Here is a 141,593-nt window from a genome sequence, read left to right as displayed (position 1 = left end):
ACGGTTTTTGTTTCGGGCTGGGAAATCTGTTAGAGGTGATTGATTGTACGGAGAGAGCAATGGGTCGCCCAGGTGGGTGAAAACGCTGCGTAAACATGTGGTGTAAGTAGCAAACCGCGGAAGAGAGCTTCCCGGACCCAGTTTGTTCCGAGGAGGGCCGCAGCTCCTCCGGTTCGCTCCGGGTTAACGTTCGCCATCTTTATTGGGGGCAATATGCAGCGGTGCGCGCGCGCGGTCGCCATGTTTGTAGAGGGCAATGATGTCATTGAGTGGGAGGAGCTTGTTCCCCATTGTCCAGAATGGAGACAACTTGTCCATCAAACTGCATCAACCCTCTGAGTCCCAATGTCTCATTGATGAGGCAGAGCGGTGACAGAGAAGGAAAAATAAAGGGAAATAAAAACAGAAAATGCTGGAAAATCTCAGCAGATCTGACAGCATCTGTGGAGAGAGAATAGAACGCTGTCTCCACTCACATTGTCTGTACCTTTAAGACTTGATTACCTGTAAAAATTGGCATTCCAATCATTATTTTGTGAATTGAGTTTGTGTCTTTCTATGCCTTGTTTGTGAGCAGAACTCCCACTCACCTGACGAAGAAGCATCGCTCCGAAAGCTAGTGGATTTTGCTACCAAATAAACCCATTGGACTTTAATCTGGTGTACTGAGACTTCTTACTGGGTTTACCCCAGTCCAACACCGCCATCTCCACGTCAGAGAGAATAGAACCAACGTTTCGAGACTGGATGACCCTTAAAGCTTGTACATGTGTAAACAGAGCATGTAAACTTCGACACCTCCATGTACCTTTGTACACCTCTATCAATCTACTTTGCTCCAAGGAAAACAACCCCGATTTATCTTAAAAGAAAGACACTGCAACAAGGTAAAAGTGAAGGTAAGAGTTTTATAAATTTTCTTAAATAATTGGTACTCGAAATGTCAGCCTGTGGGGTTAAATGCTGCACTTGTGAGATGTGGGAGATCTGTGATGCTTCCAGCGTCACAGATGACTACGTCTACAGGAAGTGCACCCAATTGCAGCTCCTTACGGACCGCATGGATAGGTTGGAGCAGCAGTTGGATGCATTTCGGAGCATGAAGGTGGTGGAAAGTGTCACAGTTAGGAGCGTTAGAGACATGGTCACACTCAAGGTGCAGGCAGATAGATGGGTGACTGCTAGAAGGGGCAGGCAGTCAGTACAGGAATACCCTGTGGTCATCTCCTTCTCTAACAAATATACCGTTTGGATACTATTGGGAGCGGGTATGGCTTATCAGGGGATAAATAGAGCAGCCAGAGACCTGGCACCACAGCTGGCTTTGTTGTTAAGCAGGGAGGTACAAAGATCACTAGAACAATAATTACAAGGGGCTCTATACTTAGGGGTGTAGATAGGTGCTTCTGTAGATATGAAAGAGACTCCAGGATGTTATGTTGCCTCCCTGATGTCAGGGTCCAGGAAGTCTCTAAAAGGGCAGTAAGCATTCTGAAACGAGAGGGTGAACAGCCAGTGGTCATGGTACATATTGGTACAAAGGTAGACGAGGTCCTACAACAGCAGTTAAGGGAGTTAGGTAGAAAGTTAAAAAGCAAGACCTCTTCAGTTGTAATCACAGGATTGCTCCCTGTGCCACCTATCCACTGTCATCCCTTTAAGTAACTCTCCCCAGTCAATCAAGGCCAACTCACGCCATTCGTCAGCCCATTGGCCCAATTGATCAAGATCTCATTGCAATCCTAGATAACCTTCTTCACTGTCCACTATGCCAGCAATCTTGGTGTCATCTGCAAACTTACTAACCATGCCTCCTATATTCTCATCCAAATAATTAATATAAATGACAAATAACAGTGGACCCAACACTGATCCCTGAGGCACACTGCTGGTCACAGAGTTCCAATCTGAGAAACAACATCCACTCTCTGGCTTCTGTCATCAAGCCAATTTTGTATCCATTTAGCTACCTTATCGTGGATCCAGTAAGATTTAACCTTGTGCAACAACCTCCCATGCGGTACCTTGTCAAATGCCTTGCTAAAGTCCTTTTAATCTGTACAGATGCTGCCAGATCTGCTGAGATTTTCCAGAATTTTCTCTTTTGGCTTGCTGAAGTCCAGATTGACAACATCAACTGCATTCCTCTCATCAACTTTCTTGGTTACCCCTTCAAAAAACTCAATCAAATCTGTGAGACACTCACAAAGCCATGCTGACTGTCCCTTATCAGTCCCTGTGTTTTTAAATGCCTGTGGATCCTGTCTCAAAATATCTTCTAACAGCTTACCCACTACAGATGAAAGGCTCACCGGCCTGTAGTTCCCAGGCTTTTCCCTGCAGCCCTTTTTAAACAAAGGCACAACATTTGCCACCCTCCAATCTTCAGGCACCTCGTCTATGATTATCGATGATCCAAATATCATTGCGAGGGGACCCACAATTTCCTCCCTAGCCTCCCACAATGTCCTGGGATACGCTTCATCACGTCCAGGGGATTTATCCATCTTGATGTGCTTTAAGCCATCCAGCACCTCCTTCTTTGTTATATGTACACTCCTCAAGACATCACTATTTATTTCCTCAAGTTCCCTAACATCCATGCACAGTGTCAGCTATTTCTGTAGTGTAGTGGTTATCGTGGTTGCTTCCCACACAGTAAGTCCTCGGTTCAAAACCGAGTTAAAAAAAAATTCTTCTTGTAATTATAGGCCAGTTAGTCTTACTTCAGTGGTTGGTAAGTTAATGGAAAAGGTCCTGAGGGATAGCATTTATGACCATTTGGAAAGATGCAGCTTAATCTGGGATGGTCAGCATGGATTTGTGAGGGGCAAGTCTTGCCTCACAAATTTGATTGAATTCTTTGAGTAGGTAACTAAGTGTGAGGACAAAAGTAGAGCATTTGATGTCGTATACATGGATTTTAGTAAGGCATTTGATAAGGTTTCCCATGGTAGGCTCATGAAGAAAATAGGGAGGTGTGGGATAGAAGGAAATTTGCTGGTTGGATAAGTAACTGGCTATCTCATGGAAGACAGAGGGTGGTGGTGGAGGGAAAATTTTCAGACTGGAGGCCAGTTACCAGCTCTGTACCACAGGGATCACTGCTGGGTCCTCTGCTATTTGTGACTTTTATCGATGAGTTGGAAGAGGGGGCTGAAGGTGGGGTTAGTAAATTTGCTGATGACACCAAGATTGGTGGAGTAGTGGATGAGGGTGGAGGGCTCTTATAGGCTGCAAAGAGACATTGATAGGATGCAGAGCTGGGCTGAGGTGCAAAGTGATTAATTTTGGTAGGACAAACTTGAATGCGGATTACAGAGTTAACAGCAGGGTTCTGAGGAATATGGAGGAACAAAGAGATCTTGGGGTTCATATCCACAGATCTCTGAAGGTTGCCACTCAAGTGGATAGAGCTGTGAAGAAGGCCTATAGTTTGTTAGCGTTTATTAACAGGGGGTTTGAGTTTAAGAGCAGTCGGGTTATGCTGCAACTGTACAGGACCTTGGTAAGACCACATTTGGAATATTGTGTTCAATTCTGGTCACCTCACTATGAGAAGGATGTGGAAGCATTGGAGAGAGTGCAGAGGAGATTTACCAGGAAGCTGCCAGCTTTGGAGGGCAGGTCTTATGAGAAAAGGTTGAGGGAGCTGCGGCTTTTCTCTTTAAAGCGGAGGAGGATGAGAGGCGACTTAATAGAAGTTTATAAGATCCTGTAAGAGGGCTTTACAGAAATAATCAGTGTCAGTACAGGAAAGAAATTCAGAACAGGTAATTGTAATTTCTATGGAACATTCTTTCCCCTCTCATTCCCCAAAAGTTGTAAATCTCTATCCCACACACTCTCCCTCCATTCTCACTCTGCTGTATCTAATATTCACCCTCCAAATTCTCCTGAAGATGCTGATTGACAGATCCACGCTTCCTGTTCTGGAGGCACATAGCTGAAAATCTCCATACAGGCTGTCATACAGATATACATCTATATGACTGGACTAAAAATGTGTGGAATATATAGACTGGATCCACTTCCTTTCCCTTCAGTTGCTGCAAGTCCCCAATTTCCCCCAGAATGAGAAAAGAAATGGAAAGCAGAAAACATTGATTTCCTCCCAGATGTTCCCCCCCAGATGGGTTGCATGGTAGCACAGTGGTGAGCATTGCTGCTTCACAGCTCCAGGGATCTGGGTTTGATTCCCGGCTTGGGTCACTGTCCATGTGGAGTTCGCACAGTCTCCTTGTGTCTGCGTGGGTTTCCTTCGGGTGCTCCTGTTTCCTCCCACAGTCCAAAGATGTGCAGGTTAGGTTGATTGGCCATGCTAACAATTGCCCCTTCGAGTCCTGAGATGCATAGGTTAGAGGGATTAATGGGTAAATATGTAGGGATAAAGGGGTAGGGCCTGGGTGGGATTGTGGTAAGTGCAGACTCGATGGGCCGAAGGGCCTCTTTCTGCACTGAAGGGATTCTATGATCATTTGTTGCACAGAGGAAGCTTTACTCTGAAGCTCATTGGCTAACATCCGCATTGTGACATCACATTGGAGCCCGAATTAAATCAGCCAATAGGAATCACTGCCCCGCGGTGATGTCTCCGGATTCCAGTGCGCACGTGCGCGGACCCGGGAGCCCCGCCCCCACCCACTGCTCCCCTCCCCCTCCCGGGAGCCCCGCCCCCACCCACTGCTCCCCTCCCCCTCCCGGGAGCCCCGCCCCCACCCACTGCTCCCCTCCTCCTCCCGGGACACCCGCCCCCACCCATTGTTCCAGTCTCCCACCCGGGATCCCCACCCCCACCCGCTGCTCCCCTCCCCCTCCCGGGAGCCCCGCCCCCACCCGCTGCTCCCCTCCCCCTCCCGGGAGCCCCGCCCCCACCTGCTGCTCCCCTCCCCCTCCCGGGAGCCCCGCCCCCACCTGCTGCTCCCCTCCCCCTCCTGGGAGCCCCGCCCCCACCCACTGCTCCCCTCCCCCTCCCGGGAGCCACGCCCCCACCCATTGTTCCAGTCTCCCACCCGGGATCCCCACCCCCCACCCACTGCTCCCCTCCCCCTCCCGGGAGCCCCGCTCCCACCCACTGCTCCCCTCCCCCTCCCGGGAGCCCCGCCCCCACCCCCTCCTCGAGCCAAGGTTTCCAGACAAGCGGCTGGCGGCTCCGGCCAGAGCGAGAAGCTGCTCGGTGGTCTCCCCCTCCCGCCCCAGCCCAGGAGTGCGCATGTCCAAGGGAGAGGGGAACCTGTGCATGTGCGGGGCTGTGTCCACCTCTTCCGTGACCAGCAAGCTTAGATGGGAGAGTTGGAGGACTGGAAGAACTCTGGTCCTCCAGCCAATCACGGGCTTTGTGTGAGTGAAGATTGAGCTTCAGAAAATCTAAAACTTGCTCCTGTCTCCAACATTTGTGAGTAAAACACTTTCCTTCCCCCACCCCCTTTCCATTTCTTATTATTTCTAGTTCTGTAATATATTACTGTAGCCATATTATATATTTCCAGTCATAAACTCATTGCAGCACAGGAGTCTATTGGGCAACTCGAGTCATGGAATCCCTACAGTGCAGAAGGAGGCCTTTCGGCCCATCAAGTCTGCACTGACTCTCCAACAGAGCATTCTTCAGAGACTCTCTCCCTGTAGTATGACAGATTTATCCTGCTAATCCCCCAACCCACACATCCTGGGACACTAAGTGGCAATTGAGTAGGGCTAATCAACCTAACCTGTACATCTTATGGACAGTAAGAAGTCTCACAATACCAGGTTAAAGTCCAACAGGTTTATTTGATAGCATGAGCTTTCGGAGCACTGCTCCTTCAGGGGAGTGGCCACTCACCTGATGAACCTGGTGTTCTGTGCCCAGCACTGTCCACCTTCGACATCTCCAAATCACCTTATAAACTGCAGATTGATTCTCTGCAGAACAAACCAATCAGTCCTTTTCTATCTCTCTATCAACATTCCTCTGCAAGTTTTATTTCCTTCAAGTGCCCACCCAATTTCATTTTGAAATGATTGAACATCTTCTGTTCCACCATCCTCATAGGCAGCGAGTTCTAGATATGTGCTCTCCCTACCTAGATATAAATCTTCCTCACATCCCCATTCTACCACATCTCAGTTAATAATTACACTTTTATCCATTATTACAGACATCTGTCTGACAACCTGCATGGAGATTTTCAGCTCTCTGTATCCAGGACAGGAAGCAGTGAGAGTGGATCTGTCAATCAGACTCAATCAGCACCTTCAGGAGAATTGGGAGGGTGAATATTAGATACAGCAGAGTGAGAATGGAGGGAGAGTGTGTGGGATGGAGATTCACAGCTTTTAGGAAATGAGAGAGGAAAGAATGCTCTATAGAAACTAGAATTGTCTGTTCTGAATTTCTATGACACAGATGACTTTTGTAAATTTGTTTTATAGGGGAACAGAAGGTGAGGATTTGTATACAGAAATCTCAAACCAAACATCACATCAAGATCTGACAGAGTCACTCAATTCATCAGGACTTCAATGTCATCGGCCTTTGGATCTAGAAGGAGAAATGTTTCTCTGTTCTGTCTGCTTCAGGAGATTTTAAGCAACAGTGTGACTGGAAAAGCAGCGAGATGCACAAACACAGCTGAGTCAGAGTGTTCCAGTGCACTGAGTGTGGAAAGAGCTTTAACCAGTTACACAGCCTGAAAATACATCTCAGCGTTCACAGCGGGGAGAGACTGTACCCGTGTTCTGTGTGAGATTTAACTGTTTAACCTGGAGAGTCGGAAGGACACCAGCACCATGGAGAAACAGTGGAAATGTGAGGACTGTGGGAGAGGATTCAGTTTTCCATCTCAGCTGGAAATTCATCGGCACGGTCACTCTGGGGAGAGGCCGTTCACCTGCTCTGTGTGTGGGAAGGGATACACTCAGATAATTGATTTACAGAGACACCAGCGAGTTCACACTGGGGAGAGGCCGTTCACCTGCTCTGTGTGTGGGAAGGGATTCACTGAGTTAATTGATTTGCAGAGACATCAGCGAGTTCACACTGGGGAGAGGCCGTTCACCTGCTCTGAGTGTGGGAAAGGATTCACTCGGTTATCCAGTCTGCAGAGACACCATCGATTTCACACTGGGGAGAGACCTTTCATCTGCTCTGTGTGTGGGAAGGGATTCACTCAGTTAATTGATTTGCAGAGCCATCAGCGAGTTCACACTGGGGAGAGGCCGTTCACCTGCACTGAGTGTGGGAAAGGATTCAGTGTGGCATCAGGCCTGCGGAGACACCAGTTAGTTCACACTGGGGAGAGGCCATTCACTTGCTCTGTGTGTGGGAAGGGTTTCAGTCAACTGCCCTACTTGCAGAGGCACAATGTCACTCACACCCAGGAGAGACCCTTTAAATGCTCTGACTGTGGGAGGGATTTCAAAAGCTCTCAGCTAATGATGTCCCACCAGCGCATTCACACTGAGGAGAGACCGTTCAGCTGCTCTCACTGCACAAAGAGATTCAGATCATCATCTGCTCTGCGGACACACCAGCGAGTTCACACTGGGGAGAGACCGTTCACCTGCACTGTGTGTGGGACGGGATTCACTCAGTCATCCCGACTGCAGAAACACCAGCGAGTTCACAAGGCAGAGAGTCATACAGTACAGAAGAGGCCTTTCAGCCCATCGAGTCTGCACTGACAAAACTATATTAAATTTACACTAATTCATTTTCCAGCACTTTGCTGATAGAGTTTGAACTGTCAAAACATTCCAGTGCTCATCCCTGAGCTTTTTAAAGGTTGTGACACTTCCTGCCTCTACTACCCTCCCAGACAGTGAATTCCAGACTCCCACCACCCTCTGGGTGAAAACATTTTTCCTCAAATCCCCTAAAACCTCCTGCCCCTCACCTTAAAATGATACCACCTCGTTACTGACCCTTCAACAACGGGGACCAGCTGCTTCCTATCCACCCTGTCCGTACCCCTCATAATCTTATACACCTCAATCACGTCCCCCCTCAGCCTTCTCTGCTCTAAAGAGAACAATTCAAGCCGATCGAGTCTCTCCTTATAGCTCAGCTGCTCCATCCCAGGCAACATCCTGGTGAACCTCCTCTGAACCCCCTCCAGCACAATCACATCCTTACTACAGCGAGAGAATCAGTACGAGTGCAAACTGGGATCCTGGAGAGAGTGCAGAGGAGGTTTACTAGGCTGATACCGGAGTTGAGGGGATTGAGCTATGAGGAGAGGCTGAATAAACTAGGCTTGTACTCGTTAGAGTTTAGAAGAATGAGGGGAGATCTCATTGAGACGTATAAGATGATGAATGGGATGGATAGGATAGAGGTGGAGAGACTCTTCCCGCTCAAAAAAGACAGTAGGACTAGGGGGCACAGCCTCAAGATAAAGGGGAGGCGGTTTAGAACGGAGTTGAGGAGGAACTTCTTCACTCAAAGGGTGGTGAATCTCTAGAATTCTCTGCCCGTTGAAGTGGTGGAGGCTACCTCGCTAAATATTTTTAAGAAGCGGGTTGATGGGTTCTTGATAAGAGAGGGGATTAAGGGTTATGGGGAGAGGGCGGGAAAGTGGAACTGAGCCACAACAGATCAGCCATGATCTTATTGAATGGCGGGGCAGGCTCGAAGGGCTAGATGGCCTACTCCTGCTCCTATTTCTTATGTTCTTATGTTCTTAAACAGGGCTGCATCATCGCGCCAACCTTCATCCCCACCTTCCCCGCAGCAACACTCCACCCCAGCACCATGAAGCTTCCCGCTGGAGTCCAGCTCATCTACTGGACCAGTGGGAAGCTTTCAATGTCCCACCCCTCCAGGCCAGAACCAAGACCAGCCCAATCTCAGTCATCGGGCTGCAGTACGCAGACTCTGGGGGAGGGGGGTGGGGTAAGTGATGGCCTAGTGGTATTATCACTAGACTATTAATCCAGCTAATGTTCTGGAGACCCGGGTTCGAATCCCGCCACAGCCGATGGTGGAATTTGAATTCAATAAAAAAAATTAAGAACCTACTGATGACCATGAAACCATTGTCAATTGTCGGAAAAACCCATTTGATTCACTAGTGTCCTTTAGAGAAGGGAATCTGCAGTACTTTCCTGATCTGACCTGTGTGTGACTCCGGAGCCACAGTGATGTGGTTAACTCTGAAATGCCCTCAGGCAACTAGGGATGGGCAATAAATGCTGGCCAGCCAGCTATACCCATGTCCCACAAATGAATTTTAAAAATGCCTATTTGATTTGATTTATTATTGTCACATGTATTAGTTTACAGTGAAAAGTATTGTTTCTTACGCTGTACAGACAGAGCACACTGTACAAAGGGAAGGAAAGGAGAGAATGCAGAATGTTACAGTCAGAGGTGTATGTGTTAGGTCCACTCAATAGTCTGGCATCATGCAAGAAGCTGTTTTTGAGGCACTTTTGTATCTCTTTCTCAATGGAAGAAGGTGGAAGAGAGAATGTCCAGTGTGCATGGGGTCCTTAATTATGATGGCTGTTTTTCCGAGGCAGTGGGAAGTGTAGACAGAGTCAATAAGTGGGAGGCTGGTTTGAGTGAGGGATTGGGCTCCAACCACAATCTGAGTGTGTCTGTGCGCACACTCAGAGGTTGATCTTGGTGATTTTCAATGTAACTCGATTGTAGCATTAATGTAAGCCTATTTGTGACACCAATAAACAAGCTTAAACTTATCTCCAAACTAAACATCCGGGAAACAAAGGCTCTCTCCCAGCCCACTCCTACTCCCCCTCCTGACCATCAAAATCCATGTTGAGCCCCTGGACAATGTGGATCATTTCCCACACCTTGGGAGCCTCCTGTTGGCACAGGCAGACATCGACGATGAAATCCAGAAGCGACTCCAATGCGCCAATGCAGGCTTCGGACACATGAGGAACAGAGTGTTCAAAGCCCGAGACCTCAAATCCAGCACCGAGCTCATGGTCTACAGAGCAGCTGTGGTCCCCGCCCTCCTGTATCCATCAGAACAGCAGATACCTCAGCTCCCTGGAGAGATGTCATCAAAGTTTCCTCCACTAAATCCTGCAAATCCAAATTTGAGAAATTTTAAACCATTCGACATTTCAGACACTACCAGCATTGAGTTAATGATTTAGAAGCTAACAAGGGAACAGTCTACATATGCGACTGCAGTAAGAGATTTAATCAAGTAATTCTGATTTACTTGTAATTCAGAGATTTAAATAAGTAATTCTGATTTAAACATGAATTTTCCAATTTTAACATGGATATTAGCTGTATTTTAAAAGCAATTGTAACCTTTAGCCAAAGGCAGGCTGCTGCAAGGCATGATGGTACAGGGATACTTACAGACAGGCTACATTCTTCAGAACAATGAAGCCACAGAATTTGCCAACATTTGCCAGTGAAGTTTCTAACAGAAAGATTTTCAAGGCAGCTTCATGAATACGATCCATTCGCACTGTCCAGATAAGACAATGCCTTCTCAGACATGAAAATTTGCATTTGTCTGGTTGGCCAGTGGCAGAGTAAGAGCTGGTGGGAACAGTAATTTTGATCTTTATAGCTAAGCATCTGGGGTTGCTAAGCAATAGGGGAAGGATGTCAGCAATAGAGGGAGGAAGTGTCCGGATTCTATGGAGAAATCAAATCCCATTGTGTCAGAGGATAAAATGCAATTGGCTAAAGTATATGCCATATGTAATTAACGATTTTTTGTGTTAAAAATGATTGGTTCACACCTAATGAAAGGTGGGAGAATTTGACATGAAGAATGTATAATTGATCTATCAAAAGCATTTTATGTCAGAGTTATTGCAGAGATCAGGAAGCTTCTCTTCTAGAGAGGTATTACACTGTCCAATAATGTTTCCCTTCGATCATTGGTCAAATAAAAGATAAGTCTTTAAATCGGGACACTGGTTTTCGTGTGTCTTTGTACTGTCTGAAGGTTTTGGCAATACCTGGTCTCCAGTGGTAATGTACCCAGTGTGTTGGGGGCAATGAATTCAGAAGAATCATTCAACACTCAAGCCTGATTCAATCAACAAACAGTTTATTGAGTTACCATTACCACCTGTTAGATTGTTGTTCTTTATCTGGGGTTGAGGTGACAACGAGAGAATTCTCAGTTATTCCAAATTCCTCCAGGCTACATTTAAAATTTTCAGATTTAACTGGTTCGAATAAATCCACAATTATAAACTAAAATAGACACGAGTTTCCGAGTGATTCAAAAACAAATCAATGAGTACTGAAAGGCTTAACTTTTGTACAGAGCCTGAAGGGGTGGGGAGTGAGCAGAAAAGACTTGGCTCGCAATTACGGCACTTTACATGATTTAAAAAAAAACTTTTCTAACAACAAAACAAACTTGATTTTAAACTTCATCCGTTCATTTTTTGTTACATTCTTCAACCTAATTATTGTAATTTGATCAGTTATTGTTAGGGATGGGTAACTTTTGTGCTTTATAAACTGATTCACTCATTTTGTTGATTCTACATGGGCTCGGAGAATCAGAAGCCAGACTTCTTCATTCTTATCCTTATTTTCCTCTCCCACCACTCCCTCTGTTTTGCGGGAGGGTCGTGGGGATTCCAAATCTCATTTTATCATAAAAGTGAAATACTGCGAATGCTGGAATCTGAAACAAAAACACAAAATGCTGGAAAATCTCAGCAGGTCTGACAGCATCTGTGGAGAAAGAATAGAATCAATGTCTCAAGTCTGGATGACCCTTTATCAGAGCTCTAATGAAGTGTCATCCAGACTCGAAATGGCTCTATTCTCGAACCATTTTGTCAATAGGTTTCGTGTTCTTAGTTTCCAAATGGCAGGTAAGAGACCTGTCCGGTACCCACTCGAGCTCTGATTGTTCACTGGCCATGATGGGGTAAGATAATAACCATTCGGATCTACTCTCAGAGGGTCCACTTTTCAGTCTGTGCTACTTGGAATATACCGTCACTTCACTGACTATCAGGTCACAAATCAGTCACAGTTTTTATCACAAATTTAGGATAAATTAATTTAAACAGTGCCTGAGAACGCCTCTTAATTTCTTAATCAACTACCTACCACTGTTTGTTGATTGGTCAGACCCCCCTTTTTACAGATTCGGGTACCTCAACCGCTGAACGCCAGCCGGTCCTGGGATAAGTTTAATTCCAACTCATTCCCAGTAAATATTCTCACCAGGTCCTCCCTGGGGGTCCTGCTAAGCAGCTTTAATGGTCAGTAATTATAGAAACTGAGCTGTCACAGGAATGTGGTCAAGACAGTCCAGTCCCATAATGCCTCACATTCAATCTGCAGTCTTTCCATTATAACAGAATATGTGTCTGTCTGTAGCTGCCTCGGCCATGGTCAACCCCAACACTGCCTTCCTGAACTGCTACAATGCCTGTAAATACACCCACAGTGCTGTTAGGGAGTGATTTCCAGCTACACGTTCCAGACTTTCACTAACTGTAGGTGGATACCAGATTGATATATTCCATTCAACCACACCCAAGCTGAGTTATCCCAATTATTGTCCAGGACAATATATTCACAATATCTTTAAAACAGAAATTCAACATTCCCATTTGATTTCAGGTACTAACATATTCTGTTAGTTTGTTCTTTATTGTCGATGTCAGGCTGGGGTTGTTCCCCTTGGAGCAAAGGAGGTTGAGGGGAGATTTGAACGAGGTGGACAAGATTCTGACAGGTTTAGATAAGGTGGACAAAGAAAAGCTGTTCCCATTCGCTGATGGGACAGGGACGAGGGGGACACAGATTTAAAGTTTTGGGTCAGAGATGTAGGGGGAGGAATGTGAGGAAGAATATTTTGATGCAGCGAATGGTAATGACCTGGAACTCACTGCCTGCGAGGGTGGAGGAAATGGAGACACTAAACAATTACAAAGGAAACTGGATGCGCATTTCGGCGGGGGGGGAGGGAGGAGGTTTCAAACAGAAATATTGACTAAGTATCCCTGACCTTCCTAACACCCTGTCATTCTGTGATCCTTGTGAAATTTAAAACCAGGTGTTCGCAACAAGACTCAAAGAGCATCAGCCCACTGGAGGCAAAGTCGTGAAACCGGCCAGTCCAGCAGAAAGAAACCCTCTGACCCTCCCCATTGACTAACTGTGAGAATGAACAAAATGCAGTCCTGGACGTAATTGAGAACAGAAACAATAACAGCAGAATCCAATCTCTGTGATCTTGTTGGTGCCTCAGCAGCTGTGATAAAACTCTGAACCCTTTTTATACACTGAGCAGGTGAACAGTTTCTCCCCAGTGTAACCTCACTGATGTCTCAGCAGGTGGGATAACTGAGTGAATTCCTTCCCACACTGAGAGCAGGTAAACAGCCTCTCCCCATGTGAACTCGCTGGTGTCTCTGAAGGTTGGATAACTGACTGAAACCCTTCCCACACTGACAGCAGGTAAACGGCTTCTCCCCAGTGTGAACTCGCTGGTGTGTCCGCAGGTGGAATTGTCGAGTGAATCCCTTCCCACACTGACAGCAGGTGAACGGTCTCTCCCCAGTATGAACACGCTGGTGTGTCTGCAGGCTGGAGAATTGAGTGAATCCCTTCCCACACTGAGAGCAGATGAACAGCCTCTCCCCAGTATGAACTCGCTGGTGTGTCTGCAGGCTGGACAATTGAATGAATCCCTTCCCACACTGAGAGCAGGTGAATGGCCTCTCCCCATTGTGAATTTGTTTGTGCCTCTGCAAGGTGGATGACACAGTGAATCTCTTCCCACACTGAGAGCAGGTGAACGGCCTCTCCCCAGTGTGAATGCGCTGATGTGCCTGCAGGTCGCATAACCGAGTGAACCTCTTCCCACACTGAGAGCAGGTGAATGGCCTCTCCCCAGTGTGAACTCGCTGGTGTGTCCGCAGATTGGATAACTGGTTGAATCCCTTCCCACACTGAGAGCAGGTGAATGGCCTCTCCCCAGTGTGAATTCGCTGGTGTCTCTGCAAAGTGGATAACACAGTGAATCCTTTTCCACACTGAGAGCAGGTGAATGGTCTTTCTCCAGTGTGAACTCGCTTGTGTGACTGCAGGTGGGGGAGTCGAATGAATCCCTCTCCACACTGAGAGCAGATGAATGGCCTCTCCCCAGTGTGACTGCGCCGATGAGCATCCAGCAGAGATGGGAATCTGTATCTCTTTCCACAGTCCACACATTTCCATGGTTTCTCCATGGTGCAGGTGTCCTTGCCTCTGCCTTGGGTGGACAATCAGTTGAAGACTCGTCCACACACACAATACATGTACAGTCTCTCCCTGCTGTGAATGGTGTGATATTTATTCAGGCTGTGTAACTGGTTAAAGCTCTTCAGTCAGTGCACTGGAACACTCTCACTTGAATGTGGAAGTGTGTTGGTGCTTTTCCAGTCAGACGGGTGTTTGAAATCTTTTCAAATCTCCTTCCAGATTCAATGGTTGATGATATTCAGCTTCCAAGCAACATGACTCTGCCAGATCTAGACCTGACATTTGAAATTTCAGCCTGTGATTCCTCTTTCAATATCCTGTAAAACAAGTTGACACAAGTCATCAGTGTCAGTACAGGATCGAAATTCAGAACAGACAATTCTAGTTTCTATGGAACATTCTTTCTCTCTCATTCCCCAAAAGCTGCAAATCTCCATCCCACACACTCCCTCCACTCTCACACTGCTGTATCTAACATTCACCCTCCCAATTCTCCTGAAGTTGATGATTGAGGCTGATTGACAGATTCATACTCACTGATTCCTGTCCTGGATGTGAAGATGTCGGTGTAGGACTGGGGTTAACACAGTAAGAAGTCTTACAACACCAGGTTAAAGTCCAAAGGTTTATTTGGTAGCAAACGTCACTAGCTGAAAATCTCCACGCAGGCTGCCAGACAGATATGACTGGACTAAAAATGTGTGGAATATACAGACTGGATTCACTCCCTTACCCTTCAGTTGCTGCAGGTCCCCAATTTCCCCCAGAATGAGAATAGAAATGGAAAGGGGGAGACATTGATTTCCTCCCAGATGTTGCCCAGAGGAGGAAGTGTCTTCCAAAGCTCATTGGCTAACTTCCGCGTTGTGACGTCACAATCGAGCACTGCCTGAATCAGCCAATAGGAATCACTCTGCTCCGCGGTGACGTCCTAGGATTTCAGTGCGCACGCCCGGGCACACGAACCCAGGAGCCCCGCCCTCCTCACTCTCCCCCGCCCCCCGGTCGAGCAAAGGTCATCGAAGCAAAACACAGCGGATTGGACACCAGCTCAGTGCGGCTGGCGGTCAAAGCCCCGCCCACCCCCACGTGGGTTCGGGTTCCGTCTCCTCATTGTCCTCATGTGGGAGATTGACCAATGGCAACGCGTGGAGGACCCCATGGCGCTGGTCCTCCAGCCAATCAGAGTCTTGTATCAATGGCCTCGCGGAGCTTCCTGTGGACATGAATGTGGGGGTTCGATCAGTAAGTTTGCTGATGATAGAAAAATTGGTGTTGTGGTCAATAGTGAAGAGGAAAGCCTTGGATTACAGGACGGTATGACTGGCTGGTTAGATGGGCAGAACAGTGGCAAATGTAATTTAACCCCGAAATGTCTGAGGTGATGCATTTTGGAAGAACTACAAAGGCAGGGAATACACAATGAACAATAGGACACCAGGAAGTACAGAGGGCCAGAGGGATCTTGGGGTGCATGTCCATCGGATCCTGAAGACAGCAGGACCAGACTGATAAAGTGGTTAAGAACGGATATGGGATACATATCTTTTTTAGCTAAGGCATCAAATATTCCAATAGTAAGAAGTCTTACAACACCAGATTAAAGTCCAACAGGTTTATTTAGTAGCAAACACCATTAGCTTTCGCTTGCTGCTCCTTCGTCAGGTGATTGGGAGATCTTTTCACAAACAGAGCATACAATGACACAAACTCAATCACAGAATAGTGATTGAAACACCAGACTTTACAGCTTAAAGGTACAATGTAAGTGGAGAGAGCATGAGCACAAGTTAAAGAGATGTGTATTGTCTCCAGACAGACTGTTTGTGAGATTTTGCAAGTCCAGGAAAGTCATGGGGGTTACAGATAGTGTGAAATAAACCCAAGATCCCAGTTGAGGCCATCCTCGTGTGCAGAACTTGGCTATCAGTCTCTGCTCAGCGACTCTGCGCTATCGTGCATCGTGAAGGATGCCTTGGAGAATGCTTACCCGAAGACCAGAAGCCGAATGCCCATGACTGCTGAAGTGTTCCCCAACAGGAAGAGAACAGTCTTGCCTGGTGATTGTCAAGTGGTGTTCATTCATCTGTTGACGTAGCGTCTGCATGGTCTCCCCAGTGTACCATACCATGGTTGTGAGACCGGCCAGCCCAGCAGAAATACTCTGATCCTCCCCATTGACCAACTGTGAGAATGAACAAAATGCAGTCCTGGGTGTAATTGAGAGCTGAAACAGTAACAGCAGAATCCAACCCTGAATATCACTCGTGTACTTGTTGGTGTCTCAGCAGCTGGGGTGAAATTCTGAATCCCTTCCCACACTGAAAGCAGGTAAACGGCCTATCTGCAGTGTGAACTCACTGGTGTGTCCGCAGGCTGGATAACAGAGTGAATCCCTCCCCACACGGAGAGCAGGTGAATGGCCTCTCCCCAGTGTGAACTCGCTGGTGTATCCACAGGTCGGATATTCGAGTGAATCCCTTCCCACACTGAGAGCAGGTGAACGGTCTCTCCCCAGTGTGAACTCGCTGGTGTGTCTGCAAAGTGGATAACTGAGTGAATCCTTCCCCACACTGAGAGCAGGTGAACGGCATCTCCCCAGTGTGAATTCGCTGGTGTCTCTGCAAAGTGGATAACACAGTGAATCCCTTCCCACATTGAGAGCAGGTGAATGGTCTGTCTCCAGTGTGAACTCGCTGGTGTAGCTGCAGGCTGGATGAATCAGTGAATCCCTTCCCACACTGACAACACGTGAACGGCTTCTCCCCAGTGTGAACTCGCTGGTGTGTCTGCAAGTGGGATAACCGAGTGAATCCCTTTCCACACACAGAGCAGGTGAATGGCCTCTCCCCAGTGTGAACTCGCTGGTGTCTCTGCAGTTGGGGGAACTGCATGAATCCCTTCCCACACTGAGAGCAGGTGAACGGCCTCTCCCCAGTGTGGTTGCGCTGATGAGCTTCCAGCAGAGAGGGGACACTGTATCTCTTTCCACAGTCTGCACAGTTCCATGGTTTATCCATGATGCAGGCGTCCTTGCCTCTGCCTTGGGTGGACAATCAGTTGAAGCCTTGTCCACACACACAACACGTGTAGTCTCTCCCCGCTGTGAATGGTGTGATATTTATTCAGGCTGTGTAACTGGTTAAAGCTCTTCAGTCAGTGCTCTGGAAAACTCTCACTTGAATTTGGCAGTGTGTTGATGCTTTTCCAGTCACACTGATGTTTGAAATCTTTTCAAATCTCCTTCCAGATTCAATGGCCGATGATATTCAGGTCCCGAGGAATATGACTCTGCCAGATCTAGACCTGACGTTTGAGATTTCAGCCTCTGGTTCCGCTTTCAATGTCCTGTAAAACAAGTTGACACAAGTCATCAGTGTCAGTACAGGATAGAAATCCAGAACAGACAATTCTAGTTTCTAAGGACATTTTTTCCTCTCTTCTTCCCCACTGAGGATGAGCAAAAGACAACAAGAAGTGAAGTTTGTGGGGTGTGACAGTGAGGGGGTGGGAAGAGACACAGGATCTGGGGGAGGGTGAGGGGAGGGGGTGGGAGTGGTCTCTCGTGTGGAGTCAGTGCGCAGCTCCCAGTCTCTGGAGAAAAGTCTCAGGAAGCCCACAATGGTGTGACTGATCGATAAAAATAAATCAATGCTGGGAGGGTGATTTTAGAAAGTCTCTCCCTAAGGGGATGGACACAGCTTGTTACCAGGTTAAAGAGGGGAGTTTAGCTCTTTCCAGGGACTGGAGGAGGGAGAGGAGGAGGTAGGGTGGAGAGGGGGAGGAAGGGAGGTGGGGTGGGAGGGGAGGAGTTGGAGGATGTTTCCAGACTCTGTCCTTTCCCCCGGCTCTCGGATGAACCAGTTCTGGTTAGATTGTGGGCTGGGGGGGCCTGGAGCCGGAAACCCTGGGGTTAAAATATCCCGGCTTTGTAATTAGTCACAAACAGGTTTACCCTTTGGTGTTTGGCAAAGTATAATTTAAATATCTGTACTATGAAACTGTCTATTGGTTGTGTGTGTTTGAGAGCTTGTTTTAAAACCATTGGTCCAATTGAAAGCCTGTTTTGCTGCTGGGATTCTGGATGCTGCTTTGGACACAGATGTTATAAAGTTGTCTTCTGCAGCCTGCTTTCTGCAGTTTAAAATCCCAAAGACACAGGCTTTCGAAAGACTCAACGCAGGATGATTTATTTTAGTTTTCTCAGCATTTCTTTTCAATAGTTATATTGGGCAAACACCACATTTTTATCTAATATATGCAACTTCATTACAATATTCGAAGGGGGGGGTGGGAAGAGAGTGGGGGGAGAGAGACACAGACAGGCGGGGAGAGAGATGGAGAGAGAAAGGGACATGGGAAAAAGGCGGGGCAGAGTGAGGGGAAAATAGGAAAAGACAGCAAAAGGTGAGCCTTGTGGGGGTTGCGGTGAGGGGGTGAGAAGAGATATAGAATCTGGGGGTGGGGTCACGTGTGGAGAGGGAGAGAGAGGAAGATGTCTGATTCCCTTATTTCCCACTCACTTGACCCCAATCCTGACAATATTACTTTGTATCTGGCCCTGTTCAGGCTGTGTATATGTGGGATCTTGCTGCGCACTCATGCTCTGTGTTTCTCCCCCCCCACCCCCCCCCCCATTTCTTGCACTGTGACTATGCCCCACAATTTAAATGTAAAAAAGATGGAGGGGAAGAAGGAGGGTGGGGGAGCAGAGAGAAACAGGGTGAATGGAGAAGGGGTGGGGAGTGTCGGGGGTTCAGTGAACGGGGGTTGGGGACAGAGACAGAGGCTCTGAGGGTGGGGGTGTCCTCCTGCAGTGTGAGATTCCTTGTGGGATCCGGATTGTAACATTCTCAGTCTCTCCCTCTCTCTCTCCCTCTCACTGTAAAGCACTCAGGAGGGAGAGGGAGCTGAAATTCAAATTCCTGAGCCTGGGGGAAAGGCTTGGTCTCAATCCCAGAGTCCTGCTTGTGTTTTTAGACAGGGCGCTGGGATTTGTGGGTGTGGATGGAGAGGATTGTTCTGGTTAACTGGGGAGAGGGAGATTTGTTCTTTCTAGCTGAGGTATAATGCAGCCTCTGTGACTAGGCCTCACTTCAAGGACTAATTCTCAGGAGCCCTTTTGCATTCCCCAACAGGGTTTAAGTGGCTGGATTCCGTGGTTCAATAAACTGTGCAGCAGCCACTTCAGGATGGGTGTGTGGATTTTCGTGCTCTCCCTCTCTCATTTCTGTTTTGATTGTGAGGTTTTATTTTGAACGGTTGAAAGGGATTTGGAGGGGGTTTGACGAGGGTTTGGGCAGTGGGGGGGGTATGGGGCTGAGAGGGATTTTGGAGGGGAATTGGAGAGGGTTTGGGCAGTGAGGAGGGTTTGGGCAGTGAGGGGATTACGGGGCTGAGGGGGATTTGGAGAGGGATTGAAGATTTATCTATCTCAAGATTTAAAGGTAGCAACTAATTTAGCATCAACTGCCTTCTGTAGGACAGAGTTCCAAACCTCTACCATCCTGAGTAGAGGTGCTTCTTAACCAGGATTTGTGAATCTCAGGGCTTTTCCAGTCACAGAAAGACCTGAAATTTGCTCTCTGACAGAATCAACAAACCTTTAACATTCCACATTCAGATTCTGCTGACATTCAGGTCCTGTTGTGTTGAATGACTCAGTCAGATCACAATGTGATGTTTGATTTGTGTTTCCTGTCTGTCAATTCTCCACTTCCAGCACCCTGTAAATTTACAGAAACCATCACTGTCAGTCCACGATAGAAATTCACAACATTCTCTCCTCTATAATCACCAACTGTAATTCAATGAGTTCCTGGACATTTTATCACACCTTTTATATTGCCCCCATTCTCAACCACTAATCAGTCAACACATCAATCCCACACTGCTTTCCTAGGCCAACTGAAAAGCAAAAAGACTCATCACTTTACAGGATAATGACTGACGGTCAACCAAACAATCTTTATCTGTTGTCAATATTTTAACAGCCAGTGAAAAGAAATATTCAAAGAAAAATTACAAAAAACTATATCTTTTAATGTCCGGACAATTTTCCAGAGATTTGGGTTGGAATCCCACAGTCCAAAGATGTGTAGGTTAGGTGGATTAGCCATGTGAAATGCACATGGTTACAGGGACAGGGCTGGGAAGTGGGTCAGGGAAGCTGCTTTGTTGGAGAGTCAGTGTATACTTGATGGGCCAAATGGCTTCCTTCTGCACTGTAGGGATTCTATGATCCTATGGTGAATGGTATGGTGAATTTTGAATATAATTAAAATCTGGAACTAAAAGCCTAGTGATCACCATGAATCCTCCCATCTCATTCACTAATGTCTTCGAGGGAGGGAAATCTGCTCTCCTTACCTGATCTAGCCTATGTGTAACTCCAGATCATGATGTGGAGATGCCGGCGTTGGACTGGGGTAAAACAGAAAGGAATCCCACAACACCAGTTTAGAGTCCAAACAGGTTTATTTGTGACAAATAACTGTGTTATTTGTGTTTTTACTGTGTTTACCCCAGTCCAACGCCGGCATATCCACATCATAACTCCAGATCCACAGCAATGTGGTTGACTCTTAAAATGTCCTCCGAAACTCAGTTCAAGAGCAAATAGGAATGGGTGATGAATGCTGGCCCAGCCAGTGACACCCACAGTGTGAATGAATTAGGAAAAATATCTGCCATTCTTATCTGGTCTGGTCTAACTATATATCAAGAGCAATGTGGTTGACTCTTAAAATGCCCTCTGAGACGGCCTAGCAAACTACTCAGTTGAAGGACTATTAGGGATGGACAATAAATTCTGGCCCAGCCAGTAACTCCCACATCCCATAGACAAATAAAAAAATTGCCGGAGACTCCAGTCCAATCCGGGAGAGTTGGTAACTGGTCCAGGCTCACAGCGCATGCGTCCTGTTGTACATTGTTCCTATAAAGATGGCGGCCGGTAATCAGTCTTAATATCATTCCCCTTCATAAAAACATGCATTATTTCTCCTTTCAAATGATTGTTGAATTCTCTTTATGAAAAACCTAAGTTAACAAAAAATAACATTGGAAGAGTTGCAGAAGCCTCTGCAGTATTCATGGACGTTTTTAAAATTAACAAAGTTTCCTTGACTCAATAGTGTCAGCTGGGAATTCTCATACAGTTTTAGAAATAAAACTATTTGCAGTGATGCAGTTAATTTCATAACTTTTCAAGGATCACAGAATCCTATAGTGCTGAAGAAGGCCATTCAGCCCATCAAGTTGGGACCGACCACAATCCCACCCATGCCTATCATCATAAGCCATGCATTAACTCTAGCTAGTCCCCCTGACAATTTTTAGCATGGCGAATCCGCCTAACCTGCATATCTTTGGACTGTGGGAGGAAACCCACGCAGACACGGGGAGAACATGCAAACTCCACACAAATAGTGACTCAAGCTGGGAATAGAACCTGGGTCCCTGGTGCTGTGTGACATCAGTGCTAACCACTGTGCTGTCCCTCGATGTTGGTCTTGGAAATAGGGCAGTGCTGACCCAGTCAGTTCTGGAATGTAAGTGGTCAGTTATCCTATTTACAGCAGCACAGCTACACCAGAAAGAGACCATTCATATATGTTATGTGTGTAAATAGATTTATTCATTTTCCCCTTCTGTTAACATATTTAAAAGTTCAAAGGATTTGATCAACCATGAGTTCACTCTTATTGTCAAGTCAGTGTGTGTGTGTGTGTGTGTGTGTGTGTGGAGAGGGGGGTGGATGGTAAATCATCAGTTTGTTACACCAGCTGACACTCCAAGGAGTTCATCTTCAGGTGTAGACGTTTGTTTTGCAACTAACTAAACTCAGGACAGAGCTGTGGTGCCTGTTGACACTAGCTGCTGCGTTAGTTATTTAACTTTTATACCTTGCTGCTTTAGCTTCAATCGTAATTGAATCACAAAACATGATTATTTTGATGCAATAGCACCCTTCAATGGCGGCTATCTTACCCAGCATTCACAGCGTACCAGAATAAGCCCTCGCCCCGGAGCAGATTGCGCGCATGCGCACTGTAGATCTGAAGCGCATGCGCAGTGGGTGTTGCTGCTGCGCTCGCGGGAAGGCGGTTTTATCGGCTCCGGGTTTCCAGGGAAACGGCTGATTCTGGAGGGTAATGGAGGCGGTGGGGTGGGTGGGGAGGCTTCATCAGCACCCAGTGGAGACAGGAAACCCCGAGTAATAACTGCTGGGTGCCGCCTTCGTCCCATTGGGGACCGCGAGCACAGATGCCGGAGTTGGAGGCCCCGAGTTAACGGCTGTCAGCCTGAGGGAAGCGCTGCGCATGCGCGCTGCTCCCTGCCAGCAGGAGGAGAGAATGTTGTGAATTTCTATCCGGGACTGACAGGGAGGGACTTTGTTTGGAACCTCCTTTTACAGGGAGTTAGAGGGGGAGGATTTACACACAGAAAACTCAACCCCAAGAGAAACGTTCCTCGCTTAATTTCTATTCTTGACTGACGGTGATGATCTTTTTTACAGGAAATTTGATGACAAAATTTGAAGGCAAACTCAAACCAGACATCAGATCAAAACCTGACAGAGTCCACTCCATTCATCAGAACCTGAATGTAAGTATGTCTGTAGAAAAAAGATCCAAACACTTGTGTGACTGGAAATAGGAAACAATAATGTCGTGGAAGGATTTGCAAAAATGGGATCCAAAACTTCACCACATCCTTGAGTGAAGAAATCCTTCCTCATCTGAGCTTTCTCTCCATTTTTCAGCCTGTTCCAATAAGTCTTGACTCCCTTGTCATTCAAAAACTGTCTAACTCATCCTTGAAGATATTCAATGCCTCCACTGGTCCCCATGGAGAGGAATCGAGATACTAACAGTTCTCTGAGGGAAGAGATTTGTCCAAATATATAATGTCCCTCCAGTCCAATGTTACACAACCAGATAAGTGCATTTTATTACAGAGCCATAAATAATATATCTAATCTCTGCCGTATAAAAATATCAGACACGTCTCTGTCCTATATTAGTATACTGTCCCCTTTAATATATTTCAGAAATGAGATGGGCACGTGAAGGACATAAACTTGCAGGGGAAAGGGAATATAGAAGGGGAATGGGACTCACTGGATTGTTCGACAGAAGTCAGCATGGACTTGAGTTACTGAATGGATTCCTTCTGTGCTGTAATGACTCGATGAGTGGAAACATACAGAGCTACAGAGCCTCATTACAAGATGAGAAATACTAAACGTACTTTGTTACAGAACCATAAATAGTATATCAGATCCACAATATTAACAACACTCGGCATACCTCTGTCCTCTAATAATTTATTATTCTCTTAAATGTCAGCCATCTCTGAGGGAAACCAGCCCTTTAATTGTGAACATTAGGAAAGAGACCATCCTTTTAGCCAGACAAATAAATGTGTCAAGCTGAGGGAGCAAAGGATGTCAATGTCTTTGAGAAAGAGTCGTAATGCAGAAGTCAGCCAATGAGCTTCAGAGTGAAACTTCCTCCTCTGGGCAAAATCTGGGAGGAAATCAATGTTTCCCCATTTCCATTTCTTTTCTCATTCTGGGAAAAATTGGGGACTTGCAGCAACTGAAGGGAAAGGAAGTGAATCCAGTCTGTATATTCCACACATTTTCAGTCCAGTCATATCGGCGTAGATCTGTCTGGCAGCCTGCATGGAGATTTTCAGCTGTGAGTCTCCAGAACAGGAAGCAGTGAGCCTGATTGAGCATGGATCTGTCAATCAGCACCTTCAGGAGAATTGGGAGGGTGAATATTAGATACAGCAGAGTGAGAATGGAGGGAGAGTATGTGGGATGGAGATTTACAGCTTTTGGGGAATGAGAGAGGAAAAAAAAATTGCATAGAAACTAGAATTGTTCTGAATTTCTATCTTGTACTGACACTGATGACTTGTATCAATTTGTTTTACAGGATATTGAAAGAGGAATCACAGGCTGAAATCTCACATCTCACGTCACATCTAGATCTGGCAGAGTCATATTCCTCAGGATCTGAATATCATCGGCCATTGAATCCAGAAAGAGATTTGAAAAGATTTCAAACATCAGTGTGACTGGAAAAGCATCAACACACTGCCAAATTCAAGTGAATGTGTTCCAGAGCACTGACTGAAGAGCTTTAACCAGTTACACAGCCTGAATAAATATCACACCATTCACAGTGGGGAGAGACTGTACACGTATTGTGTGTGGGCGAGGCTTCACCTGATTGTCCACCCAAGGGAGAGGCAAGGACACCTGCACCATGGAGAAACCATGGAAATGTGCAGACTGTGGGAAGAGATACAGAGCCCCATCTCTGCTGGATGCTCATCGGCGCATCCACACTGAAGAGAGACCATTCACCTGCTCTCAGTGTGGGAAGGGATTCAACCAGTTATTCCACTTGCAGAGACACCAGCAAGTTCACACTGGGGAGAGACCATTCACCTGCTCTCAGTGTGGAAAGGGATTCCCTCGATTATCCACTTTGCAGAGACACCAGCGAGTTCACACTGGGGAGAGACCGTTCACCTGCTCTCAGTGTGGAAAGGGATTCACTGTGTTATTCCAACTGCGGAGACACCAGCGAATTCACACTGGGGAGAGGCCATTCATCTGCTGTCAGTGTGGGAAGAGATTCATTGACTCAACCAGTCTGCAGATACATGAGCGAGTTCACACTGGGGAGAGGCCGTTCACCTGCTCTCAGTGTGGAGAGAGATTCATTCAGTTGTCCCACTTGCAGAGACACCAGCAAGTTCACACTGGGGACAGGCCATTCACCTGCTCTCAGTGTGGAGAGAGATTCATTCAGTTGTCCCACTTGCAGAGACACCAGCAAGTTCACACTGGGGAAAAGCCATTCACCTGCTCTCTGTGTGGAAAGGGATTCATTCTGTTATCCACTTTGCAGAAACACCAGCGAACTCACACTGGGGAGAGACCGTTCACCTGCTCTCAGTGTGGAACTGGATTCACTGTGTTATCCCATCTGCGGAGACACCAGCGAATTCACACTGGGGAGAAGCCATTCCCCTGCTGTCAGTGTGGGAAGAGATTCATTGACTCATCCAGCCTGCAGATACATAAGCGAGTTCACACTGGGGAGAGGCCGTTCACCTGCTCTCAGTGCAGGAAGAGTTTCAACCAGTTATCCCACTTGCAGAGACACCAGCGAGTTCACACTGGGGACAGGCCATTCACCTGCTCTCAGTGTGGGAAGGGATTCACTCAGTTAACCCATTTGCAGAGACACCAGCGAGTTCACACTGGGGAGAGGCCATTCACGTGCTCTCAGTGTGGAAAGGGATTCACTCGGTCATCCAGCCTGCAGTCACACAAGCGAGTTCACACTGGGGAGAGGCTGTACATAAGAACATAAGAACATGAGAAATAGGAGCAGGAGTAGGCCATCCAGCCCTTCGAGCCTGCCCCGCCATTCAATAAGATCATGGCTGATCTGTCGCTGCTCAGTTCCACTTTCCCGCCCTTTCCCCATAACCCTTAATCCCCTCTCCTATCAAAAACCCATCAACCCGCGTCTTAAAAATATCTGCTGTTAGTGTGGGAAGGGGTTCACTGACTCATCCAGCCTGCTGCAACACCAGCAAGTTCACACTGGGGAGAGGCCATTCACCTGCTGTCAGTGTGGGAAAGGATTAAGAACTTTGTCCGCCCTGCTGAGACACCATGAGTGATTCCAGGGGTGGGATTCTGCAGTTATTGTTTCTGCTGTCTTATGTCAAGGGCTGCTTTTTTTTCATTCTTACAGTTGGTCACTGGGGAGGGGCAGAGGGTGACTTTAAGAACATAAGAACTAGGAGCAGGAGTGGGCCATCTGGCCCCTCGAGCCTGCTGCGCCATTCAATAAAATCATGGCTGTTCTTTCTGTGGACTCAACTCCACTTACCTGCCTGCTCAGCATAGCCCTTAATCCCTTTACTGTTAAAATCTCATCTATCCTTGCCTTAAAAGCATTCAATGAGGTAGCCTCAACTGCTCCCTGTGCAGGGAATTCCACAGATTCACAACCTTCTGCTGGACTGGCCGGTCTCACAACTTTGCCTCCAGTGGGCTGATGCTCTTTGAGTCTTGTTGCGAATACCTGGTTTCAAATTTCACAAGGATCACAGAGTGACAGGGTATTAGGAAGTTCAGAGATACTTAGTCAGCATTTCTGTTTCAAACCCCCCAAATGCCCATCCAATTTCCTTTGTAATTGTTTATTGTCTCCACTTCCTCCTCCCTCATAGGCAGTGAGTTCCAGGTCATTACAATTCACTGTATCAAAATATTCTTCCTCACATCCTCCCCAGTATCTCTGATCCAAAACCTTAAATCTGTGTTCCCAGCCTCCCAACCCCCACCCCGTCCTTTTCCCATCAGCTAATAGGAACAGCTTTTCTTTGTCCACCTTATCTAAACCTGTCAGAATTTTGTCCACCTCTGTCAAATCTCCCCTCAACCTCCTTTGTTCCAAGGAGAACAACAGAGGCCTGACATCGACAATTAAAAAAACTAACAGAATATCTTAATACTTGAAATCAAAACTGGAATGTTTAAATTCTGTGTTAAAGATATTGTGAATATATTGTTCTGTACAATAAAGAGATTTGAATAACTCAGCTTGGGTGTGGTTGAATGAAATGTATCAATCTGGTATCCACCTACAGTCCAGAGGAAATCTGGAATGTGTGGCTGGAAATACTTCCCTAACAACACGGTGGGCGTATTTACATCTCACGCATTGTAGTCGTTCAAAATGGCAGTGTCGGGATTGACAATAGCCAAGACAGCTACATACAGGCACATATACTGTCATAACTGAAGGACTTCAGATTGAATGTGAGGCATGATGAGACTGGACTATCTTGACCACATTCCTATGACTGCTCAGTTTGTGCTACAATGAACCATTAAAGCTGCTTAGCAGGGTCTCAACAGAGGGCCGGGTGAGAATATTTACTTAGAATGAGTTAGAATTAAACTTATTCCAGGACTGGCTGGTGCTCAGCGATTGAGATACCCAAAGCTGTAATCAATCAAGAAACAGTGGTAGGTAATTGATGAAGAAGAAGTGTTTTCAGGCATTGTTTAAATTATTTCATCATAAATTTGTGATAAGAACTGTAAGGACTTGCAACCCAAGAGTCGATGCACTGATGGTATACTCCAAATAGCACTGCGCTGAAAAAGGGGTCAGAGCAAGAAGTAAAGTGTTTTCAGGCATTATTTAAATTATTTCATCATGAATTTGTGGTAAGAGCTGTGAAGGACCTGTAACCCAGCAGCCGGTGAATTAACAGTGTGCTCCAAGTTGCACTGGGCTGAAAAGGGGATCTGAGCAACAAGTGGTGACCTCAGACATTGTTTAAATTACATCATCACTGGCCAACTTCCGCTTTGTGACGTCACAACGGAGCCATCACTGAAACAACCAATAGGAATCACTGCTCCGCGGTGACGGCTGCGGGTCCCAGTGCGCAGGCCGGGGCCAGCGCGGACCCGGGAGCCCCGCCCCCACCCATTGCTCCCCTCCCCCTGCCTCTCCTCGAGCCAAGGTTTCCAGACAAGCGGCTGGCGGCTCCGGCCAGAGCGAGAAGCCGCTCGCTGATCTCCCCCTCCCCCACGGCCCTGGACTGCGCATGTCCAAGGGAGAGGGGGGAGCTGCGCATGTTCCGGGGGAGAGCCCACCCTCTGACCTTCACGTTGAATTGTTGACCAATGGGAAGAGTTGGAGGACCGGAAGGACTGTGGCCCTCCAGCCAATCAGAGCGCGATCTTTGTGACAATGCAGATTGAACTTCAGACAGACTGAAATGTCCTCTTTTGTTGGTCAGTTGGATAACAAGCCATACCTAAAAGAGGCCAACATCTGTGAGTAAAATACTTTCTATTTCTTCTCATTCTGGGGGAATTGTTGACTTGCTGCAACGAAAGGGAAAGGAAGTGAATCTAGGGAGGTTGTAGACTCTGGAAAGTTTGGCCCAGCTCTGTCAATCAGCCTGTGGAGGCTCAGTATTATATCCAGCAGAATGAGAATGGAAGGAGAGTTATTTTTTCTTCATTCATGAGATATGGGCAAGCTGGCTTTTGCTACCAAATGAACCTGTTGGACTTTTAACCTGGTGTTGTGAATTGTCTGACTGTATTTACCCCAGTCCAACGCCGGCATCTCCACATCATTGCTGGCTGGCCAGCATTTATTGCCCATCTCTCAGTGCCCTTGAACCGACTGGTTTACTGGGGTGTTTCAGAGGGCAATGTGAATCAGCACATTACTGTGCCTTTGGTGGCACATGTAGGCCATGCCAGGTGAGGATGGCAGATTTCCTTCCCTAAAAAGCATTAGTGATGGGGTTTTCCGACAATCTACAATAGTTTCACAATCATCAATAGATTCTTAATTCCACATGTTTGTACTGAATTCAAATTCTACCATTTGCCGTGGCAGGATTCAAACCTGGGTCCCCAAACATTAGCTGAATTTTGGATTAATAGTCCAGCGATAATACCACGAGGGAATTGCCTCTCAATGTGTGAAATGGAAACTTACAGCTTTTGGGGAATGAAAGGGGGAAAAAATGCTCCAGAGAAACTAGAATTGTCTGTTCTGAATGTCTATCCTGTACTAACGCTGATTACTTTTGTCAACTTCTTTTACAGATGTTAGAAATGAGGATTTAAGCCAGAAATCTCAAACCAAACGTTGCATCAGGATCTGAAAGATTCAGTTGATTCATTGCAAAGTGAAGATCAGTGGCCTTTGAATCTAGATGGAGAAATAATTGTCTGCTCTATCAGCTTCATCAGTTATTAATTCTCAGTGTGACTAGAAAAGCATCAGCACACACACTTTGAACTGATTGTTCCAGCCTTAACCAGTTACACAGCTTGAAAAAACATTCCCGTTTGGAGCTTGGAAAGACCCTATGTGTGTCCAGTGTGCGGAAACTTAATTTGATTGTTGAACATGGAGAGACACGAGGACACCTACACCACGGAGAAACCGTGGAAATGTGAGGACTGTGGAAAGAGATTCATAACCCCCTCAAAACTAGAAACTCATCGACGTATTCACACCAGGGAGCGGCCGTTTACCTGCTCTGATTGTGGGAAGGGATTCACAAATTCATCCCACCTGCTGACACACCAGCGAATTCACATGAAGGAAAGGCCATTCACCTGCACAGCATGTGGGAAAGGTTTCAAACATTCATCCACCCTGAAGATACATCAGCGAGTTCACTCTGGGGAGAGGCCATTTACTTGCTCTGAGTGTGGGAAAGGATTCACTCAGTTATCCAACTTGCAGACACATCAGCGAATTCACACTGGGGAGAGGCCATTCAGCTGCTCTGAGTGTGGGAAGAGATTCAATCAGTTATCCGATTTGCTGACACACCAGCGAGCTCACACTGGGGAGAGGCCGTTTACCTGCTTTCAGTGTGGAAAGGGATTCACTCAGTCATCCAACCTGCAGACACACCAGCGAGTTCACACTGAGCAGAAACAATTCAGCTGCTCTCTCTGCGCGAGAAGGTTTAGATGGTTATCCAACCTGATGCGACACCAACAGGTTCACACCGAGGAGAGGTCATTCATCTGTTCCGACTGTGGGAAGGGATTCAAAAATTCAACCCATCTGCTGACACACCAACGAATTCACACTGAGGAGAAGCCGTTCATCTGCACAGTGTGCGCAAAGAAATTCAAAGATTCATCCACTCTGCAAAAACACCAGCGAGTTCACACTGGGGAGAGACCATTCACCTGCTCTGACTGTGGGAAAGGATTCACTCAGTCATCTACCCTGTTGAGACACCAGCGAGTTCATAATTGATTCCAGTCATTGGATTCTGCTGTTATTGCTGCTGTTAATCACATCCAGCACTGAAATATGTTCACTCTGACAGTTGAAGTGGGAGGGTCAGTGAGTCTCTTTCTGCTGAACTGGCCGGTCTCACAACTTTGCTTCCCTGTTTTTAAACAAAGGCACAACATTTGCCACCCTCCAATCTTCAGGCACCTCGCCTGTGGATGTCAGTTCAAATATCTCTGCTCGGGGACTTGCAATTTCCTCCCTAGCCTCCCACAGTGTCCTGGGATACACTTCATTAGGCCCTGGGGATTTATTTACCTTGATGCACTTTAAAGAGCCTCACATCTGTAGTGGGTACACTGGTAGAAGGTATTCTGAGAGACAGAATCTACAGGCATTTAGAGAGGCAAGGACTGATTAGGGACAGTCAGCATGGCTTTGTGAGTGGAAAATCATGTCTCAGAAGTTTGAGTTTTTTGAAAGGGTAACCAAGAAGGTAGATGAGGGCAGTGCAGTTGATGTTGTCTACATGAACTTTAGCAAGGCCTTGGATAAGATACCACATAGTAGGTTGTTGCATAAGATTAAATCTCACGGGATCCAATGTGAGGTAGCTAAATGGATGCAAAATTAGCTTGATGACAGAAACCAGAGGGTAGATATAGAGAGTTGTTTTTCAAACTGGAAGCCTGTGACCAGCGGTGCGCCTCAGGGATCGGTGCTGGGTCCACTGTTATTTGTCATTTGTATTAATGATTTGGATGAGAATTTAGGAGGCATGATCACTAAGTTTGCAGATAACACCAAGGTGAGTGGCTTAGTGGACAGTGAAGAAGGTTAGTTTGGATTGCAGTGGGTTCCTGATCAATTGGGCCAGTGGGCTGACGATTGACAGATGGAATTTAATTTAATGCGAGGTGATGCATTTTGATAGATCGAACCAGGGTAGGGCTTAGTTAATGGTAGTGCATTGGGGAGAGTTGTAGAACAAAGAGATCTAGGGGTACATGTTCATAGCTCATTGAAAGTGGAGTCACAGATGGACAGGGTGGTGAAGAAGGCATTCGGCAAGCTTGGTTTCATTGGTCAGAACATTGAATACAGGAGTTGGGACGTCTTGTTGAAGTTGCACAAGACTTTGGTAAGACCACTTGTAATACTGCACACAGTTCTGGTCACCTTATTATAGACAGGATATTATTAAACTAGAAAGAATGCAGAAAAGATTTATTAGGATGCTTCTGGGAGTTGATGGTTTGAGTTATAAGGAGACGCTGGATAGACTGGGATGTTTTTCCTCTGGTGCATAGGAGGCTTGGGGTGATCTTATAGAAGTTTATAAAATAATGAGGGGCGTAGATCAGCTCGATAGTCAATATCTTTTTCCAAAGGTAGGGAAGTCTAAAACTAGAGGCCATAGGTTTAAGATGAGAGGGGAGAGATACAAAAGGGTCCAGAGGGGTGACTTTTCAGACACAGCATGGTGAGTGTCTGGAACAAATTGCCAGAGGTAGTAGTCGAGGGGGGTGCAATTTTGTCTTTTGAAAAACATTTAGACTGTTACGAGTAAGATTGCTATCAAGGGATATGGGCCAAATGCAGGCAATTGGGACTAGCTTAGTCATTTAAAAAAAGGAGTCGCATAGACATATAGAAAAACGGACAAGCACATTCACGTACAAACACGTGCACAACACACATAAACATGCATGCATATAAATATGTATTCATACACCATAAGTTCATGCAAGATATACACAAACGAACACAAACAAGCACGCTCACGCAAATACACTCATGGGCAACACATACGCGAACAAAAATACACACACAGAAATTCGGTCTGACACAAATACTTCCATGCACAAACGTACAGAGGCACACATACATTCATTCCCTCCCTCACCACACACACACACACACACACACATACACACGCACATGCACTCATTGACATGAACTTGTACAAACAGGCAGAAAAACATGCACGTAAATAATCAAATATGTACAAACACACAGACACGCAAACACACAAGTACAACACATGCATAAACATATGCAAATAGGTACACAGATCCAAGCTCAAACAGATACATGCATATTCACATTCCAGACAGAAGCACATACATGCAGATCCACATACATACACAAACACATACATACATTCAGATGAATACATGTTATTAGATATTCACACTGACAGGAATATAGGTACAGAGACACGTAATGTTCTACACATTAACACGCAAACATGGAAAATACATGTGTACACATTAACAGACTGCACACAGATGGCCAGAGAGTCAAACTTCTACATGCAAAACATTACCATGTTCAAATAGAACAGAACACCATAGCACACATTGCTACACACGGAAACACAAACATCGTTATGAAGATATCAACACGGATATACAGACAGTAATATGTTAACAGACATGCGCACAAAAAGACCGAGGAACAGGCTCACACAGAATGGGAAGGAAACCATTCTCGTGTGACAGAAATCAACATATTAAAGTAGGCATGAACACATGCAAACATTGTGCGTGACATTAGTAAATATGTATCGACTTCACACAATAAGAGCCATGCATCCACAATGTCAGCTGAATAAAATATACACAGACCCAGACACACAACACCACAAATCAACAAGCACAAGCAAATGAACACGTTCATTAACCCTCATGCACACACATTAATGCAGGACCAAACATTAATGCAGACCACGAGATTCTCATGCATATGCACACAAACGCAAATTGCATCGATAAACACGTTGAGAAACTGAATTCAAGCTCATGATCTACTAAGCATTTCCACCATCAATGAGAAAAGATCGGAAATTACATCCCGGCGCTTAAACAGCAGCATTCACAGTTTACAGATCAGTAAACATCTGTGAAAACAAGCATTGATCAGTGAACGTTCCTCCATATCAGTCATAACATTCTTCAATGCTATGAAGTGTTCAAAAATGAACTGACACTCAAGACTTCAGTCCTTCTGACATGGACTGCCCAAGGAATGTAAAGAAAGATCAGCTGTGAAAATAATTATGGAGATCGGCTACTGAGTGCCCTGAACTTAATCGTAGATATATATTGAAAATTATACAGATAATATATTAACAGCTTATGAAGGAGAACAGGGAAAGAAAAATAACAATAAGATTCCCTGGATCAATAAAGTAATCTAATTTCATTTCCTGGTCTCCATCCCCTAGACTTCACCGATCACATCTGGATTGAAGACAATGAGGATGATAACAGCAACATCCTGGACAATCGCTTCTACATTCATCGTCCTGTTCTTCCTGAGCATTTTCTACAGCACTGCCGTCACTCTGGTGAAGGTGAGATGATTCAACTCACTCACATTTCAAACTGGCAGAATGGATTTGAAAAATCTCTCAATGTTTCACTGATTAAAAACTCCAACATTAATGTCCCACATCACAGACATCTGCTTCAATATTGTATCTTTCTTTTACAGATCAAGTAATGAGTTGAATTTTGAACGCAGTAGATTTACCACAGATTATCATCAAAATCTTTGGATGACACAGATACAATATCTGCTCTCAGTGACTATCAGTCAAAAAAATTCTCAGGTTGTCATTCTGAATCTGTATCTGAGGTAATGATAGACATTATTTCAGTTTCCAGTGTGAAATGTACGAGGCATTTTTGTTAGAATGTAATTGTGGTTAATAGTTTAAATATCATGTATAATTAAGAAACTTTTCTCATTCCTCATTCGCATCTGATAATTCCTCTTTCTATTAAGATCTTTCTGGTGCATGTACCAGACGTACAAATATTGATGGATTCCCTGTGCATGTGTCCTGTTCTCAATGTGAAGCTCGATCGTTATGTTCACTTTTCTAGCTTAAAACAAATGTCACTGTAAAATATTCTCTGAATTTTTTAAATAAATATTGAATGAAATTTTAACCAACTCTGGCTTGGATTAATTCCTTTCTCTTCAAAACCCATCAACTCTGCCCCATTTTTCCTATTATATGGTTTTCCCCTCTTTCCCAGGCTGGGATTTTTCCCAGTCAAGTGTGGGATGTGATTGAACTCAAGACCCTTCAGTGAAAGAGCCACTCTGCCACCCAGTGACCCATCCGTTTAAATACACATTCATCTCTGCCTTTTCATGATAAAATCCAGAGACCTGAGTGAATAATGCGGAGAACCGCGGCGATTTCACGCATAAACTGGTCTGTCACTGACGAGTTTCAGGTAATCCTAAACAGCAAAATGTCACCTTCATTCGAGGCCAATGCAGGACAGTGTGTGACAGAAGATAGTTTTCTATGCACTGCCTCTTGAAAAAAAAAACCATAGGGTGGGTTACCAGACTGTATCTCTCTTTATATCATCCGATGAAATACTTCACAGGCAGGCAAACCACAAGCTGGATAGAGGAGACATACAGAACAGATATACAAATCATGACGTGAAATGAAGAAATTGAGGTGTATTTCACTTAAACACATCATCGATTACAAATTTCCAAATTATGACTAATGTTGTGGGTAATTTGACAATTTGAGATAGTCTTCAACTATAGACAATATAAAACTCACGAGACAGATATCTCTGTGTGAGGGGGTAACATTAATTGAAAACAAAAGCAAAATATACAGCTACTGGGAGATCATCAAAAGGGTTAAGTGGCTCTGGAATAGGGCCACTGGAATATTTTGTTATTCATTGTTACGGGATGTAGGCGTCACTTGCTGGACCAGCATTTCTTGCCCGTCCCTAACTGCCCTCCATTTCAGAGGGTATTTGAGAATCAACCACATTGCTGTCAGTCTGGAGTTCACATGTAGATCAGGCCAGGTAAGGACGGCAGCTTTCCTTTTCTAAAGGACGTTACTGAACCAAATGGGTTTTTACCACAATTGACAATGGTTAAGGTTTGTCAGTAGACTTTTAATTCCAGATTTTAATTGAACACAAATTTCACCATCGACTGTGTGGGATTCGAACCTGGGTCCCCAGAGCCTTACCCTGAGTCCTGTGATAATTCCACTGTGTCACTGCCTCCCCTATTGATCCAATTGTTATTGTTTATCTCAGGGTGCAGGAACAACAGAATCCAGCTTTGTGGGTCACACATGAAGTCGTCTATGTTTCAGCAGGCTGTAATACTGATTAAATCCCTTCCCACACATGGAGCAGTTGAATGGTTTTGACCCAGTGTGAACTCGCTGGTGTCTCTGCAGGCGGGATGGATCAGTGAATCCCTTCCCACACAGGGAACAGGTGAACGGTTCTGTCGCAGTGTGAGCTCGCTGGTGTTTCAGCATATAGGATGAATCAGTGAATCCCTTCCCACACACAGAGCAGGTGAACGGTTTCTCCCCGGTGTGAATGCGCTGGTGCCTCAGCAGGCCAGACGACTGAGCGAATCTCTTTCCACACACAGAGCACAGGAACGGTCTCTCCCCGGTGTGAATGCGTTTGTGTTTCAGCAGATCATCACTTCTTTTAAAGCTCTTACTGCATTCTGAGCATTGAAAAGGTCTCTTATCAGAGTGAATGTGTTGGTGTTGATTGCAGTAGGAAAACTGAGCAAATCTTTTGCCACAAATGGAACAGGAGAATGGCTTCTCCCCTGTGTGAGTGCGGCGGTGTCTCCGGAGGCTGGATGACTCTGTGAAAGCCTTCCCACACACGGAGCAGATGAATGCCCTCTCCGCGGTGTGAATACGCCAGTGACTTAGCAGATGCTGTAAAGGAAATGCTTTCCCACACACAGGGCAAAAGTACGGCCTCTCCCCAGTGTGAGTGCCCTGGTGTATCAGCAGACTAATCCTCCTTTTGAAGGTCTTCTCACATTTAAAGCATTTAAAACGACTCTTCTGAAAATGAACCTGTTGGTGAACGGTGCAGTGGGAGGACTGAGTGAATCTCTTCCCACACTGGGAGCAGCTGAATGGCCCGTCCTTGGTGTGAACTTGTTGGTGCTCAGTGAGATGCACTGAGTCACTGAACGACTCCCCACAGTGGGAGCAGCTGAAAGGTCTCTCGTGTGTGTGAAGGAGCTGGTGCTCTGCGAGGCGGGAGGACTGAGTGAACCTCTTCCCGCAGTGGGAGCAGCTGAACGGTCTCTCGGCAGTGTGAAGGAGCTGCTGTTGGGCCTGTTCCTCAGAGGTTTCAATGCTTTCCCCAGAATCAGAGCTTTGAAGAGGCTTTTGAATAATGTGGTTGAGTTGGTGAGCCAGCAGGTTGGACGAACACATGAATTTCTTCCCACACACGGAGCAGGTGAATGAACTCTCACTATTGCGAGCTCGCTGTCGTGTCAGCATGTTTTCCAGCTGTATCAATCCCTTCCCACAGGAGGAGAAAGGAAACAGATTCTCACCAGTTTCCAACTGAGATGGTCAATTAAATCCCCTCAGATGTACAAATCCCAATGAACTGCTTCACTCTGTCTGACGTGAGATTTCTTTGTCCAGACTGCAAATCCCCCTCTTCTATTTCCTGTAAAATTAGTTTACAAAGAATTACATGACTGGCACGGTGGCAAAGTGGTTAGTACTCCTGCCTCACAGCGCCAGGGACTTGGGTTCGATTCCAGCCTTGGTTACCTATCTGTGTGGAGTTTACACATTCTCCACTTGTCTGTGTGGGTTTCCTCCGGGTGCTCCAGTTTTCTCCCACAGTCCAAAGATATTCAGGTTAGGTGAATTGACCTCGTTAAATTATCCATTATTTCCCCCCCAGGATGTGTAGGTTAGGGAGATTAGTGGGGTAAATAATTTGGGTTATGTTGTTAATGCTATCTTTGGAGCTCCGTTCCTCAAAAGTGGAAGTAGACCTTGGTTTTAAATAGATATATCTCTTGGGGCTAAGGGGATTTAATGGTGGGGGGTGGATTAGGAATTGAATCTGAGGATCAGCCATGACCATAATGAATGGCAGGGAATGCTCAAAGGGCTGAATGGCCTACTTCCGTTTCTATTTTCTATCTATGTTTCTATGTAAACATAAACAGCCTGGGGCAGAAGTGTAACCAAAACAACCATAAGACATAGGAGCAGAATTAGGCCACTCGGCCCATCGAGTCTACTCCACCATTCAGGCATGGCTGATATTTTTCTCATTCCCATTCTCCTATCTTTTCCCCATAACCCCCTGATCCCCTTATTAATCAAGAACCTATCTATCTCTGTCTTAAAGACACTCAATGACCCGGCCTTCTCTGCAGCAAAGTTCCACACATTTCCCACTCTCTGGCTGAAGAAATGCCTCCTCATCTCCGTTTTAAAGGATCGTCCCTTTAGCCTGAGGTTGTGCCCTCTCTGGTTCTAGTTATTCCTATTAATGGAAACATCCTCTCTATGTCCACTCTATCCAGAGCCTCACAGCATCCTGTAAGTTTCAATAAGATTCCCCCCTCATCTTTTTAAACTCCAACGAGTACAAAAGCCGTATATCCGATGCAGGTAACTATACAGGGATGCAACCACTCATACTGAATATGTACATGACCCATAAACTTCTCCCGGCTGCAAATGTCAGGTGCAGCCTGGGAGTGGGTGAAGCTGTTTGAAAACCTGTTGCTATTGACACAGTGCATCCCGAGCACTAGGACCCGGTGGGCGCAGAAACACAAAGACCCACCCACTCATGGTTGCGTCACCAAGACACCAGCGCATGCGCTCTGCTCCTTGCTCAATCAAGATGGCGGCCGTTAACCTGAGATTCATCTCCGAAAAAAGACCGGAAGCTGCAAACACGTGACCTACGGGCTCATATTCGAGGTTTGAGGCCTTCACCAGATATTTAGAAACCCTCTACGTCCATCCGCCGATTCCATTGCTCCCTCTATGTTTCCCCATCCTTACCGGCTGCTGATGAGACAGAGGAACATCGCTCCGAATGCGCTCACCCACACTGCGCGTGCTGCAAACGCCGTTGCTGACTGCGCATGTGCATCCTTCCGTACGGTGAATTCCAGCCCCGCCCCCTCATTCACTCCGATTGGTTGGAGGACCAGCCGCTCCCGCTCGGTCCTCCAGCCCGCCCATCTTCCTATTGGTCCGTAGCTGCCGTCAATCAGTTCCCCTGGCATTGTGATGTGGAGCATGCGCAGTGGCATTGGTGCTGGTTTGTCCCGGAGAAGCGGAGTCAGCGTTAGGCGGTGGCTGGGCGGGTCTGGAAACACTTTGTGGATCCGCTTCAGAATCATTGTCAGCCCCCTGGTTTGCAGCTGCGGGGCCTCTCCCTCCTGGGAACAGACCCAGATTAACGGCCCCATTTTGGCTCAGCCACTGGAGGATGGTTCACATCAGAGGATGGGGGAGGGGGACAGTAAGTAATAGGTTACACTTTGGCCTCAAATCAATGAGGACTCTGATCTCTGGGAAGGAAGGAAACCCTGGGAGGTGGGCGGGGAGGATTCACAAACACCCGCTGGAGGACCCAACACCCCCATAAGACCCATTGGTTTCATTGTCAGTCTGCAGACAGGAGCTGGAGAACTGAACCCAGACAGAGGAGTGGGTGAGATGGGTTTGGAAGCCCAGGAAGGAGGAAGAATGTGTGAGATGGGGATTTGGAGATTTGAGCAAACAAGGGAGGAACAAAATTTCCAGAGAGACTGGAATTATCTGTTTCGATTTTTTTCCCCTATACTGACAGTGGTTTTGTAAACTTTTTTTGCAGAATATTTGAAATGGAAGTTTTACAGACAGGAAACTCAAATCAAAATTCTTACTAAAATGTCACAGTTCCTCGATTTATCAGCACCTGAACACTGTCAATCTTAGAATGTGGAAGGAGAAATGTTTCTCAAAGCACTGAGACACACACACTGGAGTGAGAATGTCCCAGTGAACCAACTGTGGAAAGGGCTTTAAACAGTTACACAGCTTAGAAAAAATATCCCACCATTCAAAGTGAGGTAAAACTGCACATGTTCTGTGTGCAGATGAATCTTGAACTGATTGTCCAACCTGCAGAGACTGAGGGACACTGGCACCATGGAGAAAAGATGGAGATGTGGGGACTGTGGGAAGGGATTCCATTGTCCGTCTGACCTGGAAACTCATCGACGGGTTCACACTGGGGAGAGACCATTCACCTGTTCCACGTGTGGGCAGGGATTTAGCAAGTCATCCACACTGAAGTCACACCTGCGTGTTCACACTGGAGAGAGGCCGTTCATCTGCTCAGAGTGTGGGAAAGGATTCACTCAGTCAACCAACTTGCTAACACACCATCGGGTTCACACCCGGGAGAGACCATTTACTTGCTCTGAGTGTGGGAAGAGATTCACTCAGTCCTCCAACCTGCTGATACACCAGCGAGTTCACACTGGAGAGAAGTCATTCATCTGCTTTGAGTGTGGGAAGAGATTCACACAGTCATCCAACCTGCTGATACACCAGCGAATTCACACTGGAGAGAGACCTTTCACCTGCTCTGCATGTGGGAAGGGATTCAGCAGGTTATCTATCCTACAGGAGCACCAGCGCACGCACACCAGGGATAGGCCATTCATCTGCTCTGTTTGTGGGCAGAGATTTACTTGGTCCTCCCTCCTTCTGAGACACAGGCTAGTTCACAAGTGATTATGTGAGTCGGATTCTGCTGTTATTGTTGCTGTTAATCACATCCAGGACTGAAACGTGTTTATTCATATAGGATGTTGATGGGAGGTGTGTGTCTGTCCCATTGTTTAGAGTGAATTGAAATTGTGAGTTGAACCATAGAATCCCTATAGTGCAGAAGGAGGCCTTTTGGCCCATCAAGGCTGCACCAACTCTGACCCCTATTTAAAGGGCGAAAAGCTGCAGCATGCTACAGTGCAGAGGGACCTGGGGGTCCTTGTGCATGAGTCACAAAAACCCAGTCTGCAGGTGCAGCAGGTGATCAAGAAGGTGAATGGGATGCTGGCCTTTATAGCGAGGGGGATAGAATATAAAAGCAGGGAGGTCTTGCTGCAACTGTATAGGGCACTGGTGAGGCCGCAGCTGGAGTACTGTGTGCAGTTTTGGTCGCCGCACTTGCGCAAGGATATTTTGGCCTTGGAGGGAGTGCAGAGGAGGTTCACTAGGCTGATATCGGAGATGAGGGGGTTGGACTATGAAGAGAGACTAAATAGACTGGGTCTGTACTTGCTGGAGTTTAGAAGAATGAGGGGGGATCTTATAGAGACATATAAGATAATGAAGGGGATGGATAGGGTAGAGGTAGAGAGATTCTTCCTGCTTAGAAAGGACAGCAGGACTAGACGGCACAGCCTCAAGATAAGGGGGGACAGTTTAGATGAGAGTTGAGGAGGAACTTCTTCACTCAAAGGGTGGTGAATCTCTGGAATTCTCTGCCCGTTGAAGTGGTGGAGGCTACCTCGCTGAATATATTTAAATCACGGGTAGATAGGTTTCTGATAGACAAGGGAATTAAGGGTTATGGGGAGAAAGTGGGAAAGTAGAACTGATCCACTTCAGATCAGCCATGATCTTATTGAATGGCGGGGCAGGCTCGAAGGGCTAGATGGCCTACTCCTGCTCCTATTTCTTATATTCTTATGACTGGGGCTATTGTACTGAGATGGGTAGAAAACTGATTGGCAGACAGGAAACAAAGAGTCGGATTAAACGGGTCTTTTTCCAATGGGCAGGCAGTGACTATTTGGGTAATGCAGGATCAGTGCTGGGGCCTCAGTTACTCACCTGCCATGGGTCTTGGTTTTTTTTTTCCAGTTTATTATGCATCATTTTTAAAATGTTGCTTCCTAATAATCTAATTTAAAACCATGGATAAACGCAAACCGCTTATGGAAAATCAGTGACTCTCTGATCAAGAATCTTACTGACTACTGCTTACCATTCTGGTCACCGTATTATTTTTTAAAAAAATCCAGGTGCTGGAGAGGGTGCAGAGAAGATTTTAATGATGAGATTTTAATGTAGAAGCCAGCTCACCACCACCTTCTGAAGGGCAGTCAGGGATTAGCCATAAATACTAGCCAAGCCAGCAATGCCCACATCCCATAAATGATTTTCAAAATGTGTGTGTGTTTTTATCAGGAAAGGATTGACAGGCGAGCTCTGCTTTCTTGAGAAATGAAGGCTGAGGGGTAACCTGAGCAGAGAGCCTCAAAATTATAAAATGTTTAGACACTGAAATAGTGTTTCCTCTTCAGGGGAAGAGCAAAATGTAAAGTTTATTTATTTGTCACAAGTAGGCTTACATTAACACTACAGTGAAGTTACTGGGAAACTGGAGACCATCAATTTAAAACAGTCATTAAGAAATCCAATAGGAAATCCAGGATAAATTTCTCCACACAGAGTGGTGAGAATATGGAAATCACAACTACAGGGAGTGAAATGAACAATCTAGACGTGTTTCAGGGGAATCTCAACAAATACTTACGAATGATTTATTTCAAAAAGACTAAAACAATAAAGTGACAGGAGATAATTTGAAGTGTGTGAGACTCTGTGTGTGTGAGACTGTGTGTGTGTGTGTGTGTGTGTGTGTGTGTGTGCGTGCGTGTGTTGCTTTTCATTGATGACACAGAAACCTTCCTCTGTCTGAGCAGACAATCTGCTCCTGAAGGATGTGAATTGTACAACTCAGAGATTCTCCATTCAGAATGACCATGTGCTGTGTAAAACCTGACATCTCCACAACCAGACTCCACTTCTCCTGGAACGACGTGAGGTGACTACAATTTTCTAGATTGATTTCTTTGCTCTCAGTATTTTCTCAGTTCATAAATTCCATCATTATCCTTGAACACACCCATGGTCTCCACTTTAAATACTTCCCTTTTCTTACCAACATCTAGCAATTGGATTGCTGCAATTACAGGAACCCATTCTGTAAATCTGATTCCCACCTAACACCAACCCATATCCCCATCTGAGTTCCAGATTTTAATGAGATTTCTCAAAACACAGCCAGCCTGGCAGCACGGTGGTTAGCATTGCTGCCTCACAGTGCTAGGAACCCGGGTCTGTGTGGAGTCTGCACATTCTCCCTGTGTATGTGTGGGTTTCCTCCCACACTCCAAAAATGTGCAGATTAGATCGATTGGCCATGCTAAATTGGCCCTTAGTGTCGGGGATTAGCAGGATAACTAAATGGGTTACGAGGATAGGACTGGGATCATTGTCAGTATAGGCTCAGTGACTCCTTCTGTACTGCACGGATTCTATACTGTCTGTACTATCATTACATTGGATCCAATACTGTGTTCACTAACACACTACAGCCTCACTCTTGTTATTGGAATAAAAACTGTGTTTGTTACGCTCAGAGTAAGTAAATCAAGCCAATCCATGATGAAGGCTCATCCAGACACGAAACATTGGCTGGAATCTCTCTGTAAGTCTCACAACACCAGGTTAAAGTCCAACAGGTTTATTTGGTGGCACAAGCCACAAGCTTTTGGAGTGCTGCCCCTTCATCAGGGGAGTGAAAGACCTGTTCGCAAACAAGTCATATAAAGACACAAACTCAATTTACAAAATAATGGTTGGAATGTGAGTTTTTACAGGTAATAAAGTCTTTAAGTACAGACAGTGTGAGTGGAGAGAGGGTTAAACACAGGTTAAAGAGACGTGTATTATCTCCAGACAGGACAGTTAGTGAGATTTTGCAAGCCCAGGCGAGTCGTGGGGATTACAGATAGTGTGACGTGAACCCGAGATCCCGGTTGAGGCCGTCCACATGTGCGGAATTGGCTAACAGTCTCTGCTCAGACACTGACAAAAAAAAACCTATTCTGTTGAATGGCGGGGTATTTACCCAGCATCGCTCGCGGCGATGAATGTCTCCTATCCTGGCCACACTGGAGCGATGCGCAGGCGCAGTACTGCCCCTGTCTGGAGCATGCGCAGTGGCAGTGCTGGACGGAGGAAGCTTCTGCTTTCTTGTCTCTGCGGCGGGTCAGGTAGCGGCGAGTTCGAGCGATCGGAGGGCGCAGGGAGGTGATCGGAAAAGGTTTATAAATACCAAGTGACAGCATTAAACCCCGAATCAGAAGGTCCAGGCCAGCCCCGCGGTTGTCCGGAATCACCCCGCTTCCAGCCGTTAGAGACCCCGGTTAAACAGCCGCCATCTTGCGAGGGGGCCGTGTGCGGCGGTGCGCATGCGTGGCCAGCCCTGTCAGCAGGAGGAGATAATGTTGTTGCTGACAGCTCAGCAGGAACAATCCTGACTGTGTCCCCACCCCCAGCAAACAGCAAGGGAACATTTTCCAGCACTTGATCCATGGCCTCTCCCTGGAGAGGGAGCATGCGGTGTCAGCGGTGCAGTCGATGCCTTAAGAACATAAGAAATAGGATAGGCCATCTAGCCCTTCGAGCCTGCCCCGCCATTCAATAAGATCGTGGCTGATCTGTCGTGGATCAGTTCCACTTTCCCTCTTTCTCCCCATAACCTTTAATTCCCTTGTCTGTCAGAAACCTATCTACCCGTGACTTAAATATATTTAGCGAGGTAGCCTCCACCACTTCAACGGGCAGAGAATTCCCGAGATTCACCACCCTTTGAGTGAGTTCCGCCTTCCGCGCCCGCTGGGCACCGCAGGGGCTGAGAGTTATAGACCCCGACAATTGCATTTTGATTAATGTGTTTTAAGTTTCCTTTGTACTTTTTGTTTTTGTTCGGGCCGTTCCCCCTTCCTTTTGGGGAGCTGCCCCTTTTACTTTGTCCTAATGTAATTTGACTTTGTTTATTTGGTTTGTCCTTAAAAGAGGTTGATCCATGGCCTCATGTGCTGTGGTGTTTCAAAATCTACATTGAATACAGGAGTTGGGATGTCTTGTTGAAGTTGTACAAGACATTGGTAAGGCCACACTTGGAGTACTGTGGAGTTCTGTTCATCCTATTATAGAAAGGATATTATTAAACTAGAAAGAGTGCAGAAAAGATTTACTAGGATTCCAATGGGACTTGATGGATTGAGTTATAAGGAGAGGCTGGATAGACTGTGACTTTTTTCTCTGGAGTGTAGGAGGCTGAGGGGTGATCTTATTGAGGTCTATAAAATAATGAGGGGCACAGATCAGCTAGATAGTCAATATCTTTTCCCAAAGGTAGGGGAGTCTAAAACTAGAGGGCATAGGTTTAAGGTGAGAGGGGAGATACAAAAGTGTCCAGAGGGGCAATTTTTCCACACAGAGGGTGGTGAGTGTCTGGAACAAGCTGCCAGAGGCAGTAGTAGAGGGGGGTACAATTTTGTCCATTAAAAAGCATTTAGACAGTTACATGGGAGAGGATGGCTATAGAGGGATACGGACCAAACGTGGGCAATTGGGATTAATTTAGTGGTTTAAAAAAAGGGGCAGCATTGAGAAGTTAGATCGAAGGGCCTGTTTCCATGCTGTAAACCTCTATGACTCAATGACATACTTTTTACTTGTTGTGAGATTTCCTGCCTCTACCACCTTTCCTCCGTTTCTCTCTCCACGGACTCTGACCAGAATTCTCTGGCCATTCATGCCGGTAGGATTCTGCATTCCTGCCGGCAGCACACACCTCCGCCCGTGGGTTTTCTGCTGGTGTGGGGTGATGTTAATGGGAATTCCCATGGGGAGCAGTGGGATCAGAGAATCCTGCTGTTAGCAAACATCGCACCACTTCCCATCAGTGGGAAACACACCGCTGGGAGGCCGGAGAATCTTACCCACTGTCTGACCTGCTGAATATTTCCAGCATTTTCTGTGTTTATTTCAGATATCCCACAGCTGCTCTATTTTGCTATTATTTTATTGTAGGCATTGCTCACAGAACCAACTTTAGAAACATGATTGACTAATTTTTTTAATCCACAGGTGCTCCGGTCCGCCTTGTTGTCCAACAAGGGGCATACACGCGGTGGGTCGTGCGAGGGCTGCTCTTGGATGTTGCTTCGAGAGTAGCCTAGTGCTTCACGTCGTTAGTGTACGCTTAAACTGGACCATCTGACGGGGAACACGACAGCTCAGTGACTATCACTGTTTGCTGTGCAGACACATGGATTTGGGCCGGTGTCCGTGGGAGTTTGCACATTCTCCCCGTGCTTGCGTGGGTTTTCTCCGGGAGCTCAGGTTTCCTCCCACACCCCAAAAAACGCGCTCTTAGGCTGATTGGTGTAACAAATTGTCCCTAAATTAGTCTCCCCTCAATCTGGTTATAATTCCTTTATTGTGGAGTCCAATAGGCGTAGACAACGTTGTAGGGAGAAGAGGGCACTCACAATGTTAAAATGGCGGCGCGGGCTCGTTGGGCCGAAGGGCCTGTTTCCCAGGCTGTGTTGTTCTCTGTTCTTTGTAATTATAAAACAAAAAGCTGGAAAATCTCAACAGGTCAGACAGCATCTGTGGGGATGGAACCAAAGTCTGAAACATTGGCTCTGTTCTCTCTCACAGATCAGCTCCTGTGATCCTTCTACAAGGTGGAGTTTGAGGGATTGGAAGATTCTGTTAAGGTTCTGGTTAGTTGTGGGTAAATAAAATCCCTATTCTTCACTTCCTGCCTCTTTCTCTCTCCTCCCACGTATCCAATAGTCATGTGTAGACCCACCTCCCTTCCCTGAAGGGTATTGCTGAACCAGTTGGGTTTTTGTGGAGATTGAGCAGTTTTCATGATCACTTTTTCCTCCTGCTGGCCCCACAAATTTACCACATTCATTCAGCTCACATTCACAGGCTGCTTTTGTGTTTGTGTGAACTCTCTCTCACTCCCTTTTTCTCTGTTTTAAATCACAGGATTGTAGAGGATGGGGATTGACAATCGGGAATCTCGAATCAAACATCACACCAGGATCTGAGAATCATCCAGTTTGTCATAACCTGAATATCACAGGACTTCCAACATGGAAGGAAAAAGTCCCGTTCTCAGCGAAGAGAAACTGTACACGTGTTCTGTGTGTGGACAAAGATTCAGCCAATCATCTGGCCTTTTGAAACATCAGCGAGCTCACACTGGAGGGAGGCTGTTCATTTGCAGTGTTTGTGGGAAAGGATTTACTCGATCATTCACCCTTCTCAGACACCAGCGAGTTCACACTGGGGAGAGGCCGTTTACCTGCTCTGTGTGTGGAAAGGAATTCACTCAGTTATCCTGCCTGCTGACACACCAACACACTCACACTGGGGAGAGGCTCTTCACCTGCTCTGAATGTGGGAAGGGATTCATTAATTCAACTAATTTGCAGACACACCAGCGAGTTCACACTGGAGAGAGGCCTTTCACCTGCCCTGCATGTGGCAAAGGATTCACAAATTCATCCAACCTGCAGAGACACCAGCGAGTTCACACTGGGGATACGCCGTTCACCTGCTCTGTGTGTGGAAAGGAATTCACTCAGTTATCCCATCTGCAGAGACACCAGCGAGTTCACACTGGGGAGAGGCCATTCACCTGTTCTGATTGTGGGAAGGAATTCACTCAGTTATCTCACCTGCAAAGACACCAGCAAGTTCACACTGGGGAGAGACCGTTCACCTGCTCTCAGTGTGGGAAGGGATTCACTCAGGCAAATGACCTGCTCAGACACAAACGGGTTCACACTGGGGAGAGACCATTCATCTGCTCTGTGTGTGGAAAGGGATTCACTCAATCAAACGATCTGCTCAGACACCATCGGGCGCACACTGGGGAGAGACCATTTATCTGCTCTGTGTGTGGGAAGGGATTCACTCGGTCATCCCACCTATTGGATCACCAGAGAATTCACACTGAGGAGAGACCATTTATCTGCTCTGAGTGTGGGAAGGGATTCACTACCTCATCCAGCTGGGAGGGGCACAAGCGAGTTCACACTGAGGCAAGAACTTTGACCTGCACCGAGCCTGGGAAGGGAGTCACAGTCTCACCCAGTCAGCAGGGACAGCGGAGAGTTCAGACTGAGGACAGTCTGGCTCCCCGCCCCGAGGGCGGTCCGGTTCCCCGCCCCGAGGACGGTCCGGTTCCCCGCCCCGAGGACGGTCCGGCCCCCCGCCCCGAGGACGGTCCGGCTCCCCGCCCCGAGGGCGGTCCGGCTCCCCGCCCCGAGGGCGCTCCGGTTCCCCGCCCCGATGACGGTCCGGTTCCCCGCCCCGAGGGCGGTCCGGCTCCCCGCCCCGAGGGCGGTCCGGTACCCCGCCCCGAGGGCGGTCCGGCCCCCTGCCCCGAGGACGCTCCGGCCCCCCGCTCCGAGGACGGTCCGGCTCCCCGCCCCGAGGGCGGTCCGGTTCCCCGCCCCGAGGGCGGTCCGGTTCCCCGCTCCGAGTCTGGGAAGGGATTCATTCCGTTATCTAACCTGCTGACAGGCGAACGAGGCGAGACTGATGAAAGACCTTTTAAATGTCCAGACGGTGGGACTTGTTTTCAGAGTTCTGTGGAATCGGGGTCCCATCAACACGTTCACACTGATGAGAGACTATTCCGCTGCTCTCACTGTGGGGCTGCGTCCACACGATCGTCTGACCTCACTGAACACCAATGCACTCACTCTGGGGAAAAGCTCCTCACTTTCCCCAAACGTGGAAAGGGATTCACTCGGTCCTCCAACCTGCTGACACACCAGCAAGGTCGCAGTGTGAAGAGGGGGTTCACTTGTCCTGAGTGTGGGAAGGGATTTACTCAGTCAACCAACCTGCTGAGACACCAGCGGGTTCACACCGGGGAGAGGCCCTTCCTCTGCTCCCAGTGTGGGAGGGGATTCACTGAGTTATGCAACCTGATGACACACCAACGGGTTCACACCGGGGAGAGGCCCTTCCTCTGCTCCGAGTGTGGGAAGAGTTTTATTAATTCCACTAACCTGCTGCGGCACCAGCGAGTTCACACTGAGGAGAGACCATTCATGTGCTCTGAGTGTGGGAAGAGATTCACTCAGTTACCACATCTACAGAGACACCAGCGAGTTCACACAGGGGAGAGGCCGTTCCCCTGCACTGTGTGTGAGAAGGGATTCGCTCAGTTATCGCACCTGGTAAGACACCAGCGAGTTCACACCGGGGAGAAACCATTCACCTGCTCCCAGTGTGGGAGGGAATTCACCCAGTCAAATGACTTGCTGAGACACCAGAGAGTTCACACTGAGGAGAGACCCTTCATGTGCTCTGAGTGTGGGAAGAGATTCACTCAGTTATCCAGTCTGCTGAAACACCAGAGAGTTCACACTAGGGGGAGGTCCATCTGCTCTACATGAGAAAACAGATCCTCTCAGTCATCCTGCCTCCTTCGATCACCAGTAATTTCACATTGGGAAAACCCTTTAAATGTCGGGACTGTGGGAAATACAGTAAATGTTCCTGGGAACTGCAACTTCTACATGTTCATACTGATGAGATACCGTTCAGGTGCTCTCACTGCAGATGCAGCCAGGAAATCATTTCAACTTTCTGTACACCAGAAATTTCACAGTGTGGACAGCCTCCACCTGCCCTGAATGTGGGAAGGAATTTCCTTATTTATCCCGTGTGCTGAGATCCCAGTGAGTTCACAATTAACCACAGTGATCAGATTTTGCTGTTAATCATGTTCAGGATTGAATCATGTTCATTGGGGTCTGTTTCTGCTGATGTCAGTAAACCCCACCCTAGCTGTCGGGGCTGATCCTCTTGCTAAAAGTCAAATAAATCAACTTTGCATCAAATAAACTTGTATTCTTTTTACTATCTCCGACATCGTCAGGAGTTCTCTCCCCTCCCCTGTCTCCTCCGTCCTCACCTCCAACAATAAGTGTGAGGATTTCATGGAGTTTCTCTGTCACGAAGATTGAGACAATCTGATCAGCTGCCTCTGCTGCTTCCTCCCTTCCACTAGCCCATTGGACTGATCAGCTTCCCCTGAACCCCACATCTTCCCCTCGTTTCTCTCTCATATCCCTTCATGCCCATCTTGTCCATCAGACCCACCGTGTGCTCACAAAGGGCTGGATGGACACCCTCTGTGCTGGAACAATTGGTCATCAACCCCAAATTGCTGATCACCAAACTTACCCACGGAAACTGGTATTGTTCTCACTTTCCAGGTGTTACCCTGACCCTATTAAATACTTGAAATGTGTAACTAACAAACAATGGGGTGTGGGTTTGTTACTGACATATTGACAGAGGTCAGGATGGACACGAACTATCATCACACGGCGTGAATGGTCAGAGCTGGAACTTGGGTTTTGTACTCTATAGTGAGGTTGGGGAGGGGAGGGAGAAAGTGGGGTTAGGGTTATAATCAGATCAGCCACGATCATATTGAACGATGGAATAGCCTCAAAAAGCTGGGTGGCCTGTTCCTAACTCGTATGTGCAAATGGACTTTTTCAGAGAATCCCTACAGTGCAGAAGGAGGCCATTCTGCCCATCGAATCTGCACCAACCACCATCCCAACCAGGCCTTATCCCCACAACCCCACGCGTTGGTATGTCATCAGCTACATATCTCAGTGAATCCCTTCCCACACTCGGAGCAGAGGAATGACCTCTCTCTAATGCTAACCCCCTGACACTGGGCTCAATTTAGAACGGTCAATCAACCTAACCCGCACATCTCTGGACAATGGGAGGAAACTGGAGCATCCAGAGGAAATGCATGCAGACACGGGGAGAATGTGCAAACTCGATACAGATAATGATGCAAGGCTGGAATTAAACACGGGTCCCTGGTGCTGTGAGACAGCAGTCCTATCCACTGTGATGCCCTGTGGCAGGATCTCATCCTCACTTTCCCAGATTCAAACAAAGATTAACTGAGAATCCATCTCTAATGGCAGCCAGATTGTCCACAATCCCCTGCGCTGTAGAAACTGTTCTATCTGCCTCAGGCTGGCCGGGTGGATGGCACGTGCTCAGTCACTGACAGGTCACAATGCCTATGTGATTGATGGCAGCTCCAGACCAATAGAAAGAGGAGGTGGGGCTGGAGGACCATACAAGAGCATCTGGTCCTCCAACCAATCGGAGAGAATGAGGGGCGGGCCTGAGCCTGGGTCTCCCTCATTGGCTGAAACCCTGCACCATTGTGAAACTGCTCTGTGTCAAACCCCCAGGGGAAAACTGGACCTTTCTGTTTGTGGCTTTAAACAGATGGAGCCCAGTGGGTGTGGAGCAAACAGATCCACATTTGTCCCTGAGATAGGTTCATTCAGTGATGTGGAGATGCCGGCGTTGGACTGGGGTAAACACGGTAAGAAGTCTGACAACACCAGGTTAAAGTCCAACCGATTTATTTGATAGTAAACTCACAAGCTTTCGAGGTTCCCCTCTTCATCAGGCGAATGGAGAGTTTGGGCCTCAGACAGAGCATAGAACAGCACAGAGAGTTTACAGATTACTGTTTAGAATGCGAATCTTTACACCTAACCTGCTGTTCAAGTCTTAAAGAGGCTGACAATGTGAGTCTTGGGTTCATGTCGCACTATCTGTAACTCCTGTGACTTGCCTGGGTTTGCAAAATCTCACTCACTGTACTGTCTGGAGACAATACACATCTCTTTAACCTGTGATCAGTGCTCCTTCCACTCACATTGTCAGCCTCTTTAAGACTTGAACAGCAGGTTAGGTGTAAAGATTCGCATTCTAATCAGTAATCTGTAAACTCTCTGTGCTGTTCTATGCTCTGTCTGAGGCCAGAACTCTCCATTCACCTGACGAAGAGGGGAACCTCAAAAGCTTGTGAGTTTACTATCAAATAAATTGGTTGGACTTTAACCTGGTGTTGTCAGAGTTGTTACATAGGTTCAGTCAGCACAGACAGCAGGGATTATTTCAGGGAATTACACAGTGCAGTGAGAAAGGAAATTCAGTGTCAGGGTTGAGGAACTGGGACTGAAGGTTTGAGAATAGAAAAAATCTGGAGTGAGGAAGGAGAAAATGACAATAAACTGAGAATGAATTTACATTCCTGGGTGTCCTTTATCCCTAATTTTAATCACTCCTCCATTTGTCACTGAGATAGGTTCGTTCAGTACAGACAGCAGGGATTATTTCAGGAAATGTTCGAAATGAACACAAGGAATTTCTTTCTCTTCCACAGCTGATTTAAGGTTGGGGATTTTGCTTCAAAGATTAAACAGGGATTGATTTCAGAGTTAACTATTTGATCAGGAACAATTTCAGGATAGACTCGGTGAATTGAGGGGAAAGACTCCAGACAGCAGGTCTTCAAGGTCCGTGACAGATCCAAACAGTTCAATCAGCTCCACTCTCAGCTCAGGGGAGAGCTCAACACCTCCACATACTGTCCACAGGGGAGTTCCCCTCCTGTTTCGAATCCCTACAGTGCAGGAGGGGGCCATTTAGCCTATTGAGTCTGCACCGACCACAATCCCACCCATGCCCTATCCCCGTAACCCCACCTGCTAATCCCCTGACAAATTTAGCACAGCCGATCAACCTAACCCGCACACCTTTGGCCTGTGGGAGGCAACCGGAGCACTCGGAGGAAACCCACGCAGACACGGGGAGAACGTGCAGACTCCACACAGACATGACCTGAGGCCAGAACTGAACCCGGGTCCCTGGCACTGTGAGGCAGCAGTGCTAACCACAATGCTACCGTGCCCCTGGGAATCGAACCTGGGTCCCTGGTGCTGTGAGACAGCAGTGCTAACCCACTGTGTCACCGTGCCCCCGGGAATTGAATCCCAGTCCCTGGCACTGTGAGACAGCAGTGCTAACCACAATGCTACCGTGCCCCTGGGAATCGAACCTGGGTCCCTGGTGCTGTGAGACAGCAGTGCTAACCCACTGTGTCACCGTGCCCCCGGGAATTGAATCCCAGTCCCTGGCACTGTGAGGCAGCAGTGCTAACCACAATGCTACCGTGCCCCTGGGAATCGAACCTGGGTCCCTGGTGCTGTGAGACAGCAGTGCTAACCCACTGTGTCACCGTGCCCCCGGGAATTGAATCCCAGTCCCTGGCACTGTGAGACAGCAGTGCTAACCCACTGTGTCACCGTGCCCCTGGGAATCGAACCCGAGTCCCTGGCACTGTGAGACAGCAGTGCTAACCCACTGTGTCACCGTGCCCCTGGGAATCGAACCCGAGTCCCTGGCACTGTGAGACAGCAGTGCTAACCCACTGTGTCACCGTGCCCCTGGGAATCGAACCTGGGTCCCTGGCGCTGCAAGGCAGCAGTGCTAAGCCACTGTGTCACCGTGCCCCCGGGAATCGAACCTGGGTCCCTGGCGCTGCAAGGCAGCAGTGCTAAGCCACTGTGTCACCGTGCCCCCGGGAATCGAACCCACCGTGCAGTGGGACCAACATTCGTGTTTGAACTAACATCACCATGGATTGATCAGTTGTTGCTGTTTGTGGAATCTTACTGTGCACAAACTGACTGCTGGGATCAGTAACAACCCATATTTATAGAACACGTTTATTGCAATAAAACATCCCAAGGTGCTTCAGAGGAATTTTGTAACAAAATACTGAGTCACACTGGGAGTTAGTGAATTGAGGGGAAAGATTCCAGACAGCGGTTCTTCCAGGCCCAAGAGCTCCAGTCTCAGCTCAGGAGAACTCAACAACTCCACATACTGTCCAAAGATTCACTGGAGTGGGGGATTTTAATGAGAATCTTTCATCAGGAGGGAGGGAACAGAGGGATGGAGAGGTTTAGGGAGGAAATTTCAGAACTTCACACCAGGACAATGCCATTAATGAAGGAGTAATTCAAATCAGAGATGTTCAAGTGACCAGAATGAGGACAGCACAGATATCTCAGAGGGTGTGTTATTGGAGATTAGAGATTGGGAAGGACAGGCCATGGAGGGATTTTAAAACAGGATGGAAATGTTAAAATCAGTGCATTACCCTGATGTGAACCCGATGTAGTTCAGCGAGCACAGGATATGGTGGGTGAAGAACTCTCGAGCAGCAGAGTTTTGAACAATCAGGAATGTTGGGGGGCGATGGCCTTTGGTATTGTCGCTAGGCTATTGTCAATGTTCTGGGGACCCCGGGTTCGAATCCCACCACTACAGGTGGTGGAATTTCAATTCAATAAAAAAAAATCTGGAATTAAGAATCTACTGATGACCATGAAACCACGGTCGATTGTTAGAAAAACCCATCTGGGTCACTAACGTCCTTTAGGGAAGGAAATCTGCTGTCCTTACCTGGTCTGGCCTACACGTGACTCCAGACCCACAGCAATGTGGTTGACCCTCAGTTGCCCTCCAGAGCCAATTAGGGATGGAGAATTATTGCTGGCCTAGCCTGCGATGCCCATGTTACACAAATGAATTAAAAAGACAATGTTTAATGTGGGGGTGGAGTGAGTGGGAGAGGCTGGTGAAGAATGGATTCTAATCATCCAGTTTAAGGGTAACACGGGTATGGATGAGGGTTCCAGCAGCAGGCGGGGTGGCGCCAGGTGACATTATGGAGAGTGAAATATCTGGTATTAGTGCTGGTGTGGAAATGTGGTCAGAAACTCATCTTGACATCAAATCCGGCACGGAGATTGTGAAGAGTGTGGTGCATTCCCAGGGAGAGGGATGGATTCGGTAGTCAGGGAATTTGTAGTGGTGACTGGTCTTCCCCATTTTTAACTGGAAGGAATTTCTGCTCATCCAGGACTGGATGTGGGATAAGCAGTTTGATCATTTAGTAACAGTGGAGGAATGGAGAGGGACTGGGGGGTGAGGTAGAGCTGGGTGTTGTCAGTGTACATGTACAAACTAACATGGTGCTTCTGGATGGTGTCACCTTGTGGGGCACGTAGATGGGAAATAGGAAGGGCCGAGGATAGATCTTGGGGAGGGGGGGACACCAAGTTCATAGACTTTGGTAAGGAAAAGGAGGTTGGAGAGATCAAAGATTATTTTTTCAGAGTGTGTGTGGTGACAATGGATTTAAAGGTGAGAAGGTGAGGAATGGAAGAGAATGGGAACTGTAAACGGTATTGATTAGTATGGAGGAGGTAAACAGTTTCGTAGGAATAAGATCAATGGAACATAGTGGGGGAGGAATGTCATGGACAAGCTGAGGTCTGACAGGACATAAGAGAGAGACGGGAGGGATACTGGAAAACGATGCCAGTTCCAGACTTAGTGGAGGACAGTTTGGCCTTTGGTGAGAGGGAAGCAGCAGAGGCAGGTGATCAAACTGCCTCAATCTTAGTGACAAAAAGATTTTTCAGCTCCTCACACTTGTTGTTGGAGGTGAGGATGGAGGAGACAGGGGAGGGGGTGAGAATTTCAAAAGGAACTAACTTGTAACAGCTACTAAAAAGATTCAGCACAGAGTACTTTCCACAAACTATTTTTTCAAAGCAAAGATACTAACCCCTGTAACTGGGCTGGAGTTTAGAAATAGGGGCAGAGAAAGACTCCAATGAACATGGTTCAGTTCTGGATGTGACTCACAACAAAATCCAATCACTGCGGTTACTCATGAAGTTTCTGGTGTCTCAGCAGGTGGGATGACCGAGTGAATCCCTTTCCACATTCGGAGCAGGTGAACGCTCTTTTCTTGGTGTGAGTTTGCTGGTGTACAGCGAGTCTGGATGATCGCCTGAACCCAGTCCCACAGCTGGAGCACCTGAACGGTCTCTCGTCTGTGTGAATTCGCTGATGGAACATCAGATCCCAGCGTCTTTTATAACACTTCCCACAGTCCAGACATTGGAAAGGTCTCTCCTGAGTGTGGACACGTTGATGGGACATCAGATCCTCAGAACCTTTAAATCCTTTCCCACACTCCTGACATTTAAATGGTCTCTTGTCTGCGTGAACTCGCTGGTGTCTCAACATGTTGGATGAATCAGTGAATCCTTTCCCACACTTGGGGCAGGTGAATGGTTTCTCCAAAGCGTGGACTCGCTGGTGCTTTGACAGATTGGATAAATCATTGAATCCTTTCCAACACACAGTACAGCTGAATGGCTTCTCCCCAGTGTGAACGCGCCGGTGTCTCAGCAGGCTGGATAAATCACGGAATCCCTTCCCACACTCGGAGCAAGTGAATGATTTCTCAGCGTCAGTGCGTTGATGAGTTTCCAGCTCAGACGGGGAACAAAGTGACTCCTTCCCAGTGTGAAGATACTTATGTTGCGACAAGCCTGATAATCGACTGAAGCCTCGTCCACACACAGAACAGGTGTACGGTTTCTCCCCACTCTGAACGGTGCTTTTTCCTTCCATGTTCAATACTCGGTGATATTCAGTTCCAATAACTCAGGGAACTTTGTCAGACCCTTATGTGATGTTTGGTTTCCCGTCTCCTTCATACAAACCTTCCCTTTTGAAGATCCTATAAAACGGATTTAAAACAGAAAAGCATGAAAGAGAACGCTCAAAAACAGGTTGTGAAATTGAGCTGAATGAATGCAGTAATTTGTGGGGCAGGCACTAGGAAAGAGTGATCATAAAAACTGCCGGATTGTCATATAAAATGCAACTGACTCACTGATGTTCTTCAGGGAAGGGAAGCTGTCACACAGTCTGGATCGTCACAAGACGCTATCTTCTTTGAAGAGGAAAGTGAGAGAGGATTTGGGAGCAGAATAGAGAGGGATTTTATATTGTATAAATAAACCAGGATTTGAACAGATTCTCCTAAGACCAGGATACCCACACTAACTCCCTGTTACACCTTGATTATCTTCATCATCAACAGTCCCTCGATTTGAGGATGATATCTATCATCATAGAATCCCTACAGTGCAAGAGGAGGCCATTCGACCTATTGAGTCTGTACTGACTCTCTGGTAGAGTGCTTTACCCAGGCCCTCCTGTCCACCCAAGACATTGGGAAGGCCCACACTTGGAATACTTTCTACAGTTCTGGTCACCCTGTTATAGAAAGGATATTATTAAACTGGAAAGAGTGCAGAAGAGATTTACTAGGATGCTACTGGGACTTGATGGATTGAGTTATAAGGAGAGGCTGGACAGACTGGGACTTTTTTCTCTGGAGCGTAGGAGGCTGAGGGGTGATCTTGTAGAGGTCTATAAAATAACGAGGGGCACAGATCAGCGAGATAGTCAATATCTTTTCCCAAAGGTAGGGGAGTCTAAAATTAGAGGGCATAGGTTTAAGGTGAGAGGGCAGGGATACAAAAGTGTTCAGAGGGGCAATTTTTTCACACAGAGGGTGGTGAGTGTCTGGAACGAGCTGCCAGGGGTAGTAGTACTACCTCTGGCAGCTCGTTCTAGGTAAGTGACCTAGATGAGGGCGTAGAAGGATGGATTAGTAAATTTGCTGACAACACCAAAGTTGGAGGAGTTGTAGACAGTGAGGATGGATGTTACAGTTTGCAGAGGGACATAGATAAGCTGCACAGCTGGGCCGAGGTGTGGCAAATGGAGTTTAATACGGAAAAGTGTGAGGTGATTCACTTTGGTAAGAGTAACAGGAGTACAGAATATAGGGCTAACGGAAGGACTCTTGGTAGTGTCGACGAGCACAGAGATCTCGGGGTACATGTGCATAGATCTCTGAAAGTTGGCACCCAGGTTGATAAGGTTGTTAAGAAGGCGTACGGTGTGTTAGCTTTTATTGGTAGAGGGATTGAATTTCAGAGCTGTGAGGTCATGTTACAACTGTACAAAACTCTGGTGTGGCCGCACTTGGAGTATTGCGTACAGTTCTAGTCACCGCATTATAAGAAAGATGTGGAGGCATTGGAAAGGGTGCAGAGGAGGTTTATCAGGATGTTGCCTGGTATGGTGGGAAGGTCTTATGAGGAAAGGCTGAGGGACTTGAGGTTATTTTTATTAGAGAGAAGAAGGTTATGAGGTGACCAAATTGAGGCATACAAGATGATCAGAGGATTAGATAGGGTGGATAGTGAGAGCACTTTTCCTTGGATGGTGAAGGCTAACACGAGGGGACAAAGCTTTAAATTAAGGGGTGGTAGTTATAGGATGGATGTCAGAGGTAGGATCTTTACTCAGAGGGTAGTAAGGGTGTGGAATGACCTGCCTGCAGCAGTTGTGGACTCGTCAACTTTAAGGGCGTTCACATGGTCAGTGGATAGGCATATGGATAACATTGGAATAGTTTGGGTTAGAGGGTCATTAGATTGGTTCCACTGGTCGGTGCAACATCGAGGGCCGAAGGGCCTGTACTGCGCTGTAGTGTTCTATGTTCTAGTAGAGGCAGGTATAATTTTGTCTTTCAAAAAGCGTTTTGACAGTTACATAGGTAAGATGGGTATAGAGGGAAATTAGCCAAATGCAGGCAATTGGGACTAGCTGAGGGGTTTTAAAAAAAAGGGCAGCATGGACCAGTTGGATGAAAGGGCCTGTTTTCATGCTTGTAAACCTCTACAACTCTACGACCTATCCCTGCAGCCTCACACATTTATCTTAGCCAAGTCCCCTTATCGCCACATCTTGGGAAACTAAAGGGAAATTTACCCCTTAGTAAATTAACCGGGGGTGGGGGGAGGAGGGGGACTGGAGCACCCGGAGGAAACCCACGCAGATGCGAGGAGAGCATATAAACGCCACAGAATTTCACAGTAACAACTGCAGCGTTAAAGCAAGCTTACTTGTGACGCTAATCAATAATTTAACTGAAGTCGCCCAAGCCAGGAACTGAAACTGGATCCCTGGCACTGTGAGGGAGCGGTGCTAATTACTGTGCCACCGTGTCGCTCATGTCTACTTAGGGTCGTGAATTTCACCATGGCTCTTCATGTGACTGACCAAACCCACAGATCTATAAATAATGTTTAAAATGATTTGGGAATATATCGCCATTCCTTCAGTCACTGGGACAAACTCCTGGAATTCCCTCCCTACCAGCAGGGTCGATGTACCTACACCACATGGACTGCAGGGGTTCAAATCCCATACGTCACATTGCCCCTCACAAACATGGCACCACGCTACTGCACATATTGCCCCCCACAAACATGGCGGCCACAAGTGATACACTTCCGGCAGAATGGCGGCAGTCAGCCCAGGCCCAGCACGACAAGCCGCGGCTCCATTTGGTTCAAAACGGGATGACCAGGAAGTTCTTTCCCGGGGTGTGAGTTTGGACAACATGCTTACAAAGCCTATTCACCCGCCGGCCGGATCTACCGCTCTCTGCGCACCGCCCTTTACCTCGTACTGATCTCGCATCAGCCTTTAACCGTCCCTCTGTCCGTCACCATTACCAGCACTGCGCATGCCTGAGAGCATTTTCCCCCCTCATTCACTCCGATTGGCTGGAGGACCAGCCGCACCCGCTCGGTCTTCCAACCCTGCCCCTCATTCACTCCGATTGGTTGGAGGACTACCTGCTTCCACGCGGTCCTCCAGCCCCGCCCCCTTTCCCTATTGGGCCGGCGCCACTGTCAATCAGTCCCCGGGCATTGTGACGCGTAGTATGCGTAGTGAGGCTCACGTCCAGGCTCATCTTCAGGTGGGAAGGAGGTGGATAAGCGGAGGCAGCGTCAGGGGCAGTGGGTGGGAGGGGAGGGGAGGGGAGGGGAGGATCCGCCCCCCCCGGAGGGGGACTCAACACCCCCCCCCCTCCAGTGAAGAAAATGATCAGCTTAATATGAGGTGGGTCCATTCAAAAGGAGGCGGCTTTGGAGAGGGTGCAGAAAAGATTTACCAGGATGTTTCCCTGGTATGGAGGGCATTAGCTATGAGGAGAGATTGGAGAATCTTGGTTTGTTCTCACTGGAATGACGGAGGGTGAGGGGAGACCTGATAGAAGTCTACAAGATTATAAGAGGCACGGACAGAGTGGATAGTCAGAAGCTTTTCCCCAGGGTGGGAGCATCAATTACTAGGGGGGCCACAGGTTTAAGGTGCGAGGGACAAGGTTTAAAGGAGATTTTGAGACAAGTTTTTTTACAATTGGAGGTGGTGGGTGCCTGGAATTTGCTGCCGGGAGTGATAGTGGAAACAGATATGATCGTGATCAGCTGAGATTTTCTGCATTTCATCGATCACCACAGGATTCCTTTCACAGAGCGCATCGCTGAAAGGACTTTCTGTGTGATGTTCCTGAGCAGAACGTTCATGTTTTGACACACGTCTCAAAACTCATCATTCAGAAACTGAGCTGGTGCCTCAGGTTCAGCTCCAAGGGAAGGTTTAATGTTGGGATATGATGGCATCCTCCAATAATTTTTATACATTGTACACTCTGCACTAGTCTCTCGTATGAGTCTTGTATACCCTTCATCATCTGCTCCTGTATCTTGAAGCAGGACTTTTCAATCTTTGGCAAATAGTGTGAACAAATCATCTGTGGAGCTTTAAGATAATTTACATCTTTCCCTTCTGATTTTTATCAAAGCTCTCATTATTCCTTCTCAAACATTCAGATCGGAAACATCAGGTATTTTTACTGTTACCACGTTATAATCCTGACCGCCTTACGGTGAAGGAGGAAAATAGTTTCGATCTTTACTTGGTATAGATTTATTCATAGAGTCAAACATTACAGGTATATCACTCTTAATACTATTCCATGCTCTGTCAGTAAGTGTCTATATGTGCTCATGTAAACATCTAATCAATGTCCACTGCTTGTATATATTTACCCCAAATTATACAATTAACACCCAGAGTATTTAAAAGGTCTGTAATCAGTGTGATTGCCATAATGTCTCAGCAGGTTGGATGTCTCAGTGAATCCTTTCCTACACTCAGAGCAGGTGAACAGCCCCTCTCCCCCGTGTGAACTTGCTTGTGTTTCCGCAGGCTGGAAGGATCAGCAAATCCCTTCCCGCAGTCAGAACAGATGAAAGGCTTCTCCCCGGTGTGAACTCGACGGTGCGCATGCAGACTAGACGACTCAGTGAATCCCTTCCCACACACACAGCAGGCGAACGGCCTCTCCCCAGTGTGAACTCGCCGGTGTTTCCAGAGGCTGGAGGGATCAGTGAATCCCTTCCCACACTCAGTGCAACTGAACGATCTTTCCCCAGAGTGAATTCGCTGGTGTGTCAGCAGATTAGTGGACCGAGTAAATCTCTTCCCACACACAGAGCAGGGGAATGGCCTCTCTCCAGTGTGAACTGCCTGGTGTCGCAGCAAGGTTGATAACTGAGTGAATCCCTTCCCACACACGGAGCAGGTGAATGACCTCTCCCCAGTGTGAACTGCCTGGTGGTTCTGCAGGGTAGATGATGCACTGAATCCTCTTCCACACACGGTGCAGGTGAATGGCCTGTCTCCGGTGTGGACTCGCTGGTGTATCAGCAGGTGAGATGACCGAGTGAATCCCTTCCCGCAGTCAGAGCAGGCGTACGGCCTCTCCCCGGTGTGAACTCTCCGGTGCTTCTGCAGAGCAGAGGAATTACTGAATCCCTTCCCACACTCTGAGCAGCTGAGCACTTTCTCCCGGGCGTGTATTCGCTGGTGTCTCCGCAGGTTGGACGAAAGAGTGAATCCCTTCCCACACACGGAGCAAGGGAATGACCTCTCCCCGGTGTGAACTCGCTTGTGTCTCCGGAGGCTGGACAAATCCCCGAACCCCTTCCCACACTCAATGCAGGCGAAAGGCCTTTCCCCCGTGTGAATGCGTCCGTGTGTGAGAAGACGGGAGGAATCAGTGAAACCCTTCCCACATTCAGAGCAGGTGAACGGCCTCTCCCCAGTGTGGATTTTCTGATGGGTCAGCAGGTTGGATAACTGAGAGAATCCCTTCCCACAATCAGGGCAGGTGAATGGCTTCTCCCCAGTGTGACTGCGTCGATGGATCTCCAGCTCACACGGCGCTTTGAATCCTTTCCCACAGTCCCCACATTTCCACTGTTTCTCCCTGATGCGGGGGGCCTGCTGTCCCTCCAGGTTTGACAATCAGATGAAGCCTCGTCCTCACCGAGAACAGATGTACAGTCCCTCTCAATGTAAACGGTGCAATGCTTTTCAGACTGTGTAATCTGATCACACACTCAGGTTTGTACTTTTCACTGCTTTTCCAGTCACACTGATGTTCAATCTTTTCCCACAGACAGAAAAAAAACCCCAAAAAATCTCCTTCTAGAGTCCAAGGCCGATGATATTCGCGTTGTGATTAATCGATTGAATCTATCAGATCTGAACGTGATGTTTTGTTTTGATATTTCTGTCCTGTAAATCCTCCCCTTCGAATATCCTGTGAAAGAAGTTTACAAAAGTCAACGCTGTGCGCATAGAAAAGAAATTCAGAATGGACAATTCTCAATTAAACTTTTTTTTTATTCCTGAAAAGTTGTAAATTTCTGTCCCACACACTCTGCACCAAATAGTCACTCTCCCGATTCTGCTGGTTCATGCTCCAGGACACACAGACCTGAAAACCTTCAGGCAAGCTGTTCACCGATATATCCCTTATATAACTAGACTATAATTTGTGTAAAGGTGCTATGTTACTTTATTAGAGAGAGGTGGGGAATATGTGTACAAGGTTTGTTTGGACTTCAAGTGGCCATAAACTGGAATTCACCCCACATGAGGATGGTAGAAGCAGAGAGAACCCATGATTTCAAATAATGTTAGTCATTCAAAAGAAATAAACCTTTAAGACAGTGATACAGAGGGGGAATGGGACCAACTGGATTGTTCTATGGAGAGTTGACATGGATTTGAATTGTCAAATGGACATTTTTTGTACTATAATGTCTCACTGACTGGAAATATATAACATAACTGCATTATTATATTCCAAGAATAGAAAGAAAAATAAATGTAACTTACTGCAGCATCAACAATATATCCAACATGTACAATAACAAAACTAGAAATACCTCTCCATAGAGACTGATAATCTTCAAATAAACAATTTCCTAGACAATCCGAATGGAATAAAGCAAAGAATAAGGTTTCATTAATTTTATACTTTCACTGCAATAATTAAACTAAAATCAATATTAACAAAGCATGCATTCACAAACAATGATACTTGTTACAGACAGGGTAAATTTGCCTTTAAATACTTCAGACAAGTTCCACAAAAATCACAAACATTTACAAATGTTTACAAATATTTACAAACATCACAAACCAGCCTCCCATCCATTGACTCTGTCTGCACTTCCCACTGCCTCGGGGAAGCAGCCAGCATAATTAAGGACCCCACACACCCTGGACATTCTCTCTTCCACCTTCATCCATCGGGAAAAAAATACAAAATTCTGAGGTCACGTACCGACCGACTCAAGAACAGCATCTTCCCTGCTGCTGTCAGACTTTTGAATGGATCTACCTTACATTCAGTTGATCTTTCTCTACACCCTAGCTGTGACTGTAACACTACATACTGCAGTCTCTTGTTTCCTTCTCTATGAATAGTATGCTTTGTCTGAATAACATGCAAGAAAAAAATACTTTTCAGTGTAAGTTAACACATGTGACAATAATAAATCAAATCAAATCAAACATTTCCTCCCTCCACACATTTGGCTCTAATTCCAGTTACAGAGTCCCACAACACTCTGTCTTTCCCAGGTATAGGTTCAGCTCATTTCCTTTTACAGGAGATTGGACTGAACTCTTTCCCTGCAGCCCATTTCCACAGACAGCCCCAGGAGTCACAGCCTCTGGATCTCTCACTGGTAGATTCTCCCACTCAGCTGCTTTTTCCAGCTGCTCAGACTCCCTTCCTCTCCATCTCCCACTCACAGCCTCACTATTCACTCAGTGAACTCTTCCCCTTCCCTCCTGAAAACCTCCCTGCCTGTTCACTGTCTGTAACACAAACTGTTTTACTCACTGATGTGGGGACACAGGAAGAAGGTTCAGTCAGTGTGAAGCTCAACCGCCTACGTCACAAAGCCCACCCACTGATTGGCTGGAGTACAAGAGTCCTTCCGGTCTGCCAGGGCTTCCGATTGGTCAGAACTCGGGGGCGGGGCAACAATGATTCCATTCCCTGGGGCCGGGGGGGAGGGCCCGAGTCCGGGCCTGCGTACTGGAACCCGGTGACGTCACCGCGTAGCAGAGTGATTCCTACTGGCTGATTCAGGCAGGGCTCGACTGTGACGTCACAAGGCGGACGTAGTCCCATGAGCAGCGTGATTTCTATTGGCTGATTCAGGCACGGCTCCTTTGTGACGTCACAATACGGAAGTAGTCATGCTAGCAGAGTGATTCCTATTGGCTGATTCAGGCAGGGCTCTATTATGACGTCACAAGGCGGAAGTTGCCCAGTGAGCTTCAGAGTGAAACTTCCTCCTCTGGGCAACATCTGGGAGGAAATCAGTGTCCTGATAGAAATTTCCATTTCTATTCTCATTCTGGGGGAAATTGGGGACCTGCAGCAACTAAAGGAAAAGGAAGTGAATGCAGACTCTGGAAAGGTTACAGACGGACATCGAAATTAGGAGTATCATTAGGCCCAGGTATCTTTTCTCTTTCTCTCTCAAAGACATTGGCAACCTTTAACTCCCTAAGTTTGACAGGTTTACTTATCTGGATAATAGGATAGCCTCTTATCCAATATTCACAATTAAAGGGGGAGTTTTCCTAGGAGAGGACTAATATTTAAATGAACAATAAATTAGTATGGGACAGATATGTTTAACGTAGTTATATGTTATATATTAGGTTATTTATGCTTGTTATTTCTTGTCTTGGAATATATAGCACTTTGTCAATGTTACCTGTTTGATTTGATATCCCATGTCCAAAAATGTGCAGATAAAAGCAAATTACTACAGATGCTGGAATCTGAAACCAAAAGAGAAAATGCTGGAAAATCTCAGCAGGTCTGGTAGCACGTAAGGAAAGGAAAGAGCTGACATTTCGAGTCTAGATGACCCTTTGTGAATGCTAAAATACATTAAATTGGGGGATATTTATATTGCAGGGTGAGGGATTGAACAATGAGCCATAGACACAGAAACTAGGGGAAAAGGCTGCTAATGGCAGTCCATAGAGAGAATAACGGGTGTGAATGGCCTAATGACAGAGAAGCTGAAATCAGAGAGTAAGCTGTGACAGATGAAGATTGGGGGGGGTGGTTGGTGGTGGAGAATGGGTGGGAGAGAGGTAATATTTAGAAAAAGGGGAAAAGGGGAAGCAAAGGCGTTTCTATGGCAATGACTTGTCCTTCATTCCCTCCCCATGCATGTGAATATCTCCCACTTTCTATGCCTTTTAGCTTTGCAAAGGGTCACCTTGACTTGAATCATCAGCTCTTTTCTGTCCTTATAGATGCTGCTGGACCTACCGAGATTTTCCAGCATTTTCTCTTTTGGTTCTAAAGGTATATGGATTAGGTTGATTGACCATAATGAATTGGCAACATTGTCAGGGGATTAGCAGGTAAGTATGTGGGGTAACATGGTTTTGGAACCTGATGAAGTTGGCCAAGTGATTGTAACCTGAATATCATTGTGTTTTGAATATAGAAGAAAAATGCACCGTTGACAGTGGGGAGAAACTGTACACGTGATCTGCGTGTGGACGAGACTTCAACCAACCATCCAGCCTTTTGGAACATAATTGCAGTCAGAACAAGGAGATGGCATGGAAATGTGGGGACTGTGGGAAGGGATTCAAATACCCATCACAGCTGGAAACTCATCGACGCAGCCACACCGGGGAGAGGCCGTTCACCTGCTCCCGATGCGGGAGGGGATTCATTCAGTCATCCAGCTTGCGTATACACCAAAGGATTCACACTAAGGAGAGGCCGTTCACCTGCTGTGTGTGCGGGAAGAGCTTCAATCAGTCATTCAACCTCGCATTACACCAGCGAGTTCACACTGGGGAGAGGCCGTTCACTTGCTCCCAGTGTGGGAAGGGATTCAGCCAGCCGGCCAATCTAGCGAAACACCAGCGAATTCACACGGAGGACAGACCATTCACCTGCCCCGTGTGTGGGAAGAAATTCAAGGAGTCATCCAACCGAGCAAAACACCAGCGAGTTCACACTGGGGAGAGGCCATTCACCTGCTCTCAGTGTGGGAAGGGATTCACTCACTCAGCCAATCTGCTGAGACACCAGCGGGTTCACACTGGGGAGAAGCCATACATCTGCTGTGTGTGTGGGAAGGGATTCAGTCAGTCGTCCACTCTGCTGACACACCAGCGGATTCACAAGTAACTATTGTGATTGGATTTTGCTGTTTTTCATATTGAGACTGAGCCGCATTCCTTTGGGTCTGTTTCTGCTGGATTGAAAAATAACCCCAGTTCTGTTACATAGAAACATGCGTAGAAAATAGAATCAGGAATAGGCCATTTGGCCCTTCGAGCCTGCCCCACCGTTCAGTATTATCATGGTTAATCATCAAAATCAATATCCTGATCATGTTACAACTGTACAAAACTCTGGTGCGGCCGCACTTGGAGTATTGCGTACAGTTCTGGTCGCCGCATTATAAGAAGGATGTGGAGGCATTGGAAAGGGTGCAGAGGAGGTTTACCAGGATGTTGCCTGGTATGGTGGGAAGGTCTTATGAGGAAAGGCTGAGGGACTTGAGGTTATTTTCATTGGAGAGAAGAAGGTTATGAGGTGAGAAGAAGGTAGAGGATGTTTCGAGAGTAGCCTAGTACTTTGCGTCTTTTGTGTATGCTTAGAACTGGACCAGCAGATGGGCACCACAACAGCTCAGTGACTGTCACTGTTTGCTGTGCAGGTACATGGATTTGGGCCAGTATCTGTGGGAGTTTGCGCATTCTCCCCATGCTTGCGTGGGTTTCCTCCGGGTGCTCTGGTTTCCTCCCACACCCCAAAGATGTGCTCTTAGGCTGATTGGTGTAACAAATTGTCCCTAAATTATTCTCCCCTGAATCTGGTTTCCAATGGGGGTACCATAAGCATAGACATGGGTCAAGGGAGGTGTAGGAAAAACACATTGTTAAGATGGCGGCGCGGGCTCGTTGGGCCGAAGGGCCTGTTTCCCGTGCTGTGTTGTTCTTTGTTCTTTGTTCAGTGCTAACCCACTGTGTCACTGTGCCCCCGGGAATCGAACCTGGGTCCCTGCAACTACGTGGCAGCAGTGTTAACCCACTGTGTCACTGTGCCCCCAGGAATCGAACCTGGGTCCCTGCAACTACGTGGCAGCAGTGCCAACCCACTGTGTCACTGTGCCACCCCAAAATTGTCGATTACTCATTTCTCATCAATGTTTTTCACACTGATGAGAGACTGGGTTCAGGGGATCATTCCAGTTCACTGTACACCCAGTTCACACTGGGGACAGGCTGTTCATCTGCTTTGAGTTTGGGAAGAGATTCATTGTTCGGAGGTCAGATTTATAGTGTCTAGTTTTTGGGGGTCACTGTGGGTGGTTTTCTCTTACTTATCATTACATGTTTAAAGATGAAGGTAGAATTTTAAGAAGGCGACAACAGGAATTCTCATCCTCTTCAACACGAAACTAAACTCACTGTTAATTCCTCCTCAGTAACAATTTTTATAATAACTGAGAGAGGTTTAGGGCAGAGATTACTGATACAATCCCAGATTGTAATAGCTGAGAGAGGTTTAGGGCAGAGATTACTGATACAATCCCAGATTGTAATAACTGAGAGAGGTTTAGGGCAGAGATTACTGATACAATCCCAGATTGTAATAACTGAGAGAGGTTTAGTGCAGAGATTACTCATACAATCCCAGATTGTAATAACTGAGAGAGGTTTAGGGCAGAGATTACTGATACAATCCCAGATTGTAATAACTGAGAGAGGTTTATGGCAGAGATTACTGATACAATCCCAGATTGTAAGAACTGAGAGGGGTTTAGGGCAGAGATTACTGATACAAGGCCCAGATTGTAATAACTGAGAGAGATTTAGGACAGAGATTACTGATACAAGACCCAGACTGTAATAACTGAGAGAGGTTTAGGGCAGAGATTACTGATACAATCCCAGATTGTAATAACTGAGAGGGGTTTATGGCAGAGATTACTAATACAATCCCAGATTGTAATAACTGAAAGAGGTTTAGGGCAGAGATTACTGATACAAGGCCCAGATTGTAATAACTGAGAGAGGTTTAGGGCAGGGTTTACTGATACAATCCCAGATTGTAATAACTGAGAGAGGTTTAGGGCAGGGTTTACTGATACAAATCTGCTGTCCTTACCCGGTCTGGCCTACATGTGACTCCAGATCCACAGCAATGTGGTTTACTCTGAACTGCCCTCGGGAACCGAGAGATGGGCAATAAATGGTGGGCCAGCCAGCGATGCCCAGTCCCATGAATGAATAAAAATCAAACCTCTCCATCTCACTCTCATTCCTCCTTCCTGATGCCTAACCAACATTTTATATAATTCCAGCATAACCTCCCCACTCTTAAACACTGTGCCTCTGCTAATAAAAAAGTGAAGCGTGTGTCTCCTTAACCACTTTATCCACCAGTCCTGTTACCTTAAGGGACCGGTGTACATGCACACCGAGCTCCCTCTGATCCTCGGAGCTTCCCGGGATCCTACTGTTCATCGTGTAGTCCCTTGTCTTGTTTGCCCTGCCCGAGTGCATCACCTCACACTGATCCCCATTGGATTCCTTTTGCCATTGATCAGCCCGTCTCTATCCCCCTGTAATCTAAGGCTATCCTCCTATTTACCACCCGAACAATTCTCCTATCATCCGCAAACTTACTGATAAACCTCCTGCATTTAAGACTAAGTTATTTAAATAAACCACAAACAACAAGGGCCCCAACATCGATCCCTGCGGGACCCCACTGGATACAAGCTTCCAGTCTGAAAATCACCCCGTCACCATCACCCTCTGCTCCCTGCCACTCAGCCAATTCTGGATCCAATTTGACACTTTTCCTTGGATCCCATGGGATCTTAACTTCCCGATTAGTCTCCCGTGTGGGACCTTGTCAAAAGCCTTGCTGAAGTCCAAGAAGACTACGTCAGAAGCATTGCCCTCATCTACACGTCTGGTCACTTCTTTGAAAAAATGGAGCAGTTCTGGGATCCCCAGGATAGGAGGGATATGGTAACACTGGGAATGGTACAGAGGAGATTTACCATGATGTTACTCGGCCTGGAGAGTTTCACTTCATTGACTCATAGAATTCTAAATTGGTGACACTGGGCGGAGCAGCCTGATTTTTCCTGATGCCCCCCCCCTCATCAAATTGATTTAGTGATACCCCCACCTGCCCCGTGTTCCCCCCAGATACATTATCCCCAGTGTCAGCACGGTGGGACAGTGGTTAACACTGCAGCCTCACTGTACCAGGGACCTGTGGGTCATTTGCATGTTGTCCCCGTGTCTGTGTGGGTTTTCTCCGGTTTCCTTCCCCAGTCTGAAAGACGTGCTGGGTTAGGGGGCATTGGGCCGTGCTTAAATTCTCCCTCAGTGTTACCCCAACAGGAATGTGGAGACTAGGGGAATTCTCACAGTAACTTCATTGCAGTGTTAATTTAAGACGACTTATTAGTGACACTAATAAATGAACTTAAACTGCAGGTCAAGGTGCTGCTGTGACAATGCACCCTCTTGTTTAAACACTCTGCAATGCTGAGACTGGGGAGAGGAGTGAACAACAGGGAGCAGCATTGCAGCTTCTCTCCCCCCATTGAAACTGGGATTGTTGCTCCATCTGCTGCACCATCCCCACCACATCCACTGGGGGGCAATCTGGACAATGGGCTGCAGGTAGACCTCACTGCGCCTGCGCCACAATCACACCCACCGCCGGCGGCCATCTTGCGTTGCCAGGGGAGACGGCCGGCGGCCATCTTGCGTTGCCAAGGGAGACGGCCAGCGGCCATCTTGCGTTGCCAGGGGAGACGGCTGACGGCCAGATTGCGTTGCCAGGGGAGACGGCCGGCGGCCATCTTGCGTTGCCAGGGGAGACGGCGTCCCGCGCGCTCTATTCTGGGGGAATTCACCTCCCGCACATGCGCCCAGGCAGTTACATTTTAATCTTTTAATATTTTGAATCTTGATGATTATTATTCACATCCTCACCCGTCAGACTTTCGGTTCCTTCTCCATTCGGGAACATAGTTTTTTTTTATTTCGTCTGTTTTTTGATCACACCCGCGCGGTGCGCTCTGGGAAAATACTACAGCACATGCGCGGTTCCGCCACCTGCCTCTTTATAAAAATATGTATTTTATTTAATTTTAATTTCGCTCCGGGCGGGATTTCCGGGTGGGAATTTCTCTCACTTTCTACATTTCTGAACCGTCGCTTTTTCCTCGACGGGGGGAGGGGCTGATGGTGACGTCACTGCAATATGGCGGCTGTCCCCGCCTCTTTTCAGGACCCGGATGTTCCGCCAACGAGCAGCGGCCGGGCCGGAGTGGGCAAGAGGTGACACTGGGCGGAGAAGCGCCCGGGCGTGTTACAGCGACCCCCGGTGGTCAGGAAGGGAAATAGCAGCAGCGCAGTCTCCGCCCAAAGGCTTCCCCAGTTCAGCTGCTCAGAGACACTGGGAACCTCTTCAACTGGAAACTTCAGCTTCTCACATTCACCCCCTGTGTTCAGTCATTGTTTAATAGACAAGCTCTGTAGTGAAATCAGAAACAACTTGTTCACATTAAAGGGGATGGGAATCTGGGCCATTCTGCTCAAAAGGCTCTGCTTGCCTTGAAATTTCTATTCAAATGTTCAAGATGAGAATTTATAGATACAAGTCATGTTGTATGTGGAACACTCATGATGCCACAATAAGATCAGTACAGACATCTCACAGGGTTGTGTGACTGGAGGAGATGTCAGAGATGGAATGGTTAAATACAGAGCTACAGTATCTGAAACTCAGTTTTGGGTAAATAAAAATGGCAGTACAAAGAACAAAGAAAATTACAGCACAGGAGCATGCCCTTCGGCCCTTCAAACCTTCACTGACTATCCTGCCATAAGATAAGAACATAAGAAATAGGAGCAGGAGTCGGCCATCTAGCCCTTCGAGCCTGCCCCACCATTCAATAAGATCATGGCTGATCCGAAGTGGATCAGTTCCAGTTCCACTTTCCCGCTTTCTCCCCATAACCCTTAATTCCCTTGTCTGTGAAAAACCTATTTACCCGTGACTTAAATATATTTAGCGAGGTCGCCTCCACCACTTCAACGGGCAGAGAACCGCCAGATGCAAATGGTCACTAAAAGCACGTGATTTTTTTTCATTCAATGTGGCAGCAACAACAAGTAGGTCAAATGCTTTGAGTGTTCATTTGCGGACACCTCATTATTCTTGAACTCCAGTCTGCCGGCAAAGAAGGCCAAAATGTAATTTCCCTTCCAATTATCTGCTGCACCTACATGCTAACTTTAAGCATTCCTTGTACAAACGCATCTCATATATTCTTAATATCAACATTTATATTTTTCAGATCGTCAAATATGTTCTGGTCTTTCGATGTTTTTCACGAAGAAGAATATATTTTTGCTTTCCAAAATTGCACCCGATCTGCCCCTCCACTCATTCCAGCACTCTGTTTTATCTCCCACTCACGTCTGCCTTTTCCCTACAGCTTGGATTAGCTAAACTTTACCTGGAGGCTCCAGCGAGAATTGAACTCGCGACCCCTGGTTTACAAGACCAGTGCTCTAACCACTGAGCTATGGAGCCAAATGCTACCAGCTGATTGCGGTACTAGTAACATTATCAGTGGATTGAGGAGCAGGATGGGGTTTGAGATGGGGGATTTTTGATGAATGGGGAAATGTCTGATGTGGAGAGCAGGAAGTTAAAAGACGCAACTTGAAAGTGACACGATTTGACATGTGTGCTGTGTGTGTATCTGACATGTATGTTGTGTATCTGACATGTATGTTCTTCAGAGCTTATCGTTGGTGTTACAACTCTGTCTTCTCCAGCTCCGAGGCCAGTTCATCCAGCTGGAAGATTTAGATGTTGTTCCCTTCACAGACGCTGTGAGGCGTGTTTTCATTAAATGAAGAATTGAACAAAAAATGATTCACTCCGTGACTGGGAATCGAAACCGCGTCACGGCGCCGGTCCTGATCACTGGACCTTCAGTGATGCTGATGTGAGAGATTTGTAATGAATTGACCATCTCTGTGCCCATTGCTTTATTTCCAATAATTTTCAACAAAAATAAGTCACGATGAGAAATGACGGGAGGTGAAAATGACAGGATTTGAACCTCAGTTAGAAAGTCCCAATCCATCCTCTGGGCAGGGATTGCAGTCTCAATGTTGGCAATTCTGCAGCTTATATCGACAAACAGCCATTCAGCCTGTGTTCCTGTCTGTCTTCTCGATCGGAGTAACTCCGTTTGATAAAGTGTCATCTGGACTCGAAACGTCCGCCCTTTTCACTCCTTACAGGTGCTGTCAGACACTGGGAGATTTTGGAGCATTTCCTCTTTTCCCATCCGCAGTAATTTGTTTTTATCACTGAGTACAATTGATTGAGATTATTCGAAGAAAGTTGAAAATGATGCATCAATGAATGGGCAGAAATCATTGCTCCCTTAGATATTTGCCAGAGGAACTCTTTTAAGTTTTGGTGTTCGGGATAAGTTGTACAATCAGATTGAAAGTAACGGTTATCTTCCTGAATTCAGTGACATGGGCTCTCAGTCTGACCATCGGAAACTGCAGCAACACAGCGTAGTTGAACATTGCAGACAGGCAGATTCGCTATAGTGCACTGCCAGTTGTTTCTGTAGTGTAGTGGTTATCACGTTCGCCTCACACGCGAAAGGTCCCCAGTTCGAAACCGGGCAGAAACATTTATTAAACTTTCTCATGTGGTGGAAGAAAAAACTGTTTGTTTTCAGTTTGTTGCTCCACATGAACCGAATTTCGATGTTAAACACGTTATCGTTGATCTGATATCACTCTCAAATACTTTTTGTGAAAATATAAACACGTTATTTTGACGAAAAGCAGGGAAGTCGATTTTGACACCGAACATTTATTCGCATCTAGTTCAGTCTCCAACAGTATTTAATGGGTTTATAGGTGCAGACTAATATGGTTAATCACCATCTGAAATGTCTGATAGTAGTGTGTGCTCAAACAGACAGATACAAGTGATACTGTAAGTGAACTAGGGGAAATGGCACACATTTCACAGAAGAATTTTTTTTTAATCGTTTTTCTTAATCGTTTTTCATCACTAAGAATCAGGAAAAAACACCCAGACAGATGAGGGAATCGAGACTCAGTGCGGATCTACTGGACTTTCCTGTAACGGACCGAATTTATGTGCCTGAATGTTTCAATCCCATAATAAAAATGGTGATCAGTTCCTTTCCCTCCCGTGGAATTCCTCCCTGTGGTAAGAGACGTGGATTTATTTTACCTGCCCGTTGATAGGAGAAAGGGAATAACCAACACACTACAGCAGTGCTGCGGGATCAACGGAACTAAAGAGACTTGTACAGAATTGTAAACAGTGTGGTCATGCTGCAGTTCTGGAATAGGTTTTCAGAAATAGAATTGTGGTCATTGACATGCAACTTTAGAATATACTTAATATCTACTGTCTCTGTGGCGCAATTGGTCAGCACGTTCGGCTATTAACCGAAAGGTTAGTGGTTCGAAACCACCCAGGGTCGGAATTTTACTATTTTCTCACCATCAGCATTCACAGCAAGCAGTTGCCTGTTAGCAATGGGTCCGTGGGTGCCAATAAAAAAAGCTGTCAGTTGTTCCCGGCTGTACTGTTATATGGTGTTACCAACATTATTTAATGACGATTGATTTCTAACACATCACATATAACATTATATGTTCCATTACACCACTAAACTTTTTTAAAAACTGCAATCGAAACATGAACTTGTTGCTGAGCATTTGTTCCAATTCCATATCCCTGTTTCCATTCATTCCTGGATAGATCATAAATCTGTCTAACCCAAACTGAAATGTGTTCAATGGTGGAGCATCAGAACCCTCTGGAGTGGAGAATTCCCAAGATTCACCAGCCTTTGAGTGAAGCAATTTCTCCTCATCTCAGTCCTAAATCATCAGCACCTTATCCTGAGATTGTGCCCCCGTGTTTCAGATTCCCGGATCAGAGGAAATAATGTTTCAGTTTTTCAATGCTATCTATACTTTCTCATTAAAGCTGTTGAGATTTTCCAGCATTTTCTGTTTTTGATTCAGATTCCAGCCTCCTCAGATTTTGCTTTGATTCTGCCTAAAACGCGGAGATCTAAACTGCACACACTGTTCCAAATGTGGTCTCAACAAAACCCTGAATTACTGGAGCAAGACTTCAAACACTTCAAAACTTAACTCTGTGCTCAAGACTGGAAGGAAAGTGTGAGAGTGGATAATTCTCACTGTGTACATCCCTGTAATCAGTAACTGGATCAGGAAGATGAGGTATCTGTGTTTCTTTGTACTGTCATCTGTAAACTCCATCTCCTCTCAATGCCGTGTATCATCCCTTCGCTTTCCCTGCTTTCCAGTTTGGTAAATGACTTGTACCCGTTACCCTCCGTGATGAATTCCTGCCGTGTGTTACCTTCCAAGTTTCACAGAAGCCACAGTGATGGGTTTGGTGGGTTTTGGAAATTGAAAGCGCCACATGAGCAGTTTGCGGGACTATTTCACCTCACTGTCCATTTCCTGTTCCAGCTAACAGGAATCACTGCTTTCATTGGCTGAAACTGTGACTTGTGTGTGATATAAACATGGCAATGTGAAGGATAAACTTGTATTTGGTGAATTCAAAAGTCTGAAGTAAAATAAATAGCAATTGGTTCATGCACAAGTTCATCTTTTAAAACAATTGCACCAGCTTCCCTGGTGGTCTAGTGGTTAGGATTCGGCGCTCTCACCGCCGCGGCCCGGGTTCGATTCCCGATCAGGGAATGTAGATTTATTGCTGTACAACAATCCTGCGTAACTTCCAGTTCTGTCGGAATCAGTATCAGAGAGATTTCCTCTTTTACGTCTGAATTGGAAATGTCACATGAAAAGAACAAAAAAAGAGACAGCGATAGGCTACAAAGCGCAGATGATATAAAATGCTGATGTTAAAATTTGGCTGTTAATGGGGAAAAATTTATTCCTTCTACTGACACAAATATCTCGCAGATCTGGGTCCAAATCTTGTGCTCAGTGACAAGAAAACACTTTCATTGAATTAAGCAGGAACTCTCCTACCTCCAGTGAAGAAGAGGCAGTTTTCACTCAGAAGCAGTAACTGTGAGATTAAGTGGAGAGGGGGATAAGGACAGGTTAAAGCAGTGTGAATTGTCTCAAGCCTGGACAGTTACTCGGATTTTGCAAGCCCGTGCCAAAAGGTGGGGGTTACAAGTCGTGTTCCATGAACGCAAAATCCCGGTTGAAGCCGTTCTCTGTATTTGGAATTTGGCTATCAGATCTGTTCAGCGATTCTGTGTTGTGGTGTGTCTTGAAGGCCGCCTTGGAGAAAGCTTACCCGAAGATCGGTGGTTGAATGCCCTTGACTGCTTAAGTGTTCCCCGACAGGAATGGAATAGCCTTGTCGGCTGTGAAGCGGTATCCATTCATCTGTTGTCGGAGCGTCTGCATGGTCTGGGCGATATACCATGATACGGAATATCCTTTCATGCAGTGGATGAGGTAGACCACGGTGGCTCAGTTACGTGTGTATATATCGCCTACCTGGTGGATTCTGTTCTCACGTTAATTGATGTTTGGAAACAGTGCGAGATAAAATGCAGGACTGTTCAGCAGATAGCACAGAATACCAGCAAGAGGATCCTGCTGAAAGTCGGGATTGAACCAGGGACCTTTGGAGCTTCAGTCTAACGCTCTCCCAACTGAGCTATTTCGGCTGACTGGCAAAGTGGAAGCTTCCGTCTCCCAAATATCTAAGAGAGCAATGATTTCTGCCTATTCGTTAATGCATCATTTTCAGTTGTTCATCTGATTTGCTTTAAACGTCATGAATACTATTTTTTTCAAAACTTTAATGCAGTGGGAAACATCATTATTCATTTTGACAGGAGGAACCAGCAGAGACAATGTAATATCAATTACTGTGGGCAAAAGATGGGCTTCTGGAGCCAGCCTAGTTGTTTCTCCAGTAAACCGGATCTGCTCGCCCTGAGGTCATCACCCTGTTTCTGTAGTACGGTGGTTATCACAAGACCCAGATTAATTCTGTAAATATCTGGGTAGAAATGGGAATGATGGGATGTGTACACGATCCGATTTCAGTTTCAGTTAGAAAAATCAAGCCCATCACCTTAATTCTTGGGCAGGGAAAACAGTCTCACTGTTTGTAATCCTGTTATTTATATCATGATGTGGAGACGCCAGTGTTGGATTGAAGTGGGTACAGTCAGCATTCTCACTACACCAGGTGAAAGTAAAACAAAATAATTTGAATTACGAGCTTTTGGAGCGCTGCTCCTTCATCAGAGTGTTTAGCTCGGCAGTCAGAAATTCACTGTGTGTGTGTGCTCTCGAAAGGGGCCACTTGCACACACTGCTTTACTCCAGCAAATTGTTCAGTTGGTAATGTTTCTGTTCGTTGTTCTTCACGAAAACGACACAGGACACAAACCTGCATTCAATCTGAGCTGTGAGACCAAAACGCAAATCCACTTTGGCAGCGGTGGGATTCGAACCCACGCCTCCGAAGAGGCTGGAAGAGGCTTGCGCGATGTTGCGTGTGAGATTTGAGTGAGAGCATTCGTGGAACGAAAGGACAAAGTGAGGAAATGACAATGCTGCTGAGTCTGAAGGAAGAGAGAGCATGTGGGGGCAGCACTAACAAGAGCAACATTGGTAGTTCAGTGGTAGAATTCTCGCCCGCCACGCGGGAGGCCCGGGTTCGATTTCCGGCCAATGCAAAGCTTCTTCTTTCTCCGTTCACTCTGTATATTGAAGCGAATCTCCTGTCAAAATTGGGGGAAGACAAGCGAAATATTAAGTCTTGGAGCTAAATCCTGAGGGAAATGGGTCACAATATTCGGAAGGAGGTGCAGTTGTGAATGGTGTTAGTGATGATTGAGTGGAAAGTGTTGGATCTTTGGGCTACTGGTGGTTAGTTCCCTTCCCTCCCGTTGAATTCCTGCCTTTGATATGAGACATGGAATCATTTTACCTGCCCGTTCATCGGAGAAACACACTACAGCAGTGCTGCAGGATCAACGGAACTAAAGAGACTTGTATAGAATTGTAAACAGTGCGGTCATGCTGCAGTTCTGGAACAGGTTTTCAGAAATTGAATTGTGGTCATTGACACACTAGTTTAGAATATATTTAACTGCTGTTGTTTCGGTCTCTGTAGCGCAACTGGTCAGCGCGTTCGGCTGTTAACCAAAAGGTTGGTGGTTCGAGACCACCCAGGGACGGAATTTTACTATTTTCGCACCATCAGCATTCACGGGTAAACAGTTGCCTGCTTCAACTCATTGAAAAGTCTGGAACTACGAGAGAGAGTTTGGTAGTGCACAAGCTGAGACATTGTATATGCCTCTGATTCTGTGTGTGGCCTTGTATCTTTCGAGTTACCAGGATCTCTATATGTCTGCGCCTGAATCTTGGTGTATCTGAATCTAGTGTGCCCCTACATCTACATGTGTCCCTGACTCTGTGCATGCCCCCCTGTTTCTCTGTAGGCTCCAATACCTCTGTGTGTGTGTGTGTGTGTGTGTGTGTGTGTGTGTGTGTGTGTGTGTGTGTGTGTGTGTGTGTGTGTGTGTGTGTGTGTGTGTGTGTGTGTGTGTGTGTGTAAATGTCTGATTCTTTGTGCCTTTTTAAAGACTAAACCGTGAAAATGTCTGACAAACGAATTGCAGAGGGCAGCAATGTTTACCCACTAAGATTCTGATTTGATTAACGTCTGGTAACTGCATCGAATGTACAATTTGAAGTTTCAAATAATCCCAACTTCAATCTCCAGACATTATCTCCCAATGGGAAATGAAGAACACGGTTTATCTGCGGTGCCTGGTTATAAAAAGGGCGAATGCGCCAGCCGAGATCCTTCTACAAACTCCAATCTCGGACAATATCGTTCAATATTCATATTTCAGTAATCGGTTCGCAGACTCAGAAGTCCCAGCTCCTGCAGTCGCTTTGGTCCGCCAGCAGATGGTGGTGTTGTATCACTTTAATCGCAAGGTTAGTGCAGCAGGTTTGAGGAGATATTTGAAGAAATTGATTTCACTGTTTCCATGGAAAGGGAACAATCAGTAAACCAATGGTATTAATATCTCTGTCAGTAAGATTCACAGGGAAATCTGGCCGAAGGGTAGTGAATTGAATACTTGCATTCATATTTACCTTCCGGCTAGTGAACATGTCGATTACCAGCTAATTATTGTATAACCTGACATTTTAGTGATTTAAAAATTTGTCTATTTTCTCATCCAGACATTATCAAATAATATTTCATTATAATTGGACACATATCTATTTTTCGCTGGATTTTCCATTCCTCGGTGCTCATTTTTTCCCCTTAGTCCGTTTAGAAATCCAGCCGAACCCTGCCTCTATGTTATGTTCTGTGTATATTTAAAATGTAGTTGCTTGTTATAATTTTTGACTTCAGCACAATTCGCGCCCTAACTCACTCTGATCTACAACACACACTGTAGATTGCATGAGCGCCTCAAAATGACTTACTGTGCACTGATTTGAGTTATTAGCTCATTATACCAATCTCACTGTCGAATGCTGACACGGGATTTTATTACGTGTAATCGCAGACAATCCAATTTTCTGTTCCGAGCTGCAATCTGACTCTGAATGTAACTCAATGGGAGTTTGGGGCTAGTATTTCTTGGACATTATCATCTCAGTATCCATCATAATTTCCCATGCCCTCCGCACCGCCCCCCCTCACTCCACGCCCCCAACGCCTCCCTCCCCCCCCTCCACCTCCACCCCCCATAAACGCCCCCACCCCACCCCCGGCCGCAGACCAACACCATTTATTAATCTCGATTCCACGTCTTCAGTTCACCATCATTAGTTTTAATAGTGACATTTATCAAAGAGTTGGAGCGATGGAGGGGGAGAGGGCGGGGCTAAATACGCGGGGGTTCAGTGAGGTTTCAGAACTGGTGGAGTCACCAACTCCCACCCACTTTGACACGGTGCTACTCCATTCTGGAACGGGATTGATGATAAACTGTCAGCTAAACAGAACATTATACTCAGCATGTAATCAGTTTCCGGAGGTGAATGTATTTGAAAGCAAAGGAAGGGAATATCATTTACTGCAGATGATAGAATGACTGTGTGACTATATCTGCAGTGACAGTGACCTGGGATGAAGCAATGGAGACAGTAATGATGATCAATGAGATACAAATCTCAGATATCACAGCAGAACTGTGAAAAGCTCATGTTGTTCAGCAGATTTCCCACGAGAAGCTATAGAAGAGGCAGAGGCTACGAATGATCTTTGAGTGTGGTGAACTACAGTGAAATGTAGTGGAGTAGAATGTATTATTATTCATTTTGACAGGAGGAAGCAGCAAGGGGAATGTAAATATAAATTGCCGGGATTGGGCCAATGGGTTTATTTTGTTTCTCCAGGTAGTTCAAACTGACACAATGATCGCTCCTGTTTTCCATCAGGAAGGAATTTCAGCTCCTCCTCAATCTTGTGCTGGTCGGCAGCAATAAAGTCAACATTCCCTGACCGGGAATCGAACCCGGGCCGCAGCGGTGAGAGCGCCGAATCCTAACCACTAGACCACCAGGGAAGGTGCGAGCAGCTGTTTTAATCTGACCGATACATTGCAACGTTTTTCAAATTCTCCAGAACGGCTTGTCGAAGGAAAAAAAAATTGTTTGATAGAACAGGAATGACTCCTTCAGCCAACAGCAAATTACTGCAGATGCCGGAACTTAAAAAAAGAAACTTAAAATGCTGGAAAATCTCACCAGGCATGACGGCATCTCTGGAGAGAGAATGTAAGACAATGTAATTGAGTCTAAACTGCCCTCTGAAATGGCCCAACAACATAGTTAGTTCAGTGGGAATTAGGGATGGACAACAAATACTGACAATGAAATCTATATTGTGTTAGCAGCATTTTATGAAAGAATTAATAATTTTCATTTTGTTTCATTTCATGTCAGACAGGGTGACATATTCGGAGCTCTTATTATTTAAAACCTCTGCCCTTTAACTATTTAGACACTTATGGTTCAGTCAGAGAAAAGTGATCCACTGTGATCCAAAAGAAGGAATTTTAGTTGCTGCAAATCCCACCTCAAAACGGAAAATGTTGGAAGATTCATCAGTTTCAACAGCTTCTGTGGAGGGAAAGAGAGGGAATGATACAGCTTGCTGACCTTTGACCCTAACTGGAAGAAATTGATGACTTAATGGTTTACAAACAAATACAGAGTCAAGGAAAATAGAGAGGGAGAGGAGGAAAGAACAAATAGTCTTTTGATAAGATGGAAGGCTGGAGTGATTGAATTACAATGGAGATGATTGTTGTTTCCTCTGACACAATCTCGCAGATCTGGGTCTAAATCTCATAATAAATGAGAACAAAACCTCTCGCTGAGTTCAGCGCTAAACTCACCGCCTTCCAGTGATCTGGAGGCAGTTTTCATTCACAACGGTGAGACGAACAACGTAGAAAGGAGAGAGAGAGTCAGTTTCAGCCTTGACACTTCTGGGGGAACGGAGATCTGGAATTCACCCAGGATTGGGTCAAAGTTTTTTAAAAAAAAGACGCCCAACGTGGGGCTCGAACCCACGACCCTGAGATTAAGGGTCTCATGCTCTACCGACTAAGCTAGCCGGGTACATGAATTATGGGGCTTTCCGTAACCTAAAATACGTGGAGAGAATATGGCTTTTCTATTTGGTGTCTCAGTTTGTTCAGATTTCAACGTTTACATTGAATCCCCAAAGTTTCTATCCATCCCTCTCAGTCATCAATTACATCAATCACATCTTTCAATTCTTAGCTTCACCTTTCCCAAGCATTCCAAAATCCTCTTACATCATTCACCGTATTTTCCCTTTGTTCTTAATAATTTAGCCAGGGGAGGGGCCGGGGGGAAACCCTCTCAAGATTTTCATGTCACACTGTTTCCCTATTTCAGATTTTTCAATACGATCATCTCTGATTATTCTAAACTCCAGAGCGAACAGACTCATCCCACTGAATGTCTCCTCTCAGGAGAAACACAGAAATCCATCGCCCCACAGCGTCTGTGAAGGGAACAACATCTAAATCTTCCGGCTGGATGAACTGGCCTCGGAGCTGGAGAAGACAGAGTTGTAACACTAACGATAAACTCTGAAGAACATACATGCCAGATACACAACATACATGTCAGATACACACACAGCACACATGTCAAATCATGTCACTTTCAAGTTGCGTCTTTTAACTTCCTGCTCTCCACCTCAGACATTTCCCCATTCATCAAAAATCTCCGACGTCAAACCCCATCCTGCTCCTCAATCCACTGATAATGTTACTAGTACCGCAATGAGCTGGTAGAATTTGGCTCCATAGCTCAGTGGTTAGAGCACTGGTCTTGTAAACCAGGGGTCGCGAGTCCAATTCTTGCTGGAGATTCCACGCAAAGTTTAGCTAACATAAACTGTAGGAAAAAGCAGTGGACTTGTATCGTAACTGAAATGAGGCAGTAATATTCCAGCTTTTAAGAAAGTTCACCGTTCGAGAAAGTGAGAGGAGGACAAACGGGAGAGAGGGCTTGGATCTCTCTTAACGTCCCAACTGCGATGGACCTTCAGAAGGTTATAGGTTTCAGAGGAGATCACCAAGGTACGAGGGCCAGCGCATCCTTTGAAACAATTCTCATGGAAATATAAACAACGTTGAGTTAGGTCCATTATGTGAGATTAAAAGTGATAATCTGTGACAGGTGAATGGCAGAGTTCAGGAAATTTCAGCCACTCCCACTCAAAATTGGATTTGCGTTTCATAACGCCACCGAATGTACAAATACACGTGTTAAATATACATCTCCAATCTCTAGTCACTATCTCCCACGGGAAAGAGAAATAGAATTCCTGTGCAGTGACTGCTGATAAAATGGCAAACTGACCAGCCGAGCTCCTGTTGGAAAACTTCAATCCCGACAATTTTGTCCAATACCCACACTTGAGCAACTGGTTGCCAAGTGCAGACATCCCGCTACTGAATGCAGACACATGAGACCAGCGCTGCGAGTCGCCAGCAGATGGTGAAACTGGATCACTACAATCATGTTTGCAGTGAAAAAGGTTTTCAGAGTTTTTTTTTAAGGGTAGGAAAAAGTGAATAAAAAGTCGTTTACATATTTTTCCAGTAACTTACGGCGTGGAATGGTTATGAATAGAATACTTACTTTGTTATTCCTGCTAATAAAGATGTCTGTTTTCGGCTAATCATTCCATTACATTCTATTTTATTATTTTAAATACTTGTTCAGAATTCATTTAAAAAATATTCATAACTGAAGATAAATCTATTTTTGCCCGAATTTTTCAACAATTATTTACTTTTCAGACCCTTCACAAACAAAGACCAACCTTGCTTATATTCTGTTCTATGGGGAAGATTTGCAACCACCTTTGCCAAATAATCCATTCATCCATGAATCTCTACTCCAATCTGTTCAATTCACCATTGCTAAATCCAATAATGAATACTGTGCAAAGTGGGCAGGACTGTTTGGGCTGAGTGTCCAGCTGAATGGGAGGGTGGGGATGTGGTGAGGTGGGGTGGAACTGTGAAGACAGTTCACGGGGGTTGAGTTTTGAGATTCATTTCATTGAGGGAGTTGTGTTGCTGCTGAAGTGAAATGCAAACATTCGCTCAAGTTAAGAGAATGGTACAAAACTGGAGGTCAACATGATGTCCAGGCTGGTTCATTAGTATTAGCTGATTTGAATCCGGATTTTTTCTGGACTCAATTCATTTTTTTTATTTGTTTTTACAATTTCAATACACGTTTTAATCAGAAATGGTGACATAAAATATGTCTACACTGTGTATGTTTCACTGAGATATTGTTTTGTGCAGAGCACGAGATAATCACCCTCTTCTAACGAAAAAAAAAACGTTTATTCTGTAAGTAATTTCACAATTGCCGTAAATGGAGATCTGGTCACATTCTTTAGATCCTCTCTGAATTGTGTCTGGGTCACTGCGTAAATGTATGTATTGGTGCAGCAACTCAGAAGTTGGAGCATAAATCCTAATTCCCGCACAAATGCAGGAATATAGAAATGAATTAAGTTTACATTATATAATCGTTGACAAAAGGAGTGGATAAGTAAGACTGACCATAGTAGGATAAAATTTCCTGATAGAGCAAACAGTAAGATAATGGATTTTTTTCTCTTCACTGTCTCTGGGTCCTTTGAACTATCCATACGCTTGTGGCTCTGAAGTCTCCTGCGGAATTTGGTCGACCCTAGAATGTGTTTAATGGTGAAAGCATTCAGCAACAGAATCAACAGAAAAGGAATGAATGGTGTTAAAATATAATGCAGATTTTCAACTGCTCCCCATGCTGCAGAAGAGAGGGCATCAAAGTCTACATAACAAAAATGGGGAATATTCTGAATCGCATATCTATCACCATACATGAAATACCAGAAAATGTTCTTTACACTGAACAGCACACTCACAGTTCCGAGAACTGCTGTTGCAGTTTTCTCAGTGCAGTATTTTATTTTCAGCTTCTGACAAGTAATAGCCACAAATCGATCAAAGGTGAAAGAGACAGTGAACCAGACAGAGCAATCAGTGACTGCATAAAGCAGCACAGCATGGATATTACATAGTTTAATATGGTAAATGATTAAAAATTCAAACTTAATGAGAATTTGCCTCAGTATGACATCGATGATAACGACCAGTAGATCCGCTGCTGACATGGAAATGAGGTAACGTATCACACTTTTGGAAAGACCACACTTTCCTCGCGACAGGATAAGAATCGTCAATACATTCACTGTAAGGAAGAGAAACACAATTTACTCGTATTTTAGACTGAGCACAAGAGAAGCAATCTCTCAGGATCCTCGGGAACAGCTGAAACATTTTTATTAAATCCACCTCAGAATAGGCTGAGTTCACCTATTCTGCTCGAGACAAAGTTCACAGCAGAAAAGCCCCGCAATGATGTAGCAAGAAGCCACATTCACCAGATAATAAAGTCTCCAATTTGCTGCCTTCTTCAGATTTGTATATGGGGACACAATGGTGCTGATCGGTTTGGAGCAAATATTTCTGGTCTGGATGACTCTGCTTTGATTGTGCTGAAGACTGTGCAGTTGAAGATGTTGAATCAGCTGATTTGGAATTGGCTGTGAATCATAATACTGGAAATCATGTTACATAACGAGAACCGTAAAGTGGAAAGATTGAAAGTGAATGTCAGGTAGTGTGAGGAAAGCTGTGTGGCAAGGAAAAATGTTTCCAGTGCATTCACAGCTACAAACATGAAAGTTACACAGAATAATATCAATAACTGGGTAACATAGACAAGGACAATGAACACAGAGAAATATGACTTACCAGTGACACCAACTACAGCAAGGAACGGGTAGTAAATCCTTTGAATGTCGTAAATTACCCAAAGAATACGAAGCTCAAGTGGTATAATCCAGAACATGGCTCTGAAATTCAATGATCGCTGACTGTACTAGAGACCACTCCCAGTTAAACAATATTGCGCACACTGTGAAAATTCCTATTTATAAATCTTCTAATGTCTCCGTTGAAACAATTAAACCGTGTGCTGAGGGACATGAATCGCTGTCTCTGAACAAACAAGATGACTTCATCTTTTCTTGTAAATTACATGGTTATTGTCCCTTTTATGCATGTTAAAAAATCCGAATGAAGGCAAACATTTTGGTTCATGCACCTTGGCAAAAAAAAGGAACACTGATTAACAATGTGTTGCTGAACTGAAGAGAGTTGAAACCGTTGTGAGTATTGCTGTCACACATTATCAGCCTATCCGTTTTCCAACAGATCTCTGAAGACAGATAAGTCAACACCGGGGACAAAATAGTGAGGCTGAAATCATTTTGTTTGTAAGAACACACAACAGAATGGTTGTCAATAAATACTTACATATTAAATGTTCTTCAGTTGAAACACATGAACTGTTTGGTGTTTCCATGCATTCGTGGAAGGCAGAGATGGGCTGAAGGTTATCACTGGGAAAACCGAAGGGGAATTGCTAAAAAAAAAAATCATTTCTCCAAAGAGGGTTATGAGAAAATAGAATATTTAAAATAAATAAGTGCGCAAATGTCTATGATATTTCTTAGACATAGAACCATAGATTTCCTACAGTTCAGAAGAAAGGTAATCTTGGCCCACCGAGTCTGCATCCCACCCAGGTCCTCCCCTCTGCCCTATCCCCATTAGTCCCACACATTTTCCATGGCTAATCCACATACTCTAAGGGAAAATAACGGGCAATTTTTGCATGCTCAATCCAACTAATATGATCAGTTGTAATATAAATGAGGGACGGGTTTTGTGCAGTAATACAGAGACAGAGCCGAATGCACCAGATTTCGATACAGCACCTGTACTAATATGAATACAGACTGAGTCCAGTTCAGTCATTACTGACAGAATGTATACAGTACATTACTAACCAGCGTGATGTTTTCTCATCTAAATAGAGACATGACATACTCAGTTTTGACAAAGACAAGGTCTTTGTGAAGGATACAATGTGAAGGATAAACTTGCAGTTGGTGAATAAAAAGTTTGAAATGCAATAAAAAGCAGGTGATTCATGGATAAATCAACATTTTAAAGAATTTGTGTCAGCTTCCCTGGTGGTCTAGTAGTTAGGATTCGGCTCTCTCAGTACTGTAGCCTGGGTTCGACTCCCGGTCAGGGAATGTAGATTTTATTACAATAATTCTGCGTTACTTCTCGGTCTGCACCTGTCAGAATCAATATTAGGGAGATTTCTTTGTTTGTGTCTGAATTGGAAAAGTCACATGTAAAGAATCAAAAAGAAATTAAGAGAGCGATGGGCGAGAAAGGGCTGATGGTACAAAATGCTGATGCGGTTAAAATCTAGCTGTTAATGGGGGAAAATTTATTGTTTCTACTGACACAAATATCTGCAGATCTCGGTCCAAATCTCTGTTTCCATGACAAGAAAACTTTTAATTGAATGAAATAGTAAACTCTCCCACCCCCAGTGAAGTGGAGGCAGTTTTCACTCAGAAACCAGTAACTGTGAGTTTAACAATGTGGGAAGGAGAAAGACTCAGTTTGAGCGGTGACATTGCGGGAGGAATGGAGAGCTGGAGTTCACCCAGAAAAGCAGCAAAGGTTAAAATCAATGGCGCCCAACGTTGGATGGTCCATTAACGGTGATAATTTAATGTTATTCAGCAGAATCACCACAGGATGGTGCATCACAGATTGATGCTAATACTTTGAATGGAGTGAACTGCAGTAACATTGAATGCAGTAGAAAGGGCAGCACTTTAGCACAGTGATTAGCACTGATGCCTCACAGCGCCAGGGACTCAGGTCCTCGGGTCACCGTCTGTGCGGAGTTTGCACGTTCTCCCCGTGCCTCCGTGGGTTTCCTCCGGGTGTTCCGGTTTGCGTGTCAAAGATGTGTGGGTTAGTTTGACTGGCCATGCCAAATTCGTCCTAGTGTCAGAGGGATTAGAAGGGGAAATCTGTGGGTTTACGGGGAATAGGCCGTGGGTGGGATTGATGTGGGTGCGGACTCGATGGGCCGAATGGCCTCCTTCGGGAGGAATCAAAAGAGGTAATGCAAATATACATTGTTTTGGATGAAACAGCAGGTCAACTAAATGTATTTTCACTGCCATGTAAAAGTGGACCTGACATCTGCACTGAAATGTGATGAGGTTGGAAAAACTCAGGACGTTACATGGCATGTGTGCATCAGGAAACAAAGATAAACCTTCACCTCCATCACCTTTCATTAACATTGGGAATGTTTAGAAATAGAGGAAGTTTTTAGAAAGTAAAATCCAACGAGCAGGAAATGGAACAATACCTGGCAGGGTGGAAATTGCGATGGGTATTTGGCCTGTTGCAGCTTGTACGAATTGGTGTTTGAAAACAGTGCGAGACATCATACAGGTCCCATTTGCAGACAGCACAGAAAACCAGCAGGAGGGTCCTGCTGAAACGCGGGATTGGACCAGGGACCTTTAGGTTTATCAGTCTCACGCTCTCCCAACTAAGCTATTTCGGCCGTTTGGTCGGCTAGAAGCTTCCGTCTCCCAAATATCTAAGGGAGCAATGATCCTTCATCTGAGTGTTTAACGCGGCAGCCAGCAATTCACTGTGTGTGTGCGCTCTCGAAAGGGGCCACTTGATCACACTGCTTCACCCCAGCAAATTGTTAAGTTGGTAATGTTTCTGTTCGTTGTTCTTGACGAAAATGACACCGTACACATTCGTGCATTCAATCTGAGCTGTGAGATCAAAACTCAAGTCCATTTTGTCAGCGGTGGGATTCGAACCCACGCCTCCGAAGAGATTAGAACCTTAATCCAACGCCTTAGACCGCTCAGCCACGCTACCACGTGCAACAGTTCCACTATCATGTTATTTGATGATAATGTTACTGAAATTCATTAAAAGCCATGGAGCTTGGAACGGCCATCAGGAGGATTGAGCCTGCTCCTTCACTGATTCAGGTAAGTCTGAACTTAGCAACAAACAGAAATCATCTCACCTCAGAAACACAATGAGCTGCACACAGTAACATGCAGTGAAGGGCCGGCATCATTTAAACTGTCCTTAACCACGTCTCTTCCCAATTTCTGCCAGAAATGACAAGATAACCGCCTGTTGGATTTGCTCAGAGTCTGCAATTCAGGACACGAGGCGCGATTATATTTTATATGTTCATCCAGGGAACAACTCACATGTGTTTTCACAGTTTGGATGGGAGCAATAAATTTTCAATTTCAGACCAGTAATCCGAACAGCAGGGAAAGAGTCAAACTCTAACCACCAGACCAGCAGCTTACAGCGTGTTTTAGAATTTACTTCATCCACGCTGCTTTTGTTACTTTAATTTTGACACCAGGCCACTTTCATCACAAACAGATTTCTCCCGCAAAATGGCAGCTTCTGATTCAACCATGATGTTTTCAGCCAATGAAAACATTCCGTGGACACTCCGACAGTTCGAAACTGAACAGAAGTATTTCTAAATGTTTTTCAATGCAGATGAGGGAACAGTTTCATTATTCAGTGTCAATATAAAGGGTGAAATCTGACTCATTAGCACACAGATTTTACATTGCAACATCTCAATCGTTAGTACTTTGCAGTCTATCACTGCCCTTCCCTTTCTGTGTTTGTTCTTGAACTGTTCTACATGTGAAATTTCCAGCTCTGATGGAATCTTGCAAATGTCACTCGGCTGATTTTAATCGATCTGCTTTCGATCAGAGAGTAAATCAGATCATTATTAATGGTTTGCTGAGATCATATAATCTTATTTTCCTCGGCGGGAATTGAAACTACGCATCACTGGGGAAGTGCTGAACACAAACCGCTGGACTACCAGTGAACATCGCTCGACAATCACCAGGCAAGACTGTTCCCTTCCTGTTGGCGAACACTTCAGTGGTCACGGGCATTCAGCCTCTGATCTTCGGGTAAGCGTTCTCTAAGACGGCCTTCACGACACACGACAGCGCAGAGTCGCTGAGCAGAGACTGATAGCCAAGTTCCACACACATGAGGACGGTCTCATCAGGGATCTTGGGTTCATGTCGCACTATCTGCAACCCCCGTGACTTGCTTGGGTTTGCAAAACCTCACTCACTGTGCTGTCTGGAGACAATACACATCTCTTTAACCTGTGATCAGTGCTCCTTCCACTCACATTGTCGGCCACTTTAGGACTCGAACAGCAGGTTAGGTGTAAAGATTCGCATTCTAATCAGTAATCTCTAAACTGTCTGTGCTTTATATGCTCTGTCCGAGGCCAGAACTCTCCATTCACCTGACGAAGAGGGAGTCCACTCGAAATCTTGCGAGTTTACTATCAAATAAATCGGTTGGACTAAAACCTGGTGTTGTCAGACTTTTTACTGTGTTATCCTAGAAAGGCAGAGATGAAGGTGTCTTTGCACAGATGGGTCACTGGGTGTCGCAGTGGCTCTTTCACTGAACAGCCTTCAGTTCAACCACATTCCACACATGACTGCGGGAACATGCCTGTCTGGGAAAGGGGGCAACCCTATAATAGTGAAAATGGAGCCGAGTGGATGGGTTTTGGAGAACGGAATTAAGCCAAGGCAGAGGCAGTTATTTATTTATTTAAAAGTTCAGAGAATATTTTACAGTGAAATTATTTTTTGTAAGTTAGAAAAGTGAACATAACGATCGAGCTTCACATTGAGAACAGAACAAATGCACAGGGAATCCGTCAATATTTGTACATCTGTTACATACACCACAAAGAGAATACAGACCTTAATAGAAAGAGGAATTAACAGATGTGAATAAGGAATGAGAAAAGTTACTTATGTATACATGAAATTTAAACTACGGGAAAACTATTAACCACAGTTGCATTATAACAAAAAAAATTCTCGTATTTTTCACACTGGAAACTGATATAACGTCTACGATTGCCTCAGTTACAGATTCAGAATGATAAAATGAGAGAATAGAATAACCGAGAGCAGATATTGCATTTGAGTTAGAGAGAGATCTTGATAATCAGCCCAGAGTCAAAAAATTCAACTCATCACTTGATCTGTAAACTAAAGACACAACAATGAAGCAGATGTTCCTGATGTGGGACATTAATATTGGAGTTTTTATTCATGGAATGTTGTCATTGGCTGAACACACCATGTTGAATAAGAATCTGTCATTTTGCAGGAGAAAGCTATTTCTGTGAAAGTGGCCTGGTGTGAAAACTAAACTAACAAATACAACGCGGATAAAGTAAATTCTAAAACATGCTGGTGGGTACGCTGGTGGTTAGAGTTTGTATTTTTCGCTGCTGTTTAGATTTCAGGTCTGAAATTGAAGATTTATTGCTCTCATCCAAACTCTGAAAACAAATGTGAGTTATTGCCTGGATGAACATATAAAACATAATTTTGCCTCGAGTCCTGGAGTGCAGATCCTGAGCAAATTCAACTGGAGGTTCTCTTGTCATTTCGGGCAGGAAATTGGGAAGACACGAGCTTAAGGACAGTTTAAATGATGTCGGTCCTTTACAGCATGTTACTGTGTGCAGCTCATTGTGTTTCTGAAGTGAGATGATTCCTGTTTGTTACTCAGTTCAGACAGGAATGCGCACAGTGAGAATTATCCACTGTCACAAGCTCCTTCCAGCCTTGAGCACGGAGTTAAGCTTTGAAGCGTTTGCTGTTTGGCTACAGTAATTCAGGGTTTTGTTGAGACCACATTTGGAATAGTGTGTGCAGTTTGGAGTTCCAGGAACCCACTACTCTCTGTGCAAACAATCTGCCATGTCCATCTCCTTTAAACCTTGCCCCTCGCACCTTAAAGCATGCCTTCATCGGCCGGGACATTTTGTCGCTGAACGGGCTGGCAAATTCCCCTCTCGATTAGGACATGGTGGTAAATTTAAATGAAACACCCTTCAGCCAATCCATCATCTGTATTTGCAAATTAAAACAAGGTTCTGCCGAGATTTGAATTCAGAGTCCAAAGTGCTCACCATTACACCACGGAACCCAACACGTGAACATAACCTGAAAATCGTGGATCAATTCTTGTGCCAATTTGAACAGCAGGGAGAAATATCAGTCCCGTTGTACAATTATTCATATTTATATTTCCCTTGCTGGTTCCTCCTGTAAAAGCGAGTAGGCTGCCTTCCACTGCATTAAATTTCACTGTAACTGACCACATTCAAACACCAATGTTTGCATCGAACTGACATAAACCTTACTGCAGTAAATCCACTGAACAACATCAGCTTATCACAGCTCTGCTTTCATCACACTGGAAGCCAATGTGAAAAATATAAACAATTTCAAATCTTAACAGACAGGAAGGAGTGTGTGAGTGTGGACAATTGGCGCTGTGCACGTTCATGTAACCAGTATCTGGGAGAATCAGGCAGATGGGATCCTGGGGGTCTCGTGGTTAGGATTCATTGCTTTCAGATGTCGCAGACTGGCCTCTATATCTGAGGATTTAATGCATTTTTTTAACGTCAGAGTAAAAAGCTTTGGGGTTTTCCTTTATCCGACTTGCCAAGGACTTCTCATGCCCCCTACTAGCTCTCCTAAGCCCTATTTTTTAACTCATTCCGAGCTAACTTGTAACCCTATATAGGTGTTATCAAGTGTTGAAAGTGGAAGTTTGTCCTGGTGTCGCACTGGATACCAGCTTTGAAGAAATGTAGCAACTTAAAGCTTTTGCAGAATGGCATGATGCTTATTGTAGTGATATGAGTTGAGTATAAGAGACAGTGTGCAAATAATTTGAATACGTTTTAAGCGTGTTTAGACGGATGTGGTGAAAGCAGAGGCATATTTGGGAGAATGAGGCTGTGTGAGAGGGGGACTGTTGTAGAGTGCTTGTGTTTTGGAGGAAGGGTGAAAGTTTGAGATGCGGTTGTGAATGAAAGGAAGGTGCTGAACAGCATGAGAGGCTTGTGCGATGTTGCGTGTGAGATTTGAGTGAGACCATTTGTGGGCATTTGGGGAATGAAAGGACAAAGTAAGGAAATTACAATGCTGCCGAGTGTGAAGGAAGAGAGAGCATCAGGGTGTAGCACCAATAAGAGCGGCAGTGGTGATTCAGTGGTAGAATTCTAGTTTCCCACGCGGGAGCCCCGGTTCGATTCCCGGCCAATGCAAAGCTTATTCTTTCTCTGTTCACTCTGTATATTGAACCGAATCTCCTGCCAAAATTGGGGGAAAACAAGGGAAATATTAAGTCTGGGGACTGAATCCTGAGAGAAAATAGATCACAATATTCGGAAGGAGGTGCAGTTGTGAATGGTGTTATTGGTGATTGAGTGGAAAGTATCGGATCTTTGGGCTACTGGTGGTTAGTTCCCTTCCGTCCCGCTGAATCCCTGCCTGTGATAAGAGATATGGATTCATTTTACCTGCCCGTTCATAGGAGAAACACACTACAGCAGTGCTGCGGGATCAACGGAATTCAGGAGACTTGTATAGAATTGTAAACATTGCGGTCATGCTGCAGTTCTGGAACAGGTTTTCAGAAATTGAATTGTGGTCATTGACACACTAGTTTAGAATATATTTAACTGCTGTTGTGTCAGTCTCTGTGGCGCAATTGGTCAGCGCGTTCGGCTGTTAACCGAAAGGTTGGTGGTTCGAGACCACCCAGGGACGGAATTTTTGCTATTTTTCTCACTATCAGCATTCAAGGGTAAACAGTTGCCTGCTTCAACTCATTGAAAAGTCTGGAACTACGAGAGAGAATTTGGCAGTGTACAAGCTGAGACATTGTGTATGCTTCTGATTCTGTGTGTGCCCTCGTATCTTTCGAGTTACCAGGATCTCTATATGTCTGCGTCTGAATCTAGTGTGTCCCTGCATCTATATGTGTCCCTGAATCTGTGTATGCCCCCCCTGCTTCTCTGTAGCCTCCAATGCCTCTGTGTGTGTGTGTGTGTGTGTGTGTGTGTGTGTGTGTGTGTGTGTGTGTGTGTGTGTGTGTGTGTGTGTGTGTGTGTGATTCTTTGTGCCTTTTTTAAGACTAAACCGTGAAAATGTCTGACAAACGAATTGCAGAGGGCAGCAATGTTTACCCACTAAGATTCTGAATTTGATTAACGTCTGATAACTGCATCGAGTATACAATTTGAAGTCTCACATAATCCCAACTTCAATCTCCAGACATTATCACCCAATGGGAAATGAAGAACCCGATTTATCTGCGATGCCTGGTTATAAAAAGGAAGAATACGCCAGCCGAGATCCTTCTATAAACTCCAATCTCGGACAATATCATTCAATATTCATATTTCAGTAACGGGTTCACAGGCTCACAAGCATCAGCGCCTGCAGTCTCTGTGGTCCGCCAGCAGATGGTGGTGTTGTATCACTTTAATCTCAAGGTTAGTGCGGCAGGTTTGAGGAGATATTTGAGGAAAATTTATTTCCCTGTTTCCATGGAAAGGGAACAATCAGTAAAGCAATGGCATTAATATCTCTGTCAGTAAGATTCACAGGGAAATCTGGCCGAAGGATAGTGAATTTAATACTTGCATTCATATTTACCTTCCGGTTAGTGAACATGTCGATTACCAGCTAATTATTGAATAACCTTACATTTTAGTGATTTAAAGATTTGTCTATTTTATCACCCAGACATTATCAAATAATATTTCATTATAATTGGACGCATGTCTCTTTTTCGCTGGATTTTCCATTCCTCGGCGCTCATTTTTTTCCTTAGTCCGTTCAGAAAACCAGCCGAACCCTGCCTCTATAATATGTTCTGTGTATATGTAAATATAGTTCCTTGTTATAATTTTTAACTTCAGCACAATTCGAGCCCTAACTCACTCTGATCTATAACACAATTTCATCCGCACAATTATATTGCACTTTTTAGTTCATATCCATCTATTCTTCTCACTCACTCTTTGTTCGATTCCATCTATTAGACACATTTTATAGAAGAACAATTAGTGAGAAAGTGTCTGCTTTATTAGTGATACACGGGTGTGTTCAGCAGTGCATGACATCGAGCCTAGCACAATAATATCTGAGATGGAGCCTAATGTAACGTAAGTAAACTCTTAACTAAGTAATAATAGTTCAGAGACGATGACTTGTAGCATTCATCATGGCATGTCTACATGTATTAATAAATGAAGCGGCATGTAATGTAGTGTAAACAGTTGCAAAGTCTATTGCAATAATGATTCTAATGAGTCAAACGCAGTATATGAAGAGACATGGCCTAGTGCATTACTGTACAAGACTGCACCAAATGTGTGATTGTAGTGAACACTGCCATGAACAGTCATAAATGAGACAGGGTTAATTGTAGCCCTTATAGAAGCAAAGCCCAGTGCATTAATAATGAAATTAAGCTTCAGATTGCGTGATCATTGGTCACAAACTGGTTTAGAATATATTCAGCTGCTATTTCAGTCTCTGTGGCGGAAATGGTCAGCGCGTTCGGCTATTAACCGAAAGGTTGGTGGTTCGAGACCACCCAGAGACGGAATTTTACTATTTCCTCACCATCAGCATTCACGGGTAAACAGTTGCCTGTTGGCAATGGGTCCGTGGGTGCCCATAAAAATTAGCTGTCAATTGTTCGCGGCTGTACTGTTATCTGGTATTACCAACATTATTTAATGGCGATTGACTTCAAACATATTACATATAACATTATATATACATATACACATATATACATCTGTACACCATTACATATATATATCATTATATAAATAAATGCTTCCATTATACCTTTAAACATATAAAAAAATTGAAAACTGAACTTGTGGCTGAGCATTTGTTCCAATTCCATATTCCTGCTTCCATTCATCCCTGGATAGATCATAAATCTGTTTAACCCAAACTGAAATGTGTTCAGTGATGGAACATCAGAACCCTCTGAAGTAGAGAATTCCCGAGATTCACGACCCTTTGAGTGAAGCAATTTCTCCTCATCTCAGTCCTAAATCATCAGCACCTTATCCTGAGATTGTGTTCCCGTGTAGAAATAAATCAAAATTCAGGTGGCACATGGATAAATTAACATTTTAGAATTAGTCAGCTTCCCTGGTGGTCTCGTGGTTAGGATTCGGCGTTTTCACCGCCATGGCCCGCGTTCGATTCCCGGTCTGGGAATGTAGATTTATTGCTGTACAACAATCCTGCGTTATTTCCCGGTCTGCACCAGTTCTGTCCGAATCAGTATCAGGGAGATTTCCTCTTTAGCATCTGAATTGGAAATGTCACATTTAAAGAACAAAGATAAAAGGGAGCGACAGGTTACAAAGCGCTGATGATACAAAATGCTGAGATTATTCGAAGAAAGATGAAAATGATGCATCAATGAATGGGTAGAAATCATTGCTCCCTTAGATATTTGTGAGACGAACGCTTTTAAATTTTGCTGTTCGGGATAAGTTGTACAATCAGATTGAAAGTAACGGTTATCTTCCTGAATTCAGTGACATGGGCTCTCAGTCTAACCATCGGAACCTGCAGCAACACAGCTTAGTTGAACATTGCAGACAGGCCGATTTGCTCCGTTAGTTTTCCAGTTGTTTCTGTAGTGTAGTGGTTATCACGTTCGTCTCACACGCGAAAGGTCCCCAGTTCGAAACCGGGCAGAAACAATCATTAACCTTGCTTATGTTGGGGAAGGGAAATTATTTGGTTTCAGTTTGTTGCTGCACATTATCCGACCCTCGATGTTAAAGACATGTTGTCATTTCTCTGATTTCATCCTCAAAACTTTCTGTGAAATAAGGTGCACTGACGGGAAAGTTCGATTTTGACACCGAACATTTATTCGCATCTAGCTCAGTCTCCAACAGTATTTAATGGGTTTATAGGTGCAGACTAATATGGTTAATCACCATCTAAAATATCTGATAGCAGTGTGGGCCCGAAAAGACAGATACAAGTGATACTGTAAGTGAACTAGAGAAAATGGCGCACATTTCACAGAAAAATCACATGACGAAAATGACACTACACACACTCCTGCTTTCAATCTGAGCTGTGAGACTACAGCAGTAAGGACCAAAATTCAAATCCATTTTGGCAGCGGTGGGATTCGAAACCACACCTCCATAGAGACTGGAGAGTTAATCCAGCGCCTTAGACCGCTCGACCACACTGCCAGGTACCAAAATCATATTATATAATGAGAATGGTACTGAAATTTGTTTAAAATAATGCAGTTGGGAAGGGCCATTGGGAGGATTGAGCCTGCTCCTTCTCTGAATCAGGTTAGCCTGAACTGTGTAACAAACAGAAATTATCTCACTTCAGAAACACAATGAACGGACAGCATCATTTAAACTGTCCTTAAGCTCGTCGATTCTCAATTTCCTTTTGCTCTGTTTTTTGATGGTAAGCAGTGGGGGTGTGGAGATGGCCTTCGCATGATATTCGCCTCCATCGATTGTACACTGAAGACTCTGAAGAAGATGCCACAGGTTCTGAACTCTGGGGACTTACTGGGGGAGGAAGAACACTGACCGCTGGGTCCCAGAGGAGGTCGGTGCGTGTTTTTTTTTGGTGTGTCGTATCGGAACTGACGATTGATGAGTCAAATGCAATATTCTGTTTTTACAGGGGTATCTGTCAAAAACGGCACCGCACACACTCCTGCGTTCAACCCGAGCTGTTAGATTTCAGCTCCAAGGTCAAAAACTTACACCAACTCTGGCAGCGGTGGGATTCGAACCCACGCCTCAATAGAGACTGGAACCTAAATCCAGCGCCTTAGACCGCTCGGCCACGCTACCACACAGCAAAGTGACATAATCATGTATTTTCATTGCATTAATACTGAAATATATCAGAATCCGTGGAGTTGGGATGGGCCATGAGGAAATCGTATCCGAATCAGATGATCCTGAAATGTGCAGCAAACAGAAATCATCTCCAGTCAGAAACACAATGAGCTGCAGTGAAGAGCCCGCTCTATTTAAACTGTCCTTAACCTCTTCTGGACCCCAGAAAGGACAATATGTCTTCCTGTTGAATTGGCTCAGGGTTTTCACTTGAGAAAGGACAGAACACAAGGCGAGGCTGAGATTTGAGCGTTCTGCCGGGAAATAACTGATACTTATTGTCACTGATTGGAGGAGAGCAATAAATCTTCATTCCCTGGCTTGCAATCAAAACAGCAGTGAAAGCTTCAAACTCTAACCACCAGACCAGCAGATTACAGCGGGTTTTACAATTTGTTTTGTCCATGATCCTTTTATTACTTTAATTTCCACGCCAGACCATTTGCACCAAAACCTAACACCTGCAAAATGTCACCTTCTTTTTCAACACCAGGGAAGTGTTCAGCCAATTGCAGCAATAATTCTACAATAGTTATCCCGTCCGAATCCCATGGAATGAAACTGGGCAGTTTTTTTTTTCCGAATCCTTTTTATTGAATACTGAGGGAAAAGTTCTATTATTCATATTTTTGTAAATTTTAATTAGTCTGATGTGTTCACCCTGCATTCTCTAATTATGAAATCAGGGGTCAGTCCTTAAAAGCGGCAGAACGTAAGATTGAGGATGTTTTATTTGACACAAGGAATGATGGTCAAGATAACACCGAGCTGGTGATGGCGGAACTCGGGTGTTGCAATGGTGCAAAGTCATCGTTTTCACCACCATGGACTCGATAACAGTGACAAATATGGAAATAAGCAGACTATGTTTTCATAATGAGAAACCTGCCAATGGTGTGACGGAAAGGAAGGAAGAGAATGGCTAAAATGAGGATGATCCGCTGATTGGGAAAGTCACTGTTGGACCAGTGGTTTGGATTCTGCACTGTGGCCACAAGTTTATAACACTTGTGTGTGATATAAACATGACAATGTGAAGGAGAAACTTGTATTTGGTGAATAAAAAGACAGAAACGAAATAAAATGCAGGTGCCTCATGGATAAATTAATATTGTATAAAATTTTTGTCAGCTTCCCTGTTGGTCTACTGGTTAGGATTCAGTGCTTTCACCGCCGTGGTCTGGGTTCGATTCCCGGTCAGGGAATAGAGATTTATTGCTGCACAACAATCCTGCGTTCCTTCCCGGTCTGCACCAGTTCTGTCGGAATCAGTATCAGGGAGATTTCCTCTTTAGTATCTGAATTGGAAATGTCACATGTAAAGAACAAGGGAAAAAGAGAGCGACAGGTTACAAAGCGCTGATGATACAAAATGTGGATGATTATTGGAAGAAAGATGAAAATGATGCATTAAAAAATGGGTAGAAATCATTCATCCCTTAGATATTTGCTAGACGAACGCTTTTCAATTTTAATGTTCGGAGTAAGTTATACAATCAGATTGAAAGTAACGGTTATCTTCCTGAATTCAGTGACATGGGCTCTCACTCTGACCATCGGAACCTGCAGCAACACAGCGTAGTTGAACATTGCAGACAGGCAGATTCGCTCGACCCTGTTGCCAGTTGTTTCTGTAGTGTAGTGGTTATGACATTCGCTTCCCACGCGAAAGGTCCGCGGTTCGAAAGCGGGCAGAAACTTTCATTAAGCTTTCTCATGTCGGGTAAGGGAAAATTGTTTGATTTCAGTTTGTTGCTCAACATTATCCGAACCTCGGTTTTAGAGACATGTTATCATTGCTCTGATTTCACCCTCAAATGCTTCCTGTGAAATTAGGTGCACTGAGGGGAAAGTTCGATTTTGACACAAGCATTTATTCGCATTTCGTTCAGTCCCCAACAGAATTTAATGGGTTTGTAAGAGCAGACTGATAAGGTTAATCACCATCTGAAATATCTTTTAGTATTGTGTGCTGAAAAAGACAGATACAAGTTATACTGTATGTGTTTGCAGTCTCGATGTTGTGTTAGTTGTTATAATTCACACTCAATTACAGGTTTGAAAAGAATCATATTGAACTCGGAAACTTAACTCTCTGTCTTGCTCCACATTTGTTGCAAACCCCTGCTGAGAAATTCCAGTCCTTTCTGTTTTTGTTCTAACAGGAATCATAGGAGGAGGAACAGGCTACTCGGTCCATCGAGATTCCCACCATTCAATATCATCATGGCTGATCTTGGGATACAACTTAGTTTTTCCACCAGCTCCCCATATCCCTGAATTCCCCAAGAGATCAGAAACCTGTTTATCCCGACCTTAAATGTGCTCGATGCTCGGGCATACATAACTGTCAGGTGCAGAGAATGTCAAAGATTCTTGCCCTTTGAGTGAAGTAATTTCTCCTTATCTTAGCCCTAAATGACCAGCCCCTCATCTGTGCCGCAGGGGGTTAGATTCCCGACCAACAGAGAAAAAGAAAATCTCTCAGCCTCCATCCTATCAAACCGAATCAGAACTGTGTAAGTTTAAATAGATCACCGCTTATTCGTCTAAACTCCAGAGAATTTCATCACAGGACAACTCACTGACCCCAGGGAGCAATCTGGTGAACCTTCTCTTTACCGTTTCTAATGCAAAGCATAAACATTTTTAAATGTGAAAGTCACATCTGCGCAGAATATTCAACCTGGTTTCCACAAAATCCTGTGTAGCAGCAGAAACACCTCGTTATTTTTAAACTCCAGTCTGCCGGCAACAAGAACAAAATGTAATTTCCCTTCCAAATATCTGCTGCACCTACATGCTAACTTTATACATTCCTTGTACAACCGCATCTATTCCATTCTTAATATCAACATTTATATTTATGAGCTTGTCAAATATGTTCTGCTCTTTCGATTTCTTTTCACGAAGAAGAAAATCGTTTTGCTTTCCAAATTAGCACCTAATCTGCCCCTCCACTCATAAGAGGACTCCGTTTCACCTCCCACTCTATTTTCCTTTTTCCAACAGTTTGTATTAGCTAAACTTTGGGTAGTGGCTCCAGTGAGAATTGAACTCACGACCCCTGGTTTACAAGACCAGTGCTCTAACCACTGAGCTATAGAGCCAAATGCTGTTAGTCCCGGCTGGTACTAGTAAGATTATCAGTGGATTGAGGAGCAGGATGGGGTTTGTGGTGGGGGATTTTTGATGAATGTGGAAATTACTGAGGTGGAGACCAGAAAGTTAAAAGACACACCTTGAAAGTGACATGATTTGACATGTGTGTTGGGTGTGTATCTGACATGTATGTTGTGTATCTGGCATGTATGTTCTTCAGAGTTTATCGTTAGTGTTACATCTCTGACTTCCCCAGCTCCGATGCCAGTTCATCCAGCTGGAAGATTTAGATGTTGTTCCCTTCACAGACGCTGTGAGGCGTGTTTTCGTTGAATAAAGAATTGAACAAAAAATGATTCACTTTGTGACTGGGAATCGAAACCGTGTCACGGCGCCGATCCTGATCACTGGACCTTCAGTGATGCTGATGTGAGAGATTTGTAATGAATTGACCATCTCTGTACCCATTGCTTTATTTCCAATAATTTTCAACAAAAATAAGTCACGATGAGAAATGACGGGAAGCGAAAATGACAGGATTTGAACCTCAGTTATAAAGTTCCAACCCATCCTCTGGGCAGGGATTGCAGTCTCAATGTTGGCAATTCTGTCGCTTATATCGACAAACAGCCATTCAGCCTGTGTTCCTGTCTGTCTTCGCGATCGGAGTAATTCCGTTTGATAAAGTGTCATCTGGACTTGAAACGTCCGCCCTTTTCACTCCTTACAGGTGCTGTCAGACATTGGGAGATTTTGGAGCATTTCCTCTTTTCCCATCAGCAGTAATTTGCTTTTATCACTGAGTACAATTGATTGGGATTATTCGAAGAAAGATGAAAATGATGCATGAACGAATGGACAGAAATCATTGCTCTCTTAGATATTTGGGAGACAGAAGCTTCCATGCTTGCAGGCAGCCGAAATAGCTCAGCTGGGAGAGCGTTAGACTGAAGATCTTAAAGGTCTTTGGTTCAATCCTGGGTTTCGGCAGCATCACCTTGCTGGTTTTCTGTGCTAATTGGTAGTACATTTTGCCTCACACTGTCTTCAAACATCACTTCACACAAGCTGCAACAGACCAAATACCAAATGGCTTTCTGCTGACTGGCTCTGTCAAAGGGCAGAGTTTAAGAGCACGGAAAGAGCCCACTCGGACACCCACATGGCAGGCGCCCACACCCATCTTGGACGGGATTGGTTAGTTCTGATTCCCGCTCCACAGATAGTGCCAAACGTACTGACGTCACCCAGTATTTTCTGTTTTTATTTCAGATTTCGAAAGTTTGCAGTCGACTACTTTATGTTTTTGTTTGGAGCTGACAAATGGCAAGTAACATTCCCGCCACACAGAATGCTGAGAGGCTTGGTGATGCTGTTGTCTGTGTGGTGTTGGAGGGGTGCGGGGGGGCTGCCGGGTGGAAGTGGTCTTGTGCTTGGAAGGTGCTGTTTAAGGTGCCTTTGGTGGACTCTTGCATCATGCAGACAAGTGGAGAACATTCTATCGCACTCCTGACTTATGCCACGTCGATGGTGGACTGTTCCACTGATTCAGGGACTATTTCCTCGGGTGGATGTAGCTGTCACTCGGGGGCATAGCTATAAGGTTCATATAGGAGGGATGTCCGAGGTAGGTTCTTTACTCAGAAAGTGTTTGAGGTGTGGAATGGACTCACTGCTGTGATAGTGGAGTCGGACACTTTAGGAACTTTTAAGCGGTTATTGGGTCGGCACATGGAGCACTCCAGAATGATAGGAAGTGGGATAGCTTGATCTTGATCTTGATCATGGGTTCCGACAAAGCTCAGCACAACATCGTGGGACGAATGACCTGTACTGTGATGTACTGTCCTATGTTCGATGTTTTTTGGGAGTCAGGAGGTAAGTTACTCCTGCAGGATTCCCAGCCTCTGACCTGCTCTTTTAGCCACTGAACGAACTGATAAAATGTGTGCTGAGTCAGAATAGGTCTATCTTCTTTCCTGCTCTGTGTTGTCATGAATTTTCAGCACTTTTGTCTTTTCCTGAATGTATTTTGAGGCTGAAGTAAGAGCCAATGTCATATGATTGTAAGATCTGTGTTCAGGTAATATTCAATAGTGGATTCACTGGCGGGAGGGGTGCGGTTTCCACTCATGTTGTTGACGCTGGATTGATAACGCAGAGAAGCAAATGACGCTTTGATGAACCAGGGTTCGAATTCCAACACAGCAAGTTAACTCAATTCAAGGCGAAGTAGAATGACTGCGAGTGAGAATAGCAAATTTCAATTATGTAACATTTCCTCACTAAATCGAATATGTTTTGACCATGTTTCCGCCAATTTTGAAGCTTCGGACGGATATATAAACAGTGCTGGAGCTGGTTTCGCTGTGGGCCAGTGGCGCAATGGATAACGCGTCTGGCTACGGATCAAAAGATTCCAGGTTCGACTCCTGGCTGGCTCGCTATGCTACTTCAAAAATTCCATGTTCGTGTTGATGAAAAATATTGTTTCATTAATTTTAGACCAATTCAGGGAAATGTTGACCAAATGCAATCAGCTTCTGTGAAGATATTTATCTTAGCTACTTATTTTTCAAAAAACAATGTTGACAAAAAAAAAACTTTTGGAAGAAAAATGTTTCTTTTTTAAATGAAAAATTCTCGTTAAAGTATTTGGGAAAAATACGTCAGCAAGCTTAAGCTACCTTTTAAAAGTTGGAAATTTCTCGAAAAAAAATGGAAATATTACATTTTTCAGAATGGTGAAAATATTTTCTAAAAAAAGTTGATGAAATCTGTTGAAGAATTTCTTTTAAGCATGTTTAATCTTAAGAAGCAAAATACAGAGTTTTTTTTAAAAGTTGACAAATTTCAGTTAAAACAGATGGAGGAATTTCTTCGGAGTAAGTTTTATTCTGAAAAGTTCAAATTAGCCAGAAGTTTCTGGTTTGTGATGCTGGGATTGTTGTCCATTGGAGAGGAGATTGAGGAGTGATTTAATCGAGGTGAACTAGATTAGGGCAAGTTTATAGGGGGAGCGTCAATTTATAAAATTTGGGGCAAGTCGGGGACATCACACATGCACACACACCTACACACTCTCTATCTCTCTCTCTCACGCTCACACACACACACACACACTTGCTCAATAATTGCCAGACTCGAGTCGAATTGCTATTATGCGACACAAACCGCTTCTTTTTATTTTCCAACAGAGGAATTAAAGAGCAGCAAAAAAACGAAAAGCACTGACGTTGCAGACACCTGGAACCAGAGGATTATCATACTGTGCATTGTCAGACCAATTGAACTGGCTGACAAATTGTCCTCTCGATTGGTGCTTTGTGATACATTTAAACAAAACACTCTTCAGCAAATCAATCGTCTGCATGTGAAAACAAGGTCCCACCGAGATTTGAAATTGGATCGCTGGATTCAGAGTCCAGAGTGCTCACCATTACACCACGGAACCACACAGGCACAGCGAAAATCCTCATTCAATATTTCTGCCACCTTGAATAGCAGAGAGAAATGTAAATCCCGTTGAGCAATCCCCTCAATGGCCAACACCCATTCATACTCGCATTGCCCTTACTGGTTCCTCCTATAAAAATGCTGGAAAATCTCAACATCTTTAACGAGAAACAATAAATAGTATTACAAAACTGAAACATTAGTTCTCCTGATCCGGGAATCTGAAACACGGGGACACAATCTCAGGATAAGGCGCTGATGATTTGGGACTGCAATGAGGAGAAATTGCTTCACTCAAAGGCTGGTGAATCTTGGGAATTCTCTACTCCAGCGGGTTCTGATGTTCCATCATTGAACACATTTCAGTTTGGGTTAGACAGATTTATGATCTATCCAGGAATGAAAGGAAGTAGGGATGTGGAATAGGAACAAATGCTCAGCCACAAGTTCATGTTTCGATTGTTTTCTTTTTAAGTTTAATGGTATAATGGAAGTATGTCTATAATGTTATATGTAATATGTTTGAAGTCAGTTGTCATTAAATAATGTTGGTAACACCCGATAACAGTCCAGTCGGGAACAGTTGAGAGCGATTTTTTATTATGAGCACCCACTGACCCTTTGCCAACAGGTAAGTGTTTGCCGTTGGTGAGAAAATAGGAAGAGGTCGTCCCCAACCACCAACCTTTCGGTTAACAGCCGAACGCGCTGACCAATTACGCCACAGAGACTGAGACAGTAGCCAGTAAATACATTCTAAACTAGTGTGTCACTGAGCACAATTCAATTTCTGCAAAACCTATTCCAGAACTGCAGCATGACCGCACTGTTTACAATTCTATACAAGTCTCTTTAGTTCCGTTGATCCTGCAGCACTGCTGTAGTGTGTTGGTTATTCCATTTCTCATATGAAAGGGCAGGTAAAATAAGTCCGTGTCTCTTATCACAGGGAGGAATTTAACGGGAGGGAAGGGAACCGACCACCAGTAGCCCAACATCCAATACTTTCCACTCAATCATCAATAATACCATTCACAGCTGCACCTCCATCCGAATATTGTGATCCATTTCCCTCAGGATTTCTTCCAAGATTTAATATTTCCCTTGTTTTCTTCTAATTTTGATATAAGATTCGCTTCAATATACAACACAAATGGAATTACAAACCTGAGGGAGAACAGTAGGAAACAAGTCACTGGATAGCACAAATCCCATGGTGCTCATTTCCAGATTCCCAACACTCAGCTGTTAAACCAAATGGAGGAATTTATCACTGAAAAGTTTTGGAAAGTTGGTGTGAATTTTGTTTGTGAATCACTCGGGTGTTGTGTAAATGCTACTCGAATGTTCAGTGAGCGGGATATAATCTATCTGCGTTTTGCTGAGCTTGTGTTCGGTGTATGGGGAGGTTTGAACGGGTTGGACCTTGTGTCCCGGGGATGGGCAGTAACCCGCTGATTGAAGCTGCAGTCGCCGCTTTCTGCTGGCGATTGGAGACTGCGGGATATAATCCTGCTGCTTCTCCCTGTCTCACTCACTGTGGAGCCGCAGAAAAGAGAATCATTGATGGGTTTGTTTCCCGGTCTGAAATGTGGCCTCGAATAGCGGTTATTAACGGAGGTAACGCTGCGGCAGCCTTTAATAACCTGTCAAAAATAGCCAGAGCGCAGTGCTCCAGTGGCGCAATTGGTTAGCGCGCGGTACTTATACAGCAGTACAGCCAGCGGGCTATGCCGAGGTTGTGAGTTCGACCCTCACCTGGAGCATTTGTTTTAGGTGAGCGGATCGTCCAGTGGTCTAATCCCACCAGCTCATCATCTGGGAATCACCAGGACGGTCACAGAATTTGAATACAACAAATAAGATTGGAATAGAAATGCATTGATGAGCATGAAACTGCTGTCTATTGTTGGAAAAAAAAATCATGATTTACGAAATCATTCATTTCGGGTGCAGAAAGTTCGAATGGAGAGTGGGATAATGACAGGTTAAAGCAGTGTGAATTGCCTCACGCCTGGCCAGTTTGTAGGATTTTGCAAGCCCAGGGAAAATGGTGGGGGTTAAAAGTCGTGTGACATGAACCCAAGATCACGATTGAGGCCATTCTCATGTATATGGAATTGGGTTATCAGTTTCTGATCAGAGATTCTGTGTTGTCGTCTGGCTTGAAGGCCTCCTTGGAGAATGCTTGTCGGAAGTTTGGTGGTTAATGCCCTTGACTTCTTTAGTGTTCCCCACGGGAAGGGAATATTCTTGCCGGTGATTACTGAGAGATGATCCTGAAATGTGCAGCAAACAAAACTCATCTCCAGTCAGAAACACAATGAGTTGCAGTGAAGAGCCCGCTCTATTTAAACTGAGTTAACCTCGTCTGGACCCCAGAAAGAACAATATGGCTTCCTGTTGAATTGGCTCAGGGTCTTCACTTGAGACAGGACAGGATACAAGGCGAGACTGAGATTGAGCGTTCTGCCAGGAAATAACTGATATTTATTGTCACGGATTGGAGGAGAGCAATAAATCTTCTTTTCCTGACCTGCAATCAAAACAGCAGGAAAGCTTCAAACTCTAACCACCAGACCAACAGATTACAGCGGGATTACAATTTGCTTTGTCCACGATCCTTTTGTTATTTTAATTTCCACGTCAGACCACTTGAACCACAATCTGACACCTGCAAAATGGCGCCTTCTTTTTCAACACCAGGGACATGATCTAGTCTGATATAAGGCCTCACTGAGTATCTACCTCTCTGAATTTACACACATTCAGATAATAATCTGTCTTCCTATTATTGCTGCAAAGAGATAACCTCACACTTACCCACATTTTACTGCAACTGCTTTGCACAAGCCCACACATTCAGACAGTTCAAATCATGCTGAAGCTTGTCTGTATGTTTCTCAGAGCTCACCCTCACCCACCTTCAATCTTCTGAAAATTTGGGAATAATACATTTAATTCCATTTTTAGATGAGTTAATATTTAATGTGAACAGTTGGGTCCATGCGCAGATTCCTGCCGCACCCCACTAGACACTGACTGCCAACTCTCTGTTTTCTATCTGTTAACCAGCTTTCTATACATCTCAAAACATTGCCTGCAATCCCAAACGCTTTCACTTTACATGGCAGTCTGATATGTGAGACCTTGTCAAAATCCTTCTGAAAGCTTCAATAATCCCATCTGCTCACCTCACTTCCTGAACTGTAATGTCTGGGAGACACTGCCCGCACTGGACCGGGCAGTAGGGGACACAGCACACTGAAACACCATTCCATCCACTTCCCTAAACTTACCCCAAATCTCAGTGTTTCGCTCTTTGCAGCTTGGAGCTCCCTGTGGAGCTCACTGAGTGGACAGATTACACAGGCCTCAGTTCGGTAGTTTGTATTTATGTACGTCCGACTGTGAACCTGTTTGAATTCATTGCACCCCTCTCCCTCTGGGTCTGAGTAACCACCGAGAGCTCACTGCTTTGTAAGCCTTTTTGGTGTTTCAAAGCTGGGTGTGGTTCCTCCAGCTCAGCCTGGGCAGTGAGGGGGGTGTTCAGCAGACCGGAGCTGCTCTCTTCCACCATGAGCGCAGTGGCCCGAGTTCCCTTTATTGTGAGACAAAGTTGTCGAGAGGCTAAACCCGCTGTGTCCATTTCAGACTCAGTGGTGCCCACTGGTGGAGATGAAGAGCAGGAACTGGAGTGCTCTGAATTCTTTCCGAAGTTCCCAGTGTGCTGGGAATTGATTTTTCCTGCATGGCTTGGGGCTTCATGGCTTATAGACGATTGAAGCAGGATGTTGCCCTGTAATTGACGATGAATCTGGATGGCTTGGTGTCCAAGGAGGCTGTGGGACGGTTTTTTGAACCTGCTTTTACTGTTTGGGCCGCTCTTTCTGCCAGCCTGTTGGATGATGGGTAATATGGACACTGTCCTAACGTGTCAAATTCTGTTCTACTTCATGCAATGCACAAATTCCTGGCTGATGAAGGGTGGTCCATTTTCAGAAACCAACACCTGCGGGAGTCAAAAGAGATATGAGTTTTCTCCACTCTTGTCCTTGTGCTTGATTAACTGACTATGTCTTTGAAGCAGCACCTACCATTATCAGGAACACTCACCCCATGAAGGGTCCGGCACTGTCCAAGTGCAGCTACGCCTACAACCATCCCAGCCATTGCCAAGAGTGGAGAGTAGTGACTGGTCATAGTTCTGCCCTTGTTGATATTGCCAACAATGACCCTCGAGCAAATATCTGGATCCATACCTGGCCAACAGACATGGCAATTTGGAGGACATTCAGTCTGTCACTCCTGGGTGGCTAAGATAAATTTCAGCCAGGATGTGATGGTGATACTGATTCATGACAACACACTTGAACCATATAGGCCTGTGCCATCTTCCACAGTCAGCTTCTCTCTGCCACTCCAATATGGGTGCAATTCAGTCTGTAACAGCTTTTTGGTTTCCCCCATTAACACTAGCTTTTTCAGTTTCTTCAGGAATGGGTAAATTTGCGTCCACAACCGAATATTATTGGCTGCCACTGGGAGAATTTTGAAAGAAGTTCATGATATCCCTGTCTTCCATTGGGAATACGACCAGTGCCTGTTAATTATAACCAACTCAAGGCATCAGCCTTCGCGACTCGACCCTCTGGTTGCCCATGTTCAGAGGGTAATTAAGTGTCAACTACATTGCTGTGGTCCTGGGGTCACGATTATGCCTGACAACAGTAGGACGTCAGATTACCCTCCCTGGAACATTGGTGAACTAGATGGTTTTTTTTCAGAAAACCAACATTTTTTTTATGATCACCAGCAGATTCTAAACTCCAGATATATTTATTCAAACTTCACCATATGCCGTGACAAGATTGGAACCCTGATGTCCAGAACATTAGCTGAGTTTCTGCATTAATAGTCTAGTGATAAAACCACCAGTCCAACACGTACACAAGCTGAGTGTAAACATCCTGAGTTCCTGTAACCTCGAGATACCATATTCTGTAGATCTGTAGAGCTCCCGAATTGGACAGCATTAACTGCCTCAATCAGGAAGGGCATATTCCAATAACTCCACCTGATGGGTATCGTTAAACTCGTTAAATGTGTCTCTCTGCCTCTTTTTGTGTTTGTGCCTTTCTCTCTCTCTGTCACTCTTTCTCTGTGTCTCTCTGTGCCTCTGTCTCTCTCTCTCGACGTTTCTCTTTGTCTTTTTCTGTCTCTCCGCCTCTCCACCACTGTCCCTCTCTCAACCCTTCTCTCTCTCTCTCTTCTGCCCCCTATCAGTCCCACTCTCTGTCCCCCTTTTGCGTCTTCCTCTCCATCTGTCTACCTCGATCTGTCTCTTTTTCTTGTTGTTTCCACTGTGCTCATTCACTCTCACTTTTTCCCATTCACTCCCGCTGCCTGTCTCTACATCTGTGTTTCTCTTTGTCTCTGGCTATTTCCCTCTGCCTCACTTTCTGCCTCCCATTTCCTGTTCATCTTCCTTTCACTTTCTCATTACAACTTCCAAACTGTCTTCCTCTGTCTCCCTTTCTCATTCCATGCATATCACCCTCTCCGTTCTCTCTACTCCCTATCCCTGTCTCTCTCGCTCTGTGAGAGTCTCTCTCTGTCTCTGTTCTTTCTCTCTGATTACACCTGTTAGAAAATCTTTCAAATTTTGTTGTTCTCCACGCCTTTGTGCCTTTCCCTCTCTCTGCCAATCTCTCTCACTCTCACTGTTGCTAACACTGTCCCCCACCCCCCGCCCCTCACTCTCTCTCTCTGTCTCCCTCTCACTTTCTCTCTCTCTGTGTATGTGTGTGTGTAATTATTTCTGTCTCTGTGATGCTGTTTTGTTGTTTACAATGTGAATGCTTAACACAAAGAATCATGGACCTTGTGGTTGTAGTTTCCTGTCAGGGTGTATTGAGATGAAGAATTGCAGTAAAGGGGTATTTCAGAAGATCTTTTAGCTGTTGTCTAAACTGAGTCTGTGTCACAGCATAAATGGCGGTGTTTGTGCAGCAACTTGTGAGTTGCAGCATAAAACCCAATTCCATAACAAAAAGATGTAAACTCATCGACTGATAGCCTAAGCCATACATCCGACTCCATATTGAATAAAGCATTAATGTCGACCATAAAATGATGAAATTTGCTGAGATAACAAACAGTAAAATGATGGATTTCCTTCGACTCTCCATCTCTGGGTCACTAGGATTCTCCCCACTGCTGTGAGCCCGGAGTCTCCTGCGGGCTCTGCTGCTCACTAAAATGTGTCTGACGGTGAGAGCATTGAGCAGCAGAATCAGGGCGAATGGGACACACGGGGTTAGAATGTTGTGGAGAAACTCAATTGTTGTCCAGACCAGAGATTCCATAACATCCCATGAGAAGCGACAAAACCAGGGATTGTTCGCCAGCTGATATCCATTTAATAACATAAAATACCAGAAAATGTTCTTTAAAAAGGTCAGCACTGTCACTGTTCCCAGAACCACAGCCGCCGATTTCTCAGTGCAATATTTACTTTTCAGCTTGGGGCAGCAAATGGCCACAAATCGATCAAAGGTGAAAGTGACGGTGAACCAGACAGAACAGTCAGTGGCTGCACAAAGCAGGACGGCGTGGATGTTACACACGGGGACTGATAGCAGGAAATAAAACTTTTCCCAATAAACAATGGGAATGTGTCTCAATATCAGGTCGAGGATAATGACCAGCAGATCCCCCACTGACATGGCCACCAGGTAACGAGTGACACATTTGGACAGACCACAGTTTCTGCTCCTCAGTGTCACAATTGTGATTATGTTCACTGTCAGGAAGGAAATAAAGAATAAAATTAGATATGAGTCAGGGGAAGAAGTTACCATTTAGATTGCAGATGGAACACAATTTAAACTAAAAAAGCGCACACACACTGAAACACTTAAATCTTTTTTATATCTCTTTGTATGATCTGGCACGTATATTGGAGTGTGAGAGGAAAGTGGAACATCTTGAGGAAAGCCACACAGAATCGGGGAGAAGGTCCAAACTCGACACAGGCAGTGACCCAAACATGGGATTGAAGCCAGGTCCCTGATGCTCTGAGTCAGCAGTGTTAATCACTGTACCACCACACTGCTCCATGTTAGGGACAAAATGATATACATTTTGGAAAGTGTTTTCCGGGGGGGTCCTCAACATTAAACCTCACTCAGCTGCAGGTAAATAGTCTCTCTACCTTGTGGGGGTTTGGAGAGTGAGAAGGCTGTGGGGGTAACCCTGACAGATAATTCAGAGTGGAGTCCTGAAGGTAGTAATCTGTCATCTTTCAAACAGCTTACTGACAACCCCTGCAGCAGAGCAGGTACCAAACAGTGCTGGTTTCACCCTTTCCTCTGGACTCCACCAGCAGTTGGCAGAGAGAGATCCCAATGCCTCAACAGCTCAGAATTTCTATTATGTTTACACAGGACTGTATCCTGGAGAGGAAACCACAGCATTGTGTCCGCTGTTTGCACAACACGGGAAGAAATCGTAATCTCACACTCGAATGGCACAGAATACAACTACCAGGGTTTGATTTCAAAGCTTCCTGGTTCAGTGTATAGCTACTGTCCATAGTGCCCAGTATATTTGCTGCTGACCCACTATGGTCTACTGGACAAGTGAAGCTCAGCGATTCCTCTCTCAGTGGGATAGTTGCTGATCGATGCACCAGGTAAGAAAAACGCAAACCAAGGCCGCTATCAAACAGAAACCAAGCAGCCTGCCTTAATGACGATTGTCCAGTGACATATATATCCAATATTATATGATGCAGCAAAAGATTAGTTGAGGTATGAATCAGTTCCAGTCTCCCAGATTGCCTGGATCCACTAATGTTCACTTGTCTCTGCAATAGATCCACAGATGACATCGCCCTGGCCCTACATTCAACATTGTAAAATGACTCCTGTTTATCGACTACTGCTCAGCCTTTAACATCTTTATTCCAATGAAACTCATCGACAAAGTCTCTGGCCTGGGGCGAGGCCCCTACCTCTGCAATTTGATCCTGACAGACAGCAATAAATAAGGACAGTCAAACAACCTCCTCCACAATCATTCCCATCAGTGGTGCCCCACAAACCTGAGTCCTCAGCCCCTTACTATACTCCTTATACAGCAATGGCTGTGTGGACAAACTCCCCTCCAACTTGACATCCAAATTTGCTGATGACGCCACTCAAGTGGGTCAGATCGCGAACAAAGATGACGCCAAGAACAGTGAAGAGATGGAGAATCTGGTGAACCAGTGGGACCACAATATCTGGGAAGTGTCTAGGAAGTATTGGGTTTGAGTTGGTTGGGTTGACAGGGATCAGGTCGTGGGAGAGGCAGGTTTGAGTAGAACGTTAGAATGGAACCAATGTAACAACCAATAGCATCACCTTGGATCTGTTATAGTGACCAATGGGAACAAGCTGAAAGCTATCTAACCATGATGTGGTGGTCAGCTGACCAACCGACTCAGTACAAATAACATGCTGCTGGGGTTTGAGGGAGCTTGGAGTGGCCTAGGGTGAGGCCTCGAGTGTTAGTGTTATGAAGTTTCCTTATTAAAGCTTTTTTGTTTTCTTTACAAATTGGAGTAAGTTTTGTTTCATTTTATTGCCAAGAACTGAAGAATCCCTTCTGCTGGATGCACATGGAATATGTGGGGTGGGGGCGGGATGTGGGGGTGGGGTGTGGTGAACTGTCCCATATGAAGCACTGTCTGCACTTTTAAAATAAAATCCAAAGTGACAAGTGGTTCCCCCCTTTTTTATTTCAGTGTAACTCTGATCTGATGTAAGCGATTGAAATCAGTTTGCCAGACGATAGCAGGCACAGTACAATTCTCCAGTGGAATAGGCCTTCTGGACTATTGCCAGGTAAACACCTAACTATCAGGGGCACAACATGTCCGATATTACCCCCTCCCCCTCACGAACCACCCCCCAGCCCACGCTCTAATCCATTACTATTTAAAACTCTGTCTCCTCAAATCTAAGAAATCCCAGCATCCACCACACTGAGGTAATGAATTCAACAGATTCACCACCCATTGAGATAATTAATCTCTCTCCATGTCTGTCTTAATCCTGACTATTTCAGGTGTTCGGGCTCTGCTTCTGGATGTACTCCTGGCTCAGCACTGGTGGATCTGCCCGGAAGGCAGTTGTGTGTTTTTTATATAATCCTAATGACCTATCAACAACACTGGACTCAGATTGGCTTGAGGTTGACAACGACAATAACTTCAAATAGGTCCCTTTTAGCTGTGTTTTTTTATTTAAATTCATCGGCTGGCACAATGCAAAACCATGATGTGGAGGTGCCAGCGTTGGACTGGGGTAAGCACAGTAAGAAGTCTCACAACACCAGGTTAAAATCCAACAGGTTTATATGGCAGCACTAGCTTTTGGGGCGCTACCCCTTCATCAGGTGAGTGGAAGTTCTGTTCACAAACAAGGCATATAAAGACACAAACTCAATTGACAAAATGATGGTTGGAATATGAGTCTTTAGAGATAATCAAGTCTTAAAGGTACAGACAATGCGAGTGGAGAGATGGCCAAACACAGGTTAAAGAGATGTGTATTGTCTCCAGTCAGGGCAGTTAGTGAGATTTCTCAAACCCAGGTTGTCGATCACCAGGAGTGTTTTCTTCCCGTTGGGGCATTCTTCTGCAGTCATGGACATCCGGCCTCTGATCTTCAGGTAAGCATTCTCCAAGGCGACCTTCATGACACACGGCAGTGCAGGTTCGCTGAACAGAGACTGATAGCCAAGTCCCGCACACCAGAGGACAGCCTCAACTGGGCTCTTGTGTTGATGTCACATTATCTGTAACCCCCACGACTTGCCTGGGCTTGCAAAATCTCACTAACTGTCCTGGCTGGAGACAGTACACACCCCTTTAACCTGTGCTTACCCTCTCTCCACTCACATTGTCTGTATCTTTCAGACTTGTTTACCCGTAAAGACTCACATTCCAACCATTATTTTGTTAATTGAGTTTGTGTCTTTACATGTCCTATTTTTGAGCACAGCTCCTCACTCGCCTGAAGAAAGAACAACATTCCAAAAGCCAATGGTGCCAAATAAACCTGTTGGATTTTAACCTGGTGTTGTGAGACTTCGGACTGTGCTGACCATAATGCAAAACCTGCCGTGCCAATTACCAAGGCAACCCCTATGTTTTTCGCCTCTGGAATAATTGTTACAACTTAAAGTTTTTGTGTATTCAGCAATTTAAACATCTTAGCGTCAAACAAAAACACATTTTTAAGGCGTTTGCACACTTTTCCCCCCTCCTACCGGTTTTCACAATTCTTTTTCATCTTCCTAAACATCTTTTACATCTTTACAAACTAAACTCCACAACAAAGGCAACATTAACATAGTGATCCGCGCGTTGTAGATGTGATAACTCAATAAGGACGCAGACCACAAGCATCAGTTGCAAACAGGGTAGAGCAGATGGCAAGAGTGACAGAGTTAAACACGGGTTACATCATTCATAATCAGTGAAGAAACTTACCAGGGACACCAACAATAGCTAGGATTGGATAGTAAAAGTATCGAATCAGTTTCAGTACATATTCAACACGCTCAGTTGTATACAGCCAATCTTGAGAAAGTGTGTAAAGTATCGAGTATAAACTCCTCTCAACTGTTGTAACATTCAGATCTGTGCCCCTCAGATGCTGAACTATTGTGGGAACGTCCAAATCCACCTTTCCTGGATTCAGGTCCATTGCAGAAAGCTTGCAATTTCTTTCCCCCAATGTTGATACCTCGACTCCCTCTCTGTGGAGCCGCTTATCACTGTGACACTCCCAATGACACCGTGCATAACTCCTTTATGAAGCATGGATGGGAATGCTCCAGAGACACGATTAGTACTGGTTGAATTAATTCCGACGTTAATTACAGTCACTGAACAAACAGGTTAATATTTTCCATTCAAAATATTTTTTGTAAATGCATCACAAAATAAGTCTGGGTCTGTGTGAGCGTTCCGGACAGAAGGAATTTTGGAAATATCGGAAGGGTTGACCAGTATCTTTCAATCGTGCTGGGAGATGGGATTGTAACAAAAAAAGGAACACATTATGCAAAAGTCCCCCCAACTTGTCCGTAAAGGGAGAACATTTTAAAGCTGGAAATGTAGAGCTGTCAGCATCGCATCAGTGAAAAAAATGGGGAAAGTCTGAACCCAAAATCTTGGAGAAAATAACTTGTGACATCTAACACCATGGGTGGGTCCATTGTGATTTGTCATTTATATTAATGATTTGGATGAGAATTCAGGAGGAATGATTAGTCAGTTTGCAGGCGACACCAAGATTGGTGGCATAGTGGATAGTGAAAAAAAGGTTATCTCGGATTGTAACGGGATCTTGATCAATTGGACCAGTGGGTTGATGAATGACAGATGGAGTTTAATTTAGATGAATGCGAGGTGATGCATTTGATAGATCGAACCAGGACAGCTATTAGTTAATGCTGAGGTACTGGGGACAGTTAGAGAACCAAGAAATCTGGGACGGTACAGGTTCATAGCTCCTTGAAAGTGGAGTCACCGTTGTGCAGAGCTGTGAAGAATGAATTTGGCGTACTTGGTTTCCTTGGTCAGAACAGCGAATAAAGGAGTTGGGACACCTTGTTGAAGTTGTACAAGACGTTGGTAAGGCCACACTTGGAATAATCTGTACAGTTCTGGTCACTCTGTTATAGGAAGGATATTATTAAGTCCGAAGAGACCAGAAAAGATTTACGAAGAGGGTATCGGGGCTTGATTGTTTGTGTTTTAAGGAGAAACTTGACAGACTAGAACTTTTTCCCTGGGGTGTAGGAAGCCTAGGGTTAATCTTATGGAGGTCAAGAAAATAATGGGGAACTGATCAGCTAGATATTCAATATATTTTCCCAAAGGCAGGAGATACAAAAACTAGGGGGAATAAGTTGAAGGCGAGGTGAGAAGATACGTAAGGGTCTGGGTGAACAATTGTTTCACATAGAGAGTAGTAAGTTTCTGGAACAAGCTGCCAGAGGGAGTAGAGGTGGGTACATTTTTGACTTTTCAAAAAGCACTAAGACAGTTAAATGGATAAGATAGACAAAAATGGGTCAAATGCCGGCAATTGGAGAGCTTAGCGGTCTATAAAAAAGGCAGCATGGACAAGTTGGGCCGAAGGGCGTGTTTCAATGCTGTAAACCTCAATGTCTGTATGATTTTCCAGCCATGTTTGTTCCAATGCCAAAAAAGCCCACCTGAGGTCACCGAACTTTTATATGATCCGTGTCTCGCCTGTCATGGGAATCGTAATGGGCGGGATAGGACATTCCATCCTTTGTTATTCAGCAGCAACACGTGTTTATCTCATAGAATCATAGAATTCAAGCGTGCAGGAGGAAGTTATTCGGCCCAACAAGCCAACACCTACCCAGCCAGGCCCTAACCCATAATCTTCTCAGTCTTCTTCCCCCTCAGACACCCACTCAGCCTCTTTCACCTTCAGACACCTTAATCAGCCCTGCCCACCCTCAGCACCCCACCCGAACCCATCCCCCTAGGACTCCTCACTGACCCTCCCCCATCCTCAAAAACCCCACTCAACCCTGTCCTCCTCAGATCCCCACTCAGCCACCTCCTTGTCGAGTTTCTCACACAGCCACCCCCGCCCTCAGAACCACACTCAATCCCCTCACCACTTGAACAGCCCACTCAGTTCCACTCCCACTTCACCCACTCCTGTCAGCCCCCTCCCCCTACAAACCCCTCATTACTCAGCTCCACTTCAGGCCTGAGTCCTGGCAGTTTCCATGACACTGTCCACTTGTACTGACACCTGTATTTCACGCCTTGTTCCTGCACGGAGAGTTGTGGAGGTTTATCTGCCTCGTGAGTTTGATATTGTCTGTAGTTAAAGACAGTATTGGACACTTCAGATTATAACATAACATCAGTCACAATTTGGAAATTTGTCACCGATAATGTGCTTATGTGAAAGACACCTCAGTCTCTTTGTTTCACCTCATGGTTTGCACCACTGCTCTGTATGTGTTCTCTATCTAGCTTGTGAAATGCCTGAAATTGTTTCATCGGAAAATGTACAAAAAGATTTGTTCTCTCAATCCACGCTGTAGCGACTCTGATAGTGTTTTTAAGGGGCAGTGTAAAGGGAACTATTTCCTGCCTAGCTCTGTCCTGCATCGGCCTCTGATGAAGCTGAGCCTTTGCTGTTTAGAATTATCTGAAACTCGTCAGTGACGGACTAGTTTATGAATGAAATCACCGATGTCTCCTCATTGTTCACTCATTCTGTCTCTGGCTTTTATCAGAAAAAGGCAGAGATCAATGTGTTTTTACACCGGTGGATCACTAGGTGGCGCAGTGACTCTTTCACGGAAGAGCCTTGAGTTCAACCAGATCCAAGACATGACTGGAGGGATATGCCTGTCTGGGAAAGTGGGGGAGACCTTATAATAGGGAAATGGAGCGGAGTTGGTGGGTTTTAGAGAACGGAATTAAGCCAAGCCAGAGATGGTTAAATTTTTATTCAATGTTTATTTTAAAAAGTCAGAGAATATTTTACAACCAATTTTTTTTTAAAGTTAGAAAAGTGAATATAACGATTGAACATTACATTGAAAATAGAAGACATGCACAGGGAATCCGTCAACGTTTGGACATCTGTTACACACACCAAAAATAGAAAACAGGACATTAATAGGAAGAGGAATTAACAAATGTGAATACGAAATAAAACAAGTTTCTTACTTATGCATCAAATTTGAACTACGGGGAAACTATTAACCATAATTACATTATAACAAAAAATGCCTCATACATTTTACACTGAAAACGGAAATAAAATCTATGGTAGCCTCAGTTACAGATTCAGTATGATAAGCTGGGAGAATTTTACTGATACAGTCACCGAGAGCTGATATTGAAGTTGAGCCGTACACAGATCTTGATAAGGAGGGAAATTTGCAGCGTCCAAAGTTCAACCCATCATTTGATCTGTAAAAGAAAGAGACAGTATTGAAGCAGATGTTTCTGATGTGGGGCATTAATGTTAGAGTTTTTAATCAGTGAAACATTGAGAGATTTTTCAAATCCATTCTGCCAGTTTGAAATGTGGGTGAATTGAATCATCTCACCTTCACCAGAGTGACGGCAGTGCTGTAGAAAATGCTCAGGAAGAACAGGACGATGAATGTGGAAGCGGTTGTCCAGATGTTGCTGTTATCATCCTCATTGCCTTCAATCCAGATGCGGTCGGTGGGGTCTGGGGGCCGAGACCAGGAAATGAAATTAGATGACTTTATTTATCCAGGGAATTTAATTGTTATTTTTCTTTTCCCTTCATAAACTGTTAAACCATTTTCTTGTATAATTTTCTATGTATATCTACTGTTAAGTTCAGGACACTCAGTAACTGACCTCTGCAACTATTTTCACACTTGATCTTTATGTACATTCCTTGGACAGTCCACATCAGAAAGCACTGAAGGTGGTTTCTTGAGAATCAGTTCATTTTCGAACTGTTTGTCAGTATCCCTTATTGAAGAATATTGTGACTGATATGGAGGAACGTTCACTGATCAATGATTGTTTTCACAGATGGTGACTGATCTGCAAACTGTGAATACTGCTGTTTAAGAACTGGGATGTAATTTCCGATCTTTTCTTATTCATGATGGAAATGGATAGTTGATCACTAGCTTAATTTAGTTTCTCAACGTGTTTTTGTTGCAATGTACATTGGGCGAGTTGTCGGTCGATATGTCCATTAAAATTCATGTTTAAATTTTACTTTCATCATTTATCTACCATTTGTATTTAAGATATTTAATTTGCGTGTGTGTACATTAGCATCTTGTGCTCTGCATTAATCTTTGGCTCTCAGTTAATATATGTACACGAGCGTTACTGTACACGTTCATTTCCCTGTGTTTGTTGATTTGTGTAGTTGTGTGCCTGCATCGGTGGGTGTATTTTATTCTAACATTGTGTATGTATGACTCTATTATTGTGTTAAGTCTATGTATATTTATTAATGCCACTCTTAATGGGTGCACTTGTGTTTCTGTTTTTTACTATGTGTTCATTTTTGTCATTCTAGTAATGTTTGTTTCCCTTTCTGTGTGTGTCCGTTTCCCCATTTGTCTGCGTGTGAACCTGTTAACATGTGTGTGCGTGTGTATATATACATACGTGTTGATAATTCTTCATAACGATATCTTGATATGTTTGTGTTTTGTTATGTAGTAATGTGTGCTATGGTATTCGGTTCTGTAGGAGAATTTTAGTTTTTCTGTCTATATGTTTGCGTGCAAATGTTTTGCTCTCCGTTCATCTATATGCAGTCTGCTTATTTGTTTATATGCATTTCCATATATATCCGTTAATGTGTATAACATTGTGTGTCTCTGTATCTATATTCCTGTCAGAGTGAATGTGTGCTAATATATATACTTATTTGAGTATATGTATGTGTCTGTGCATTTATGTGGATCTGCATGAATGTGTATCTGTCTGTGTTGTGTCTATACATGTATGTGTTTGTGTCTGGGTCTGTGTACCGACTCACATAAGTGTATGCACTTGTGTGTTTTATGTATTTATGTGTGCGTGCTTTTGTATATAATTGATTGTGTGCATATGCTGTTGTTTTAGTGACTGTTTGTACAAGTGTGAGTCTACATATTCGTGTGTGTGTGCGTGTGTGTGTGTGTGGCTACACGTGTATTTCTAATTGTGACAGCTCTGTGTAGTATTGTCAGTGTGTGATTTTTTTAACTGTTGCTTCAAGTTTCACCGGCAATTGTTAACTGAACGTGATCCAAACAATCCGAATAATGGAGCATATTTTCAGAGTCTGCTATTTAATTTTCTTTTCTGTGAGTGGCCTGGGTATATCAGGAGAGCGAATGAAATAATTCATTGATGCATCTCAGAAACCACAGAAACAGAACAGTGAAAACCGGGGAGGATTATATTACTTGTTTAAATTTGTATTATGGGAAATCAATGTCACCACATGATTACCAGGAACAAGAGTGTTGAAATATTTTTGAATTATGTTGCATAAATACATATGCATATATTAGTTTATGCGTATTATATACTTCAATGATACTTTGATAATGAGAATGATACTTCAAAATCTGTAGAAAAAAAAGGAGGCTAATTTGTACTGTTGACAACTGTCTCCTTATTATGGAGCCGTTCCCTTCCAAACACAATACTTAGGGAGAGGGAGGAGAGTGAGCTCATAGTTTACCTCTCTCTATCCTGTGAAGCAATGTCCCTGATGGTTCTAACTACTGAGGAAGTGGAGGTGAGTGGATTAAATAATGACATTCGTGTGTGATAGGCTGGATAGGCTGGATGCTAGATAGGCTGGGCGAATGGGCCAGGAAATGGCAAATGGAATTTAATGTTGGCAAGTGTGAGGTGGTCCACTTTGGTAGGAAGAATGGTAGGAAGGACTATTACTTACGTGGCGAAAAACTGCAGCAGGCGACGGTGCAGAGGGACCTCGGGGTCCTTGTGCATGAGTCGCAAAAACCCAGCTTGCAGGTGCAGCAGGTGGTCAGGAAGGCGAATGGGATGCTGGCCTTCATAGCGAGGGGGATTGAATATAAAAGTAGGGAGGTCTTGCTGCAGCTGTATAGGGCATTGGTGGGGCCGCAGCTGGAGTACTGTGTGCAGTTTTGGGCGCCGCACCTGTGCAAGGATATTTTGGCCCTGGAGGGAGTGCAGAGGAGGTTTACTAGGCTGATACTGGAGTTGAGGGGGTTGAGCTATGAGGAGAGGCTGAATAAACTAGGCTTGTACTCGCTAGAGTTTAGAAGAATGAGGGGAGATCTCATTGAGACGTATAAGATGATGAATGGGATGGATAGGATAGAGGTGGAGAGACTCTTCCCGCTCAAAAAAGACGGTAGGACTAGGGGGCACAGCCTCAAGATAAAGGGGAGGCGGTTTAGAACGGAGTTGAGGAGGAACTTCTTCACTCAAAGGGTGGTGAATCTCTGGAATTCTCTGCCCGTTGAAGTGGTGGAGGCTGCCTCGCTAAATATTTTTAAGAAGCGGGTTGATGGGTTTTTGATAAGAGAGGGGATTAAGGGTTATGGGGAGAGGGCGGGAAAGTGGAACTGAGCCACAACAGATCAGCCATGATCTTATTGAATGGCGGGGCAGGCTCGAAGGGCTAGATGGCCTACTCCTGCTCCTATTTCTTATGTTCTTATGTTCATTCCTCCTCTTTTCATTGAGGAAGTTGTGGTGTATGGGTTAGTTATTGATCCTCCCCTCTCTTTGTTGGGTGAGTAGGAATCCAGGATGTTAACAATTTCACTCTCCCTCAATCGGATGGGGGATTATTTCTCCATGTTTATGCGTGACCCTCACTTCTGTTCAGTGGGTGTGATGCAGCAGCTTAAAGCTGACATGAAAGGGTAAAGGCATGGACAATGAGAGAAACAGGAACACCGAGATCTAAATATGGAGAATGTTTGCCGCAAATGTTGAAATTGTCGGATTTTTCCTCAGGGAGGAAAGTCGGTGAAGACATTTTGGAGAATCCTGGAATAAATGTGCTCTCTTCTGTCTCTAAGACAGGGTGGATCTGAGCAGGGTGCATTGGTTCAACAAGACTTCGATCTGAGGCCTGAAAATACCTGACTCAAACCAAAAAAAAATCTACTGGAAGGGAAACTGAAAAGCAATCAATGAAGCGATTAGGTATTTCATTTATCGTTAGAGGAAAATGATTTTATTCTTTTTAATGTAGTTTTTAATGTAACCGAGTGATTCTCATTGACATGAATTAACAGTGTCCATCAGTGCAAGGGAAATGTTCACAAAACTGGGTTTACCGCTGGATTTGTCAACTGTTCTGTTGATGATCTTCAAGGGGATGGCTTCATGTCCCACCACACAGGAGTAAGAAGCGCCGCTGGACCATTCCTCTGCTGCAATGGATAACAGGCTGTACATGAAGAAGGAACTATTGCCGTTCTCCGCCACCACCTCGGTGTTCCTGTAGTTCGCGGGATTCACCGGCTTGTCGTTGACGGTCCACTTGACGAAGATCTCTCGGGGGGAGAAACCTCTCACTAAGCAGCTGAGGGAGATGAAACTCTGAGCGGAGACTTGTTCTGCCGAGGGCAGGAGGACAGAGACGACCGGTTCCCGCGGATTTGGATCTGCAGAAAATGTACAATAAATATCAATAAACTGGAGAATTCTGGAGACAATGAAACCGCTGGTTAGATATCAAGAAAATGTGCTTCGCTTTTGATTTTAAATGTTCCCATTTTTGACTTCCAGCTTGGAGGGCAGGTGAACACAATTGTATTCTCAAACTACTCAGGGGGGCTGACTGGGAAGTTTCAGAAATTTTACAGCACAGAATGAGGCCATTCGGCCCAACTGATCCACTTTCCTTTTTGGTTTCCTAGTTTTGATGCACCACATCAGGCTCCCCCCTTCTTCTTCGATCTAAACCCAGTAACATCGACTTCAGTTCATTTTTCATTCATCAACACATCAAACCCCCCATTATATTCCATAATGCACACAATATTCCAAATGTGATCCGATGTAGTTGCAGCATAACCCCACAGTCTTCAACTCAAACTCCCTATAAATAACCGGTAAAACACTATAGGTCTTCTTCACGGCTCTATCCACTTGAGTGGTAACCTTTAGAGATCTGGGGATATGAACCACAAGATCTTTCAGTTCCTCCACATTCCTCAGAATCCTGCCTACATTTTGACCCCACATTTATTCCTTCAATCTCTCAGCTCACCTGTTTCCTTGTGGATGGATGCTCTTAAAGGAGTCGGCAGATCCTGATGGCTCACCACGCACTCAAACACAGCCGCACTCAGCCAGGCTTGTGTTGAGATGTTTAATTTGCTGATCACACTGTCAGGATCCGCTCCGGGCTTTTCGGCAATCTCTGATTTCAAATACTTCCTGTCTCGGATCCAGGACACGTTAACTCCATCAGGAGCATGAGAAATGATGCAGGTTAAGGTGGCGGTCGCCTCCAGTAAGACCTGTTCTATTGGTGGTGGCTGTATCTTCACTGTGGTAGCAAGGCACGGGAGAGGATCTGTGAATGAGAAATAGAAATCAACCCTAGTTCCCCTTCAGGAGCAGGACAGCAGTCTTCAGCCTGAAGGAGACAAAGTCACCTTCAATACATCAATCTCTAACTAGCCTTTCAACTTCCATGGAGGATGAAAAGACAGCTTGTTCTCTGAACGTATTCCCTGTGTTAAACATTGCAGCAGCGGTACCATTTTCATGAATCAGAATTGCATTATTCCCAAAGAAATACACCATCCTGAACTCAGGAAATAATTAAAAAGTACTGGCCGTTAGTTTATAAATAGGGTGGATGCGCTTTCCAAAATTTTACCCCTGTGCTGTGACCTGTGAAAGAGTCCAATCCCCACTGTCTCTCTAAATCTTACCAGCTGTAGGAGGGGAAAAAAAGCTGACATCAAGGCCATTTCTCTCACTATATTACTTCAAAATGGAAGGGGGTGCCCTTTTAAGGGGAGGCAGTGGCATATGGTGTTGTCAATTGACTTGTAACCAAGTGTCAGATTCTGAGGACACAGATTCGAATCTCACCACTGCAAATTTTAAATCTGAATTCTATAAAAATGTGTAATTAAAAGTTGAAATGATTGTCATGAAGCCATTGCTGTAAAACCCCTTCTAGTTCACGAATCCTCTTTAACAAGTAAATCCGCTGTCTTTATCTGGCATGCATGTGACTCCAGATTCACAGCAACGTGGTTGACACTTAAGTGCCCTCAGGTTTGGGAAATGAATGCACGTCTCATGAAGGGATAACAAACAATTGTTTTTCTGATGAAATTCTGAACGAGACCTTGTCCTAATGCAGCAAATTACATGACCATAGCTTAGAAGTTATTTTATTGTTTGTACCAACTTTAATAGATCCCTAATTCTGGTGAACATCGGAATGATATATTGTATCCTCTGTTTGAGTCTCTTACCCTGAGATGAGCTGATGTTCTGACTCTGATTGTTTCCTTGATGAGTGACCTGGCAGGTATAGACGGCTTTGCTGAACCATTCCCCGGCGGCGACTGTCAGCAGGCTGCTGGCCGAGAAGTTCCCGTTCACTTGACAGGCGGGAGAGGTGACAATTCCTGAATCCACGGGTTCCCCATTCTTCAGCCACTTCACCGTCAGTGACCCTGGCTGGAAATCGATGATTGAACAGACGATGGTGGCAAATTTGCTGCTTGTGATTTCTTCACCGGAACTCACGGTGAGGATAACGGTTGGGGGGATTGCACCTTCAACAAACACATGTTTAGACACCACTTGAAAATTCAATTGACAACAATTAAAATTAGTTATTTTATTTTAGCACCAGAGCTGCCGATTTGAGAATTGTGTCCATGGTTTTGTTGAACTGGCAGGGAAATGGCAAATAGAATTCAACTGTCAAAAGTGTCACCCAATGCATTTGCGGAGGGCAAACAGAACAAGGGAATAGTCAATAAAACAGAAGGTTGAAAGAGATTGAGGAAATGCAAGACCTTGTACTGAATGTCCACTTTTTTTTAGATGGTAGGACAACTGGACAAGTTGATTAAGGATGCATTTTGGATTAATTACTTCAATGTGTGAGATATTGAAAACAAAATCAGTGATGTAATGATGGGGCTGTGTAACACACTAGTTAGGCCACGTTTGGAGTTTGCCCCATAGTCCTGGCCATCACGTTGCAGGAATGACGTAATGACTCTGGAGAGAGATGAGGTTTACAGGAATGTTGCCATGGCCTGAACATTGCAACCATGAGGCGAGATTGAATAGGCAGGAGTTGTTCTCCTTAGAAAAAAAAGGAGGAGGCTGAGGTGTGACGTAATTGTAGTTCACAAAGTTATACGGGAGGTAGGTTAAAATAATTCATTCCCCAAGTGGAGGGCTCAATTACCAGGGGGCATGATCATTTAAAATGTGTCTGTATCTGTATCTCAAGTGCTTTAACCTACAAGGCTACGAAGCAAGGACTAGAAAGTGGGCTTAAAATGAATGGCTGGTTTCTTTGTTGTCACTTTTGGCCAGCACAGACATGATGGTCTAAATGGTCTCCTTCTGCACCGTAACATTTCGATGGTTCTCTCGTTCTGATTAACTTTATCAGTCAGTAGATATTTACCTGGATTTTGCACAATTTACATTTTTCAAATTGCTTCAAATCAGTTATGACTAATGCCTTATACAGTTCAATCACAGCGCCCCTCTCTTACCCAGGTTTCACAACACTTACATGGCATTTCAACGCTCTTGACTGAGTCACTGTGTCGAACCTCACAGTCAATTCTGGGGCATTCTCCCGCTGAGTCGGTGATGGTTAACTGGCTGCTCAGTGTGTAGGTCCCCTTCGTGTTTCTCACTGACGGGTAAGTTTTAAACCCAGTGTTGATCTGCTGCCCATTTTTCTTCCAGGTCAGTTTGGCGACATCTGGAAGGTAATCCATCGCCAAACAGCCGTAGGTGACGGAGCCGTCGGAGTTGTGTTGCTGACAGGAAGAGACCAGGATGTAGAGAGTGGGCGGAGACGGTGTCGCTAGGAAAGGATAGCCGATTGAACAAGTTTGTGTTTATTAAGTCATCAAACATGTTGTTACAAATATGTTTCCATATTAAATATAGCTCTTGGTGTTATATGGGTTCTAGGTATGATCAGGATACTGATGAGGGATCTGGGTAATAGGTATGATCAGGATATTGATGAGGGATATGGGTAATAGGTATGATCAGGATATTGATGAGATCTGACCAAAGTGAATGGCGCAGTAGGCTCAGAGGGCTAAGTGATCAGTCCTGCTTCTATTTTCTGTGCTTCTATCCCGAACATTGATTAGAAGTTAGAACTTATCCCTAATATTTCCAGATTTAATCCTACATCTACCTCAGCTATTTACCATTTATATAGATGATCTGGAGGAGGGAACCGAGTGTAGGGTGTCGAAATTTGCTGATGACACCAAGATTGGTGGAACGGCAAATTGTGCGGAGGGTGTGTAGAGTCTACAGAAGGATCTAGATAGGCTGGGCGAATGGGCCAGGAAATGGCAAATGGAATTTAACGTTGGCAAGTGTGAGGTGGTCCACTTTGGTAGGAAGAATGGTAGGAAGGATTATTACTTACGTGGCGAAAAACTGCAGCAGGCGACAGTGCAGAGGGACATCGGGGTCCTTGTGCATGAGTCGCAAAAACCCAGCTTGCGGGTTCAGCAGGTGGTCAGGAAGGCGAATGGGATGCTGGCCTTCATAGCGAGGGGGATTGAATGTAAAAGTAGGGAGGTCTTGCTGCGGCTGTATAGGGCATTGGTGAGGCCGCAGCTGGAGTACTGTGTGCAGTTTTGGGCACCGTACTTACGCAAGGATTTTTTGGCCTTGGAGGGAATGCAGAGGAGGTTTACTAGGCTGATACCGGAGTTGAGGGGGTTGAGCTATGAGGAGAGGCTGAATAAACTAGGCTTGTACTCGTTAGAGTTTAGAAGAATGAGGGGAGATCTCATTGAGACGTATAAGATGATGAATGGGATGGATAGGATCGAGGTGGAGAGACTCTTCCCGCTCAGAAAGGACAGTAGGACTAGGGGGCACAGCCTCAAGATAAAGGGGGGGGGGCGGTTTAGAACGGAGCTGAAGAGGAACTTCTTCACTCAAAGGGTGGTGAATCTCTGGAATTCTCTGCCCGTTGAAGTGGTGGAGGCTGCCTTACTAAAGATTTTTAAGACGCGGGTTGATGGGTTTTTGATAAGAGAGGGGATTAAGGGTTATGGGGAGAGGGCGGGAATGTGGAACTGAGCCACAACAGATCAGCCATGATCTTATTGAATGGCGGGGCAGGCTCGGAGGGCTAGATGGCCTACTCCTGCTCCTATTTCTTATGTTCTTATGTTATGTTTTTCAAATTATGTTTTTTCTATCAATTGGGAAAAGTCATCTCTGAAGAAACTCACATCCCTGTCTCCACCCCTCGCAAATTAAGAAGAAAAATACATTCAGGCAGTTTCAAAATGGCATATCATTCATTGGATTAACAGAGAAGAGCAAAGATTGTCTCCATTATTGCAGCAAATATTTATTTCTCAACAACAGGAGTGTGTGACAAACCGCTGTTTATTTCCCAAACATCAACACTTTGTGATGAAGAAGTTTTCCCTTCATTCAGACTATCCACTCACCTGATGAGGGAGCTCCAACAGCTTGTGATTCCAAATAAACTTGCTGGAATTTAACCTGGTGTTGTGAGAATCCTTACTGTGCCCACACCACCCTCACTCCGGCATCTCCACACCAGTTTTGGAAATTGCCTGGGTTCAAACTGATTGATGCCCCTTCCTCTCTCCAACTCACTGCCTCTCACTCCACAAAACGAAGGTTAGTAATTTTGCTTCAAAAATACCTCTGGAATGAATACTTACTGAATGATCTCTAAATGTGATTATAAATGTGAAACTCTAAATGTGATTATAAATTCAAATAAATGCAACATGAACTAATTGAAGGATCATACATTAATAGGAAGAGTTGGCTATTCGGGCCCTGAAGTCTCCTCCATCATTCACTGAGATTACAGATGAGCTGATTGTGGTGCTAGCTCTATTCTGAACCTCCTCACTCCGCCCGTCCATCACCCGCTCTCTGCCCATTTTCCCCAGCTCTGTGCCCTCTCCTCCGGCTCTCTGCTCTTTTCCTCAGCACCCTACACTTTCCATCAGCTCTCCGCCCTCTGCCCCTGCTCCCTACCCTCTTTCTCCTTTCCCCCAGCTCTCTGACCTTCCCCCTGACTCTCCTGCCCTTTCCCCTGGGCTCTTTGCCCTTTCCCTCAGCTCTCTGGCCTTTCTCCTGCCTCCCTGCCCTTTTTCGTGCCTCTCTGCCCTTTTTCCTGGTTCTCTCCCCTTTCCCTGGTCTTTCTACCCTTTCCCCCATCTCTCTGCCCTTTCTCTCGGCTCGCTCCCCTTTCACTGGTCTCTCTGCCCTTTCCCCCTGCTCCCTGTCCTTTCCCCTCTCTCTCTGCTGTTTTCCACGGCTTTCCGTCCTGTTCCCCGGCGGTGTGCCCTTTTTTCCGCCTCTCTGCACTTCCCCTGGCTCTCTGCCCTCCCCCACCCCGGCTCTCTGCCATTTCCCTCGCCTCCTGTTCTCTCCTGGCTCTTTGCCATTGTCCCTGGCCCCGAGCCCCCAGCGATTCCCTTCAACTCTCTGCACTCCCAGGGCGGCTCCCACATTTAAACACCAAAGTGCCACTTCAGATCTTTCTTCTCTCACGTTGCAGATCTCCCCACACCGATTCAGTCAGTGTGAGTGAGAGAATGATGGTTGGTGCGTGAGGGTGAGTGATTGAATGAGTGAGAGTGGATGAGTGGTGTGTGAGTGATGGAAGGTGGGTAAATGAGGATGAGTAAGTGAAGTTCTTTGAGCGAGGAAGAATGATTGATGGTAAGTGTGAGTGAGGGTGAGAGAGCGTGAGTTAATGAGGGTGTGTGAGAGAGGGTGGGTGAGTGAAGGTGGCTGAATGTGTGAGTGATGGTGGGCGAGTGAGAAGAAAAGAGTCAGTGTGAGTGAGTGAGGGTCCGTGAAGGTTAGTGGAGGTAGGTGAGCGAGAATGAGTGAATGAGGGTGAGGGAGTGAATGTGCCTGAGTAAATGAGGATGAGAGAGTGACTGAGTCAGGGCGTGCATTGAAGAGGGTGTGTGACAGTGTGTGAGGGAGAATGAATGTGGATGAGTGGGCGAGTGAGAGTTAGTGAGGGAAGGTGTTTGAGTGAGGATGAGTGATTGAGGATCTGTGAGTTAGGGTGCACGATGTTGTGATGGTGAGTATGTGAGGGTGTGTGAGTGAATGTAGGTGCGTGAGTCTGAGTGAGTTTGAATGGGTGAGGTGGTGTAAGTGAGAGAGAGAGGGGTCATTGAGCTTGAGTGTGTGTGTGGGGGGGGGGGGGTGGTGTCTGGCTGAGTGAGGGTGGGTAGGTGAGTGAGTGAGTGAGTGAATGTGAGTGAGTGTGAGTGAAACTGGATGAGTGAGGGTGGGTAGGTGCGATCAGTGAGCGTGAGTGAGTAAGACTGGATGAGTGAGGGTGGGTAAATAAGTGAGGTTGAGTGAATGGGGTGGGTAAGTGGGGTGAGTGAGGCTGAGTGAGACTGGATGAGTGAGGGTGGATTACTGGGATAAGTGAGTGATGGTCAGTATGAATGTTGGTGACTGACTGAGGCTCTAAGTCAGTGAATGAGTTTTCGTGAGTGAGGTTTAATGAGTGATGGTGGCTGTGTGACAGTGAGTGAATGAGGGCGAGTGAGTGTGGGTGTATGAGGGTGAGTGAATGTGAGTGATTGAATGTGGGTGAGTGAATGACGGTGTGAGAGTGAGTGAATAGAGGTGAGTGAGCGAATGTGACTGAGTAAGTGAGGGTGTGACGATGAGTGAGTCAGGGTGTGTGATTGAGTTTGAACGAGTGAAGTTGAATGAGGGTGCGTGAGTGAGTTTGGGTGAGTGAGTGAGGATGGATGAGAATGAGTGACCGAATATGAGTGAGTGATTGTCAGTGAGTGAGTGTGTGAGGGTGAGTGACTCGGGGTGAATGAGGATCGATGAGTTTCTGAGGTTGAGTGCGTGAGGTTGAGTGCGTGAGGGTGGATGAGTGAGCAAGGGTGAGTGAGTTAGGGTGAGTTTGTAAGCGTGAGTGAGGGTGAGTGAAGTTGAGTGAGTAGGAATGAGTGAGTGGGGATGAGTGAGTAGAAATGAGTGATTGGGGATGAGTGATTTGGGATGAGTGAATGAGGGTTAGTGATTGAGAGTATGTCAGCGAGGGAAGCTGGATAAGTGCAGGAGAGTGAGAGAACTTCTTTGAGTGCGGATGAGAGATTGAGGGTGAGGTGAGTGAGAGTGTGTCAGTGAGGGAAGGTGGGTAAGTGAGAGTGAGTGAGTGAAGTTATTTGAGTGAAGATGAGAGATTGAGGGTGAGTGAATGAGGGTGAGTGAGTGAGAGTGTGTCAGCGAGGGAAGGTGGGTAAGTGAGAGTGAGTGAGTGAAGTTATTTGAGTGAGGATGAGAGATTGAAGGTGAGTGAGTGAGTGTGGGTGAGGGTGAACGAGTCAGTGAGCCACCTCCTCCTCTCCCTCTCCATCGATCTTTTCCCGATTCTCTCCATTGATCAGCTTTCAGTAACAGGGCTGTGTAAAGTGAGGAATCAGTGTAGATCACCGGGCAGCTGCTTTAATGTCGGGGCCTTTCTTTCAGAAACACGGATCAGTGAACAAATAGACAGACTGAGGGAGCTGGAAGGGAAGCTTCCAGCAAAACTAGGGTCACACAGGAATCAAACACCAAGTTGACACCAGTATTGGGGAGCCAGGCGGACTTAGTCTCAGCCAGATCCCTTCTTATTGATTGTGTCTTTGTGTCCGGTGTAACACATGGAAATCCCTACTTCTGACCTCATGGTGGATGGAATGTGTCATTCATGAAGCAATAGAAGATTGTTGGTCCCAGAACAGCCCCCTGCCGAACTCCTGCAGCGATATCTCAGCTTAGATGTTTGACCTCCAACAACCATGACCGTCGTGCTTTGTGCTAAATATGACTCCAAACAGAGAAGATTTTCCCGACGAAACTTATTTCCTTAAGTTTTACTCGAGCTCCTCGATCAACTGCTCCTGGTTCTTCCACAATCCAAAGTTGTGCATGTTCGATGGATTGGCCGTGCTAAATTGTCCCTTAGTTTCAGGGGGACTAGTTAGGATAATTATATGTGGTAATGGGGATAGGGCTTTTGTGGGATTGGTGTTGATGCAGACTCGATGGGCTGAATGGCCTCCAGCTGCACTGTGGGATCCTATAATTCTATTCTATGAAGTCAAGGACAGTCACTCTGACGTACCTGAGATGGAAAGTGTGTAAGAGAGTGTTTATATGTGTGTGTGTGTTTGTGTGATACAGAGAGAGAGGATGAATGTGTGTGTGAGGGTGCCTATTTGTGATAGACTGCGTTTGCACGTGTGCAAGACAGTGGGCTGCGTTTGCAAGAGGGGGCAGTGTGCCTATTGAAAAGCAAAATAATCTGTGAAAGTTTGCATGGGATTGCGTGTGAGTGAGAAAGATGTGTGGAATGTGTGTGGGTGATAGAAGGAATGCGTTTGAGTCTGTGTGTGTGTGTGTGTGTGTGTGAGAGAGAGAGAGAGAGAGAGAGGGAGAGAGAGAGAATGTGTGTGTGAGTCTGGGCTTATGTGAGAGATTGGCTGTGTGTAAGAGTGTGTGTTCGAGTGTGTGCATGGGTCTATGTTTGTGAAGACTGTTTGTGAGCGAGCTAGTATGTGAGAGCAGGGATATGCAGGTGCGAGATAGTGTGTGCAAGTGAGATAGAAATATATGCGTGCGCGTGAAAGAGAGAGAGTGAGAGAGATGCATGTGCAAGAGGAATTGTAAGAGAGTGTGTGTGAATAAATGTGAGACAACAGGTTGTGACAGAATGTTGAAGAGAGAGTGCGTGCGCAAGAGTGTGAGACTGCGTTTGTGTGTGTGTGTGTCTGTGTGTGTATGTGTGTGTACGAGAAAATGTGTGGGGGTCTGTGTGTGAGAGTGGTTTTGTGTACGAAGGTATGAAAGACTGATTAAGAGAGTGAGAGTATGTATGTTTCTGTACTTGAGAGAGTGTATATCGACCGTGAGAGAAAGAGAATGTTGTGAGAGATATCGTATGAGAGAGAAAGTAAGTGTGCATATGTATGTGTGCATGTGTGACAGAATACAAGCGTGTGTATGTGTCTATTTATTTGTGTGAGAGTGTGTGATATGTGTAATCACTTTCTGGCTGATTCAGCCTGGAAAAGCACACTCACTCTACACATACTCACCCACTCACACAGTAAGTGGGAGTGACAATTGAGCACAATACGGACTGCGGGCCAAGGGTTGGAAAAACATTGAAATCGTTCACGAGTCAGTCACAATTGAATGATTTCCTCTTTCTCCAATGACCAAAACCTGTAAAGTCTCACGAAATTTGACACAATCCAGGGCAAAGCCACCCACAAGATTACCCGCCCCCTCATTCACCCTATCCACTCCTTCCATCACGAACAAGCAGTGCCAGCAGTGTGTATTATATACAACATGCACTGCAGCAACTCACCAAGGCTCCATAGAACACACAGTCCAAACCCGCTGTCTTTACATCCCAACAAAGGCAGCAGACACATATGAAAGCTATCACCGGCAAGCTCCCCTCCAAATCACACGCCATCCTGACTTGAAACAATATTCCAGTTATTTCATCGTCGCTGGGTCAAAATCCGAGAACTTCCTGCCTAACAGCACGGTGGATGCCTGCAGCATATGGACTGCAGTCATTCAAGGATATTTCATATCAACAATTTCTCAAGGGGAGATTAAAAATTCTGGCCAAGCAAACAACTCTAAAATGCCTTTTGAAGATTAAAAATAAGATGCAAATACATTTGGCCCTTCAACTGTCAAACCAAACAGGTCAGGGGCTGCTCTAGTACGGAGCACGATATAGTAAGTCTCACTTTGCATTTGTTCATTGAACATTGCCAAGGCCGGTACATCACTGCTTAAAAATCACCCAGTTCTCCCTCTACAGTCTGATGTTTCTGCTCTCTCTGATGCACACAATATGTTTCAGGGATCTCATTTCTGAGATGCCGAGTCAACCATCAAGTCAAACTATCACATTTCTCACAGGTACAAGTGTATTGAAGAAATAAATGAATATTCATTCCCTGAAATGCAGGAGAAGAAACCAGAAAATTTACAACCAGTCAGACAGATTCCTGATCCCAACAAAGTGACCGTGCGCACAGAAACAGAACAGACACGAACGGTGCAACAGTCGAGTGCCCAGCAGAAAGGTCTGTTCAATCTGTCAGTTTCATTCAAACTGTTGGATTCTAATTGATCAATGGTCGACTTACAACAGAAACATCAATAACTTATTTTAAATTAAACTGTTATTCATTTCAGAACTCTTTTCGATTTTTAATTCTTTATCTATCTCAAATCTCGAAAACTATGTAAAATGTAATTTCATTGAAAATGAGCAATCAAAAACAACATATTCAGGACATTTCGATATCACGAACAGAGATGCAGTGACACAATAACAGTCCAGTGTCCCTGCAGAGACGCAGTGACACAATAAGAAGTAAACAAACCATGAAATATTTACATTGAAAATCACTGCCTGATCTAATTTCTTAATTAATGTAATTAACAACATGATCAAGACAAAACACTTTATTGAAGTGAGTATAGCTGAGTAAAGTAATGTTTTGATTCTGAATTCATTTTTGATACGATTAAATACCCTCTAAGACGGATTGCATTTTGCACAGCAGTGCAATATTCAAGGTATTTTGTTTTAAATTAATCAGCGCCAATATCATATTTTAATTTACTGTAAATTGCCAGTTAGTTCTCCTGTCAGCTGATTTGTACTGTGTAATAAAATGAGTCTTCAATCATTCAAACGTGCTTCTGCCTCCAGCATTGTTAAATAATTAAGTTACAATGAAATCTTGGACAATGTTAAACAATAATTACAAATTACTGAATGGAAACATTCAGACATCTGTCATTCATTTATTTACATCTAATCACATGGCAATATTTCACTTTTACTACACTGTCTTATTATAAGCTCGAAACGTGCTATAAGTGCATGAGTTTGTTCAGACTGTAACGGCCTGACACTTTGAAATCAATAATACTGCTTCCTAGATTTAGTAATTTAGAGCATCCATATAACTTAATTACTGAACACATTGTTTAATTAAGGAAGATCTGAATTAAACAGTACAAACACAAAGAGGATAATTGATTCAAATCCTCTGTAACATTAAAACATGTTACAGAATAAAAAGCCCAGAGCTTTTCTTCATGATTATATTTAATGAGAATTTAACATAAAGTTCAGATAGAATAGAAGAATTGAGTCTGTCATTTATTCGTTCTCTAATTCTATCCTGAGTCCAGCAGTAATGTGAGAAATGATGTTATTATTAAGTGCAGAGATAATGTTACTTTTACAATATCATGATTTTTTTATATAAATTAATATTTTTGAATTTCAAGCATTTATTTGTCAATCTCGAGCCAGTTTTTGTTGGCAATTTAGTACAACTCAAAAACAATCATGTGAACAATTTTGCTTGAGTGTCAGCGAATTCCATCTGTCAGAAAATTCTGTTCACTCTGCCAAATTTAGACAAACTGTTTGGTTCTAATTGATCAAAGGTCAAATTACAGCAACAAAAAAAGTAAAGAATTTAAATTAACCTGATGTTCATTTTAAAACTGCCTTTGCCTTTTAACTAGTTCTCCCTGTCTGTCTCAAACCCCAAAACTAGGCAAAAATGCATTTTTTTTCCTGAAAAATGAGCACATCAAATACAACAGACTCAGGGTAGTGCAATGTCCCTAACAGAGATGTTATTCATGATTTATTTTAATATGTCAGCATCAGTTAACATGAATAAAATGCTCTTGTATATAATATATACATACATAATATATATTATATACATATTATATATATTATATACATATATATGTAAAAAGGAAAAAAGGTTTCGGAATATGTATATAATATATATATAACATGTATGTATATAATATATATTATATATATATTCCGAAACCTTTTTTCCTTTATCCCTAAAAGAATATTCAGACGCAGTTTTTATTTCGTTTAGCCAGAACCGCTCAGTATCACTGAGTTGAAACAATGCAAAAACAATTGAGAAACACCAAACCATTTCACAAATTTTGAGATGAGATTAGTAATTAATTATCTCGACATCTAATTTAAAAGAAAAAAAAACTTGGAGGGAATAATCTGCCTGCAACTGCATAGAAAAAATGTAATAATCCGATACAAAAAGTGCCAAAAAAGCAACGTCTTATTCGGCAAAACTCGTATTCCTGTGAATGCGAACTTAATCTGGGATATGCCGATTAAAGCAAAGTATCTTGTTCAACTCAGCGCTGCTGTGAAAACAGCATGTTATCATTGAAATAGCTTTTGGAATTGTCACAAAGTATTTCCAGACTGGAAAATTTTCTTGTCATGTTAATTGTGTGAAAAACACAACAGAACTATTAAAGGGGATTGCTGCCAAATTATTCATATCAAATAATCTTAGGTGAATCGGGAATTATATTACTGATTAATAATTGTTTGACGTATAATATTTTTACTATAAAACTGGTTCATGAAAAGTTTGTGATTGCAGCAAAGACTTAGTGTCCGAATGAGCGTTGTAAGTCATGATTACTTGAATTTGTGAGCGTTAGTTAAAATTTATAAAAATGCTGTGATATCTTTTAGTTTTTTTTTCAAACCTGCTTGTTTTCTCCCTACAAGTATTTTCAGCCTCAAAGATTGTTTGCGGTCAACCAGGAAACATCTAAGCTCTCAACGGCACCGTTAAAACACTATTTAAGCAACGCAGTAATAATGCCACAAAGCCAAACCATTTCATAAATTTTAAACATTCACAGTGACTGCACCACAGAATCTCCTCAGCAGAAACACAACAAAACACATCAATGAGGGAATGAATCCGTTTCACAGAAAAACAGCTCAATTATTCATTCAACAGAATCAAATGTAACATTGCAAAAAAAAACTCAGTATGGAATCTAGCAAACCAGCTCTTAACCAATTATTAAACTAAACAAAAATCTGGAATAATAGCAATAGCATTGCGAGGACGTGGAATATGTCCAACAAATTAGTATAACAACTTTATCATATTTTATTTATATTGGGTCACATTTCAAACATATTTAAACATTTGGATGGTAAAAGTTCCAGCCATCAAATGTCACCGAGATTAAACATTGCAGTTACCGCAAATTGTGAATGCAGTGACAAACTATGTTCTGAGCAAGTGGCATAAACTGTTATCAAATATGATTTTAAAAATATAACTGCAATAAAGTTTGCCTGATTTCTCCCTGCAGTCATGCATCAAGCAGTTGCAAACCAGCAGAATGTTGGTATTCAATCACGTAACAGCTCAGCGTCACTAAGTTCAAAAAATGCAGAAACACCAAAATAATTCACAAATTTTACGCATTTAAAGTTACCCAGATACATAATCTCCTCACCAGAAAAAAAACGCACCAATGAGAGACTGAACCCCGTTTCATGCAGAAACAGCACAATTCTACAAACACTCTTAACAGAATCAAATGTAACATTGACAGAAAAGCTTAATATAAATTCCAGCCAATTCGCCCATCACCAAAGTAATTAATGTTTACAATAACCAGAAAATATTGCATAGCAGCACCAGCACTGTGATTGTCATTGAAATAGCTTCTGGAATTGTCACAAAATATTTCCAGTCTGGAAAATGTTCTGGTCATGTTAATTGTTTGAAAAGAACAGACCTATTAAACGGGATTACTGCTAAATTATTAATATAAACTAATCTTAGGTGAATGTGGAGTTATATTACCGATTAATAACTGTGTAATTTACATTAATTTTACTATTAACCTTGTTAATGAGAAGTTAGTGATTGCAGCAACGACCGAGTGTCCGAATGAGCTTTATAAGTCATGATTTACTTGAATTTGTAAGCGCTAGTTAAAATTTATATTTAATAAAACTGTGATACCTCTTAGTTTTGTTTTTTCCAAACCTACTTGTTTTCTCTCTGCAAGGATTTTCAAACTCAAAGATTGTTTGCATTCAACCAGAAAACATCTAAGCTCTCAATGAAACCGATTTTAAACAACGCAGAAATAATGCCACAAAGCCAAACCATTTCACAAATTTTAAACATCCATAGTGACCAAACAACAGAATCTGCTCAGCTGAAACACAACAAAACACACCAATGAGGGAATGAATCCGTTTCACCGAAAAGCAACTCAATTATCCATTCAACAGAATCAAATGTAACATTGCAAAAACAAAATCTCAATATCGAATCTAGCAAACTATCTCTTAACCAATTACTAAGCTAAACAGAAAACTGGAATAATAGCAATGACACTGCGAGGAGGTGGAATATGCCCTACAAATTAGTATAACAACTTTATCACATCTTATTCATATTGGGTCATATTTCAAACATATTTAAACATTTGGATGGTAAAAGTTTCAGCCATCAAATGCCACCGAGATTGAACATTGCCGGTAACCCAAATTGTGAATGCAGTGACAAACTGTGTTCTGAACAAATGGTGTAAACCGTTATCACCTAAGATTTAAAACATAAAAATATAATAAAGCCTGTCCGATTTCTGCTTGCAGATTTGCGTCAAGCAGTTGCGAACCCGCAGACTGTTCGCATTCAATCACTAAGTGTGTAACAGCTCAGTGTCACTGAGTTCAAACAATGCAGAAACACCAAATGAATTCACAAATTTTACGTATTTAAAGTCACCCAGATGCATAATCTCCTCACCCGAAAAAAAAACACAAAACTGAGAGAAAGAACCCCGCTTCATGCAGGAGCAGCACAATTCTAAAAACACTTTCAACAGAATCAAATATAACATTGACAGAAATGTTTAATATAAATTCCAGCCAATTCGCCCATCACCAAAGTAATTAATGTTTGCTATAAGCAGAACATATTGCATAGCAGCACCAGCATTGAGAGTGAGTGGAACATTTTCACTGGATAAATATTGAAAATTTTAAACTTCTTTTTTAAATATTGGGTTAGATTTCAAACACTTGTGCAGTAGATGATACAACCCGCATCCACTAGATGTCACCGAGATTAAATATTGCAGAAACGCTGAATTGTTTAACAGACGTTCGGCTTTTAAAGTTATCCAACCACACAATAAACTCAACAGTTAAATACAAAATCACAACAACTAGAGATTGAATCCCTTAGCAGCACCTATTGTCAAGAAACAGCGGAATTCTAAAACCCCTTTGCAGCAGAATCACAGGAAACATTGTAGAAATTCTCAACCGAGAATCCACCAAACCCACATATATGTAAACAAATGTACGATTTGTAGGGACAAAAAATATAAAACAAAGGCGCATGTAAACCAGTTACTCAATAAGTGGATGGTTCTTACCTGCAGTCACCGTCACCATGGTTCCTTGACCCCAGTAGCCGAAGCAGTCACAGTGTCACATTCCTTGGGCTGTGTCATACAATAACCGTCCCTGCACAAAACAGACAGAAAATCACCATTATTTTAAATATTCACAAAGCAGAGGAAAAGCAAAATCAATTAATGTTCATTAACTTATAGTTGTATTTCTGGATACCATTTGCCATTCATAAACGACCCTAATGTTTTAAATTACACAGAGTAACACATGAACATGTTCTTGAAAACACCCACTGCTAATTGAGTAATTATCAAGATTTTCCATTTTCATTCTTGTCATGTGGTCAGTGTTGGACATAAATAATACTGTACTGTAATTAAAGTAGGAATTTAAAAGTGACACTGATCCAGCTTCAATCAATCAATGCTGAGGGGTTTTTGTATTGACAGTAACTGCTGTGCCATTCAGTTATCACAGTGCGACACAGCATGACAAATACTGCGGCCGGCTGGTTACTGTAAAATACAGAGATTTGATTTCACTGCTATTTCGAAACCCTGTTTCCATGCCGTTTAAAAGTGAGTCAGTGAGATATTTATTTTTTTACTGGTGATGATATTGACAAAAGGGGTTAGAAACCTTAAAACTTTCTGTGTGCATTCACCATGTAAATAAATAAAACAAATCTGAAGTTCTATAACAATTTTAAGTTATAAAGCAATGCTGCTTCTACCTATTATTTTGTTGAATTTTAACTTTGTTTGGCATTCGGCAGTGGTACTGATCATATATTAAGCGAAGTCCTTCTCTGAGGTTTTTGTATGAGGATGTCGCTTTTCTCAGCACTGTGACAAACTGATGTATCTCACAGTGACACACACCCATACAATAACTGCAGTGACTCTGTTCAGTCCTGCCGCTCAATATTCACTTCTAATGGACCATTAGTTCTGCTCTAATTTAAAATGTAGGCAGCTATTTATATAACACAATCTGTCAGAAATACTAAAAGGAGTAATATATCCAGTGTTGTAATTGCTGAAACTGCAATAAGTGAAAATCTCTCCCTGTTATATCTGTGAGTTTGTTAAATTTTACTGTTAAATGCTTTCTCTGTTACCTTTTTTTAAACACGATTAAGGTTTGGCTCTGATCACTGTCGGTTATCTCATGTTTAATATAGATATTTACCTTCCAGTTATAATGGAAGTTGCTGAATTCCCTCTCGAGCTGTTCTTGTCCGGGCCCAGCCCTGGTTCCTCTCGCTGTGCTGTCTTGCACAGTAATAGATGGCAGTGTCTTCGGTTTTAATGTTCGTCATGGCCAAAACGAAGATGCTGTTTGAAAGGTCTTTGGACGGAGTAAATCGATCCTGAATCCCTGGGGCGTAGTAGACGGTGCTAGATGAATCGTAGTAGAGGGTCAACCACTCCAACCCCTGCCCGGGAACCTGTCTGATCCAGCCCATCCAGTAGCTGTCAAAATTGAACCCGTTGGTTTTACAGGTCAGTCTCAGGGAGCCTCCGGGAGGCCCGGTCTCTGCCTCTGGCTGAGTCAATACAACCGCCGACTGGACATCTGTAAAAAAATAGATCAAAGAACCCGAGGATTAAACTGGTGACATGATTGCTGACTCTGGAACATTCCAGAGACAGACTAACATTAAGACAGAAACAGTGGGAGATTTGGACAATAATAATAATAATAAAAATACTCACGGGGTAAGAAAGTTAGCAACAAACTGAGAGAAATCACCAACTTCATTCTTCTGGTGATTTGGGGGAAATGGTTGTGTCAGGAACTCGGTGAACAAACCAGCTCCCGGACTGTTGGATTCCGGTCCCAGTGAGCGGTATTTAAATACCCGGCAGAAGGGGGCGGCTTTCCAGGCGCCGCCTGTTGATTCCCTGCTGGAGGCGGCGCCTGGATCCACGTCCCACCTTCCACACCCCCAACAGAATGGACTCGGAGATTTACAATAGATTAATATTAAAATGGACATTTTATCTGTGTTGAGATATTTGTTTAGCTGAATCTGTTCATTGTATTGTCTCCATTATTTCTGATGATTATATTGCAGTTCATCATTTTTTAATTTAAAACAAAACAAATTCCTTTGTAAATATGGTGTTCTTATTACCACGCCCCCAAGAAGAACACAAATCAAAAAAATGCTGAAATAACATTTTTGGTAAATAAAGAGACCGTCAGTCTATTTTGCAACAATTCAGAGTCTCTGTCACATTACAATAATAAAGCATAATTAATCAAAACAATTTTACCGATTTCTGTAATTAAATGCGGGGCATGAACAAAATGATTCTATTTACTGTGTGGATGGCTGTCACTGTACAATTTGGGTTTGGAGATGAGACGAAACTCTTACAGAAAACAATGTTTCTCCTTATATTTGTCAAACTGCCCAATCTCGAAGACAGCCCTTTGAAAATAAAAGGAATCCCGCCTTCTTGATAATTAAACAGTGAGTTGAGAGAGAAACATAAAATTAAACCTGCTTTTGACGGAGAAGTTAATGAATCGGAACGGACACTGAGATCATTAAAGTTCTCCTTCAGCATCCAAATCATTGCAGCTCACTCTATTGGCCACAGGCTGTCGAACAATCACTAGTATTGTGAACACAGGATATCAGGACTTTGCGGCACATTGCACAATTCCACGTGAATAAATGTTTTATCTTCAATTGAATCACTTTATGAACTGATCATTTCTCCAGTCATGGACAGCAATGAGAGGAACTCTTCAATAACACTGTATAGGGTACTGGTGAGGCCGCAGCTGGAGTACTGTGTGCAGTTTTGGTCGCCGCACTTACGCAAGGATATTTTGGCCTTGGAGGGAGTGCAGAGGAGGTTTACTAGGCTGATACGGGAGTTGAGGGGGTTGAACTATGAGGAGAGGCTGAATAAACTAGGCTTGTACTCGTTAGAGTTTAGAAGAATGAGGGGAGATCTCATTGAGACGTTTAAGATGATGAATGGGATGGATAGGATAGAGGTGGAGAGACTCTTCCCGCTCAGAAAGGACAGTAGGACTAGAGGGCACAGCCTCAAGATAAAGGGGGGGGGGGGCGGTTTAGAACAGAGTTGAGGAACTTCTTCACTCAAAGGGTGGTGAATCTCTGGAATTCTCTGCCCGTTGAAGTGGTGGAGGCTGCCTCGCTAAATATATTTAAGACGCGGGTTGATGGGTTTTTGATAGGCAAGGTGATTAAGGGTTATGGGAAAGGGCGGGAATGTGGAACTGAGACACGACAGATCAGCCATGATCTTATTGAATGGAGGGGCAGGCTCGAGGGGCGGGATGGCCTACTCCTGCTCCTATTTCTTATGTTCTTATGATCTTAACAGAAATCAGATTATACTGTTCAATAGAACACGGTAAATCGGGTATAAAGAAACACTGCTGTTTAAATGAGGTGCAGAACTTTCAAAATATTCCAGAAATCCCCACTGTTCATGTCAATTTTATGATGTTCTTTTACTTCGGTGCATTTTTGCCATTGCTCTGATCCCAATTGACTGGGGGAATTGGGACCATCAAATTCTCTGTCTCTCATTTCACGAAGAGATTAATAAACAAACTTTCATTATTGGAATGGCATTTACTTGGAAGTTATACAAATGAAAAAAAAAACAAAAAAACATCCGGTCACGTTATTGCTTTGCGATACTATTTACTCACATAATGAACAGGACATTGAATGAAAATATTTGATGAGGATGATTACGATTTAAAATGTGTCTTTCTTGTGGGGATGAAACATTTACTGTTTAAATGTCAGAATCCCATTTTGTCCATTCAGCTTCTCGCTAATCTGTCCCACACAGTATTTGGCAGCAATCCAGGCTGCTTTCAAATGCTCAAAGTTATGGACAGAAAACATCTGGGGGTATTTGTGCAGTAGATCAAAGATCTGTTTCCTCAGCACTGACCGCTTGGCTGCAAGCCAACTTAAAACCCTTCACGTTGTCAATAAGGTCTATTTATAATCAAATCTACCCAGCAACAGTACTGGAGGCACTTGAATGTTTTTATTGTTGTAAATCTAGATGATGTTTTTCCTATCTCTAAAGAAAGGAAAGTTATGCAGCTTCTCTGGCACCCTGTTTGTAACAATAATGATTTTTTCCAACACATCAGGATATTTTGATAGACGGATAGAAAGAATTACAGGAAATTTGAGAGATGTCTCAGAGAGACGATTCATGAACATATATGTTTGTATTGTATTTCCCTTTAACTTTCCATGGGATGTTTGGTTGGAAAGGGCAGCACTTTTTGCCCGTCCCAAATTCCCCTGAACTGACTGGTTTTCTAGGCCACATCTGAAGATATTGCAAAGACAGCTATTTTACTGTCCACCTGGAGTCATATCCTGTATCTATTCCAGATTTATTAATTCAATTCAAATTCCACCAGCTAGAATGGTCCGATTTAAATCCCTGTCCTCACATCATTGTTCTGGTCCTCTGGATCACTGGATCAATTAAATTAATATTATGTCACAATCCCCGCAATCAATAAGTGTATTCCTGTGTTGAGGCAGGAATGAATGGCATTTAAATGAATGATGGTTGGATGAATGACAGTTTGATGCCTGAATATTTTAGTTGAGGAATCAGTGAATGGATTGATGGAGACATTGATAGATGGTATTGAAAGATCCTGTTCCACATTCCCATATTTGTGCTTGATTTAAAAAAAAATGATCAGCTCCTTTATTCCATTTGTGTCAGTCTAACACCTTCAATCCTCCTGCGGCTCTGATGGTTCATTGCTTTGCTGATGCTGAATCGTCATATCCAAGGTAAAACGAGTGAAGATGATTTGTTTGAGGAGGGAAGATTGTAATATTTGAAACTTTTTTTTCGCGTACAACAAATCACTCAACATGCCCTCACCCAAATTAGTGAAGGTAACAGGATGAAAAGTAAATAAGGTAGCAACGTACATATTGTGAGGCTCACTGGGCAACTACAAGTGTTACATTACTTCTCAGAACCGTGAAATAATGAATCGGAATTTAAAGATTCAGTAACTTCACATGAGATACAGTTGTTCCATTCATATCATCACTTTGATAATCATCATACACTCCAGCTATGTACCAGGACTTTCTGTGTGACGATGAGGTGGCTACTTTTCAATGAAGCGCAGAGGCTGCTGGGTAGCTGTTCATTATCCTCGGTCAGAATTAATCCCATTCCTCATCGAATTCCAGGACAGATTTTATTCCTTGATGACAAAAAGGCCAATATATTGTCAAAAAATATTGGTATCATTAAATCATATGAAGCAAAGTAGCATTGTATGTCGTATAGAATGAAATACTGAAAATAAACAGAAAATGCTGGAAAAAATCAACAAATCTGACAGCATATGTAGAGACAGCATAGAGCGAACGTTTCGAGTGTCGATGACACTTCGGCAGAGTATTCCTGATGCGTTGGAGAGAGCATCATTGTTTCTAACTAGGTGTCAGAGAAGCTGCATAACTTTCCTGCGAGACGGGAATAGTTTAAGTAGTTACTGTTTAATGATATCCACTATTTCAAGCCACA

At 44.5% G+C, this 141,593-nt stretch overlaps 6 protein-coding genes, 2 long non-coding RNA genes, 20 other non-coding genes and 1 pseudogene across 28 annotated transcripts in view; 17 read left to right on the top strand and 12 right to left on the bottom strand.

The window, feature by feature from the left end:
• Window positions 1-6,467, top strand: part of LOC145362553 (uncharacterized) — a 6,478-nt gene extending 11 nt beyond the window's left edge. Inside the window, exons 1-3 of the long non-coding RNA XR_013890003.1 lie at window positions 1-72; window positions 578-899; window positions 6,415-6,467. The exon at window positions 1-72 is cut by the window's left edge and continues 11 nt beyond it. This is a non-coding gene — a long non-coding RNA (uncharacterized LOC145362553). The remainder of the gene's footprint in view (window positions 73-577; window positions 900-6,414) is intronic.
• Window positions 6,468-6,532: 65 nt separating this feature from the next.
• On the top strand, window positions 6,533-13,062 carry LOC145362566 (uncharacterized). The gene is made up of 4 exons (XM_080218569.1): window positions 6,533-7,347; window positions 8,672-8,875; window positions 9,823-9,968; window positions 13,011-13,062. The coding sequence occupies exons 1-4, from the start codon at window positions 6,772-6,774 to the stop codon at window positions 13,060-13,062; spliced, it is 978 nt and encodes a 325-aa protein (XP_080074695.1). The 5' UTR covers window positions 6,533-6,771.
• A 139-nt stretch (window positions 13,063-13,201) lies between these two features.
• On the bottom strand, window positions 13,202-17,220 carry LOC145362565 (uncharacterized; annotated as a pseudogene).
• A 5,058-nt stretch (window positions 17,221-22,278) lies between these two features.
• On the top strand, window positions 22,279-24,229 carry LOC145362543 (uncharacterized). The gene is made up of 3 exons (XR_013889994.1): window positions 22,279-22,353; window positions 22,722-22,810; window positions 24,151-24,229. It is a non-coding gene; the product is annotated as an uncharacterized LOC145362543 (long non-coding RNA).
• Window positions 24,230-24,247: 18 nt separating this feature from the next.
• On the top strand, window positions 24,248-26,721 carry LOC145362499 (uncharacterized). Its single transcript, XM_080218519.1, is given in 2 exon segments — window positions 24,248-25,588; window positions 25,770-26,721. Coding segments are annotated over 2 exon segments (1,254 nt in total). The 5' UTR covers window positions 24,248-24,483; the 3' UTR covers window positions 25,919-26,721.
• A 1,101-nt stretch (window positions 26,722-27,822) lies between these two features.
• On the top strand, window positions 27,823-51,044 carry LOC145362564 (uncharacterized). The gene is made up of 6 exons (XM_080218567.1): window positions 27,823-28,097; window positions 28,887-30,051; window positions 39,035-39,642; window positions 45,915-47,595; window positions 47,911-47,991; window positions 51,036-51,044. Exons 2-6 carry the CDS (start codon window positions 29,194-29,196, stop codon window positions 51,042-51,044), a joined length of 3,237 nt encoding a protein of 1,078 aa, XP_080074693.1. The 5' UTR covers window positions 27,823-28,097; window positions 28,887-29,193.
• LOC145362503 (uncharacterized) lies at window positions 35,094-37,743 on the bottom strand. The gene is made up of 2 exons (XM_080218523.1): window positions 37,695-37,743; window positions 35,094-36,551 (listed from the first exon to the last, which is right to left on the bottom strand). The coding sequence occupies exon 2, from the start codon at window positions 36,374-36,376 to the stop codon at window positions 35,174-35,176; it is 1,203 nt and encodes a 400-aa protein (XP_080074649.1). The 5' UTR covers window positions 36,377-36,551; window positions 37,695-37,743; the 3' UTR covers window positions 35,094-35,173.
• Window positions 51,045-54,081: 3,037 nt separating the features above from the next.
• Window positions 54,082-63,567, bottom strand: LOC145362326 (uncharacterized). The gene is made up of 4 exons (XM_080218402.1): window positions 63,547-63,567; window positions 62,745-62,990; window positions 59,575-60,748; window positions 54,082-55,182 (listed from the first exon to the last, which is right to left on the bottom strand). Exons 1-4 carry the CDS (start codon window positions 63,565-63,567, stop codon window positions 54,395-54,397), a joined length of 2,229 nt encoding a protein of 742 aa, XP_080074528.1. The 3' UTR covers window positions 54,082-54,394.
• A 6,805-nt stretch (window positions 63,568-70,372) lies between these two features.
• Window positions 70,373-70,445, bottom strand: trnat-ugu (transfer RNA threonine (anticodon UGU)). Its single transcript has one exon. It is a non-coding gene; the product is annotated as a tRNA-Thr (tRNA).
• A 1,056-nt stretch (window positions 70,446-71,501) lies between these two features.
• trnav-cac (transfer RNA valine (anticodon CAC)) lies at window positions 71,502-71,574 on the top strand. Its single transcript has one exon. It is a non-coding gene; the product is annotated as a tRNA-Val (tRNA).
• Window positions 71,575-72,331: 757 nt separating this feature from the next.
• trnan-auu (transfer RNA asparagine (anticodon AUU)) lies at window positions 72,332-72,405 on the top strand. Its single transcript has one exon. It is a non-coding gene; the product is annotated as a tRNA-Asn (tRNA).
• A 1,192-nt stretch (window positions 72,406-73,597) lies between these two features.
• On the top strand, window positions 73,598-73,669 carry trnae-cuc (transfer RNA glutamic acid (anticodon CUC)). Its single transcript has one exon. It is a non-coding gene; the product is annotated as a tRNA-Glu (tRNA).
• Window positions 73,670-74,546: 877 nt separating this feature from the next.
• Window positions 74,547-74,619, bottom strand: trnaf-gaa (transfer RNA phenylalanine (anticodon GAA)). Its single transcript has one exon. It is a non-coding gene; the product is annotated as a tRNA-Phe (tRNA).
• A 952-nt stretch (window positions 74,620-75,571) lies between these two features.
• trnag-gcc (transfer RNA glycine (anticodon GCC)) lies at window positions 75,572-75,642 on the top strand. Its single transcript has one exon. It is a non-coding gene; the product is annotated as a tRNA-Gly (tRNA).
• A 430-nt stretch (window positions 75,643-76,072) lies between these two features.
• On the top strand, window positions 76,073-76,146 carry trnan-guu (transfer RNA asparagine (anticodon GUU)). Its single transcript has one exon. It is a non-coding gene; the product is annotated as a tRNA-Asn (tRNA).
• A 2,292-nt stretch (window positions 76,147-78,438) lies between these two features.
• Window positions 78,439-78,510, bottom strand: trnae-cuc (transfer RNA glutamic acid (anticodon CUC)). Its single transcript has one exon. It is a non-coding gene; the product is annotated as a tRNA-Glu (tRNA).
• A 987-nt stretch (window positions 78,511-79,497) lies between these two features.
• trnak-cuu (transfer RNA lysine (anticodon CUU)) lies at window positions 79,498-79,570 on the bottom strand. The gene has a single exon. It is a non-coding gene; the product is annotated as a tRNA-Lys (tRNA).
• A 712-nt stretch (window positions 79,571-80,282) lies between these two features.
• On the top strand, window positions 80,283-80,358 carry trnat-ugu (transfer RNA threonine (anticodon UGU)). The gene has a single exon. It is a non-coding gene; the product is annotated as a tRNA-Thr (tRNA).
• Window positions 80,359-86,261: 5,903 nt separating this feature from the next.
• Window positions 86,262-86,343, bottom strand: trnal-aag (transfer RNA leucine (anticodon AAG)). The gene has a single exon. It is a non-coding gene; the product is annotated as a tRNA-Leu (tRNA).
• A 4,716-nt stretch (window positions 86,344-91,059) lies between these two features.
• Window positions 91,060-91,133, top strand: trnan-guu (transfer RNA asparagine (anticodon GUU)). The gene has a single exon. It is a non-coding gene; the product is annotated as a tRNA-Asn (tRNA).
• A 1,772-nt stretch (window positions 91,134-92,905) lies between these two features.
• Window positions 92,906-92,979, top strand: trnan-auu (transfer RNA asparagine (anticodon AUU)). The gene has a single exon. It is a non-coding gene; the product is annotated as a tRNA-Asn (tRNA).
• A 1,056-nt stretch (window positions 92,980-94,035) lies between these two features.
• Window positions 94,036-94,108, top strand: trnav-cac (transfer RNA valine (anticodon CAC)). The gene has a single exon. It is a non-coding gene; the product is annotated as a tRNA-Val (tRNA).
• A 428-nt stretch (window positions 94,109-94,536) lies between these two features.
• On the bottom strand, window positions 94,537-94,618 carry trnav-aac (transfer RNA valine (anticodon AAC)). Its single transcript has one exon. It is a non-coding gene; the product is annotated as a tRNA-Val (tRNA).
• A 548-nt stretch (window positions 94,619-95,166) lies between these two features.
• Window positions 95,167-95,248, bottom strand: trnal-uag (transfer RNA leucine (anticodon UAG)). The gene has a single exon. It is a non-coding gene; the product is annotated as a tRNA-Leu (tRNA).
• Window positions 95,249-98,333: 3,085 nt separating this feature from the next.
• trnat-ugu (transfer RNA threonine (anticodon UGU)) lies at window positions 98,334-98,406 on the bottom strand. Its single transcript has one exon. It is a non-coding gene; the product is annotated as a tRNA-Thr (tRNA).
• Window positions 98,407-99,314: 908 nt separating this feature from the next.
• Window positions 99,315-99,388, top strand: trnaf-gaa (transfer RNA phenylalanine (anticodon GAA)). The gene has a single exon. It is a non-coding gene; the product is annotated as a tRNA-Phe (tRNA).
• A 1,381-nt stretch (window positions 99,389-100,769) lies between these two features.
• Window positions 100,770-100,842, top strand: trnar-acg (transfer RNA arginine (anticodon ACG)). Its single transcript has one exon. It is a non-coding gene; the product is annotated as a tRNA-Arg (tRNA).
• A 2,683-nt stretch (window positions 100,843-103,525) lies between these two features.
• Window positions 103,526-103,620, top strand: trnai-uau (transfer RNA isoleucine (anticodon UAU)). The gene is made up of 2 exons: window positions 103,526-103,563; window positions 103,585-103,620. It is a non-coding gene; the product is annotated as a tRNA-Ile (tRNA).
• A 4,137-nt stretch (window positions 103,621-107,757) lies between these two features.
• On the bottom strand, window positions 107,758-112,614 carry LOC145362563 (putative G-protein coupled receptor 139). Its single transcript, XM_080218566.1, has 2 exons — window positions 112,398-112,614; window positions 107,758-108,659 (listed from the first exon to the last, which is right to left on the bottom strand). The coding sequence occupies exons 1-2, from the start codon at window positions 112,612-112,614 to the stop codon at window positions 107,758-107,760; spliced, it is 1,119 nt and encodes a 372-aa protein (XP_080074692.1).
• Between the last annotated feature and the right edge of the window lie 28,979 nt (window positions 112,615-141,593).

The sequence above is a fragment of the Carcharhinus amblyrhynchos genome, unplaced genomic scaffold, assembly GCF_965287045.1.
Source record: "Carcharhinus amblyrhynchos unplaced genomic scaffold, sCarAmb.v2.hapA scaffold_38, whole genome shotgun sequence".
In the NCBI taxonomy this organism is placed as follows: Eukaryota; Metazoa; Chordata; class Chondrichthyes; order Carcharhiniformes; family Carcharhinidae; genus Carcharhinus; species Carcharhinus amblyrhynchos.
This window is presented reverse-complemented; position numbering and strand designations above follow the sequence as displayed.

Excerpts from the sequence above, each read along its gene's own strand:
- LOC145362566 (XM_080218569.1), top strand. The coding sequence starts at position 6,772 with ATGGAGAAACAGTGGAAATGTGAGGACTGTGGGAGAGGATTCAGTTTT. Across the intron at positions 8,876-9,822 it reads CTCTGGGGGAGGGGGGTGGG|GCAGACATCGACGATGAAAT; the intron begins GTAAGTGATGGC and ends CTGTTGGCACAG. Across the intron at positions 9,969-13,010 it reads GCTGTGGTCCCCGCCCTCCT|GTGTTCGCAACAAGACTCAA; the intron begins GTATCCATCAGA and ends ATTTAAAACCAG.
- LOC145362564 (XM_080218567.1), top strand. The coding sequence starts at position 29,194 with ATGGAGAGACACGAGGACACCTACACCACGGAGAAACCGTGGAAATGT. Across the intron at positions 30,052-39,034 it reads CCCTGTTGAGACACCAGCGA|AGACTGAGGGACACTGGCAC; the intron begins GTTCATAATTGA and ends TCCAACCTGCAG. Across the intron at positions 39,643-45,914 it reads AGACACAGGCTAGTTCACAA|CGAAGAGAAACTGTACACGT; the intron begins GTGATTATGTGA and ends TCCCGTTCTCAG.
- LOC145362503 (XM_080218523.1), bottom strand. The coding sequence starts at position 36,376 with ATGCTGACACGACAGCGAGCTCGCAATAGTGAGAGTTCATTCACCTGC.
- LOC145362326 (XM_080218402.1), bottom strand. The coding sequence starts at position 63,567 with ATGGGATATCAAATCAAACAG. Across the intron at positions 60,749-62,744 it reads GGCAGACCGGAAGGACTCTT|GGACAGCAGGCCCCCCGCAT; the intron begins GTACTCCAGCCA and ends TCAAACCTGGAG. Across the intron at positions 55,183-59,574 it reads TTCACTGAGACATCCAACCT|TTATTGGAACTGAATATCAC; the intron begins GCTGAGACATTA and ends AAGTTCCCTGAG.
- LOC145362563 (XM_080218566.1), bottom strand. The coding sequence starts at position 112,614 with ATGGACCTGAATCCAGGAAAGGTGGATTTGGACGTTCCCACAATAGTT. Across the intron at positions 108,660-112,397 it reads AGCTATTGTTGGTGTCCCTG|TGAACATAATCACAATTGTG; the intron begins GTAAGTTTCTTC and ends CCTTCCTGACAG.